The 132,048-nt window shown below is 40.0% G+C and overlaps 3 protein-coding genes across 7 annotated transcripts; 1 reads left to right on the forward strand and 2 right to left on the reverse strand.

Annotated features, from left to right (window-relative positions):
- Positions 1–2,533: 2,533 nt before the first annotated feature.
- TENT4A (terminal nucleotidyltransferase 4A) lies at positions 2,534–61,447 on the reverse strand. 5 transcript variants are annotated; one of them, XM_038127323.1, is made up of 13 exons: positions 60,298–61,447; positions 46,506–46,629; positions 45,011–45,057; positions 43,981–44,101; positions 42,362–42,469; positions 41,527–41,655; positions 40,245–40,458; positions 33,673–33,799; positions 25,925–26,025; positions 25,499–25,671; positions 14,076–14,234; positions 13,151–13,238; positions 4,597–4,773 (listed from the first exon to the last, which is right to left on the reverse strand). In XM_038127323.1, exons 1-13 carry the CDS (start codon positions 61,113–61,115, stop codon positions 4,736–4,738), a joined length of 2,247 nt encoding a protein of 748 aa, XP_037983251.1. In that variant the 5' UTR covers positions 61,116–61,447; the 3' UTR covers positions 4,597–4,735. The 5 variants fall into 5 exon arrangements, with proteins under 5 accessions (XP_037983249.1, XP_037983250.1, XP_037983254.1 ...); XM_038127321.1 differs by lacking the exon at positions 13,151–13,238 and having other exon boundaries at positions 2,534–4,776; positions 60,298–61,444; XM_038127322.1 differs by lacking the exon at positions 13,151–13,238 and having other exon boundaries at positions 2,534–4,773; positions 60,298–61,443.
- A 17,474-nt stretch (positions 61,448–78,921) lies between these two features.
- SRD5A1 (steroid 5 alpha-reductase 1) lies at positions 78,922–91,817 on the reverse strand. The gene is made up of 5 exons (XM_038129952.1): positions 91,441–91,817; positions 89,235–89,401; positions 85,239–85,340; positions 82,921–83,071; positions 78,922–80,757 (listed from the first exon to the last, which is right to left on the reverse strand). Exons 1-5 carry the CDS (start codon positions 91,764–91,766, stop codon positions 80,691–80,693), a joined length of 813 nt encoding a protein of 270 aa, XP_037985880.1. The 5' UTR covers positions 91,767–91,817; the 3' UTR covers positions 78,922–80,690.
- Positions 91,818–91,904: 87 nt separating this feature from the next.
- On the forward strand, positions 91,905–111,959 carry NSUN2 (NOP2/Sun RNA methyltransferase 2). Its single transcript, XM_038129210.1, has 19 exons — positions 91,905–92,114; positions 92,199–92,356; positions 92,533–92,637; positions 92,747–92,852; positions 93,464–93,535; positions 96,077–96,161; positions 96,956–97,148; positions 97,542–97,616; positions 98,677–98,807; positions 101,838–101,911; positions 104,908–105,038; positions 105,614–105,710; positions 106,838–107,013; positions 107,448–107,540; positions 107,925–108,060; positions 109,295–109,375; positions 109,596–109,734; positions 110,697–110,736; positions 111,395–111,959. Exons 1-19 carry the CDS (start codon positions 92,025–92,027, stop codon positions 111,798–111,800), a joined length of 2,388 nt encoding a protein of 795 aa, XP_037985138.1. The 5' UTR covers positions 91,905–92,024; the 3' UTR covers positions 111,801–111,959.
- Positions 111,960–132,048: the final 20,089 nt, after the last annotated feature.

Genomic DNA, 132,048 nt, shown 5'->3' on the forward strand with positions numbered 1-132,048 from the left:
CAAGTGACTTATACAACCTGGACATGCAAACCTTAACAAGGGTGAGATTGTATCTACTCATGTTGGCTCCTGAAATTAGCCAGATGTGTCCAATGGCAATCCTGAAGGAGTGGATGTAGCCCATCCAAAGATTTGGCTTTTCTTTTTTTGGACAGGAGAAGCATGAAGCAAAGAATTTTCTTACAAAGATTTTCTCAACAGAACAACCATCGAGGATCAGTGCCTAAGTTTTCACACGTAAAAAGTGGTAACTCTAGCACAGAAGTTAGGGACTTCCAGTTTAAATATCACTTTCATTCTGTCACACACAAAATCCTGTAATAGGAGCTCCTAAATCGTGTTTGGTTTAGGTCTGAATATGAGTGAGTGAAGCATTTATTTGGAAGCCATGTTTTAGTAAATCCATAAATCTACCTACTGTTCAGCTCTCCTAAATTACTGAAGCAGGAAGCGGCTTGTTGCTTGCTGAGAATTCACATCAGAAGAACATGTCACATTTTGGTGGATAAGGGTAAAAATAGCTGGTGTTGGATGAGATGCCCTTTGTCTTTCCTGACCTCACACACAGGCATGAATATCATGAGTATGTGCTGCACACGGGCCATGCATAATTTCTTTTTATACTCAGGCAACAATCTGTCAATAGAAAAGTATTACGAAAAAAGCAAATATTTTTTTGAGAATCCTTAATTGATTTGAAACCAAAAGGCTACTGTGCCATAGGCAGCTCTAAGCCAAAACTTTTGCAGAAGCACAACACTGGGAACTGTGAGCAGAGCTTTACATAGGCACTATCAGTTAAGGTTCTGAGGCATCCTCTGGTATTTTTCTTCACACATTTTCCTGTTATCCAAGATACTTCTTTTCAGGCTTCTATGGCTACTTCCAAAATCCTCCTTTTTTTGGCACATCTGCTTTCCACAACACTTCAAGCCCCAAATAAAACAGTGTAAGTGCACAAGAGCAGCCACCTAATCGATAGCTCTGACATGTCTTTCAGTTGAAGAATACAGGTCATAACTTTGGTTTAGTTCAGGTACTACTAAATTTATAACCAGACTATACTGGCAGCTGTCAGCAAGTAGGCAGCTTCCTGTCTTTGAGAGCACAGAAGCCGACAGATTTACTTCCCCACACGTATACACCAAGTGATCAGTTGCCTGTTAGCTCACAATTTAGGCTTTTCATTTTACCCACAAATGAGAAAGAGCTCACATTGCTTGAAGGCGTGCTGTTTTCCAATGCTACTCTGAGTATTGCTATGCCCATTCTCAAGAGGCTGTTCCCATGGAAAGAAACAGTGCTGAACCAGGAGCACGGTACCAGCTGTCACATTTCTGTCTTCTTACCCTGCCTCAGTGCACAGGGATGGAGTTACAGGGAAAGTCCAATGCAACACCAGCATTGACACCTCTTGTAAACAGGAACAGATCACAACTGAGCTCTTTCTATGATGGACTCTCTGGGTCCCATCCCTCTACTCCATTTCCAGCCTCTTCCTTCCACTTTTCAAGTCCATGACTAGTTTTGCCTATGAAGAGTGTACAACACAGTCAAAAGGGTTGAGATCAAGGGGATTTCTCATTTTTTTATCAGAGAACAGGGGTTCCAGGGGGCACTCCAATGCATTAAATGCAGGATAGACAGTTGAGCAGAATCTGTAGGAGGAATAAAGCAAAATCTTCATCTGGGACAGAAGGAGGAAAAAGGTGGAGTGTAGGAAGTTACAAAACTAATGCTGCTGCACTCAATCTTTGTGTCTGCAGAGATTACATATCCCTCTGTCAGCCATATCCCACTGGCTAACTGACTGACAGAAAAAATAATGGTTATTATCCAAGCTACTACTGAGCAGTTATTGTTTTCCCTTCCCTCTACTCCTCTGCTTTTCTCCAGCAGATACTCATTAAGATAGACCAAGTATCCTCCCTGATTGCCAACCCCTAGCCCCGCATTGCTGTCTATTAAAACCCCTTCAGTTCCCTTTCTCAGCATTCACAGATTATATATACACATAATAGTTCCTTCCAAAGACTCATTTTTAAAAATTTTTAATTAGAGTCAGCTGCTGACACTTTAGAGTCTTTTCAGAGGGTAAACAGAACTCAACAACAACAACAAAAAAAAATACATCCAATCTCTGAGGAGGCTGAAACCTAGAATAAGATTTTGAAAGGAACTTAAAAACTAGAGGGAGGGACTAGGAAAAAAAAAGTTCATTAAAAGTTACGGCATCTCAAGGAATTAGTCAGTTGATCTCCTCTTGAGAATACTGTGGGCACTGCCTCCAGCTCCTCTGCATTCTCATTATCGAAGGATCAAACACACAAATACAAAAGAAACATCCATGCTCATTACTCTCAGAAAAACATCACCATCTTTGGAGGGCACCCATCCACCTTCCAAGCTCATTCTGAAGGTGCTCAGCATGAACAATTTAAAGCAGATGTTCAAAGTGTACATCAAAGAATGGGACAAGGTCGAGTGTCACTTCATCCATTAAGTATCCCATAAAAAAAGTACAGAAGAGTGACTGGTCTCCAAAGTTTATTAAAAATCAAAGAATAGAAAACTTTACATAAAAATATGTCAATTTTAGCTTCCACATAGTTGTCCACACAAAAAATTTAAACATTTTTTTAAACCTGTAGCACATAACCACAGTGATAGCCAGGCCAATTCATTTGGTTCACCATGACTGAAGTGTTACATGATACCACTTTTCAAATGAGTTTTGCTTTAAAATGGACACTAGTATAAGACACCAATTAAAGCCTCTGAAGGCTCTTTAATGTAGTTATGCTCAATATTGCTAGAGTGTGAAGACTAAGCAGTACAGGCTCATGTAACAGCCCTTAGATATTATTTATGAATCAGCTCACAATTTTTAAAACTTTGTTATTGTGATGAGTCTGGAGCATTAAGACAAACTTTCTGCAAACAGATATGCACTACTCTAGTTTGGAATGTTGCCCTCTCTCCCCTCAAGGACCTGTTTGTGTTTGACAGATTCAGTAATAACATGAACTACTTCTGCTTCAAAGGCATACAGCATATTAAAAAGCTTCATGCTTGACACCTCATTTCAATATTCAGATACCAGTTTTAAAACCTTCTATATCTGTACACAGTATAGATGTCCTGTTAACAGGATTCTTCAGCTTTCTCTGCTAGTGGACTTACATAACTCACCTGTAGTTTTCTGTATAGCTTAAGAACTCTCACTTAAAAAAAGGGAAGTCAGAGGGCATGAGATGTGACCTACTCCCAGGACAACTGTGGTGCTTTAAAAACTCAGGGTTAGGCAGGATGTACATTTTTCAAAAAGTTAAAGACAGTGTTTGTCATGGCAATACACACTTGCATAGTATACCTGTATGCATCTGTAAATTAAGTGCCAGCCACTCATACTGTGTACAACACTGGGCTGTGCTCTCCTGCAACACGTTAAAAGATACTTCTTGTAATGCTTAGAGCAGCTGAAGTACTTTTTATATATTTGCTCTTAACAGAACTAATGCATACTACTATACAGATTCCTTAATGGAATCAACATATTTCCTTTCTCCACATTCCTTAAGCCGGGTACCTCTGTTTAATAGTGTTCTTTCAACCCAAACATTAACAGGTTACATTACTAAAATGCATCAAAGCACGTAGTTCACAGCTTTTTAATTTCATATCAGGACTTGAACCAACCTTTTTCCCATTCTTCTCAAAAGTTTTACTTCTGGTACTACAAATGTTCGATTTGTTGTCTAGTTAAAGAAAATTAAAACTCATTGGTCAGAGCAAGACGATTGATAGAGGCCAGACAATGAGCTAAAAAACACAGGGTCAAAATGCTTTGGAGCTTAGTAAATTCTTAAAACTGTAAGCCAAATCGCACTTTCATTGTGAATCGAGAAGCCTCAAATATTACCAGATGTCATGTTTATAACACTGCTCAGACAACCTGCCAAAACTATGACCCCAACTTAGATAATGCAACCTGGGAAAGGATCTGTAAATTAAAAAACCTCTTCCCCTTAAATATAACTTATGTGATAATATGAAATTAAATTAAAAATTCCAAGTTATTGCACAAATCATACTTCCAATATTTACAGAGGAAAAAATTGAGCTTTGAAAAAAAAAAAAAAACAACACCAAAAACAAACCAGGAGAGCAGCAAATTCACTTTTATGATTTCCCAACTTGATTTGCTGCAAAGAATAAAAAAAAAAAATAATTCCAAGGGGCTGAAGTTTCCTTCACTTCTAAAATAAAAGAAAAGGAACAGATACAGCCACAGCAAAAAAGCTACAGCATTTGTAAATGTCCCTGCAGTTCTATTGTCAGAGCTGCTTCGGCACTGAATGAACCATTGTGGGAAGGCAGAAAACAAACTTCCACATTTAATAAGGCTTCACAGATAAGCACAACTACTTCTTGAAGATGGACTGAACCACCACACAAAGAAACATGCAAAGAAGTCAGCTGCAGATATTTGGCAACACCAACAAAACGATGTGCTGGACGCTGGTCTCCATCCCTCAAGTGGAGTGGCACTCACTCAGTTTGTCTGAACAGGGAAGGTCATTTTGGCATCTGCCATTATCTGCTCAGACTGATAGGCAAGCTGTCTCTGTGTTTTTTCCTTCTCCATATATTACGATTGTACTGGTGGTGTCCGCGGTTACCAACTGGTTGCCTCATGCCTCCGCTGCTGACAGGGCTGTAGCTGTTGCCTTGGTTATGAGTTCCTTTCATAGAAAACTTCATTCCACTGTGCTGCTAAGAAAAATAAAATAAGATAAGCATTTATTTAGGCATAAAAACAGCAAACAAAACATGTATTACCAGTTGTATTTCCTCAACATACAAGTCATTTCCACAAAACAGTGCTTGAAGCAACTGGTCTTTTCATGCTTGTTTATTTGTAGCTGTGCAAGTCCCAAAGCACTAACAGCTTACTAAGTGTTTTCTGAAGAAAATGTCCTGCAAGTGAAATGGTTTCAATAGATTTCAAAGCATCCTTAACATCCTCACATAACAGTATGAAATATACTCACTGTACAACTCCCTTCTAAAAACCACAAGGGAACTTCCACATTAAATACTAATCGTGACAGATGTGTATATTTTGGAGTATCTCAGCAAGAGCATGACCAGATGAGATACTTCAGTCCTTCGGAAACATTATGGAGAAATTTAAGAGCATGATCACATGAGCTGATGCATGGGAAGTACAAGTCTACTTTCTCCATAATCTCATTCAGTGACAGGCAAACTAAGTATGGCTTGTGAGGAGCTTCTAAATCCTACTGGTCTGATCATCAGCTTACACAGCTCCTAGACTGTACCTCATATGCAGACCCAGGCAAAACAATTAAGTGATCAGAAATATAGCATAACACTCTCTTTGGAGGATATCCAATAACTTGAAACAAAAACTGCCCAGAAGGTTTAGCAGCAGCCTGAGTAAACCTATCCCACCATAAGGTACTACAAGCATCTCTATCACTTAATGGCATACAGTAAGTTGGCTTAATGTCTATGTACTTAAATTAGGTACAACAGTTTCAGAAGATGAAAGACTTCCTAAATACTAGTAACATCAATGCAAGCAACCTTTCCTGATGTCTGACAGCAATAACTCAACAAACAACTGATTGCCTGTAACAAGGGCTAATTCTAACCTTAAGGGGTTGCACAGGAACACAGAGCTAGCATTTGGGACAATTGCTTAGAACACTGAAGTATTTGCAGGTATTTCATAGTCTGTATTTCCAAACGAGTGTGAAGTAGAAAGAAACGAGAACACCAAGCCACAATTATGTGCACAAAACAAAAAGAGTTACTGAAAGCAATATTTTACAGTCAAACTGTTTCTAGAAGAGACACTGAGAATCCAGAAAGATAAACTGGTGAAGACCAGTGTTGAAGAACAACCACAGTTCACTACAGGGTGGCAAAAAATTCATAAAATTATTTTTGATTTATACAGTGTCCTACAGCAACCTAATCAACCTTCAACATGCAACTTCTAAACACCAAGTGTTGTTTGCAGACTACCAGTGGCAAAATAATTCAAGGACAAACAAAAAGGAAACGCCGAGAATTTTTCTACTTCTTCTATTTTCTACACTACTTTGCAAACATAATTTATTGATACGCGTTTCATAAATAGCTTCCAGTAGATATTTTAGCAAGTGAACAACATGCAACCAAAAAAAAAATTAGAGTGTTTTCTATTTTTGGTAAGTGGTCCTTCAAGCAAACACACCATGTCACATCCTTGTGCAAAGTTTTCTAGTTCAGTAAGTATATCTCTGAGTCAATTATATACAAACATTTACTTGAAATGACATAAAATACTGAAAATTACCCTATAATAGTAAAACACTAAAAGTAGCCAGTCATCACAGTGACCCTCAACTATGTGCTGAAGAAAGACAGAGGAAAACTTTAGGATTGCTACTGAACAACCAGAACAAAACTGATCAAGGAACATCCAAACTTCCAGGAAGTCCATCCATCCACTTCAGCTGAAAATGTGAAAAATCTGGGAATTTCTTCCTCAATGAGGATTCACCAAAGAAAACTTAGTGGAAGCAGGATGGCAGGTGACCCCCAGATCAGCCACACAGCACAGCAAGCATGACAAGTGCATCTACCTGTATCCTAAAAGATGTCATACCCTTTGTTTGCTCAAAAGGTAAGCAAACCTTCAAACACTGATTAATAACCTAGCCAGAACGTGAATGCAAGCTTGTGATGAAGCACTCTGCATTGTTTTTAGGCCATCAAGATAAACACTGTCAATCTATTGGAGCAGGATCTGAATCCACCAGTCTTATGACTCATCAGCTGAGAGAGGTGCTTAAGGAAGTTGATTCAGGGACCACTTCAGTCAGAGATTATACCTTTATATTTACCAGTTCTCAACTACATTTTGTTCACTAGTTCATTTTTTGAAACCATCAGCTTGTAGCATCCTGCATCCTGTGCTATGGCATTTCACAGCTTAAATGAGCAGCACATTTAATTTGAGCCTATTACAGGCTGATCTACCAGTTCTTGGAGTAAATAATTTCTTGTCATTCTTTCTCTAACTTTCTGATATACTGCTGATGACCACACAGACCTAGATCATATACCTCATCTTGTTGAGGTTAAATAATCATTCTTTCTTCACACAGAAGCAATTCCATGTGTTTGATCATTATTAACATCTTTTCCTATTCTGCTTCCATTTGTGTTTTGACTTTCCTCTGATGAGAAAAGAAATGGCAAAATTATACTCACTGGTGTGGTGTTCTGCAAAATGTCATCTTCACAAGAAACTGTCTGCTCAGGGCCTACCACTCTCTACAAAGTTTAAATTATTTCTCTCCCTCCTGGTGCATCACCTTGAAAGGTCCTTCTGCATCCTTTCTCAAATAGCCCTTAAGGTGCTTCACACCACCAGCAAACTTCACCAGGCTTCATCCACTGCCTTTCAGATATTAGGCAGCACAAACTCCTGCAAGGTTTTCCTGGTGAACCCCATCTTTTGCAAAAACTGAATTTTTTGTTCCTCATTTTCCAATTAGTTAATTGTTTAAAACGGGACACATCATTCACTTAGCTTCCTTCAGGACCTTCGATAAAAAAAATTTACTTCATGTTTTTGGAAATCTCAAGAGGCTGTATTTAACATCTTTCTCCTGTGCACAAACTTCTGGACGTTCCCATGCTCAGGACTCACACAATCACTGAGAGAGGACATCTGTAGCAGATGATGTCTAGAGAGATCAGATAATCCAAAAAGAAAACCCTTCCTCTGTGATATGACAGAAATCTTTGATTTACAAGTTTCAACTTCTTTGGATCTATTTCTCTGGATAAAACAATCTCTCCCATCTTAAGGCTATTGATTCAAAAAATAGAACAGATAGAACTGGTTTGACTTTTAGCTGCATTGAATAATCTGCTACATCTGGAGGGTAAACTAAAGAATTCACATTTAAGACAAGGCTGGGAGTGGGGGCAAGGTTAAGTTCTTCATCATATACCAGGTTAAAAAAGCTTCCAGGAAGAATAAAACCAACATAAAATAGAAAAACAAACAAACAAAACCCCCAGAACCTAAAAAAAAAACCCACCAAAAAAAAAAAAAAAGCCGCAGAAAAAAAACTCAAGAAAACAAATCTGATTGCAATAGAAATTCCAAGTAATTAACTGCTAAGGAAACCAAATTTCTATTCTTAAATACTGGCAAATTTACTGTACAAAACTGCTGACATTTAAAGACTGCCATTATTCAAAAAGAAAATTTATAGCCAAAAATCAATCCCCTACAATTTGAAATAACACAAGTAACATAACAGAGCTAAAGTCTAAACATAAACAGGCTTCTGAATTGTTTTGGTCTTTTGTTAGGTTTCTTTTTTTTTTTTTGCCTGATTGAATTTCTAAAGTAAGGAAAAAAGAAAGGCAGAAAAATGTTGGCAATAAAGTATCTGTGCTCAACTTAAAAACAGATTATTCATACAGTGCTCCAAAATGATTGTTAAGTATTTACAGAGGTAAAGGAAAAGCTTAGAAAAGGCATAAGACAGTTATGACAGAAAGATCACATATTTACTATTTTGTTGTAAAGAGGATTAAATACCACGACTGAATCTAGTCTGCAGATGATCAGACTTGTAATCAAACTCACACACCTCAAAACCATTTCATGTGAAATACCACAGTAGCATTCAGTGCTACCTTAATGAACCATTACCATTTTAAGTATCCCTTAAATAACATATCATGCATTCTCAAAATATTTCACAAAGTTTGCAATATTTCCAAATTCTCTATTTTAGGCTTGTAGCACTCACTTACTGACTTTCTGATCATAACATCTATAAATACACTAAAAATTTAACTTCTTCTTCTTTATGAAATAGATTCATTGCTTTGCAGAGAAATAATGGACAATGACCTAACCAACATTTTAGTCACAACTACATAAGCAATAAGATAATTATTAGGCAATCTAGCCTCATTACTTTAGATTAGTTAACAGGATTCTGCAAAATGTTTGCACGTGCTACCTGGGTGTACTCTTAACCTGGTAAGATTTCTGTGCGGTTTAGAATTCTAAGCTGAAGTAGAAACAAACCAAAATAAGTTATTTCAAAAGTTGTTCAGTGTTGACAATCTAGGGAAATAAGGCTCAAAGCACAGCAAACAAAGACACTTCTCTTTTTGGGACCAACAGGTCACTTTCAGCTACAACTGATAAAATCTTAAGTCCTGAATAGATTTTATAAAATGAACCCAAGCTCTTCTCTCCTGTTACAAAAGGGGAAATTTATGGAGCCAACTGTAAGAACAGCAAAGAAAAGGAAAATGAACATGGGGGCTAAAAAGAGCTTAAAAGCAAGAAATATTTTAGTGTTTCTTACCTTCTAGCACAAGAGAACTAGGAAAAATAAAAGCTTCAAGGGAGCAGATTATTTCAATATTTCATATCTTATTCACTTCATTACAGATTACTGACAGAGCTACCACACAAAGGTCAATGTTCTTTTCACCTTTCACAACAGGTTAAGCAATATTAGTATGAGCAGATAAATTAGTATTTGAGAGAGCAGAGACTCTAGTCCCTATAATGAGGGACTGACAGCAGACTGTACCGTCAGCATCGCAGCAAATACTGAACTATGTTATGGTAAAGAAAGTAGAACGACACACTAAATAAATACCTATTTTGATCTTGTCAGTACTCAAGTTTCAAAACTGAGGGGCAAGAGTCAAAACAATGCTACTAGAAGACAGAACTCATACTGCAACTTTGCTGCTGTTGTGACATGGGCCATGAAGTGTATCTGCATACTTGTCACTACAGAGAACAAGAGATAATAGCTTTTTTAGCACAAAGCTGACAGATTCAGACCTTAAAGAGAAATCTTACCTCACTGAGAATTCTCACTTTTGATTTGGAACAGAAAAACTATTACTACAGTAGGAAAAACCCTTTCCAAGTGATGAGGTGATACCAATACATGTGAAAAAGTCTGCAGAGGAAATACATATGTGATTATTCAAGTGAATCTCAGTTTGTGGCAAAAAGCTGATTACAATGACGCTGGAAGATAAAGGAGTACTATGTTAACAAAAGGAAGGTATGACTTCTGCATTTCTGTAAGTCTTTTATTTATGGTGGGTTTTTTTTATGTTTCTAAGAAACCATTATTGAGACTCTGCCTTTCCTGCAACTCAGAAAGCAACACAGGAAGCAACTGCCAATGTGGCCAGAGGAGAAAAATCCTTTAAACATCTAGAGTGGATGTTTATATGGAGACCTCTGGAGACCACTTAATCCAACATTCTGTTGTAAGCAGTCAGATTAGGTTATCCAGGGTTTGGTCAGGCTAAGTCAGTTTCTGTACATGGAAGGATAACACCACATAAAGATTGTCTGTATAAGTACAGGGCAACCTAGATGAAAAATCTCCAGTACTGTTTTCAGCTGAACAACCTCTGCAACTCAGACTCAGTTTTTCCTCCTCCTCTTTCCTTAGAAAAGAAAATAAAACATCATCTTCCCCTAAGTTTTGCATGTGTTAAAAACCAAACAATGTTCTGTCACACACAGAAGAGGGAAGTCTGACATTTAGAATCAAAACTGTTTCCAAAGTAGACAACCACAGCCTGCTTCCTATGAAAACACATGGACACTGAAAAATTATTCTGCCCTAAATGAGAGCATTCTTAATTAAGATAAAAAAAACCAAAAATGTCATTTGGTTGAATGAAGAAGCCTTCAGTACCTAAACAGTTCAAAAATGCCATTGAACAAATCAGGTAATTTCTAAGTTGAAGCTGACATACTGAAAATACTCAAGTATCTCAATATACAAAAGGAATTCAGCATACTTCTGCATTGACACAAATTAAAATGTGTCTTTACAAACTCACCCTTCATCCAACTTGAGCTACACTTTACTGTTTGCACTCATCTAAAAGAAATTTTGACTCAAGTCCTGGACCAATTTTGTTTGCAACACTGCTAACCTTCCAGCAATCAGCTCAGAGATACAAGCAGTATCAGCAGTACTAGTGAGACAAAGCAACACCATTAACAATTGCTCTGGATAAAAGCAAATGCTGAAAAAAAGTATGCTAGCCACAGAAGTGCCTATAATGCAATATAAAAAACCAGTTTGCAAGTTTAAATGTTCTGCCTTATCTGGCCAAACTCAAAAGAATCTGAAAAAAAAGAGAATCTACTCCTGTGAGTCCCTTTACAGGTTTTGACTGTGGTATTTCAGCACTGACATTAAGGTTTCACTTCCTAGTTGTCTCCATAGCAACAAACATATTCCCAATCAGACACCACTCATCTTTACTGGGGACTTCCTCAGACACTCTAGAAGCCAGCCAGTGCAGCAGAGGGATTGGTACTTGCTGGCTTTAGATACTTTGGAATCACAACATAACCCTTTGGGGGAAAAAAGAAAGCATCTTAAAAGTTAAATGAAAGAGTTCTTCTGACCTAAGAAAAAGGAAATTTCTCTGTCTTCATTTTGGTAACCTAGTGAACAGCAATCCAGCATGAATTAAACTTATCTCAAAGTAGCAACAGGGAATGTAGTCCCCTCCTCTCCTTGGGAAGTTACCAAGCAATTTCTGCCCACTCTACTCATCTGGACAAGTGTCTCAACATCTGTTTTTCTGCTCATTTCTAACGGGCAGCACTGCTTCATAAACTTCAAGTAAAATTTCAAACAGCTGTCAGCAGAGTATAAGAATGACTACCTTGGAAAAATGATGGATGATAATGATCCTGAAAAGCACACAGACCTGTGCCAGGAGCTTAATCAGTCCCTGAACTATCTGGAAATTCTCTGATTAATTATGCAGTACATAAATAGAATTGGCAATCACACCAAACATGTTTCACAAATGGAAATACCAGGAAGCTTTAACAGCAGCAAACTTGCCTAGAAGGCAGTAATTTGTTCAAAATACAGTTAAATGGTCTTGGCACCTCCTGCTTTTGAGAGTTGTATTCGACACCTAGGTACAGCTTTCCAAGCTGAACAGAGGTGGAAAAAGTTGCCAGGGAGAAAGCTGAAGATACCATGCAGACAAATTAGTCCTTTTCAAATTTTTTTTAACATTAAAGAAGACTTGTTTTTAAGAAAGCCTAACATATATGCAAATCTATCAGGGTAGGAGTCCTCTAAGATGGTAGAGTGCACCTATTAAGAGTTATAAGCTAGCTGAGTCTCATCAACTCAAAATACAAGCCACCAGCCTAATCTAGCACAGCCATGCTCCAGAAAGTTGGAAGTGGAAAGGAGATATTTACAGTATTCTGGGTAAAATTATTTCATTGCCCAGTTTTGATTCAATCTCAAACTTTATCAAAAAAACCCACTTCTACTTCACAAAATATAAACTTCTGGTAAATTCAATGCAAATAGCCTATTATCCCATTTCTAAACTACAGGTAGCAAGAAATCCTTCTGATTTATGTGATTCTCAAAGGCACATCTTTGTTAAGCAGAGCCACAAAAAAATTTCTGCTTTTAAACATTTAAGTACTATAAAACTACTAACAGAACAGTTAACAATCACTTGAAAGGACAGCCAAGGAACAGAAAGCCAGAAAAAGTGCTACAAAGCAGTTGTTTTCCAAGACTCAAAATTCTAGCAGACATGCCAAATTCACACAACACATTGTCTCTTCACAACTGTGGGAAATACTCTGAATGCCAACTTGTTTTTTACCAACAACTGTATGCCTCCTAACTAGCTCCAGGGTACTTCAGAAAAGCAGAGCTGTTAAGGAAAGAATAATCTACACTAAGTTTGCATTTTAGATGAAGTTTAACTTAAAATAACTCTCCAGTTTTATTCTAAAAAAACTTCTGAAGTTTCAGACTGGACTGTATTCACTAGCCAGTGAATATTCAATTGCAGACATTATAAGAGAAATATATTGTTCTATTAACTTCTCACTAATACATTTGCTGTGCAGGTAAGCAGGTATTGCCTAGGTGGGACTAAGCAGTAGGGAAAGAAAGTAGAGGAAGAATCTGTGTAATCAGTTAGAAGCTTAAAACCAAAGGCATGTCAAGGGAAGTGATGATTTCCCCTCTACTCAGCATAGGTGAGGTCACACATGAAGTGCTGGGTCCAGGTCTGAGCTCCCCAGGAACAGAGATATGGACAAATAGAAGAGTGTCCAGTGAAGATCCATGAAGTAAGAGCTGAATCAAATAAAAAAAAGCAGCAAGTTGAAAATCTCCTGGCCCTTGATTCCCAAGAACTCTGATAGACAGACCTGGAGAAGTAGGAAGAGAACCTGACCAAAATTAATTTTCAGAGAAACCAGCTCACTGTTTTGTTACCACAGGCAACTTACAACCCACAATTTGCATTAAGCCTCATGTGGGGCATGTTTGACTAACAGCTTTAATTATCAAGACTGAGGGAGTGTTTTCCTGGAGAAAGATGCATTGAGGTTGTATCAGAATAGATACATTAGACAAAATACATTCAGGTCCCAGCACAATTATGCTTACATTTAATTTTTTGGTAAAAAATCTTGTGCACATGTCCATAATTAATCTTCTGTTCTCTACCTTTAAAATGTACTACAGAATATTACAAGTGTAACCAAATCTAATAGTCCAAAATCAAGAAAAAAAAAAAAGCCTAGAAAGGTCAGTACTATTCCTTAAAATTCAAAAACTATCTTACAGCTCCACCACCTATATGGTGGTGGAAATTAAAGAGCCTAAAGATCTACAAATATCCCACCAGTTGGGCATCAGGATTCTCAAATACAACTTAAGGAGTCAGACACCTGACACTCCTTCTTTAACTTACTCCTAGGTGTCTGCATTGTGGAGGGGCTCTTCTACTCCAAACCCTTTCCCACCCTTTGTTCTCCCCACACCTCTGACACAGCAGCTCAGTACTTTTATGACAACATGAAGCCCAGCACATGCTCTATGAAGGCTATCCTGAGACTGACAGCACAGAGCACATGACCTGCAGCTGCGGTGTGATTGCTCACTCGTGACAGAGTTGCTGGCTCATACCTGATTACTGGCGGCCATTATCAGGGCTCCCGGAGGCGCAGATTGGGGTTTACCACTTGGCAGGGGCAATGCGGGTGCTAAACTGGCCATAAGCTGAGTCGGTGCTTGAAGACTGAACTGGTAAACATTAGGAGCTGGGCAAGGTGGTGTATCTGATTCCTTTTGGCAGAGAAAAAGGGGAAAAGAAAAGCAACTTTACAGAAAGTACAGTATATACAGACTAGGCACGTGAAAATGCACCCAAATATCAACTCAAGTGAATATTGTAAAACATAACGATTTTTGTTCAGTAGTAAAAAAAAAAATAAAATAAAAGCCAGCACTATGTTTATTTTACACATCTAGCAAAAGTTTAACTGAACGTCCATTAAGAAGACAATGTCAACAGGTTTATGGCAATCACAGGTCAGTTCCAGTTAGCACGCATCTAAAGCCAAAGTTATGTCTCTAGCAAATTCAAACTAGAAGATAAGAACTAAAGCTGGGAAAAAAACAGAACAAGAACAGCAACACTCTAGGTAATAGAAGGGCAAGAATTTTAGTTGTCATGACAGATTCGGTCCTCAGAACAGTGTTCTGGAGGGTACTGAATTATATGGCAAAGTTACTCACTCTAATTGTTCCAATCTTCTCCCACTCCACCCAGCAACACCAAAGTTAGGGCTCCACCTCCCAAGAAACAAGATGATGCTCTGCCAGTCAGGACCAGTACACACACACCAGTCACACACACCACTGCTCTCGGGGAGTTCTGCTCCCCTCACTTTCCATCTGAAATCTGAGGGATAGCTCTTCAGGGAAAGCGAGATGGATGCAGGATAACAGAAAAGACACAGCAACGGAACTGATATCACTGATTACTATTCTTCCTCCTTCCAGCCTGATCACCTCCAATCTCAGATGCGTCCTAAGCAAACATATTGGTGATGCTGAAGTACTGTGTGTCTGGAGCTGACAGCAAGGAGGCAAGCAGAGATCCAGCGGTTTACAAGAATTGCTGACGTCTGAAAATACCCAACTACCCGAGTTCCTAAATGATCAATTATTTTCTAAGTTGAGAAAGATGGAAGACAAGCTACAGCCTTCTAAAACACTTTCAACACAAAAACTCTTGTAAAACTTTTTTTTCATCCATAACATAATGGCAGAAGTAGCTTCCCCTAGGTTTCACTGCTGTTTTTTACCACATTCTTAACTCCAAAGCATTCTGAACTTAAAAACAAAGGAAAGACCTATTCTTTATCCCAAACCACTAGCGTTTTTTCCACTGCCAGATGTTAGGTTGAAAATATAGCAAGAGATGGGGGTTGGCCAATTAGTAGTTTAGAAGTTACCACATTAAAAGGCATTATTGGCTCAGGTCATCGTGGATCTTTGCTGTTGAAGTAATTACTGAAGTATTCTATTGCTCTGTCACTAAAGATTAATCGCCTGGAAGCAAAGACTCTTCACTTAAATCACATAAACTTTAAATAGATCTCCAGCACTACTACTTGCCCTCAAATGGCCTTGTTTTCTAAATTAGATTCTTCAGTTAGAGAATAGGCTGCTCAAGAGCAGAAACAAGAGAATGTTTAAAAGCTTTTCTTGGGGAAGAAGATTATATAAGTGAGACTGACAACTGTGAATACTGAGCAGCCTAAGCAATGAGCTACTACAAAGCAAAACTTGTGTCCCAGCTGAATTGAATACTCACGGTAGAAAGAGTCCCCAATAAAACCAGTTTGTTAGAACAACCAGTCTTTTACTGGTCTGTATAAGATTTGATTACTAAAATATAAGATCTAGAAAGAAAGGAGCTGCTCTCCTATTAGTTCAACTAGTAATAAAAGTTACAGTATGCCTCTGTGAAGCAGATAACTGCATCATGAATTCACTACAGACACATCATACTTGTAAAAAGAATCTGTGCAGAAAGTTTCTTATTGTGAGATCAGATAATTATTGTTTAATCAATATGTTCATCATAGAGGGAAACTACATGCTGCAGCACATACCAAAAATTAAAGCTTAGTTGATGCCTGGATTAGATGGCATTTTTCTCCTTTGCCCAATCCTACAGCATCAACACTGTGGGAACAGGCTAAGGTGTCCACAAAGATGAGTTTCCTTGGACGCTTTTGGTCATGGAATTATTAAAAAGCTAATAAGAAGAGGGGGAAACAGACAAGTTCTAAGCATGCTCACAAGTACCCATGAGCAAGCAGATGGGATAGAAAAAGAGATCGTATTGTCTAGCCAAACCAATGGGCAAATCTACTGCAATGCAGCCTTCACAAACCTGACCAAAGAACAATTTCAGTGTCTACATTCAATGGATCTCCCTTTTCTCTTCTGCTTATATCCCTGAACGTTCATATACCTAACTCAGACGGGACAATTCTCATTAATGACATTTCTAGGGGGCTTTAGAGCAACAAAAAGTTGCTCAAAAGAAAGAGTAGCAGATGGAAGAGAAAAGAGTATCACAACATTTAATTGAGATTGGAATTCACCACAAACTAAGCTTGTGTTGCTTTATTTTAATTTTTTAAAAGGTATCTTTTTCTGCCTCAAGTGTTACTGAAACACATCTCATACAGGCAGATTGTATCTTTTTTCTAAGGCAATCCTGGATTGTCAGTAGCATTACTGTATGGAGTTGATATTGCCTGACTTATATTACTGATATTTTGATGCTCTTGACTTTTTAAGAGCATCAAAACACTTCCATAAAGAACAGTATTACCCTTCTTAAACTAAAAGATTTAACTGGGATCAGAAAATTGAGCCCAATGTGAACAAACCTGATTTTCCATAAGCACAGTCTACACTGAAGTATTTAATATTTCTTGGCCTTCTGGACCAGATTCTTAAGTGTAACATGCAAACTCAAAACACTACAGAAGTTCAGATGATCTACAAGTAAATACGCGAAGGTAACACTTTTGACACATTAGGTACACATCTGGAAGACAAAAGCTTCAACCACTACTAGGGTGAAGGCTACAGAGGTCACACTAAAAAAAGATAAATGTTCATTAAAGGGGTATGATCCTTCAATTTATTTTAGCAGATAATGTAGGGATAAAGCTGCAAGACTGCACCTCATAGCAGTACCTCATCCTGCAAGGAAAATATCTTCTAAAGACATCCTTTTAGAAATCAAGAAAGACTAACAGATGCAGGTTTATCCTTATGGGGTGTTTCCATTTAAAAACATGCTCTTTAACCAGTTTCAACTTCCTGATTAAGAACTTTGTATGCAGAAGGAAGATTCCTACTACTCATAGCCCTGATTACTGTGGACTCTAGTTTACTTTAATGCTGGAGAAAGAATGGAAGATACCTAGAAACTCAAGTGTTACTGATGAACTTCTGCCTAAACAGAAACAGTGAAACACTGCAGTCATATGAAAGATGAAGAACTTAAATCCAGACTTCACTTCTTGACAGAGGATGAAAACAAAGTAAAATAATTTACTTTTCTGCAAAATGCATCTCCCATTATAAGAAGACTAAGGACCCCATCACCAAGAGAATATTTACTTGCGAAAACCTCATTACTGACTTGGTGTGGCCATAAGAGTTTATTTCAATTCCATTAGTAACTCAAGGCTTAAGATACCTGGTAACTTCTCAGTTAACAACAGCTACCATTCCAGAGCTTTCCATTTTCAAGACAGTATGCTTTCCTAAGAGCTGAAGTTGCCTAAGATTAATTCACAACCCCAGTGTGTTTAAGCTTGGCTCAATGCTAAAGGAGTCTAACTATCCTAAAGTCAGTACTCAGAAATAAAAACTTAAAACAATAGAATGCAAGTTTCTTGATAGTGTGATGAGTTTGGGTTTTCACTCCCATCTCTAAGAATGAACTACAAAAGTCTTGGCAAAAAGAACCTTATTGTTTCCACCCTCAAAATTTCTTCCACTAATTAAACAATTTTTTTTTCTCTTTCCCACAACATTCAGGAGCTGGAAACTGTAAGAGAACAATGACCATTTCAGCAAAACCTCTGTTCCATCTTTCAAAGCAAAGAACTGAAAATTGTTGTTTATAGTTAACACTTTATACTGCACATTTTCAAGTGTTCCTCTCCTTACTTACAATTACAGTGATTTAACAGATGACTGCTGCCAGTCTTACTCCTTCTGCCTCTTTTCCCATTCCAGCCTTCTCCATTACACCTGTCTTAGCATCTGACATTACTATGTGCTAATTCACAAAGGTGAACCACAGAAACAGGAATCACCTTCTTACTAGTTTTACTTTCTGAATCAGCTCACCACAAGATTAGGTGAACACCAGTGCAGAAAAGCAGGAGCAGCAGCTAATGAAAGGAAATTCGGCTAGCAAATACATCCTATTACTGAACTGGCTTAGTAACAATATGCAAAACCACATTCCTTTGAACATAAAGCAACACCAGAGGACTTGAGACATTTCCTAGTTTGTAGCCATGCACAGGACAAGAACTTCAATGCATGCTCTCAATTGAATGGCTTTAGCCCCAGCCTACTTAACTGTGCTTGATAAACTACCATGCTTCCAAAGGTGAATGATCACCCCCTGCCCTCGTCCCATTTCTTCCACATTGCGTGCCATTTCCTTTCTTGGTAGGTGGAGCCATAACTTCAACTATGGTGTAAATAAAGTAGAATGGAGATGAACAAAATTTCTACTTCTATGGAAGGTCACAATATAATTTGCATCAATATGGTTGCTCCACTTCCACTGGCCAGCCTATAAAAAATGTAAGTCTTGAGTAAAGGTGAAACTGGTAGATTTTTCTGCCCTTCATTGCAAAAACAAAATATCTTGGTCATTGTGATTACAGAAGGGGAGAAATGAAAGAATAAAAGACACACAAGTAAACTGAAAAATATGCATCCTCCAAAAGCATTAGTGTTTGTTTTACAGAAAGACAGCTGAAAACATTATCTAATTAGCATGTACCAGATTAAATACAAGACCAGTACCCCTTCAACCACACCTCATTATATCCTGAGAGGCCTGGCTGCCAGCTTATTCCATGTTTTATCAATACTCACTGTATTTCAGATAAGCCATCTTAAATAAAAAAAAGGTCCCCAAAGTGCGTAATTTAAAACTTCCTTTGTTGCCCCAATACTTTTACTTCACAGGCTTTCAACTGGTCTGTATTGCTAACAATATAAATATTTCCATTTTGATTTTCAAGTTGTGCACTGAATTACAGGACTCCTTATGAAAGCTGAACATGCACCATACTAGACTATAAATACTGAATTTAGGTTTTCTTCCATCCTAAAATGGCTTAAGTACCTCTGTGCGTTTTGGGTTTTTTTTTTATTTTTTTATTTCATGGGAGGTAATGTTTAGATATGCAAGATTACAGCTTAGACTTTGGCATCAGAAACTAGTCTGAAGTCGACTCTTAAAAAATTATGGGCTCCTCTCCTTACTTCACTGACCTCACAGCAGTAAAATCCCACTTTACATGCTGAATTACAGATTCCCTCTGCATCCTCTGCTGCTTAGAATAACTTATTAAATAGTTACATTAGAATTTTGTATTCAAAATTGTGCCTCCTGCAGCTTTGCAGAAATTTACTCTTACTTCAAGTGGATATGGAGAAGAGACTGCCCAAGGAACTGATACAGAATAACTGAAGAAAAGCATGAGACAGTATAAAACTCCACACTGTCAGAAATACAGGTTAAAAACTTCAAAAACAAACATGGGGCCATACAGTGAAAGAGGAAAATAGGAAAAAGCAACACTGAAAAAAAATCTGTTCCCCTCTAATCCACAGGAAGTGTTCATCATCTGCATAGCAAGAATAAGAAAAAATAATGGTGCTTCTAAGGATTTGGAAGCTTAAAGTCTTAAATGCCCCAAATCAAATGCCAGTTAAATGCTTTCCCCCAGTTAACACCAGGTTGCCTGTGTCTCTGCACTCAGTGTTGCCCACTGGTTATTTGAAGACAAGCTGTCTGCAAGTCAGCACTTACACCTCTCTGAAAGCTAAACACATTAAGAGAGAGAACTTGCCTCTATTTGCTCAGGAAGGGGAGCAGCTTAAGACAAAACCTGCATTGTTCCACACAAAGATGATCAACTATTCATACATATTTGAACAGTTACTTTGGTTAGGACACAAGAATATACAGGCATGTAAAAAGATGAGAGAAAAATTTGTGTAGCTCCTGCTCTCAAGGCTGAGAATTTTATTAGGCAACCTCCTTTTGCCCCTACTCCTTATACACACAATTTTAACTGCAACTCTATCAATTATCTGTCATTACAATGGATTTAACAAGACTTCAAGAAGAGCTGTTACATATTCTGAAGTGTCTGTCCCTCTATTGAAGATAAGCATGCCTCATGCCTGCAAATTTAATCACTTTTTAAAAGCACAACATTTATCCAGACAAGATATGTCATATACTCTATCACCTCTCTGTGAATATGGAAGCATAATAGCTCCTGCTAATAAGCTGAAATTTCGTCTGGCTAATAGGAAGGAAGGTGAGATGGCTGATAACTTCATTAGGCATGTTGAGTTCAAGTACTGAACCACCATTACGGTAAAACAACCTCTTGTATGCATTCAGCAGAACTGAAATAACAATGAGTCTTGTTCTTATCAGTCATATTTATATATTAGTCTCAGAATGTAAGCATCCAGTCAAGATACTGAACACAAAATACTTCAATACATTGAAAAGACAGATTCACAGAACACTGAAGGTTCTGCTCAGCAGAATATTCTCTAGCTGATGGGGCTGAATCATGGGCAGATCAAGCACTGACATTCTGATGAAAGGGTTACAGTTAATTTCAAGAACCGTCTGAAAGAAGCTATTGTAAATGTTAAAAAAGTTTAAAAGAGGCAAGGATTGTGCCATCTCCAAAGCTAGACTACATCCTGTTCACTAAAACTTTGACTACATTGGCATGACTGCAGAACTCAAAGGTCTTCACAAAATTCTCATCACAGAAGCCCACACAACATTATCACCAGAAACACACTAAGAGGTGTATGAAATTTGGTAGAAACAAACTTCTGAAACAGCCTGGAGTTTCTGTAATGGACTGGATATGACATTATATATCCATAAGGTAACAGAAAAGGGCTTTAAGAATTTCCTATGAGCCATTTTATCTGCTACTGATATGCAGACATCATTGTCACATAAAATCTTAAACTTTATTTGGCATAATGTTATCAGAACTGCAGAACATACTTAGCACCAGAAATCAAACCAGGCCAAAATAAGACTGCAAAAACATACCTAGGATTATTTCTTGGCAGAGACTGTTGATCAGGCAATAGATATTCTCTAGCACTACTCTAGGACTTCCTGAGCTAATGAAAAGCATTTTTCCACAATGCTTAAGCAACAAGAAATCCTGGTCACCAGTTACAGAGTGCAGGTCCAGAATGAAAAAAAATGCACCCAGAAAAAAAAACAAAAAACCCAACCAACATAGAATTTTCAAGAGGAATTTGGTCACTACTTGATTGTGAGACTGACATTTGTAACTATCCAAAACAAGCAGACAGCTGGGGGTGAACATAGCTCATTTAATCTGGGTTCAGATTCTCATAGCAATCATTTAACTCAGCACCACGGTGATATTTTTTTAATGCCAGAGGCTTGTTTTCTCTTGTTAAACAGTTTGACTCTGGCTTCCATAAAGTAAAATAAGGACGCTTTGCATTGTCCTTGGTGGCAAAGACATTTATAAAACATCTTCCATTATTCACTTCAACATTTGTTGGATCATGTAGGAATGCATCATATTGTACAACTTACCTGTTTGCAGGAGTGAGGAATATACCTTTTTTTTTCAGGGCAGCATAGGGCATTTGAAATCAGCAGAAAGCTTCATTGAAAGAAGACTTACTACATAGATCAGTTTGATAATTAACATAATTGAAAAAATATATGAATGGTCTGATATCTGATAACCAGATTCCTTGTATCCATAAGGTTTTTTAATATGTGTTCCTTAATTTGCTCCTGATCACTAATATTTACATTCTTCACAGAACCAAGGTAACATGGCAGGGATTTTAGTGCTCAGTATTTTGCACAGAACTATATTAGAAGTACTGCTGAGTGAGTCAGAGCTCTGTATTGACACGTACAGTAGGAAAATCCCATAAACTGAACAGCTTTCCCATTAATAGTTACAGTGAAACCCAAAAACAGGCTTCTGTTCCACAATATCTTTGATCCAAAATTTACTGGCCCTTTGAAAAGCTGTCCTTTGTGATGAAGATTGTACAGTTGGCTAGAACACCTACTAAAGGCAGCATGGGTAGGAGAATTTCATTGGCCAGAGTGCTAGACTAAAGCATTTTGAAAAAAGCTTTGCTACTTTGGGAAATTCATAAAAGGATACCTTTTGTTCAAATTATGATCTGGTCTCATTAAATTCAGCTCTTAAGTTTGGCCTGTGTAGACACACAGTGGCCCAGAAGGAGGTTCTCCTGCAAGTTACTCCTAGATGTGCAAAGATGAAAGTAAATATCCTCCTGAGTTTCAGATGGTATGCTGAGAAAAAGCAAATTAATCTAAAAGAGAAGACTGTCCTTTAAGAAGACAGTTCTCTTGTTCCTCTCTTAAGCTGTCCTCTTCAAAAGGTTGCCACCAGCATGGAGAACTCAGGGTAGTAACTGTAAGCTCTTATTTTCTTCCATTTTTCTTCACATATACAGACATGGAGAGGGTGGCTTCTAAATGTTAGCTCTGGTTTATGACAATCCAGTCTTGAGAAAAACATGCTCCTTGTTATTGTTCTGTTTTCCTGCTGCCAGAATAAATCTATAACCATTGCTTTAGCTGACAGACCCATAACTCCAAGACACTAGAACAATTATCCATCCATTCAGCTTCTGAGTCATATCTATAGACTATTAATACAAAACCTGTAATGCTCTCAAACTCCAAGGAAGCAAATCTTTAAAAACCATACAGCACGCTGCATTGCAACCAACTATTAAACTATAGGGTGTAATAAAAATTCTAGGATCCCTGTGAGCAATACTGCACTGCTCTGATAATGCCTGCACACTCAATATATACTGCCAGTATTGTTTCCAGGACATGTTGACAAATACATGCAAGGCCTCCAGACTTATCACCAGCGAACAGTGATGTGATGACTTCAAAATACAACTACTTCAGTGGATGGCTGGAGAGAGGCAATGTGAGAAAGTAATGTCACAAGTTTTCAAGCCTATTTTCTCTTCCTCAACACAAGTAAGCTGACTTCTATTATACTGGTGGGTAGAAATCAGAAAGGACCACTTGATCACTATTATCAGTGAAACTTTAGCAGTAAATAGAAAAGCAAACACACTATCTAGTGTCTACGATTTAACAGATAGGATCCTGCATCTCATAAACAGCAAAAATATTCTGCAGTCATGAAAAACACACCTCCTGAAACAGTGTCTTATTGTAGAGTTTGTGCTTAAGGTTAATAGTGACACAGGGAATATCATCTTGCTATTAAAATAAAACCTTAATTATTGGGAAGAGGTCAGCAAGCTGTATATCTAGGGTCTCCTGCATTTTCTTTACAATCTGTACCTAGCTTTCAGTCTTCCAGTACCGGAAAATTTCAGATGATTCAACTTTAAATAAATACAGAATCTTTCCTGAGGAACAATCCTTCCACAAGATCAGAGGTAACACTGCATGTAACTCTAAAGTGATGAGATGCACCATATTCATAATTACCTTCTTCTGAAGCTGACAAAAAAGCTCATCACATCATGCCTATTAATAATGCACCAGAAGTTCTGGCACAAATACCAAGTTGTCACACATGCCAGATGTTCCTCTGCTGCAACCTGGGCACAGCACTATGCCAGAGCATGGCACGGATCACCTGAGTATGGCAGATTAGGCTTCCCTTCCTGAATCAGGTGCAGCTCAGGGCTCTCAGCCAGAACTTTCTCCTCCTCACACACCCAAGTATGAGTAGGATGAACTCAGTAGTCATTTTTTAGAAACCTGCCATTCCATTCCAAATTAAGTTAACATGCTATCAGTCTGCTAAGGACATAATGCCAGTATATGACCTGACCTTTCTCATAAGGACATGGACATGTGTTTTTTTTTTATTTTCTTAGAAAACGTAGCATTTCCTTTTACTTCGTGAATGCCCAAGTTGATTTCAGTTCTATCTTGTTGAGAGCTTCCTTTCCACTTTTCATGAATTTCTCTGGCACCAGGCAATGAAGTTTCACCTTCAACATCAGGCAAAACAGGACTAAGGGGAGTTCATAACAACTCACCACCCAATACTGTGCACTCCTAATGTAATAAGCAAATACTTGCATTTTTCATAAAATTTATTACAGCAAAATCTTTCTCACTGATATACTTAAACCAGGAGCATAGCTAATAGTATCACTGGCAAGTATCATGCTGTTCTTTGCTCATTAGCCAGATGGTACAACTAAAACATTTGTCCTGTTTACTGAAGGTGTCATAAAAAGGCAATTCAACACCAAAAGAACAGTAGCATAAAGTAATTACAGAAAGTAACCGGAACATATATAGGCAGTGCTTGTCCCTTAAAAGTTACTAAATTTTTATTGAATACAATTCCCAATTTTTAATTCCATATTTGATTAGTTATTGAAAGCAGTCAAGAAACAAGTATTTGGACCTCTCTTGGCATCATCCAGTTATTCACTGTCATAGCTGACCACATATTACATTTCATTCCATCTAGGCCTTTACCTAAGACAAAATGCTTCAGAGGATTCACAATGAGCCACTCATGCCTTGCAGTGCTGTGCTCTGTAATCTGCACTGCCCAATTCTGCACTGATTTAACTTTATACCAAAACAAAACCACCTGGCACAACCTTAAAGAGTCTGGGAACATCAAGAGACTGCAGCCTCCTCTTCCAGGAAGTTATAATAAAGCCCAGCAACTACTTTAAAATAAGGAAGCTGACAAAAGTTTGTGCAAGTGCCCTGTTACCATTAAAACATGAACTGACTGCTTGGCTGAAAATAATGAGTATTATTCACCTTCACAGCACAATATAATGTTCATGTTCAATTTCAGGCATGGGGAACAAGGATTAGAATTTGACAATGGAAGATTTTGCTTAATGGAAGGATATATGAAGACATTTCTCCTCCTCTACTTAATTAGCTACTGTTAAATTGGGTTGTTGTATTTCATTACACCTAACTACAGCACAAAGGGTACCAAAGATTTAGGATGGAAATAAGACCCATTTAATTAATAAAAAAAAATTATTTCAGTAATTTTTCTGAGCAGAGGACATTACTGATTTGCTGTAGCAGTTTGGGATAGTATCACATTACTGCTAAATATACTGCTGTTATCAACTGAGGCTTTGAAGATAACCTCTGCTACTTACTAGTTTAACCCATTAAACTAGTTAAAGAAAAAGCTTACAATGTCACTGCTGGAGAGCGATGACACAGAAGAGGCAGATGAACCAGAGGATAACTGTTGTGTGCTGGCCAATGACAATGCCAAGTGCTGATTGTAAGATGGTTCAGAGTCTCTGTTCTGCTGCTGTTCTCCATTGCAGAGAGCTACCGGGTCTCTTATTTTCAACCTATTATCTGTTAACAGAAAACATAAGTATCATTTAAGAGCACAGATTACAAAGACATGGGCCTTGAAGTCTAAGATGAGCTGCAGTTTAACAAGCTAATTGAAAAAACAGTCTCAGAAAAAACTAATCTTGGGTTAGAAAGTTACAGGTTTCTTTTATTTTTTTCCTGTATGTCTGAATGATTAATTTCAAGGCATGAGTATTTTGAGTTACATTAAAAGTCAAGAAAAAAAATTAAGTTGGTTTCCTGCTATACCTACCAAGTTCAGGTGATAAATTAATTTTGCTCCCCCACTTCTTTTTAATCCAGGCCCTGTAGTCAATCACTTCTTGGGTCACTTTGATGATTCTACCTAATGTGCTAAAAAAATTTTTCAATTAAGTATTAAACCAAGACTGTTTGTTACATATTTGCAAGCATTTTAACAAGCTACCAAATTACACCAAAAGTCAGTTTAAGATATCCCTAACCAAAGAATCTTTTTGAACCTTTTTTTTTTTAGCACACCATTTAATCCACTGAAGCACCGCTTATATTCATATTATTTTTCTTTTACCATACTAACATGCAAGCAGTGACACACAGGTAAGATTTTTACTCTGTATTTCTAAATGGAATGCATATTAACTATAAAGAATGCACATGCTGATAACAGTTTATTTGATAAACGCAATTTATGGTTCTTGCATTTCTCCATACAGAAGTTTTTCACAGAATCTGGATTATAAACAGATATGGGATGTACGCAAGACAAAAAACATCCCAGAACCACAACTGGCTGTGTGGAGACAGAGACCTTCACTAATCCTTGCTTCTGGATTTACAAAACAACTTATAAGGAGTTAAGGCCCCCACAATTATAAAGGAAGTACCATGGATTGTGAGGTAGTGGAACAAGAAACAGACTGGCTCCAAAACAAGGTAGAATTTCAATAAACTCATTACAGTAAGAGGCTCAGAGAAAAAGCTTACCTGGTCCTGCTGAACAGTGACCAGTTATCAACAAAGTAGTGTTTTTCCAACACACTTTCCCAACATTCAGCTATTTGAATCGTACTTCTTGAGTCTTCTTGTTTGAGGGATAAATTTTCAAGCTTTCTTTTCATCAAAGACTAGTCACTGAAACACTGACTCCATACTCAAGACACATGAAGAAATTACTACTGTACAAGAATGGGCTGTGCAAAGTTACCACTGTGGAGCAGATAATGTTATTTCTTTAAATCTTGAATTATTACATTAAAGTTTATTTTGTACTTCACATCATAAAAGATACCTTGTACTGGTACTGGAATTTTGTTTTGGTTTAGGTGTACAATGGGAAGGCAGGACATACAAAACCCTAATATATTTAGACTACCTTTACTAGGTTTCATAGTAACACTTTAGGTAGTAATCGCTAGGATAGTAGGAGAATTATTGCTATCTCATGCAAGACCAAATATCACATGTTCCATGTTAGTCTTCCAACTTTAAAGACATGTTCCTGTTGGTAGTGATAAAGTCAGTCCAGCAAACATTGAAGAAAATAATGTCATCTAAATTACAAGTTCAAGTGCAGGCTGTAGATGGGCCACCAGGACAGAATGCATGTCATCCACCATTCTATTTACATACTGTGGATAAAATGATATATGCTGGAAAATAAAATCTTGAATTTCACACGTAGAATTAAAGGTGTGCTTGTCACCACTCAGAAATTAAAGATCTGCTTTATAATAGATCACACTTTGGGGAACCACAGTTCAATAGCTAAGCAGAGCACACTAAGAAAAGAATCAATAAATCAGAGGATCACATTTTGTTAACGTATACTCCCATGACATAATAGCATTTGAAATAGTCAATGAAGTTCTGGTTTCTCAGTCTCAAAGAGTAAGTTTAGCAAGAGGAGACGGAATGAAGACAGGGATGACTAAAACTGCAGAGATTCAGCTGTGGCCCTAAAGCCGCAGCTCCCAAGAGAGCAACACCAGTATAGGACTCAAACATGCACCAGCAGGGTCTCATCAGCACCAGGACAGGGAAGGAAATCTTGCAGTTAAAAACTTTCATTTGAGAAGGCCTTCAGAAAGAGCTGAGCTTCTACTCTACAATTACACATAAATTTCACAATTAAACTACCACCAGCAGTGGTCTTACAACCAGAAAGTAAACACGGGCTGAGTAACAAGCTTATTACATATAAGGACTTTGTCAAACCTGGTGCTTCTTGCAGTACTGTCCTGGAAGTGAAGCAAGAGTCACAATTTCACACAGCAGAAGCAAAATGAACAATAGAGGTTGGTATTTTTATCAGACTGGGTGACTGATATACTGAAGAACAGGCAAAATGGGTGAAGTGACTGCTACATCAACAATCATGGCAGATTTGCATGCACAGAATGGGGGAATATGTTCTCTCAACCAGTTTCTTTCAAAGAGCACAGAGATCAAAGCTCTAAACTCTCTTTTTTGGTATAAAGGTAGAAAAAAGGAAATTCACTAAGTTATAAGGTCAGGAGTCCAAAGGCAGATCCATGCTACATTGCTTGTGAAGCAAAATTAAAGACGTTCATTATGAGACATCAGAAGCTGAAAGGTGATTAAGGTTATACTGACATATACTTCATGAAGTAGCAAAGAAAGAGGAAGCAAGTGTGATCAAACCAGGTATTGATCTCAAAAGAACACCATTTCCTATGTATGGGTCTCAAGCACATCCATGGGTTCAATGAACAATTTTTTAAAATAAGCATTTGAAAATTATGACTAAATTTATTTTCAACACTGAAAATGCTCAGGAACAACAAAAAAAAAAAAACCCTATTAATCTACCCTGCCTTTATTGTGAAAAATGTCAAGCTTTTAGGGCTTTTATTTTGACCGAGGCCAGAATTTCTACAGATGTCTGAGACAAACAGTTATTCAAATATGCTTGTTTGGAAAACATGAAAAAATACTGTTAACTGGTTAGTAAAATCAGACAGATCTCCTGAGAAAGATGCCCCTTTAGGTTTTTTCCCTTAATATTATCATACAGTAAGACCAGGAATAAGCTATTTACCAAGCTAGTTTATTTTATATATATATTTATAGATATGTATTTATATATAATATCTTATATATTTATAGTATATTTCATATAAGGAATAGACCCAACAACTTTCCAAGCACAGAGATGGAAAGATCACTTTCTACCTGGCTATAGTTGTTTCGAAGACTATCACCTGTAAATGACAACTCCAGACATGCAATAGGGAACTGCCTAGGCTTTCTCAAACTCTGACCTGTTGGCATGACAGGTCTTTACCTTATCCAGCTGCACCACATGTAGCACAATACAGAAGAAGGGCATGAGACAGCAAAAACAAGTCTTCCATTCCACCTTACATATAACTTCCTCAGCTTCCCAAATGTGGCTACAGAGCTGTTTAAAGATGCAGTCTGAGCACACATTCCTAGCCAAATTCTGTAAGATACCAGCGTGTGAACCAACATCCCAATCTTCAAAACAAATATTAACCTAAGGATGGATTTTTGTCACATCCTGAGCAGCACAACTTGGGGCTGTGAGAGGGTACAATACTACTCTCTCTCTCGTCCCAAATGTGAACTCCTGCTGCTTCTGATTTACCCGTCATCAGCCACAAGCTGGAACAACTTCTTGACATGACAGAAGCATTGAGATACCTGTTTTCAGTCAGACCAAAAAGTCCATCTGACTCGCCTTCTGACTGCAGGACTGCTAGATCTCATGCAAGGCAAGATTCAGACTGAGAAAGAAGGAACAGCACAGCTGACAGAAGACAGTACACAGGTACTTGGCCTGGGCAAGGCATAATATGAAATTACACCTTAATATAAAGGGCATGGACAGGGTGGTACCAGATAATCCACTATCTAAATAAACACATATCAATAAACAGAACTTATTGAGAGCTTGCTGTCAAATATCTGCTAAGGTTTCCTGTGTTTCATCAAGAAACAGAACTGGAAAAATGGTCTCAAAACCAAGTCCAAAGAAGGGCAATGAAGCTGGTGAAGGGTCTGGAGCACGAGTCCTGAGAAGACCTGGGTTGTTTAGCCTGGGAAAAAAAGAAGCTCAAGGTGGACCTTATCATTCTCTACAACTACCTGAAAGGAGGTTGTACCAAGTGGACATTGGTCTCTTTTCACATGTAAGTGAAAACATAAGAGGCAATGACCTCAGGCTGCATCACAGAAGGTTCAGTTTAGATATTAGAAAGAATTTCAACAAACAGATTATCAAGCACTGGAACAGGGTGTCCAGGGAAGCAATGAAGTTACTGTCCTGGGTGTACTTAAAAGCCATGCAACTGTGGCACTGAGGGACATGGTTTAGTGGTGAACACATAGTGGCTAGGTTAACAGCTGAACCCAGTGATCTTAGCGGTCTTTTCCAACCTAAAAGAGTCTACAAAAAAAATCATTCCTTACAGACTAAAGAAGTGAGCTCACTCGAGATGGCACACTCTTTCTCAGAGACAGGCTAGGGGCAAAGATCATATGAAAGCTGTTCAAAGCATATACTGACACCAATCCTTAAGCAGGAGATATCCTGCCCATAACTGTATTTCACAGCTAGACTCATGTCTCTGTGGCCCTAAATATTAAGAAATCAATCACAATTTTCAGTTGGCTGAAGACAACACCAAACTTTACCTTGCATACAAGCTGTACAAGTTGAAAATGGATCAGTCTCTCATTTTCCTAAGAGGAAACTCCTTTTTCCAAGATGACAGGAAGCTGTTTGCTCTAATAAAATCAACCAAACTGTCAATCAAGCTCTCCTAAGCCATTCTCCGAAGGGAATAAGTAAGATTGACTGAGGACAAAATAGTGTTAAGGTAATTTCTATAGCTAAGAAAAAAGCTTTTCCACAAGAGGAGATAGAACATCTGTGGTGTAGTGGGAATTAAAAGCTATTTGGAAGCCTGAATAACAGTGGTAAGAGTGATGTGAATCTATCCCTTATTATTCTGTGGGACTTGCTACCACAGACCATGATGAAGAAAAAGGCCTATGCTGCTGAAGGACTACTATCTGACTTTTTTTTTTTCCCCATTGGGACTATCAGAAGCAGCAACTCTTTAGAAGGCCTTAGATTAATGCAGACATATTTTTGTGTTGGATTGACCCTGAAAAAGAACTACAACAATCACCAAGAAAGATGTGAAATCTATTGAGTGTCCTCTACAAAATAGAACTCTGTACACAGAAGCCTTCCCTGGGAAGAGGAAATATGAATTCAAACCCATCAGACAATTCAAGAACCATCCCACTTAGGAAAAAGCTAGCCCCAATTAGGACAAAACTGAATAAACTCAGCCTGGGGAGTTCAGCCTCCTACAAATTCCTATCCTTTTAAGTAATCTTCATTTAGTCTTGCTCCCTCTAGTACAACATCATGTTCTACTAGCAGTCAGTCCCTGGTCTTAAATGGAGCCCATTGTTTATAGTTACAGTTATGCTATAGTTTAACCCACCTACTAACAAGTTTAGAAAAGGGGAAAAATGGATCAGGACAAAGGACTCCCAGATGGCCAGGCTTTAGGTCAGGCCACCAGAAAGGTCTTCATACAGAGCATGGACCACTCTGCCTTACAGCAGGAAGAGGGATCCACAAACATACCTGGATTACCCAAGCACATCAGGTTTAACTGAGACCAAACATGGACTGTTGACTTCTGCAACAAACTTGTTACCAAACAGCTCCTCATCCACTTACAAGTCCTTTGGCACTGACAAGACGGGTGCTAGGGGGACTATTTGTATACAGAACTTTGTTGAATGCTGTTCCCCTTGCAAGCCAGTGGCATGATGGGTTCTGAGATTCAGATGTCACTGGCACAGACAGCCCAGAACTCACAGACAGGTCAGACATGACACCTGAACACTGCTGCTGGGACTGCTCCACAGGTTTGTAGTTGTGAACAAAATTCAAACATTTCCCAGATACAGTAACAAGTGCAAGTCCATGTAAAGTGCACATACTGATGACACCTGAGGCTCCCATTAGATACTACACAAATATACTTTTTGATGCCTGTAGTAAATACAGACACCTCAAAGGTGAATGACTATATCCTTTGGAGAAGAACAGAGAAGTTAATGGAGGGAGGCCAGGACCCAAGACAAGCAAAACTTCAGGAATCCCTAGGTTACTCTACCTGTACTTAGGTAAGAACAAAGTTTCATTCAGTACCAAGAACTGTCAGCCAATACACATTTAACAGTACCCTTAATATCTTAAGACAGCAGTCTCAAAAGTCGGTGCGCAACACTCCATACCCCCTCTTCTGTACCTACATCACAGTGCAGTCTCAACCTTTGTGAATTTAATACCGCTGAAAACCTAAAGGATTTACAGGCACTCCTAAAGTACTGTAAGTTTTAAACTCACAAGTGATAGACTGTGTCCAATTTGATGTAAACTTACTAGAGGGAACTATTTCACCTTCCAACGACATTAATGCTGAAAGTTTACATCATGAGTTGAGTTTGCAGTTGTACTGAGATGGTTTATGTGACATCTTACAGCCATCCTTCCCTGTGATTAGCTAGGGAGCTCAAAGCCATTGGGATTTTAGGGAAGTCTCGGGGAAGAGATATCCTGTGATCTAGTCCAAAGTCACCCTAAGGGTTAGAACAAAAGGTGCTAGAGCAGTTACATGAATGGGAATACCACATGGCTGCCATGCCTTCATTATCTTTCTCCTCTCTCTTTCAAAAAACAGAAATTGCAAAGGTGAGAGCTCGAAGCACTGGTTGTGTTTCTAGGAAAGACACTAAGAACCGCATTAAAAATGGCATGTCTAGAAGTATGCTACTTTTAATGGCAGTTCTGGCAATATGATCAAACAGGACTTGTCGGAACTCAGAATGTCCCACAGACATTCTCGGACGTTCCAGACCCAGGTCAAAAGCATCTGAGACCCTGGCATGCAGCCAGAGACCCCTGTGGTTTTGAATCTGACCCATGGAACAGTTTACCAACTTTGCAGGAAGAACAAGAAGTCACAAAAGTTTAGATATTGTAGTAGAAGTAGTCACGAAGTAAAGGGTAGGATTTCTGAGTGCTGTACAGGGGGGTTTTAAGCCTTGTACGCAGGGGTCCAAGTTTTGTACATGGGGGTCAGGAGTTCTAAGATGGAGGGACTTGGGTGTGCCCTGTCCTCTTTCTTTCTCCTTCCTAGCCTCCATGTCTTTGGTGATGTTGGCACTTACAGATTGGTTTAGAGTAGAAAGTCACCATTCAATATAGATAGTAGGTATTGGAGAAAAAGCATAAACATGTAGTACGTAATATATGATATAAAAGATAGCACCAGCCCCCTGGGAGGGCAGTGTGCCTTTGTCTGAGCTGCTGAACGGGCCACAGCAGTTCAGGGAGAAGAATCTTGTAGATAACCAACAATAAACAACCTTGAGAACAGACAACAGAAGACTACTGAGTCTTTCTTCGAAGGCACGGGTTGGAGGAGGGACTTTTCCATCTTTCGGGGTCATCCCAATCCGGGGGTGAAACCCCACAAGGACTGATTCTATTAGGTTTTATAATTTAGTATTTTAAGCCTTTTTTAATTCTTAAATACATATCAAATCTTTTAAAACAGCTTGTGGGGGCATTTATTGAAGAACCAGAAAAATTCTTAGCCTTTTTGTCAAGTTTTCTTATTGTCTAAACAAGTAATTTGATCACACACATTTCTTTCTGCCACAATACAGACATACATCATACTAAACATTAAACCAGCAAACCCTCCTTTGAAATACTTCAAGCAAAATGTTGGACTCATCATGGGTTTTATCATACTCTCTTCATTTTAGTGCTGCTCATTGAAGCATTGCACTCTCATATCCCTGGGCAGGTAAAATTTCTGTGCAGATTTCAATACAACCACAGTTAAACAATAAATAACAACATTCCTTGTATGAATCTAGAACCAAACATTCCTAGCTGATTACACAGACAAATGGATATTGAAAAAGTGAACTAATTACCTCTCAGAATCTCTATTTGGATATGATCTTGCAAGTGGTGATACTGCATGGCTAAGAACAATGTAGGCATAATCAAAAACTTGTTTCACTTGCATGGCACCGTAAGAACTTCTGCCAACGTCGTTTCCTGAAATAATGTGACAGTCATCAGATCATCTTTTTTTAATATCAGTTACCAAAACATTACTCATACTTAAAGCTCAGAAGCCTCAACAACACAGCTTAATTCTGTTTAAACCAGTTATCCCATCCTAGCCACATCAGGAACACCTAAGTGTGCCTATTTCAACAAAAGAAGTTGACCTTAGGAATGACACTTAACATTATGCACTCAATTTATCACTTCTAAAATACTCATATATAGTGCTTGAAAGAAACAGAGCATAGAGATCAGCTTAAAGCTCTTAGAGCTGTCTTCCAGAGGGAATCCACCAAGCTCAAGGCACCATGTCTCACTTACCAGTAGAGTTCCTGCAGGCCAAATTCAGTTGAAAATTTCATTTGTGTAACCTTCATTATGTCAGACAGACTCACATAAAACCCTATTTAACCTTATCAAAACTACAGATTAATAAACCAGCACATGAAGATATTTATCTCCACAGGATAAGCCAGTTTTTCAGAAATCTATCATAGAGGATTCCAGAAGATTTTATAGTACTGTTTTTTTATCAAGTCTGTAGCACTCTCAACTGCCCTACTTTAGGAATGAGTGACATTTTAACTGGAACTCTTTCCAAACCTACTGCAATGTGAAGAACTGCAGAAGTTAAGAACATTGTCACTGATACAGAAGGTGTACAATGTACAAGAACAGATCACCCATCTGATACCTAGAACAATCTTGCTGTTACTAGCAGAAGGCATTTGGGAGCTTCATGTAGATGTATTTGGCATCAGACATCAAAATTCACTGTCAGCATTCAATTTAAGAAACATAAATAAAACTGCTCTCAAATTGCATAAAATATGGACTAGGTCTTGAGTGGGTAGAAAACTGCTTACAGTGCAAGGTTCCCTCCTTCAGAATGATGTGTGAAATGATGTGAGAACTCTAGAAAAGGATGAACCACCAGACATGAAAATCAGATCAGAGCCCATGAGTGGAAGAAATCAATGAAAAACCTGCTTTGAAAAATTGATGGGTAAATGACAGAATCCATCCTTTGGAGGACAGAATCCAACAAGGCTGAGTTTGACTTTAGAGGAACGCTTCACTTCCCTGAGTGTTTTGTCCAGCAAGCCACTATAGACAAACCTGCTGGGATTTGTCATCCAGGGGAAGAAAACAGATTTCTTTCAAAATTCTCCAACTATAATGCCACTCTAACAGCATAATCAATGAAAACTAACTGAAAACATAAAAGCATTTTGGGAAAACAGAATTTTTCTAGTAATTCACATGATCAAATAATAAAACGATCAAGAAATACTCCTGCTTACTGACATAAGTGAGTATCTTGCTCTGAATGCACCAATGTGGTATACAGCAGCCACTAGGCTCAAGGTTACAGAAGCCTCTCCAAATGGTTTATTTGCTATTGGACTCTATTCTGAAGTAAAAGCAGAGATCAATGTGGGCCTAGGACAGTGAATCTAGGAGGAAACACATGGTAATGTTCTTCACAGAGGACTTCACAAAGGACTTAGTCCAAAGGTGGCTGAGAAGTGACCAAAATATTTTAGTGGTCATGAAATCAGAACACAATGTTAATTATACTAAAAAAGTAATGATTAATTCAGTAAGGGCTTTTCAGAGGTAGAACACTTGTGTCCAGCCACATAATGATATTCTAAACCTAGATATGTAAGAGAATTAAATTGAGAAGCAATACAGAAATGGAATACATACAAGGGGCTAAAAACACATAACTGCAACTACCACTAAATTAAAGTCCCCCTATGGTTGGACTTGATGTTAGGGCTCTTTTCCAACCTAAACGATTCTATAAACTCACATAACACTAATTAAGAATACACACTCAACGTGCACTCAAAGAATCTTTGTTAGTTTAGTCTAACCCAATGCTAGGCAGGTACATTTGGCATGTATCCTGCATAAAGTTATACCAAAATGAAGACAGGGCTGCCACAAAATATTGGCTATTCCTTTTATCAGTTGTCACTACCTCGTCTGTTGTGCCAGCAAAAGAAATCAAAAGCCTTCCCTAAACCAATTACAACAAACTCGGGCAGTTTAGTTTAAATCAATGAAGTTGTGCTTGAGTCGTGATTGAAGCAGATTTGAGAAGAGAGGCAGAATAGCTCATGCCATACCATGCTTGGGTTCCTGGATTGCCTCATTCTGCACCGGTAACTCATTCATAAATATGTCTGAATTAACAGGTCTTAATCAATTATACAGTCTGCAGAGCTTTTTACTTGGGCTGCAGCTGGAGCTACTGTGAACTGCACCTGTCAGGTCTGTATAAAGATGACCCTAGCCAATCCAAAAAACAACATATTCAAGAAGCCAGAAGATCACACATTTGCATTTGCTGCCCTGAATAGATTATCTTCTGAGAGATCACTCTCATTAGAGAGCCGTGTCTCACATAACTGAGCATCCTTCTTTGGTCACAATCTAGACTGATCAGTTAAAGCACGCAACCCAAATGCTGTCACTCTTTAAAAAAATCATACATACTTCAATCCTCAGATGTACATTAGCAGATAACAATGGTGTGTGATTTCATGTATAATTCAATCCTTATTCTTTCTTACAAAGCCTTCATCCCTAAAGGAGCATGTCCAAAATTTCCATCACTTGCTATCAGTATTACCACTCCATCAGGTAGCCTTCCTTTACCTGAAGCGGTTTTAAGAACACGGCCTGAAAAGGTAAAGGTAAGACCATGAGCTAGAACTGAAGCAGACCCATTTATGTTAAGCTATTAGCTAGTAAACAGCTTTTTGCAACATTCAGCATTAAAGAGGTTCTTTCAAATCCTAACTTCAATGAACCTGTGTATTTTTATAAACACTTATGTTTTATACACACATACAAACATATATATTTGCAGGTTCTAATGACAAATAGCTGATACTGAAAAGCTGCAATGAATCATTCTGGGCAGCCATTAGGCTAGAAGAGATAATCTCATAGATGTTGCCAATCTCAAATCTATTTACTTCCCATACTTGTGAGCTATCAAGATGCAGAAGCAAGCAACATGAAGCATAATAAACCCTGCAAGTTGAAGATTCTCTTTTCCAAGGAAACACATTTAAGGTTTAGAACTTTCTTTACTGACCGCAGCAATTCAGAATGAAGAACAAACTTCCTCATGAATGGAGCTGCACAGGTGGAACTCCAAGTTTTAAACTTGGTGTTAAAGAATAGCAATTTAGCTGCTCTAGCTACTGCCAGTCTGAAACTAGACCAAAAATTATTCCTGTTCCGAGCATCAGAAATGACTGAAGGACCTTGATAATCACCTGATTCACAAAGGTATAAAATAACAAGCTCCCTAACAGTCTGCCGGGTAAGTGCCAAGCTTGTTTTACAACCACAGATTAAAAGATTTGTCAACTGCAAACAGTTATGTCTTTCAAAACAGGATACTGATAGATCAACTCCAGACAAACCTTTTCCAAGATGACATTATCTACGCTGCTCCAACATATTCCTGTGAACAAACTTCTGAGTGCCTGGCTTTGCAGCTCTCCTTAATAAATGCTTTTGCTTTTTATATATTTTACAAAAAAGGACAAGTGCTTTGAGAAACTGAAAGGGTGCAGTTACAAGAGGTTTATGGAAACTCCCTCCTTTAGACAATGCTAAGGGAATGATTTTCATTTCATTACCCTGTCCTAGGACATTAACTCAAGATGAAAGAGCTAAGACTATGTACAAAGACCAAGTATAAATGATGACTTCAAAATGCATCATTGCTATATTAGTCTGATAACTCAAATCTGGACCTCAACAAGCTTCCCACTTGAAGTGTCAACTTCCGACATTTTTGTTGGAATCCTCTTCTTAAATCACACAAATTATCATCTTCTGACACACAATGATCAGTCTCTGAAAATCTCTAAGGAAACCCTGCACTACCTAACAGAATCTAAGAAAACCCACTACAACCAAAACAACACTGGAATATGGAACCTGGATACCTGTTCCTCCCAAACCCAGAAACTAACAGAAGGTAATGAGCATGTAGAATGAGAATGATCTATCACATCCTTCTGATGACACCTTTTGTCTCTTAGCCAGACATCACCCACCATTTCACACTGAATAAAAACCAGTTCCTCTGACTTAAAGAAACTAATCCCACTAAACACATTCCTGTTCCCTACAAGACCGCTTTACAGTTATTCTTTTGAGTTATATCCTTCAGTATCCCATCGCTGAACTACTGCATACACTCACAGGAGCTACTTTTACACTACTTTGATAATCTTTTGAGAAATTGAAAGGGAGAGGTTTTTTTATCCCTGTACTTTCTGTCTCATTTTGGGATTAAGAAGCCATCTTTTCAAGTATTCTTCCAAGGCTTAACAGGAACCCTACAGACAGCTGTGATCAGGCTAAAAAAAAAAAAACCAAAAAAGGATTGAAAAACGAAGTTAAAAACCTCTGCAAACACAGGTTTGCAGGGGTAAAACTCACCAGTAGCTTATGCTAATTTGAGACATCTGTGTACACTCTTTACGAAAATAACTTATTCCCATCTCCTTCACAGTACTGCCACCAACCCTCAGAGTCAGACATGGAGTGGATCTGAACACAAACTCATCAGAGATGACTTGTAAACTGGGCAAGGACCTGAACCCTTGGGAAAGATTTTTGTACTGGGACAGAAGGAATAACAGAACAAAACTAATTAACAGAATTCTAGATGTTACCAACATACACTTGACAGGCAATTTTAGATACTGCAGGAATATGTGATTAAGTCTGAATCTGAGGAGGCTGTACTCATCAGATCTGATTCAAAGAGCCATCCTATACGTGCTACGTAATTCTCCTCCTAGCTTCATCTGGCAAGTTCTGAAGGTCTGTGGTAGCTGCTAAAAAATAACCTTATGAGACATAGTGGTCAGATAACTTCAAAATATTGTCAGTTTTCACTTCCATTGCCAAAACACTATCCCCTGTAAGAATTATATTATCTCACACCATACAATCTCTTAATTTAATTTAATTCTTATCAACTCTTTGACAGCATACAGCTATTCTTTCTTCTAAAGGACAATTCTTCGTTTCTGCAAGATTAATGCTAGGAGGAACAGTTCAGAGCCCTTATTAGACTTCTTTTTACTTCTTCAGAGTACTATTAGCAGTGATTAAAACATTGTGTAGCACACACAATTTGTTCTCCTTCAGTCCCCAGCAGGTAGAAAGGAACAGAACTGGAGGGCAGTAAGGATTTTTGACTCTAAACAATTGTGGCTCATGCTGTTATTCAAATGGGTCTTCAGGCAAGTAAGTACACAGCTCCTAAAAGAAATCTCAATGACAACAACAGCTCTGCACAATCACACCCTAACCTATGCCTGGCCAAGTACAAGAGTCATGATGGACACAGTTACAAACATATCAGAGACAAGGTTAGACAAATGAGTATCACAGCCTGAAGCCTGTTCTAGGGAACTATGAACATTTAGCATATTGAGTATTTAGAAAGGTGCCAGACTTCAGCTCCTGATCCATGGTATTTGCTTAAAAGTGCTGTGAATAAGTAGTCTACACACAAAATGTGACAGTATGGACTTTGACTGCCAATTACATTCTAGAAATACTTGTGCTGAAGTCCAAATTAACTGAAAATTGACTTTATTAAAAAGCTGGTTTGGAATTTCAGCTACTTGTGATGGTCTAAATAGAATACAAACTGAGTACTATAAAGCTGGAAATTTTCCTGAGGCACTTAGCCAAAATGAAGCTCAATTATTTTGAGGGTTACTGAATTAAAACCAAAGCTAAAAAAATAAAATAATTTTATGTTAAGTACTACAAAAGAACATCCAACCCTAAAACTGTAACTGTCATTCCCTAAAGATCCTTGTGCAGCACAGAAGCCAGCTATGCAAAGTGCTCTCCACACCACCACCACTGCAGCTGCTTTTTACAGATATCCACCCCTGTTCCTGCACAGTCCCTGTGGTAGGTTCTGCACCTGGGGCATTTCTTTCCCGTATGGTGTGACTTATGTGAAGTATGGCACCACAGACTGTGGCAGTAAAAGCTACACCTTCCAATCTCAATCTCATAGCAAATGATGGAGACTGTTCTGTTAACAGCACGCCTTCCAGGATTTCCTGGAATTCTTTCTTTCACTAGCAGTCACTGCTGTCAGAGAATCTCATTGTGTCCTCAACACACTTCTGGATCTCCAAAGCATTATGCAACTGCACTGTTTGCATGTAATGCAATTTACTCAGGCTGAGAATCTTGTGAGATCTCAGGTCCATATCCCTCAGCCCTCCTACATGACTGTACCTCTACAGCAGCAACAGCCTCTTCCCAGTGCAGCTTCTTAACTCATCTGACGGACTAACGCAAGCTGAGAGCACAAGCTGAGCCAGAGCTCTGGAATATTGCAGGAAGTGTACAGTCTTACCGGGCAGAAGAGGATCTTCAATACATAGCATGGATGGTCTGTATCCATTAGTCATGACTTTCATGATTTCTTCTTTGGCAATATAGGCACCTCCATTTTTTATTCTAATACCAGTTTTCAAGTAGTTAAAATTCCTTCCATAGAGTTCAAAAAATTCTATTAGAAGCATTCCAAGGTTTTCATCAGCTCTTCTGGCATCAATTCTTGGATGTAGCTGTTAACACAAATCCATTTTTATATATAAAAATTAGTAGTTTTCAGACCATAACACAGGGCAACAAAAAGGTCTCATTTAAACAGCTGAATGTTTCTTCACATAAGTCTCAACTGAATAATTCACTCTGCATGTACTTAAACCCCTCTTACACAACCTAGAGAGGGCAGCACTTGGGCAGTATCTGAAAGCCAAAGAATTCTTTCATCTTTCTTCATGTAGCTTTTTGAGGACGAGGGAATTCTTTTCCTTACGTCAAAAACAAGAAATAAGTACTGCCTACTAAATTACAGCCTAGTTAGTAAAAAAGTAGTACCTGATTTTCCACAGCAAGTCCATCCCTCAATGCCCTCAAAGTGGGGGGGCAATCTACTTGTCCCAACTGAAATACAGTTTGTGCCTCTATCTCTACTTATTGTATTTGGTACAGAAAATCTGTAGCAATATTTCAGTCAACACCACCAGCAGCAGAATATGGAAGTTTTCCATTACCACAGCTGCTGAGAGATGCTAACCCCATACCTCATCATACCTGTAGGAGGCTCACTGTCACAAAAATGTTTAAGAGAAGTTGTAACTTGTTTCTAACATTGTAACTTGTGACTATTTCATCAGTCAAGTACAGCATCTGCCAGTCTTAAGCATGTTAAAACCTAACCAACATAAAAGAAAAAAAATAACTTGACTATTGGATTCTATCATTTTAATAAACACTGAAATCAACTACTCTGCACATTCAGTATCAGTAGTCTGGGAAGCAAAAGACAAAATGCATCCTGCAGATTTATGAAGCACTACTAAGATGATTCAGGTACAGGCCCTGGTGTAGAGTGCAATGCACAGCCTCTATGCCTTTCACAAGGCTCCTGCTGCTGTTCCAGTCCACACAGGACAGATCCTGGATATTTGAGAGGCAGTCCACAGGATCTTTCGAGTGTCAAACTCTGAGACATAACAGTAATGCTGTGCTTTGCAAAGGGCATCTGAATAAACAGTACAATAAAAGGGCACAGGTACAGAACCCAAAATATTTTGAAGAACATGGAAACAAATAAGGAACAGACTTACCTGCAAGAAACTAATTGCCATTAAAATTAGGCTGTAAGAGCTAATTCCACCAGTAAAAACTTCATTCAAATCCCTCTGAAGGAGGAACTGTTTTAATACTAAAATCAAGTAAGGTAGCAAAGAATATTTCTGCAAAGCAAAACAAGTTTTATCAATGACAATGTCAACATTCCAAAACAAATAAAGAAGTACGCAATCTCAGCAGACAAAGATTCATCTAATACAAAAATATTTCCAGTGGTGTGCTATACAGTGTTTCCACAGGAAGAACTGAAACTTGCCTTTTTTTATTCTAGAAACAGATGAATTTTGATCAAAGATCTTATGTATCAAATTTATTTCCCACCTAAACAGTAAGACTTTCATATCCTTCTCTGAATGCCAATATCACTTACTATAGTCAAAGCTTTCAGTCTAAATAGTACTTTTACTACAGAGCATAAAAGGAAACTTTTAAGTGCGTAGCTACACAAGAATTGTTTTTTGACAGTTTAGCAGGACGGTATTCACAATGCAGCAGCACTTAAATTCAAGGTAAGCAAAACTTGAAAAGAGACTTGCTTCAGAAGCAAAGTTTAGTGCCTATCTGTACATCTAGACATGAGCATAGAAGTTCTTTCCCAGTGTACAGGTTAATTCACTCAAACACCTAGCACTCAAAGTGAACACTGAATGGACACCAATTGATAATAAATTAAAATACCTGTGTTTAATTAGTAATTTAATTAATGAAAATAGTCTTCAGCAATAAATTGTCAAGCCATACCAAAAAAGGTTAGCTAAGCATCTAGCACATCCTTGGTAAGTAGCATAACATTCAATACATGGCTGATACCTTCATGTATTCCTTGATAAATCGAGCTGCCTTCACACCAGTTTCTACATTAAAACTGATGTCAACTTTCACTTCTGTCTCCTGGTCAGTGAGTTTTATTATTGGTACCTGAAAAGATTACAACAAGAATGTGAACCCCCAGGAATACAACACTAGCTTACTCAAGACACATGGATACAAGCAGCCAAAATGATTGCAACTATCAAGTCTGTCTGAGAGGAGGGTAACAATCCTAACCTGACTGACCACTGAATGCTTTCTAGGAAGGTGATTAATGTACAACCACATTAACTTACCATCACTCTGGTACTCTACCACAGCTATTAGCTATCTGCATTCATCATAGCTGCAATAGTAGTGTTTCATATGACAATTTACTAAATTTAATGACTCATTCCAATTAATAGGAGATCTTGTAATCTCATACCCTGGGGGAACTGCATTCCTCTGACCCAGTACTGCACCATTCACTTACTGAACTGACAGGAAACCAGCCTAGCACAAAGTAATGCCTGCTGGTTTATCAAGATGAACTGGTTCAATGCAGAGTCAAATGAAAGCCAGAAGACATAAAGCAAAGCTGCTGTAGTAATATGGCAGGAATAAATTAATATAAAATGACTGAATATGTAGTTTAGCTTCACACTACCATCTGCAAGGCATGGCCCGACAAAATCATTTTACAATTATAACTTAAACTTCAGCTGATAACATTTATTTTAAATTGAACTCCTCATACTTTAAATCTGAAGTGGCAAACAAAAAAGAGCAAAAGTATAGCATTTATACCAACATCAGAAGAAAAAAATAGTAAGAAGGAATAGTAGAATTGTAAAGCCCAGCCTAGTGCTGTTTTCCATCATTAACTGGTAATACGGATTCTGAAAATCCCATTAGTTCTCAGGCAAACCAAAGACTACCAAAGCTAGTGTTATGTACTGCTACTCTAATGAAAGCCACAGGAATATTATCAACCTAAAAGAGGAAGACTGCTTTAGAGACCACAAAACAGAAGCTTGCTAGTTTGGAATACTCACCTTAGTCCCCTCAAGAAAACATAACTTGCTCAGTAACATAAAATTCTCATGCATTAAGTTTTTAACATATTCAACATGACTCAGGCTTACAAGAAAGATGCAAGAGATAACATACATCAGTCTCACAAGTGACATAAAGCTCTCAAATAGTATATTTTGGACAGGAAAACTCAATGTCAGGTTTGGAACACTTCACTATGCCATCAAACAAGACAAACTAAAAACCGTGTTGAAAACTAGACAGCTCTAGTTACTGGCTTAAAAAATTCCCCTCAAAGGTCTGTGGAAAAACATTATGCAAATAGTTAACTTATTTTACTGGATATTTTGCAAATACTAACTTTCAGATCTTTATTGACAACATAAATATAAAGTATGGCCTTCAGCAAACACAATACACAGAATTACCGATGTCCATGTAAAAGACTCCATGCTATTGCTAAGCACATACAGATTCCACTGAAATCTTGCAGAGAGTTTAAGACAATATAATTTGCTTCAGGAATTAAGAATATTATTTATCACCAATATCTGAAGGGGCCTGAAAGTTTTTCAGTTCAGTATTTCAAAGCTATTACTTACCGTAGCTTTGTCAAGTACTTTAATGGAATATGGCTCAGCCACATTGTGTTTTCTCAGTGCTTGCTCCAACAGCTGTAAAGGGGGTCGTTCCCATTTCCCAAAAACAACTAGATCAATATCACTAGACAAAAAGAACACAGCATGAAATCCAGTCAATCTAAAGCACAATACACTACAAAAAAATATGGTAAGATTGGCATTCTACGTATTACAGTCATACATGGCAATCATTTTGCAATTTGCAGTGTAGGTTCCCAATAAGCTTCTTCCAGGAGCATTAAAGCAAGAGAGTCCACAGTGTTTTAGGACCCAAAGCAGTATTCTAGTTTCTTGCTTCCATTAATCTGATGAGTTTTTCTCTGAGTTCCTTTACCTTTCATGCTCCCTCCCCTCTGACTTAAACAGTCCCATTCCATCCATTATCTATGTACGCATGTTGACAGGCATTTTAATAATCCAATGAATTTTATCAGTGATTGGTATTCACAGAAACAAAATTTCCAGTGCTTTCCTTCTGAAAATTTAATTTCTATAAAGACAACTTCATCTTCAAGGCAGAGCTACACAGGTCTCCACATCCAATTGAACCATTAAGTGATACAAAATACCAAATTAAGTAAGACATTTTGCTCTCCAAAAAGATGGGAATACAGCACTGTGATGGTTCTTTTGACTTTACACAGGAACTCTGTGATAAGTGACACATTCTTAGTAAGTTATCTTATTTAGCAATACAATGTTTACAAGGGAAATGTCAAACATTGTTTCACTTGTCTGTTTAAAAAAAAAAGCCAAAGACTAACCCCAGACACAAGGAAAAGGTAATTCACCAAAGGGCCAACAAGCAGAGCACTAGTAAGATAATATATCAAATACTTATCACAAATCTTGAAGTTCAGAAGCTCTTCCCTTTGTCACATGAAATACAAAAGTTTTACTGAAAGTTTGACACATTTGCACATTCCATTCTAAATTCCTCTTTGAAATCTACCGTTTCTCTAAAAGAAGACAAGAGTAAACTATTACTTACCTAGTTGGAAGATAAAGCCCTGTACTAAAGCTGCCAAATATCTGGACCTGAAAAGAACACAGCAGGAAAACATCTTGCAATTATGAATGCTCACTTCCTTTTACTTTCACAAAACTTCATATTCTTCTCCGGTTGTTAAGGATATAGCCAGTAAAAAACTACTTTACCATATACTCTCTGTACAAGCACACTTTTTCTTAGAGATGCAACTTTAGAGAAAATTTGGCTTCTTTACCATGAAATAACTACCAATCCAGCTTGCAGGGAGTAAATTTAAGCAAGTTCTTTGCATTATTTATTTCCAGTTTGACAGACATACAAGCTTTTATCAATTTCCTTCCCTCCTGATCCTTCCTTTCCTTACAGGACAGCTTTACTGAAAGAGTTTAAGGGAAATTTTTTCCAAATTTTTATGTTTAAAAACCAGCAAGTACATCTAAACACATCATTCAGATAAATATGAATACTACAGATTTTACTGTCAAGAACAACTATGAAGTAGCAGCAGGTGTTTGTGTGTGCAAAAGCAGGCACAATGAATATACATCCACAGACCACATCAAATACTTTCAGTGAGCTTCCCATCTAAAGAATTGAGATGTTCTTCCCTCTCTGATACAGCAGAGCCCAACTCACAAGCTCACTTAATTTTTTGCCAGGCAACACAGGCCCTTTTCAGTGTTTATATCAATTTCCACAAGGTACAAAAATCTCATTATGAAGGAAAAACAGGGGTGAGGATGAAGCAGAAAAGTTTTACAGTTATTTTTAGCTCAGTGCTGTAGCCTGAGCCCTCAATGTCTGCCATGAAAGACTATGAAATCACCATGGTCTGAAACATGTTTCTGGTAGTTAATGACAATGCTACAATCTGGCAATCACAAAGGTGAAGCTAGAAATACAATTTAGAACACATTCTTTTTGAATAAGCAGAGTTATTCATTGGGTAACAAAGTGTTTGAAATTATTCCAGCTTAGATTGCAACATCTCTCAGGGAGTTAAATTTTCCCACTACAGTGGGGCTAAAGCAATTCCTTGAATGTCAAATTCATGAAGAGTACAGAAAAAATCTGCATTTAATTGCTCTTTCATAAAATATTTTGATTTTAAAATATCCACACATTCAGGACTCCTTGCAGAAATGGATACACAGGTAGTCAGTCTCAATTTATTATTCAAAATTAAATTATACAGAGACTCAATCAATTTAATAAGCTTTTACTTTAAGGAAGGCACTACTAAAAGCTTCACATACCCAGCTCTCAAAATGAAAAAACATTCAGTAAACTCATTAACCCAAAATCTAGGTTTGAAATTTCCCCACTTTTTAAAATAAATTTCCAAACACTGCAAGAACTGTGAGAGTAAGTCAATTGCCTTAAACTTGAAGAGTTACCTGTTCATTCCTAAAAGAAAGAAAGATAATAGCAAGGTTAAGTGACCCAAGCTCTACAATTTACTAGAGAAGCAAATCACAGCTGAAGTTACACTCACATCAGCGGTAGGCCAAAGATCTTTGATGACTGTTTCTATCCTTTTTACCACTTCTCTTCTCATAGCTGCTTCTTCAGGACGAGGGGACATGAAGTCATAGAAGTCAATGATTTCTTCATGTAGTCTAATGGAGAAAGTAGGATCAGTTAAAGTGGCAATTGAACTATTACCATAAATTTTACAAGAAACAGGCCATAGGCTTTATTTAATATCATCCTTAAACCAAAGAGCTCTGAACACTAACTCTAGTAGACATTTACCAAATTTCTTACTGGCTCAGCTGTGAAGGCCAAATTCAATTCCTGATTCTCAATGATTCTTTTCTTTAAAAAACAAAGCTGAGTCTTAAAAACTACATAATGATGCAAATGCGAAGCAGCACAAGATCAACCAAAGACTTGAAGCAGGTTTATTCTTCCAGCAGTTCTTACTTCTGTGTGTGTAGCAGTTTACACAGACTGCAAACAGGCCACTGGCATTAGTGAGATTTTGCAGAGGACAATAAAAAGGACATTTGAGTATTTCTTGATGTAAAAACATACAGATTGACACTCAGGCCCTTCATTAGCCATTCATTCACACAGAAAGCAACCTTCCAACTGAACTCAAAGTGAGAAATGTTAAATATATTCTCAAGTGTAAAGTACTTTTATACCAATGTTACATAAGGAGTCCTGACACTGGAACCTTATACAGCTATTAAGCCCTTTTGTTTCACATCTACCAGTACTATAGAACTCTTGCTGCCAAATTGGAGTATTCAGGTGAATGTCATGTTTGCCTTCAATGGAAAAGCATCAAGCCATGCCAAACAAAAATGCAAATAACTACCGCTGTGACATTTTCCCAAAACATATTTTTGATGTTGACGTATTTCTAAGATTTCTCTCTAACTCATGAAATGTATCTAGTTAACATCGTAGTGAAATCAAAATGCTGTCCTAAACCCAAAAATCAATCTATGGTTTATATACTTAGCCTTCCAAAAGGAAAATTTAATACCTCTCTAGTAGAACTCAACTCTTCAGCTGAGACTTTTGCAATTCATTTTACTCAGTAACTCCCCTGCTAGCAGGTAACTTCCAAGAGACCACATGCCTAATTTTTAACTGTCAGTATTCCTTCCCATACACAAAGGGATTTTCACAGCAAAGCTCAACGATACTTCCAAAAAGCATAAAAATTTTGAATTACTGTTTGCCCTTTCTCTTTTCTTAAACTGAGCCTGGACCTACAACTGAACATTTAACTATGCAGCAGATTTAACTAACATTTCAATTTGCTGATGATTTGCACTTGATTTCAACATTTTAGAGCAAGACAGAAAACACAAACTCGCATGCTCTTATTTTGTTTTGTTTATAGAAAGCATGTTTTTTTCCTACCTTTCCAAGACAAAAAGACCAATGAATAAAATACTTGAACACACCTAACAGCAATGGGGACAGCCTAAAGACTTCCTGTTCTTCTCCCTACAATAATTTGCAGTAGGCAGATACAGGGTGAAAGCAAGAAAAAGCAAGAAAAGCAAAGGGGCAGCCATCCTTCCAAGCCTCCAGTAATTTCATTTGGCATACGTTCAGGGTGAATCCCAACCTTATACCTATTAGCTCAAATAACTTAATTCCATAGATTTTTCCAGGTATTTTAGTCCATTTCTGCTTTGTTATTTGTGGCATTCAGTAAGAATTTAAGTATGCATCAGAATAAAGAGTGCTTTATTTTAAACTGCTGCCTGGCAATGATTTTATCTGATGTTTTTTCCTGGGGCAAAAAAAAAGTTGTTACTGGCAGTTCATCTCAAAACACAAGACTTCTCAGGCTCTCAATCCATTTATTTCTATCCACCAGTAGTTTTCCAAGCTACTAATCCTCATAGATTTTTGTCTCCTTTGACAAGAGGAAGTCCGAAGTTTGATCACTGCCAACCCTTTTTTGCTTGTTTTCAATTTGCACCACGTTTTCTGACAGGTGGGCAGAAACACACAGAGTCAACACGTAATTCTGCCATTCAGTCCAGGACACACACCTGTTTTCATTTTATTGTCCCTATACTTGGGAATATTACTGCTTGAGGGTACCTGAGCACATAGCTGCTCTTTAAAAGAAACCATAATGAAGGAGCTTCAAGTTGTTTTCTGAACAAAACTATCAACATAGAGCCCACTCACTGTGTGCATTCAGCCTGAATTATTTTTCTTCAGTCATGATTCTATATTTACTATTTAATTGTACCAGTAATTTTATAATCTAATGAACAATGAACTCCCACTGTGTCTGTCTGCAGTCAGCTCCAGCTTTCTATTATCCTTTCTATCCTTTTCTCACTCATTTCTTCCCTCCAGGTATTTATGAACATATCGAGCAACAGTCTTGAGTACTTCTATTTGTAACTTTTCGTTATTATAAAGTAAATAACTTATTCTTTCCTTTGGTTATTTCTAAGCACATTTCTAATCCAGCAAACCTGTAAATGTTTGGTTTTTACAAAGACTTCAAAAAGAATCTCAAACATTCTTCTGAAAAAAAAATCCAGAAGTTGTGTTATCAAACTGAACACAGGAGTATGGATTAACAATGAATCCTTCAAGAAAATGAGACCTGTGAGACACAACTAATTTAATCAAAATGTGTACTAGACCCTTTCTTTATGTTTGGTCATGCAAGAAGTTCTGGGGTTTTATGGTATCAGCCCCATCCAACCACTCCAGGAGATCTAGACATTTCTGAGGAAAAATGCATTTACAGTAGCCATCCTGCATTAAAGAAAAGAATAAAAGGGGAATTGTCTCCATCACAATCTCTACCACACACAGCACAGCCTTTCAAAAGCAGCCCCAGTGCATGAGTGAGCTCAGGAAAATAGCCAACACACAAGTACTCTCACCTTGATGCCCCACTGAGCCTCTCTTCCAATGATTAACACAATCACAATTGTTAACCACATTATGAAAGACTCAAAAGAGTGTCACTCATCACTAGTCTACATGTCCTTCCCTCATCTGCTCTTTAATATGAAGTCATATTTTCTACTTCACACTGGCAAGGCAGTACTTGGTTTAATGCTTCAATCTGCACAGGACAACAGCAGAGGTCTAGATATCAAAGCTCATTTAGAGTTCAAGCCATACTCATGGCTAATTCCCCTGAAATTCCTTAGCATATACCACAAGTCATGGGTGTATAACCAGTATTATTCTGCTGACTGGATTCAAACTCTTACTGAAATTTAAAATTGCAGTTGCCTGGAGTCAAAGCTTTCTTAAATCTCTGAAGTCCTCCTCTGACAGAAAGCAATTAGTTCACTTAGCTCTTACTACATGGTCTGTGTTCCGCCTGGTGCCCTTTCACGTCTCTCTCTGAGCCCTACTGACTCTGACAAGTTTCTTGCTTCTGATGTGCAAGACTTTCAGGTCTTAATGCATTTGCCAAAACAGTTCTCAACCCTCTGTCTTAAAAGACTTATATTTTGCTTGCTCTTCCCAGTTTTCCTTAATTCAACAGTTTCTGCTTCTTAGAGATCATCTTCTTGGTCTCAGTCCTTCTGGATAAGAATCAATGCTATACTCACACTCATCATACAGCAGTACAACCACTGTAGCATTTGACTTTCTGGTTTACACCTGAAGAAGCTTCTCAAAGCACAGATGCTTTTTTTTTAATTTAATGTTACAGTAGTTTGCATTTTTGTAAACACCTTAGCTCAGATAAAGTTATTGGAACACTGTCACAAAAAATCCCCAACTCTCATTTATATAAAACAAGATCCTGTATGCTGCTCAGGACTAATCCCAGTATAACTCCTTACTAGCTGAAAGAATAATGCAGAGTCTGAAAAAAACAGATAACCATGGAACAGTCAGCCAGCCAATGCAGGAATAGTTTTTACTTAAGTATTTTGTCCATGTACCCTCTATGATTTTCATAAGCACTTTTTAAGTCAGGACTGTGACATTATTTTAACCATTAGGAACACAATTTCCATCTGCAGCACATGATGTACATGCAGATACAAGTGACATCCTAACTCCTCTTTTTTTTATAGAGCTTCCCTCAACATATAGACAAGTCAGTCTTCTCAATTTCCTTCAGGCTTCTTAAAGAATTTGGATTCCCAACAGCATCACAGCACCTAGCAATCTCCTGTAGCATTTTAAGATGCCTATTGTATTACTTCACTAGCAAATGTAGGCCTTCTAATCAACTTTTTCACAAGACAGCTCTACTGTATTTATGGAAATACTGGGAAAGAAACTTGTTGGTAAGCTATAACTGTACTCTTACCTAATATAAGATGGCAAAGATTAAAACACAGGAATGAAGAAGAGAGGCTACTTGTACTTGCTAGATTATTCAGGTTGCTAATTTTAACAGCCTGGAGGAACCTACCATTTACTGATGTTATTACTGCTAAGCACAACGAGCATCTGCTGCTTACAGGCTGAACTACTGCAACAAAATTAACATCTTCTGTTTATCAAAAAATTATCCCCTCTACTGTTCAAGGAAATGCAGGCACTCTTCTAGCCTCTAGGTTAAAATAACACTCAGGTGACATTCTCAGACTTTTGCAATGTTTTTCTTCAAAGGCAGGTTTCTAAGAAAGGAGATCATTCATTTTACTCATTTACTGCAAATATTATTATACATAAGATTGACTTATTACTTCAAGGGCTAACTTCAATGCAGTAAAATGAATTTCTCAAACATCATCAACAAACTAGAAGATAAATTAAAACCTACAGTGACTTTGTTCCCTCAAGTAAGCATCTGGTTCCTTTTCAACATGATTACACTACTAAGCACATTAATTTATTCTAAAGGAACAGTACAAACATGATTGCATCTTTTATGTGGAACAACTAACACTTTTTAAAAATATATTCTTTACTGAGTATTTTTCTAGCTGAAGGCTAATATATCATCCATGTATCCTTATAAAAGGAAAGAATAGATGCCACAGTTAAAGCATGGGGGTCTAATACTAGGGATGTGTAGAAAATGGGGATGTATACACAGCATCTCAAAAGAATCTCTGTTGAAATAAAGGTTGAAATAAAATCATAGAATACATTCCCTCAATGAAGCAGGAATTCCAAAACATGTGCGACTTCACTGTCTCAAGACTAAATGATGAAATGCATGTCAGTCACTGCATATATTTTAGAAAACTGTTGAACTGTACCTTCCTTCACCTATGACTAGGGCAAAGCCCAATTGCATTATCATGGAAACGCAGGTGAAATCTCACACTACAACAATCAAATGCATTCAATGGTTGAAATCACTCAATCAGTCTTACAGTCTAAAACTAAAGAATACCCTTCAGCAAAATAAAGGAGGAGATATATAGATATATATACATATCTATATATAGACACACAGAGACAGAGCGTGTGAAAGCAAGGATGCATTCTGAGACAGACTTCTCCCAGTATGATCTAAGATTAAGACATCTGCAAAAGGGGCTAAAATACAGCTATGACCAAGAAGAGATGAACTACAGTTCTTCACATTCCCACTCACAACACCCATCAGATGCCTTTACCTGTGTATACTAGTCCTCCTCAACAGCAGTAAGGCTCAGGCAGCACTACTACTACTCTATGCCCTATGCAATGTTCTAAGCTTACAGATGAGAAAAAACTATGAAAACACAGTGATACATTCACAGACCATACTGCTGCAACAAATTAGTCTCATACTACTACATTACTCAGACAGCAATTAACTTTGTCACTGTAATTGTATGGAAGGCAGCAAACATACAGTGACTGCCAGAATAAAAAAAAAAAAAAAATCCCAACTATACTTATGAATCTGAGCTCTGAAATATTTTACAGACAGGTACCCTAAACACCAAACTCAAATAAGAATTGAGCTTACTTTGCAAGTTAGCTACAAAGGAGAGATAGGAAGAAAAAAGTAACCACAGAACAAATATACTGTACATTTTCCACAAGAGATCATATTGTTCTTATTGCCTCTCTAAGCTTTCTCTTTGGCCCAGAGTCATGCAAGTCAGAGCCTATCCTAACTTCAGACCAAGTTTCTTGCCAATTTGATTTTACCTCTTAAGAACACCTTGACAGTTGATGCATTCAAGAAACTAAGTTTGTTGGATTGATTTACACAGCAAATTTCCAGACCTAAGTAACAATTTGTCTGCATTTTGAAGAAAATCAGAAACTAAAATATTTTTGCAAACTACATCAATCCAATAAAACTCAACCAATTACCTTATTAATGGCTGGATGGGCTCTGAAAAAGCTGCATGATAAAAAAATTAAAAATAAGCAGATGTACATCTCCAATTCAATATATGGCAATGTAGATCTGCTACATAAGCTTCTGAAGTGCATTACTCCTCACCTGGACTGATGGACCTCCCTACACCACCAAGAAAACATCACAATCATTTTGTTGCACCAGCGAAGGAGAATGCCATATATTAAACCTTGGGACTGAATCAGCAAGCTTGCTATGCCAATAAATAGAACCACTAAACCCTGAAATTCCTGTCTTAATACCATTCTTTTCCAAATGCTCAAAGATAGCAAGTGATTAACATCCCAGACAAGTCAGACTGCAACAGCAGAAACATTTTAGTGATGAGAGACTAATTTAGCCCATGTAGATCAGGTATTCATTACATCAGGTTAGCCACTGAAACATTAAAGAGAAGCAACTCTTGACATAATTCTCAGCAGCAGACTCTAACTCAAAATGCGCCCATCAAAGCACTACTGGCAACAAACCCTTCACATTTAAAGTCAGCATCTCTGCAAGGCAAAAAAAGGCTAGAAAAGTCTTTCCTGGATTTAAGTACTGCTGTAGTTTGCCATATAACAGAGGAAGCTCCTTCAAAATCATAACCAAAAGAACAATGTGTTTCAGTGTTCTAAAGATATCACACTGGTTGTTTAGTGTGCATCACTAATCAGGTTTTAGGGGGAATAAGAGCTTTTACTACTTTGCAATAGGATTCCATCAGAAGATGTCTTCAGGAATCCTGAAGTCATGTACAAAGCAGGAAAAGAGGATTGGAAGATTAAGGATATCCAAAACGATTTTGAGGAACAACTTAACAAGATGCAAAGCGATGACTGAGAAAGACCAAACTAGTTCAGGAGCCCAAAAACCTGCTTCTGTTAAGTGAATTAAGTTATCAGTACAGAGAAAGTTAAGTGATCCAAATGCATGATATGTGAAGAAGTTAGCATTTAATTTTTTTTTTAATTCCTCAGGGACTTCCCTGATCCACAACTATGAAAGAAGAACTTGTCCCAAACTTTTAAAGAGAAAATACTTCACAGCAAAACCTATTCCTGGTAATTCAGTATTCACCAAAAGTCATACTGACTCGATACTGCATTTGTACCAGAACAATAAGTAGTTATCTTTCTGTTTTTAATTTAAAAGGATTAGCTTTGACATTCAAAATAGTCAAAGTAAAATAGTCAAAGTATCCTAAAGCAGAACCAAGGCAATAAATGAACAGCTATGACTATATCAAGATGCTAATATAACTATCATGAATGGAAGTAGTGTCTTAAAAAAAAAAAAAACAAAAAAAAAAAAAAAACCAACATTCAGAGCTACTTGGAAGAATCAGAGAACCACACAGAAAAATCTATCATTTTCTTGGATTTCCAATTTCCAAATGGTATTTAACAATGGCCCCATACACCCTTATGCAGGCTTATGAAGAAATTAAGCTGACATGGGATGAGGGAAAAGACCCTTCATATAGATAAAGAAATGTTTTAACCAGGAAACAAGCAGCTGGAACTCTTAGCTTCCATATTAAAGGAAGATCACAAGTGAAGCCTCCAAGCACAAAAACATCAGACAAGTCCCATGCTAGTAATAAGGAGACAGAGTACAAGATAGAACAAGATAGCCCAAGATGCAGGAATACTGTGACACTATCACTCACAGGTATGGTTCATATGAGTCCCAAAGATAAAGCAGGGACTCCAAAGCATACAGGAGATAAACATCTAGAGGCAGGAAACAGTTTCAATACAAGAAATTATTTAACAGACTAGAAAACAAACAACTGTCAGGTGATTCAACTTCCCCCCTCCTCCTTTTTCAAGTCCCCTGCAAAAAGCACTCAAGGTTTGCCTCTGTAATGCACAGACCTGCAACTGGCAGCCACTATAACCCCAGTGACAGCCTCAGGAAAAAAAAAGAAACAACAAAAAAACCCCATCATTACATAATGCATAGCTTTACTGAGAAACATCTTCCCACAGGTCATTGCTAATCCCAAATCATAAAAGATCAAGGCAAGACACATTCATACACAAAATCTACAATCAGCATAACAATGCACTGCCTATAACTCAGGTAGTCCAAGAACCACTAATAATTTAAAGCTGGGAAATACTTCCAGAAAATATCACCACAAGCTCATGTTGATATATTCTTTTCCCAATATTTGGCACTGGCCTCTAAGGGTCTCACCCAGTACAGCTGTTGATGTTCTTAGTGCCAGCTGTCACTACTGCCAAAGCCTAACAACTGGCAAAAACACCATGAAGCTGATGCCAGGATTAAACTGTTCCAAACATGTCCCATTCTCCTTTACACACAGATGTGAGCACCTGTCATGCAAGGCCTTCTCATGTTTTACTACTGTAGCTCAGCTTTTCTGACCTCTAGTACCTCTGGTGACTCTGGAGCCTACTGCTGCCAAAACATTCCTTTCATTCCACTCCCCACAGCATCAGTCTCTAACTCTTCAAAAGGTACCCACTGTGCATGGAAATTTTGTGCTTTACCAAGGCAACTTACTTGACCACAGAAAAAGAGATGTTCTGTTCCTCTGGACAATTCATCCAGCAGGTACCCTGGAACTTCCCTTCATACCAAGCTTCAGGCATGAAAACAGTCCATTTAACTACATCCTGATGCTCTCTCCAGAAATTTACTATGACTAACAGGCAACTACTTCCACACTTCTCCTTGCATATGCTCCAGCATATACTGCCTACTTCTACCCTGACGCTATAGTCAAGCAAAACAAGAATTGAGTGTAACATGCCAACATGACCTGCCTCCTACATCAACACTTCCACTACAGGTGTTCACCTAGCACCACAGACAGCAGACACCAAGGACTGGACAGCAGTGTGGTCGAAGCAGAGTCCACTGTGTTGATTCTTTACTAGAAGGTGCTGGAGCAAGACAGCACTGTTAAGTGCAGGGAGAAGTTGAGAATAACCACCCTAGGGAGACCCCTTAAGCCCTAACAAGTGCTGGACATCTCACTGCAGACAGTAAAGGCTTCACAGCATTTCCAAAGTCTACATTCTTTCAGCTCAAAGTACAAGAAAACAAAATTTGCAGAAGGGGCTGACAATGTGGCATGCCCACACATTAATTTGTATCTGACAGCTCTGACAGCAGGGTAATAAGAAGAAAGGGTTGACAAACATGCAACTGCAGCTATGCACAGCTCTGCATGCAAGGGATTTTTAATAGCGCACTGCACTAAACTGTAATTAAATTTATCTGAGTTAAAGTTCTGAAATATATCAAAAAATGCAAAAAAACCCTGTAAGACTGGAATTACAAACACTGCTTACAGGTGAAGAAATAAAGACAATCTAATATAAGCTTAGCATAGAGGCGCACCACCGTATCTCTAGACATCACTTTTTGTGCACAGTATCATTCAGCTGCAAACTGGTGAACACTGATCAAGTCTACTGTAGAAGCACTGCCATAAGCTTACCTTGCTTAGGAGAACTCTCCCCAAGTACCTGCTGTAGTCATTAGGGAATGCTGCCCTGAATCTTCCTTCAGCATAAGGAAATGTGGAGGTCTTGGTGCTCTTGTACTCTACAGCAGAACTTGTCATTATCAAGAGAGAGTTAAAGGCAACAGCTATATAGGGGGGAAAATGAATGTAGGAAGTCATCAGACACTGTGCAACACTAATTAGCCCAGGCAGAGCACCATTCCAACGTATCATAACAGTTCTGGTCCCAAACTAATCCTCAACAAGCCACTTTTGCTGTTTCTGCACAGCACTGTAATGTGCCAAGCAGATATGCCAGGTATTTCAGTACTAATCTCATTCAACATCTGCAATTACACTGAATACTTAGTTGAAAGTATTAAGCAGTACAGACTCATACTGTTAAAAATGCTTTAATTTTTTTAACTTACTTTGTAAAATTCATATTAAGAAATAAAATAATTAAATCTGATGTAATTTTATACTATTCACAAGCTATTAGCTGCATCTTCAGAGAAAGCACTCCATTAGCTGTGCTTCCAAACAAAAGCAGTAAAGCCTTAGCAAAAAGTTTAGAATAGCTTGACGCCATCTTTTGAAGTAATATTCAAGCCCTTCTAAACTCTCTGGATACTTAAATTACTCAGATATATTTAAGATACTGACTTTACAGAAATAGAAGGTATTTGCTGAGCAAAGAATGCACACCCTAAGAGGCTAGATGTAGATTTTACATACAAGAGGATACTTTACAGTACCAAGAAATAACATGCACTTCTGAACATCAGTCACAACAGCTTGAATTAACCTCATAATATTAAAGGCTACTTCTCTGTAAGAAAAGTATCTTGCATCTGAAACCAATCATTTTGTCATATGTAGTCCTAAACTAAACCCAGGCACATAGGAATTTACACTGTTGCTATATTAATCACACTGTTGAAGCACTGGAATAAATATGGCTTCAATCTCCTCACTCCTTACCTTCCAAAATTCTGTTAAAAGCATGACATGGGACAATCTAGGGCATCCGAAAGAACAGCTATAGGATGAAATCTAATCAAACATAGCTTTTCACACTTGTGTTTTATGGGAAAAATTTCCTTTACAAAGACTGTCATGCTGCTTTCAAAGTGGTGAAAGCATGAGGCCAAGGGAAAAAATGAATTATGTACATAAAACAGAGGAAAACACAGCACTTACACAGTATTCCTAAACATCACCACACCTACCATCACAAAGCCACTGACTACGAGCAGTGTGAATAAAGCAATGACTTGCAGTGCTACAGACCATCCTCAGCTCTGAATGAGAAAGCAGGAGAGCACAGTACTGCTTCAAAGCAGGCAATTCATCAGAAGCAGGACTGCAGCCTGGGAGAGGGCTAACAGAGATTACCCTGCTTACTCTGTTACCAGAAGACAATACAGTAACACTCTGAGCCACTGCGTATCACTTGGAAATTTCATCATGTTGTAGAAAAGCATTCTTTTACAAGCAATATTCACAGCAGAGTAAGCTCCACCATTCATGTACAGGGTAAGCATAAGAGCACCTATGATCAAGTCCTTCCTCCTCTAATCAATGCCCAAACCAGACTGCAGCTGAAGATTTTCAGGACCACATTTTTCAACAGTTGCATATACTAGGATGGCAACACTGAAGATGCTCTGTCAACAGATGATGAGTTATCAAAGAGATACTTCAGGACCCCGGTGACAGTTCCAGGGAACAGCAGGCAACTAAAGGAACATAAGGGATCCACAAGAAACTCCTGTAGGGATCTGTCCCCATCCCAGCCTTTTCAGTGCATTTTCATTTGAATTGCCAAACAATACACAAGCCAGGCTTCAGGAGAAAGTTAAGCTCACCACTAAACAGGAATTACTGCAGAAAATAGATACCTAAATCCATTAGAGAAAATATTCTTATTTCAATCATGCAAGCACTTAGTAAAAAATTACTAACACTAAAGAGGAAATTGTTTAAGAATATACACTTGTTCAAGGTTCTACTACCTTAGGTAGCAGAACTCAAACTTTAAGGCAGAAACTGCTTGCCATATTCAGGCCTATGGTTTCAAGATTCATGCTCTCCTTCAGCACTAGTTAGTTCCCTACTACTTTCAGGAATGCTCTGGAACTACAGGATCACACATGCTGCAGTTACTGGTATCCCACTGCCAGAATCAGGTCCCACTTTTGTAACAGAGATCCTTGACAGAAGATCAGGAAACACAGCTTCCACTTTCAAAGATATTTAGCAAAAACTTGTCATTAACACATCAGCAAAAGAACTACCTACATTACAGAACTGAATAGTGCACCTGAATCTCAACTAAACAATTTTGTTGTGTATGGATTCTCTAGAAACTCATACTTGAAGAGTGGCATGGCCACTATTACATGAAAGCTGAAAGAAAACAAAGACAGAAGATGAAAAACAAAGTTATGTGAATGGCACAGGTGGTGCTGCCTAACAGCTACAGGACAGGACTTGCAACGTTTGGATTTGATTCACAGGTTTGCCTTTTGCCATAGAACAGGTGGATGAACTCAGGCTGCTCCTTCCTCCACCTGCCTGGAGATCTGCCTCACTTACACTGATATAACTTAAATTAAAAAGTTAACTCAGTGCTCTACCACATCTCTACGAAAACAAAAAAATACAGCTTCACACTATTTTAAAGATACTACTGGAACTTGAGACACATAAACTTCTTAGTATAGGACTCAAAGCTCCTAGTGCAAGATACCTCTTGAAGAATTCAAGCTTCCTGTAAGAAATTTGAATTTTTAGTGTCAGTCTGGAATTAAAAAGCAGTAGTCACAAGTCTTGTCCTCCCCCTCTTGAGATTATGGTTTGCAAAAACATAACTTTAGAAATGTATTTTAATACTTCTTCGTAACTTTTCACATACTCAACACCTGACAGTACTATATGAGAAGTACTACAAAGAGAAAAGGAAAACACGGTCCTTAAGTTAAATCTCTCACTTAAAAATCCCCAGCTCATACCCTGTTATCTTTAGCTATTTCCCCTCTACAAATATGCAATGGCTTTAGTCCACAGGCATCCAAGGGTCTTGATGTTATGATGTTCCAAGAAACTATTTTTGAAGTGACATCAGAAATCTGCTACAGTCAGTCAATGCAGCTATCACTTTTTCCAAGAATAAAATAACCTTAACTTTAGAAAGTAACATTTCCCCTTGACTGAATGAAATTTGACAGGTGAAATACAGCAATCTCACAGAGCATCCCAGACACGCTTTGTTTAATTTTAGTCCCTTCTCCATGCTGATCAGATCAAATTGAATACTCGGCCTTACTAACTACCCATTTATATGAGAAAGGCATGGCTTACAAGAGAGGGTAAGCTTCATAAAAACGTTCTCTCCAAAAAGACTGGATTTCTGTACAGGTATTGGCTGGCTCAATTTATCCTAGAGCTAAAACACACTTGAGAGAAATGTTCTAAGACTACACTGACTTTCATGTCTATCTCAGACAGAACTCGGCACCTCCCTTTCAAGTGATGATGCTAACACTCCCCAAGCTTGCTGTAGCCTAAGCAGAGGCATTTAAAAATTAACACAAAGGTTTTGAGTTCCTCTGAACGGAAGCCTTCCACTTCCCCCTTACAATCTAAACTGAGACCTAGTAGCTCTGACAAGCATCCTGCACACATCCTTGCTTTAATTATTGTAGGTGACCTCTGATAATGGCCTGACAACTTCACCTCTCAACCTATTACAAAGTAAGGCCTAACTCCTTGCATATACGGGTTCCCTCGCACTGCGTGAATCGCTGCTTCGGCCAAGAGCCACCCAGCCGGCACAGACCAAGGTGATTTACAAAAGGGCACGGGTTTGTGCCCCGCCGTCCCCTGCCATCGGCCTCCCTGCCACGGCCGGCTCCAGAAGAGCTCGTGTGATCCCAACCCACCGCCCCCCTTTCCCGGAGGGGCCGCAGGAAGGAGGCGGCCGAGGCCCCCCTTCCCTGTGGGGCTGCAGCAGCCCCCGGGGCCCCGGCTGCTCACCCCTGCACGCCCGGGCTGTATTTCCTGGTCTTCCAGGGGGTGCCGGGGCTCTGCAGCGCTGGCTGAGGCGACTGCCGCTGCTGGTGGGGGGAGTTGTTGACGGCGACGCCGCGGCTGCCGGAGAGCAGGTAATTCATCCCATAGGTGCTGGCTTTATTCTCCCGTTTCCTGCGGCCCGGGTGGTACTGGTGCTGCTGGGGAGACGCCGGAGGCGGGTGCGGGCTGCGCGCCGGGTGCGGCGGCTGGTGGTGCCCATTCACAGCGTTCACTTTGTTCTCGTGGAAGTTAAAAAACTCCCCGGGTCCAGCCCCGCTGCCCAGCAGCCCGGGAGGAGCCACCGCCACCGCCCGGGGGCCGCCGGAGGAAGAGGAGGAGCCGCCGCCTCCGCCACCGCTGCACGATCCCGAGGAGGAGAAGCCGGGGCTCTCGGTGCCGGACTCCACCGACGAGCAGGAGGACGAGGAAGACACTGAAGGCGACTTCTGCAGCCGCCGCCCTCCCTCGCCGCCGCCGTTCACCGCCGCGGGGCCGCCGGCGACAGCGGGCACCAGTCCGGTCAGCAGGGCCGGCGGGGAAGGCGAAGGCGACGGCGGCGAGGAAGAGGAGCAGCAGGCGCCGGGCGCCCCGAGCCGCACGCAGCCGTGCCCGCGGGGCGGAGAGGCGGCAGAGTCCAGCGCCGGGGAGTTGAGGCAGAGGTAGTGCGGGAAGCTGGCGCCGCCCCGGCCCCCCACGCCCTGCGAGGTCTCCCAGATCTGCATCCACAGCGCATTCGCGGGTCCTTTCTGCTCGGGCTGGATCCAGGCCACGCGGGGATCCATCCACGCCCGCCCGCCGCCGCCGCCGCCGTCCCTCACTACCCGGCCAGAGCTCCGCGCCGCCGCCCGCTCACCGCCCGCTCCCTCGCTCGCTCGGCCCGGCAGCGGCGCTAGGAGCGGCCCGGCAGCAGCGGCATGTGTCGCGGGGAGGAGGGAGCGAGCGAGGGCGGCAGGGCGGCCGGAGGCAGAGCCGGGCGAGGCGAGCGCGGCTCGGGAGGAAGCGAAGGCGGCGCAAACTGTACCCGGCGCTGCCCGGAGCGCTCCGCTCGCCGTTCCAATGTGGCGTGTCCCCCTCGCCAGGGCCAGAAGCGGCACTGCGCATGTCCCGCAGATTTTAAACCTTCACCGGAGACGGCCCGCCCTGGCAACCGCACATGCGCGGGAAGCGGGAGGGAGACGGGAGCTGGGAATGCTCCCCCGCCCGCGCCGGCGCGGAGCGCGGAGGCCGTGCCTCAGCCCCGGCGGCGGGCGGGGGCAGCCGCGGCGCCGTGCGGTGCTGGCAGCTCCGTAACTCCCAGAGTCACGGAATGGGTCCGGCTGGAAGGGAGCACAGTGGTCCAGCCTCCCTGCTCAAGCAGACGCGTCCCAGAGCACGCGGTACGCGGTTGCGCCCTCACAGTTCTTGAAAATCTCCAGTGAGGGAGATCTCCAGTGAGGTTGCCCCTCTCTCGGCAACCTGTTCCAGTGTGTAGTCACTCACACAGGAAAGAGGTTCTTCCTCATGTTTAGGTAGAACTTTTGCATCAGTTGTTGCCCTTTGCTTCTTGTCCTCTTGCTTGGCACGGCCAAGAAGAGCCTGGCTCCATCCCCTCGACAACTTTCCTTCAGATACTTAGGGACATTCATGAGGTTCCCTCTCACTTGTCTTCCCTTCATCTCCGTGAGCAGCTGGCGCAGCTGCAGCCCTGCCTCTGTGTTGGTTTCTCACAAATACTGCATTGTCTGACCCCTCCATGACACAGCTCATCCCTTTGGAGAAGTGTAGCCCAGTTCCCACAAAAATAAAAGGGTGGATTTTGAGGACTAATTCAGGGGAGAAGCAAGTACAGGCAGACCTCCCTTGGGGAGGCTGAGCAGTGGAGACTGTGAGACTTAGCAGGGCCACTCTGCTCCCTGAGGGAAAGGGGAGGCCTGGGTGATGTGTCCAGGCAGTGCCATGCAGTTCATAACCAAGGGAAGGCTTTCCTTGGATTGGTAGCACCGAGACAGTGCTGCAAAGCACCACTTTTCTACTGTGTACTTCAGTTCTTATTAGGCTTGAGTCCAGGACTGTGGAAGGACAGGGAGACCGTGCCTCTTCCAAGGGGTGTCTCTAAGGGATGGGTTTCACATGCAGTGATCACTAAGTAAAATTGACACTGCTATTGGAATGGGATCAGACACAGACGTGCTGTGATCTGAAGATGGGCTTTAACACCAGCATCCCAGAATTATGTCCGTAATGGTTCTCTTTCTAATCCAGTGAATTGCCTATTTCCTTGAGCAGCTTCAGTGTGCCTATGGATAGAGTGTCCTCTCCTGAGGTAGCCCCAGAAACTCCAGCAGTCTAGGACTCCCCAAACTGTTCAACAGAGCCCTTAATGTGGCTGCAGAACAGCACGGAGAAGAGTTGTCCCTGCATACAGCCAAATACTATCAGGGGATCGTAGCTAGAACAGCCCTCCAATGCAGTTGCACAGTACTTCTTGAATGAACTAGCTGCTGCAGAAGGTGAGAAAAGGAGAGGTCCTGCTCTCCATAATCCTGCTAATTCCTTTCCCTGCTGCCTTGCACAATCCCTGATATTGATCAGTGAGCCAATTTAACTTTTTAATTCAGAGAAGACCACTCTTGGAAGAAAAGTAATGGTTTTCAGCAGTTCATTTTGAATTAGCTTACTCTGTGATCAGAGGTGGCACTAAGGAGGGGGTGGAGAGAGGATGAGAGAACAAGACTGTAATTTGTTAGCAAACTATAACAGTGCTTGATGCAGTTGTATTCTCAACTGCAAACTTAGACTTCAGAGCAAGGGAAACTGATATGAGGGGGACAGCCTAATATTTATTACCGGAAGTCATTCAGAAAAAGCAGGTCATTAATTTATTTTTGTTAAGGAATAGGACTGTTTTCAGGACTAACAGCCAAAGTACACATAAAAGTACAAAATAAACTAATCAAACCCAAAGCACATGAAAGAGCTATTAATTATTTCTCATGTAGAAGTATGTTCACCACAATTTCTTGCATGGTCAATGAAGTGTTCAGATCTTCAGCAGAGATTTCAACTTGAGTTACTGATAGCAGTCCCTTGCTTTATGGTTCATCTTCCAAAGGATTTTGGTTTGGTTTTGGTTTGGTTTTAATTGAACTTGAAACAAGACAAATAAACAGGCACCTTGGCTGTTCTTTTTATATAGATGCTGTAAGAAATAAACCAGAGAATTACACTGTCTCTTCTTTCAGCCCTGAATACTTTGCATTCTTGCCTCTGTGATGGCCTGGGTACAGCAAGGAGAGGTGAGGATGGACAGTATTTCTGCAAGCATAGCTGCTGTGGTCTGCTAATGGTTGGAAGAGTTACTTTGTAGATCAGCTGTGAAATATTGAGAAGGCTGAGGCACCTACAGAGCCAACATCTCAGTCTTTTTATTTCTGTGTTTTGACTTTTCATACATCCAGTAAAGGTCACATCTTCAACCTGCTGAGTTAAAACTCTTAAAATAAAGGAATACTGATCAGTGTTTTCATAGAATCATGGAATCACAGAGTGGTTTGCATTGGAAGGAACCTTAAAGATCACCTAATTCCAGCCCTCCTGCCATAGGCAGGGATGCCTTCCACTAGACCAGGTTGCTGAAAGAGGTGGAGGGGGAAACCAAACAGACACAATGGCCAATCTTATGAAGACCTTTCCAAGCTCAACAGTTTCATGACCTGTTTTCTTTGTTTGCTTCCCTGCCCTGCTGCCTTCTTTTAAAAGTTGGCTCTATCAAGAGGGCCTGATTTGCTAAAATTATCTTCAACTTCATTTTCAGGTCTAAATGGTAAAGACCACTGCCTTGTAAGAGGCAGCAACTCTGAAACAGGTTTTGAATGAGGAGAGACTTTCACCAATCCCAACACTGTATTGGAAGACGCTAGGCTGTTTCCTGCAGTAAACACAAAGAGAGTTGTCTCTCACTGGCTTAAGCTGTGTTAGACAGAATTTCTGAAGCTGCAATAATTGTATGGGTTCAAGGCAGCAGATACTATGTAAGTGTAATAGAGAACATGGGATGGATGGATGGATGGATGGATGGATGGATGGATGGATGGATGGATGGATGGATGGGTGGATGGGCACAATGTGTTTGAAGGTCCACATTTTAAGTACTTGGAGAAGAAGGAAATCTCTGAGAAATCTATAAGCGATAATTTGATAATACACCAATTCCTTTATCTCATGATGATTTGTCAAAGCTTGTAGCACATCACTGAAATATGTCTGCAAAAAAGGAGGTATTACATGTTTCCTACATAAATGTGTACAATATGGAGAAATAATACCCAGTGGTCTGTTGTGGCACAATGACAAGAAAGATTATCATCTTCTAACATCAGCTTTTTTGCTCCTCTTTTTCTAGCCTCTCCAGTGAGAAATCTAAATAAAGCATGTTCTAATCTTGTCTCCTTAAGTGAGAATTTCCTTCTAAAAGTAGAAAGTGAGGACTTCCTTTGCAAGGATTACATTTTTTTTAAGTCTTGTTGATTTTAATTCAGCTGTTCTTTACTGAGTGAAACTCCACACTGAAGATTAAATTCTCAGAATGTTTGGAAGTACAGTTTGGATCAAAAATATCCTTTCTTTTCAATAAAGCTTTGTTCCCACTGTTGAATTTGTGAGAATGCAGGTAATTAAAAGTCTCCCCCTATACTTGGCACTGGTGAGGCTGCACCTTGAATCCTGTGACCCCTCAAAGTTCTGAGCCCCTCACATCAGGAAGGATGTTGAGGTGCTGGAGCAAGTCCAGAAGAGGGCATCAAAACTGATGAAGGGTCTGGAGCATGAATTCCATAAGGAATGACTGAGGGGGCTCAGGTTTTTCAGCCTGCAGAAAAGGAGGCTCAGAGGTGATCTTATAACTCTCTTCAACTGCCTGAAAGGAGCGTGTAGGCAGGTGGGGGTTGATCTCTTCACTGGCAGCACGAGAGGATACAGCATCAAGCTGTGCCAGGGGAGGTTTAGGTTGGACATTAGGAGTAATCGCTTCACAGAAGGGGTGATTAGGCATTGGAATGGGCTGCCCAGGGAGGTAGTGGAGTCACCATCCCTAGAGGTGACTCTTTTGCAGCATTTGTAGCCCATAGCCATTCACTCAAGACTCAATGATCCTTGAGGGTCCCTTCCAACTCAGAATATTCTGTGGTTCTCTGGTGGGATGGATAGAGAAGGCACAGAGACTAGGCCTCAGCAGTATATCTGACCACCATACTCATTCCTGATGAACGTAAAAAGAGGAAAGAAATTAACAAATCAAGGTCTCAAGCTAGATAGGGGTGTGAGAGAAAGTCTGTCTTGCTGAAGGAGGTGCATCTCTAACAAGTGACCTTCAGAGTGTGCTAGTCACCAGGAGATAATGTTGGGGAGGAGGTAACAAGGAGACAGTTTCCTTAGCTGCACTATCATCACTTTTTCTTTTCTTTTCTTTTTTATTTTCTCAGTAAATACATTCCTGAATGGGAGAGTGGAGATACAACTTCCATGTCTCAAATGTAAATGATCACAACAGGGAGACAAGTAGAAATCCAAAACATCACTTTCTGGTTCTAACAAGGTATGATTTGGGGCATTCTTTTAATCTGTTGTCTGGAAATGCAGGCTTTTACCTTCTTCAAAATGGCTTGTGTCTCCCATTACAGAAGGCCAGGCATGAGTAACCCTGAACAGGCTTAAACTATGTTATATTTTGTCCCTTAAACCTTCTACTTGGCTGAGTCCTTCCTCTCTTCAAGGCTCTAAGTCCTCTTCTGATGAACCATAAGCATCAGCCAAATTTAAGTTGTTGAGGTATATTCTGAGCCAATTAAAGTACAGAGCCTGAAACAGCTGTCAACCACCAGCCATCTCCTCTTTCCACCCTGTCTTCCTTGCTCTTACAAGGGCTGCCAGCCCTGTGTCAGAGAAGCTGAGCACATGATAAATCAGCAGCTGAACAGCTGCAGCTTCCAGCCAGGCATGTCCATGCACATGAAAATCCTTCTCTAGCTGCCTACATGGAATAGCTGTGTGGTAAATGGAGAAAGCGTGGGAGGAGGTTCACAAGCCATTCCGTTCCCTTTGCATGCAGGGTGGGATCAGAGTGGGAGAGGGTGTACGGACAGCCGGGTGTGATTCTTGCCTCACACTGCTGGATGTGTGTCAACGCTTCTGGCGGGAACTCTGCCTCGGAGACCTTTCATCACTCTGTGCACGGTATGGATGTGCAATACTACAACAGGAGCAAGGTAAAGGTGCCGCCTTGACATTCCCACAGTCTATTTCCCTTGCTATATTTGGGACTCTGATAGAGATTACTTTCAAGAGTCTGCTTTATTATGAATGTCTATCTTGGCTTGTTACACAGTACTTAAATACTTAACACAGCATATTTTTACAGTATTCGGTGACACATTAAATTCCTCTGTATCAAGGATGTTCTATAAAAGTTTTGAAGTTGTTCTTGTGTTCTGTTTTGTTTCTTTTAGTCATTCAGAGAAGGTTTGGGAGCATACAGGTTTTGGAAGGTTTGTTTTTTAACTCAGGGATTGGGAATTCTGCCTTTGAGACGTCATTTTTCATAAGAGAGGATGTTCTGCCAGCAGTAACACTTAATCGAAGATAAATCTCACAGACTTTTTTTCTTCAAAGCTTTATATAGATATGAAATTAAATTGTGATAACAAGCACAAAGAGGGTTTTAAGAATAATTTTAGCTGTAGAAAATACTCTACGAGAGAGATCATAAACAAATTAAGTTTATGCTAAATATCTATAAAGCTTTTGAAAGTACTTTTCTAAGTGGGATCCGTGGAGTTGTATGAAATCAGATGCTCTGTCTTTCTGTCCTGGTTAACACAGAGCCCTGCAAAGAGTTGCTTTTGTCAGAAGGGATGCTTGCCTTTGAATGACAGGTTGAGAGAACATATTAAGGCCACTCTCATGGAAGTTCATAGTAATAAACTGGTTAGAATTCCTCCCTTACTTGTGTTTCCAATCTAGGTGGTCCCAGGGTCATCTTTATGTTGTCACTCTCCAGGCTGCTGTGGAGGACAGCTGAGGGCATGCAGAACATGTTGTGTGAATCCTGGCAGAGGGGAGTGATGCCAACTCACAGTGTGGTTGCATGTGCACTAGTATGGAAGGAAAGAGGAGATCTGGCTAGACTGTCTTCTAGGAGAAGAATCTATAAGTAATGCATTGTTCTCCTAGGAACGATATTAGAATAAAAAACTCTTTCATCATATCTGCTGGGTGTAAGCTTTCTGCTGGGGAGAAGACAAGGGGACAAGCTGTGAGAAAGCAGATGTAAAAGTCACTTAGTGAGGATGTCCCCTGGAACCCTGATCTGCCATGTTAGCATGGCAATCAGACAGGGCACCAGCTGCTTCTGTACTAAACCTGGAAGGATCATTTATGCATAGCAGAACGACCGTGGTTAGAATTAAGGTTACATCAGGTGTCAGCAAAAACTATCATTGTGAAAAATGTAGCCCACTTTTATTAGATTCCATGCCAGATCAAAGCCGTATTTGATCTTGTACAGATTTTGAGAAGATAATTTATCTCGCATGATCAGCTGGCTAAGTATTTATTATTGGTTCATCCTGCCCACTGGTCCTCAGCTATAGGCAGCACAGGCACATACCTACACGAATTCACTCTTTAAATAGAAACTGCTCTATTTCAATGCACCTCCCTCTCCTTAAGTATATCTATGTCCTGCATCTCCACCTTCAAAGCTATTATTTTTAACTGTTCTTGGGCCACAATTAAATCACTTGGACGTCTCAGGAAGGAGATTTCCATAAGAGAAACAGCTTTTTGCCAATATAAAACTGCTGACCTGAACTGTATTTTGCATTGGACCGTGGATAAGTTAGCAGAGAAGTACAGAAGATCAAAGGAGAGCAAGATTTTTTGGCAGGGTTTTTAACTAAAACTGATGTGCAGCAGCTGTAGTATAGATTAGATAGGGACTGATAAGAAAGAATAATATGGTTTAGTTGGTCCTTTAGGATGAGGGTAGGAACAAAGACAGTAAAAGCATGCATCTGTAAGAGAACATGACTGGCAATTTTATTTGATGTAGAGAAATATCTGGACTAGGAATAAGAGGAGCAAAAGAGTTGGAGTGGTCAGATGCAGGTGTTGGCCAGGGGGCTCGGAAAACTGTCAGAGTGAAGGCTCATCAGGCAGCACACACATGTCCTTTTGCTCTTTGAGGGACCTAAAATCAAGGCCAGGAACCAGAAGAGTATTCAGGCATCTCTCCCTTAGACTTCCTACAAGCACTCCAAATTTCTTGCACCAAATCCTCCTATGGGTCCTATCCTGTGGTACAATACTGGAATCGTATAGCACTCTACAACTTTCTCTGCCTTCCTTGAGTAATAAAAACCAGCCTCACCATCAGTTCTTTCCAGTGCATGGACAGACTGTGGACAGACATCAGCTGGGACTTCTCCAGGACTTCTTTAGCTTGTCAGTACCATTTCACCTTGGGACCTTACACACATGCAGTCCAACAGACATGCCTTTGGGATCCTGGAGGCTGTAGATGAACAGAACATGCCTGGGCATTCCAAACCCCCCTTGTGATGGCAGTGCCAGTATCTCCTGTCTGTGGGTATCAGCAGTGGCTCACACAGAATTGTTTAGATTGGAAAAGACCTGGTCCGACCAGGTCCGATCGAGTCCGACCTTTAACCCAGCACTGCCAGGTCCACTACTAAACTGTGCCACATCTACACATCTTTGAAATACTTCCAGGATCCCTTCAGGGAGTCAACCCTTGGTGACTCCACCAGTTCCCCAGGCAGTCTGTGCCAATGCTTGACAACCCCTTCAGTGAAGAATTTTTTCCTAATAGCCAATCTAAAACTCCCCTGGTGCAGATCGAGGCCTCAACATCCTGTAACTTATTACCTGGGAGGAGACACCAACTCCCAGCTGGCTACACCCTCCTTTCAGGCAGTTCTAGAGAGTGATATTGTCATCCCTGAGCCTCCTTTTCTCCAGGCTAAATAATTCCAGCTCCCTCAGATGCTCCTCATATTGTGCTCCAGACCCCCAGACCCTTCCCCACTCCATTGTCCTTGCTCCAGCACCTCAATGTCCTTGTTGTAGTGAGGGCTCCAGAACTGAGCACAGGATTTGAGTACTCACCAGTGCCAAGCAGAGGGGGAGGATCACTGCCCTAATGCTGCTGGCCACGCTATTGCTGATACAGGCCAGGATGCCATTGGCTTTCTTGGCCACCTGGGCACACTTTGGCTCATGATCAGCTGACTGTTGACCAGCACCCCCAGGGCCTTTTCCGATGCTCAGCTTTCCAGCCACTCTTCCCCCAACTTCTGGTGTTGCAGGGGGTTGTTGTGATCCAAGGGCAGAACCCATCATAGTGAACATGATAATTACCTGCAATAGCAGATTCCATTCCACAACCATGCAAACTGGGTTAAGGAATCTGTTCATAATATTAGTCTCTAATCTCAGCAAACATGGGCTTCATGGTAAGTCTATGCCTCTGAGCTCCTGGGCTCATAAGCTCTATGGACACGCAGGTAACATTGAAGAAACAACATTCATTTGTTGTGGTGAGAGCAGAAAAGGCATGAGGAAGGGTGAAAGGCCAGCATTTCAGCAGATTAGGATTTTTGATAGCCTGAGGTTACTGTGCTTAGTTTAAGATAGCAATATATCTGTTGCTCCCTCCAGGCAGGTCATGGGCCAGAGCAAGGAGAAGCTGCCATTCCTGCTGCCATGTGCCAAGCTGAAGCTCCTATGTAGCTTTGTGATGGGGCAGCTTTGTTTTTACCCACGCCTCAGATTCACCACTGGCTCAAAGCATCCAGAAGCCTAGAAACAGTTCCAGGTTCCTGCAGTGAGGCTTCACAGGCTGGTGATCCTCTCCACTGAGTCCAGGCAGTTCATTGATGATTCTAGTGCTTCTTGGCTGACTGAGAGGTCTGACAGCCCTGCAGCCAGGAGCCTGCCTTGGAGTAGTCTGACCTCTACAGCTCCAATTGAAGATCTCTGCCATCGTTGCTGACAGGTGACACTTGCAATGGGATAGGCTTTACTTGCAGAGTCTCCTGCAGAACTCATGGTGGTGTATGGACTGATGCTGGCAAGCAGATAGGTATTCATTCTGTGCACAGAAACATAAAAGTTAGAGCTTTTTCCTTCAATATGGTAGCGAGGATGCATGGACCTCCTTCTCCTGGGAAACAAGTTAATTTGACACAAGACAGATGTGGCTCCACGCCTGCCTGGTGGGACATGGAAGAGCTCTTTTCATCCGCAGGCTGTAGCTGTTTTCTCATTCAGGGTTGCCTGGTGATAGCTATGAAGTTTATCCCAGCTGGTTCCTCATGAGGTGGTGACAGACATGGTCCATGAGACTTATTTTTGTTGGATGAAAATAATCAGTGTAGACGAATCAGTCCCGCTGCCCTCTAGTGGGGACCCTCTCTTGATCCTTCTCTTCCATAACTTTGAGAACTGTACACAGTATCAGTCTGTACCCACACTACCCTGTGAGATGCTTCAGGAGTTCCATCACATAAATCTATGGCTGACTCTTGGCTGTGAAGTGCAGACCCCTTCAGAGTCTTCCCTTGAACTGGATCTGTTACGGGTAGACAGGGGAACATACAAGGATCTGTCCTGAAGATGTGGAAGCTGCCTTTTTCACCTTTTGCCCTGTATTTCTTCCTGCTGTTTTCTGCTTTCAGTATCCTTGTGACAAGTGAAATCCTTTCCCTGCCCTGAGTGTGGTATGTTTCTTGTTGAGGACATGTTACGGTTAACCACACACTACTTGGCTTTGCAATATGACTCTGTTGCCTGGTGCTGGCCTGGAAACCATCTGTTACTACTAGCAATGGCTCTGGCATAGGGCTAGGAGACAGGGTGGAAGTGGTTTGACCTTGATTATACCATATAGGATAGACAGCTCTGCCTCAGCTTTCTACGCAGCTACAAAGAACAATTTCTTGACATTTTTACTGCATGGCATAATTCTTAGCTGGGCCTGATTCAAACTCTCTCATTCAGTTTGAACTCTCTCATTTGGGCCACATGGAAACCAGCAAGAATTACTGACAAAATGTTTTGATCTCACAGGAATTATATCTCCAGTTACCCACATGGAAGAAAAAATTGTCTGTGATGTCTCGGGGCAGATCTCATCTATCATCCTGGAAAGTTTCAAATTGGATCTGCTAGAACAAAATATTTACAGTATACATTAGGAAAGATAAAACCTTTTCTAGATCAAGTAGAGCTCTGGCTGAATGCCCAGCCTTGCTGCCAAACAGCTGGCCTTGCTGTTGGACAGAGTAGGAAGAGGCAGTATGTTTCTCTGGAAAAATCTGTACAGAGGCTAACAAAGATAAGGAGCCTTGTCCCTGAAAATGAAAATTACCTGTAGTCTTCATGACTATCCATTCCAAATCCTTACTGGAGAGCCTTTCAGAAAACTGATTTACTTAAATTGAAAGCCCATTCATAGGCTGTTGTTTAAAATGCCTTTGGAGATGTGTGTTCCTAGGCTAAAATATTTGGTGTTATGGAAAGCAATCTCTAGAAACAATAGAGCTGTGTTATGTATTTTGTATTTTCACCTACATCTTATGCTACAGTCATCTACTTTAAAACATATTTAAGTTGAAAATACCTAATAAATGCAGAACCCAACTTTTCTGGTCAGTATCAGCACTTGCCTTTTAGCTCCTCCTGTAAACAGTGCTTTGCAAAAATTCACCATCACAAACACAAACAATTCTATGATAAAGAGTTTCAATATTATTAAAAGAAAAAGCAAAAAACCCAGACCAAAAGCCAACCAACCAAAAAAAAAACAACAACAACAACAAAAAAAAAACCCCACCCAAACAAATAAACACAAAACATAAAAAAACCACCCCAAAATAAAACTTTGCTCTGGGTAAGCAATCTTTTCTCCACAGGAAACTCTCTAGGAACCCCTCTTATTATCAGTTCATGAGAAAGTCCATAAATTCAATGTGTGTAAAACAATGTTACATTAATAAATCATTGAATGGAATTTTTCCCCTGGTGTTGTTTATTGTTTTTTTTGTTTTAACTGAAGGTGTTGAGTGAAAATCTGAGGCAAGAACATACTAAATATACCAGTAGCCAGGATAGAGCTGCAGGCCTCTCAGAATTTTGCATTTCCAAGTGCTGTCAGCTGTGGAGGTCGAGGACCCAGGGCCACTAGCTGGATGACCTCCATGTCTGAGCACAGTTAGGGTGGATTCAAACTGTGTCTCCATGCACACGTGGGCTGGTGCCTCCAAGTGCAGTGACTGAGGAGACTGAGATCCAGGGACAGCTACTGGGCAGACTGGGTGCCTGAGCCCAGCTGCTGGAGGCATCCACTTTGTACATTTGTATTGACATATTTCCCAGAAACGGACAAAAAGTTTCCAAGCCCAAACAAAAAGTTGTAAGCCCCTGAAAGGCTGAATTAAAAAATGCTCTGGATGGGTTTCCATCTTTCCTGGCCTCTTTGGCTGAGTGCTGTGACACCAAAGGAGGGTCTATGCACTAAGTGCTGGCAAGGTCTAGCTATCAGTAACTTTGTAGAGGATGGTGTCTCTTACTGAGGGCTGCCATGATGGGGGCCGGAGGGAAAAGAGGATGATGAGCAGGAAGGTTAGCACTCCTTGTTGTTCTACATGTTGTGCAACACAGACACAGATGGCTGGTGCAGACCTTTGCTGGTAATTTATTCATGCTTGTTTGGGAGTGCATTCTTGTCTGCTTCCAGGGTCCCTGAGCTGGAGGAGAGGACTTTCTTTGAACTTGCTGCTGTGAGTAACAATTTCTGCTCTAGGCAGTGCTTAGAGGGGACTGGAAACTATGATGCAATAGGTACCCAGTAAGCCCACATCTGTGCAATGCCACAATAAGACAATTGAGAGCACTGTTAGACTAGATTTTATATGTTAGAAAATGTTAGATAATAATTTCATGTTTCTAATTAGCCGAGTGTTAATGAAGACACAAAGTGGCAGAAGATGACAGTATAACTTGATGAAAAATAAGGCAGTTTGTCATCTGCAGTGCTACTAGCAATTTATCTTTTTTTGATCTGATGCAGAAACAAGAACATTCAAGAAGATCTCTGAGGTTTAGCCACAGTAGCAGATGGGGTTGCATCTGCAAAGGAGATTGTTTTGTCTGCTTTGAATTGAAATTAAAAGCTGTTGCAATGACAATTCATCTAGTATGAAGAATTAGGAAACAAAGTACAATTACTTTGGGGTTTTTTACTTTTAATAGTAACCATTTAAAGAGTAGTAATTATAGCATATTAAGCATTGAAGTCTGGAATGTCTACATTGCATGGCAATTTCAGTTTAGGAAAATCACTTAAAGCTATTAACAAAAGACTTTTCCTACAAGTGCCATGTTAGTGTTTTATTTTGAACTTTAAAAAATACAAACATTTTATCGGGCTTGCACAGCAAGATTTTGGTAATAGGGGGGCTACAGGGGTGGCTTTTGTGAGAAGCTGCCAGAAGCATCTGCCATGTCCAGCAGAACCAATGCCAGCCAGCTCTAATACAGACCTATCAACGGCCAAGGCTGAACTCAGCAGTGATGGTGGTGGCATTGCTGGGATAACAGTTAAAAAGCAGCAAAAAAACCTGCAAGTGGAGGGAGGAGTGAGAATATGTGAAAGGAGCAGCTATGCAGACACCAAGGTGCTCAAGGAAGGAGGGGTGAGGAGGTGCTCCAGGTGCCAGAGCTGAGATTCCCTTGCAGGCATGGTGAGGCAGCTGCGCCCCTGCAGCCCACAGAAGTCCATAATGGAGCAGAGATCCACCTGCAGCCCGAGGAGGACTCCACACTAGAGTAGTGTTCTCTTTTTGCTTATGAAAATAACACATTTTTCCTTGGTCATTTAGTTTTCCATTCATAACATTATACTGCTGTATGCTCCCTACATATTTCCTGAACTACTCTTCCTAGTATTACTTTCTTCCGTCAGTAATTATCATATACTGCACTGTTTCAGAATAAGTATTTTGTTTAATCTAATACTCTTTATTTCTGAGGCCTAGTAAAATCTGCAAGGATTATTTGAAGTGTTAAAAGGACTATTTTCCTCTCTGTTACTGATTTTAGTGTATCCTGATGACTGTCCTTTGACACTTGAGCACTTTCACAGTATTATTTGGGATTTCCAATACAGTTCTCCTGTTCCATCCTGATGGTGATACCATCACCATTTTTGAAAGAGATGGGCAAAGAATGAAAGAGGAAACATACTTGCCCTTGAAAAAAATTAAAATCCTACAAATCTACACTATTGCACTGGGCTGCTTTGTCACAGAGCTTCCTTGCACATTAGCAGGACCCTGGCTCTGCACAGCATGTGTCTCTTGGTCCTCTGCAGCAAAACAACATCTAAGTGGAAGCCTCTTGGACTGTTCACCAACACACTGATATGGATTAAAAAGGTTAGATTCCAACCCCATGAAGCAGCCAGCAGGACTCAATTATAGCAGGTACCTGAAGTAGGTTTTTCGTGCTTACATTGGACTGCTCTTTAGTCTGGACAGTGCAGCTCAATGTCTGAGCCCCCATTCCCAGATCACACAGCTGTTTCTTTTCTGGCAGAAGTTTATAACTAAATTTGCAGTGCTTTTCCCTTTCAATAGCCCAAGAGAAATGGAGTGCTCCCTCCCAGAGCAGCTGGAACATATGGCTTTCCTAGTCCTATCTCTTTGGATCGAGCCACCCATGTCCTCTCAGAAACTGGACAGATATTTCCAAAACAAGAGGGAGCAGGGACAAACAACACCACTGAGACACTCCTAGCACATTGGTAAGGCATCATCTCCAGGGAGGCATTGCACCAAAGGATACCAATTGTTAGGTTTTCTTTCATCTCTGCGAGCAAATAACCTATTGCTTCCACTACCCACTTGTACACAACAATGCATCATGTATTAGCTTTGATTTTTAAGCAGACATGGTAAATCAAGCAAGAGATGTAAAAAAATGTATTGTTTTAAGAAGTTCAAGAGCAAGCTTCAGTTGTGTAATTCTTTCAGATGCAAACCTTGGTTAAGGCTTTGCCCTTCAGTTGTCCTGCAACAGAAATTTAATTGCTTGCTTACACATATTTTTGTGTGGGCACATGAGCACATAGATGGTGATAGATATGTTGCATCACTGCAAAAAGTGGTGCAATTTTAACTTGAGATCGCCTTCCTCACGAAATGGATGTGTGTATGAAAGGCTGCCCTGACAACTGCAACTGTATCTGGTAAAACTGAGGAGAATAGAACAGACTGGGACAGTCTCATACAAAAGTTATTAATGTATTTCAATCACAAACAGGATATAAAAACTGTGTCAGGCACTCTGGATTTCCTGTCTGCTCGAAGAATTCAAGTTTATACAAGTAATTTGTATACTATCTTCAGCCCCCCAAAAGATAACATCATGCTGAAATCAATTAAAATAGTTGAAACAGCAGGTGCTACAATTTTTTCAAGTGAAAAGTGACCTTGCAGCAGGAGAGGAACCCAAGTGAGCAGCCTCTGCTTCTGTTTATCTTTGCTCTAACTGCAAGTGTAGAACATCTCAGCTACATACTTTGTTTTACGTAACTAAGAATGTATCATAGACAAATTTACCTTGTGACTTTTAATAACTGCTTTGAGTGCATCTCATCGAGTTCACACATGCATCTAGGTCATTCTAATCCAATCTTGTTTTTACACTCCCCAAGATCTCAGCTGGGATAATGAAATTGTTGGTACAAAAGCCTTGGTCAATCTCACAAGTCAGAGAGGGGATTACTAACAGAAAAAAAAAAAAAGTATTCAAGCAAGACACCACAAATCATGTTTTATTGGTAAGGGATCTGGGGGAAAGATGTATCAATCTGACTAGAAGCATCTCTATTAAAAATAACTACAAATATACCCAATAGCAAGTATGCATGTTTTCTCCCTCTGGAATGCACAGAACAGAGTTCATTTTCCCATTATTTATTCTTGAGAAAAATGCTTCAGTATTAGATATTTTCCAACAGAAAAATCTATCAGAGCTGCTGAAAAGGAAAGGGATCACAAGTGATGACAAATAAGTGGGATATAGTTTAAACAAAAGACAGTTCAAGCATTTGACCAAGTTGATTATATGCTTTCACCAATGAACCTGGGTCTTGAAATGTGGTAGTCATAGAGTTGTTTAGGTTGGAAAAGACCTCAGAGTTAATTGAGTTCAACCTTTAACCCAGCACTTCCAAGTCCACCACTTAACCATCTCCCTCAGTGCCACAACTACATGCATTCCTCCAAGAATTGTGACTCCACCACTTCCCCAGGCAGTTTGTTCCAGGGCTTGACAACCCTTTGAGTGAAGAAATTTTTCATAATAGCCAATCTGAATCTCTCCTGGCACAACATAAGGCCATTTCCTCTCACTCTATTACTGGTTACCTGGGAGAAGAGATGAACTCCCACCTGGCTACAACCTCCTTTCAGGCAGCTGTAGATGGTAGTAAGATTCCCCCTGGGCCCCCTTTTTGTCCAAGCTAAATAGTCCTAGCTCTTTCAGCTGCTCCTCATAAAACCTGCACTCTAAGAACTGCCTCAAATAAAATCTGTACTTTACTTACAGAAGGCTTTAGAAGTATAATGAGAATATAAAATATAATCACACAAAGAACAAAACCGTGTGGCTTGGGTTTGGGATTTTTCTTATTGATCCAATTAAGTAACATTTCTAAACATGCTGACATTCACAGCCCACAGACCTTAGCTTTTCCTTTTCTGTAACCAGAGAGAGAACAGGGATAAGCTGTCAGACTATCACACTTCAGATCCTATCCCACTGTAGGCAAACCATAAATTAACATTATGTGGGCAAACCATCTGAACTTTTAGGCATGATAAATATTTATTAGCATAGTAGCAGAGCAAAAACAAGACATCTGTTCAAATTTCTAGAAACTATGATAGAAGTCTACTGACTAGAGAGCTACAGCTCTTGAATATAGAGATGTAATAAACGCTGACCTTTCTTTCACTGCTTAGTATTAAAAAAAAATTTGCCTTTAAAAAAAAGGCAAAAAAATAGAAGTGTTAGATTAGAGTCTAAAGTGCTGCAGAAAGGTGATTTTTTTACTGGTAGGTTGTCCCATTAGTGCTTTTTAAACAAATATCCCTGAAGATATAAGATATTTTGGTGCGTTGACCCTGACTAAATGCCACATGTCCACCAAAGCCACTCTGTCACTCCTCTCCACAAATGGACAGGGAGAAGAAACCAAAGCCTAAGCTTCATGGGTTGAGATAATGACCACAAGAGATCACTCATCAAATATTGCCACAGACAAAAGAGACTCAAGTTGGGGATATTAACTAAATTTATTGCTAACAAAAAAAGAGCAGGATAATGAAAAGTAAAATACATCTTAAAAACACCTTCCCTCCACCTTTCTCTTCTTCCCAAGCACTACCTCCTCCCCCAGGGAGGCTCAGAGAGACAGGGAATGGGGTTACGATCAGTTCATAGCCTGTGGTTTCTGTGGTTTCTCCTGCTCTTCAAGGAGAGGAGCCTTCCCCTGCTGCAACATGAAGTCCCTCCCATGGGAGACAGCTCTTCATGAACTTCTCCAATCTGAGTCCATCCTGTGGGCAACAGCTCTCCATTAACTGCTCCAATGTGGATTGTTCTTCCACAGGTGCAGCGGTTCAGGCACAGCCTGCTCCAGTATGGGTCCCCCACAGGGTCACAAGTGCCACCATGAAACCTGCCCTGCATGGGCTCCTCTCTCCAAACAGCCCTGTCACAACCCTGCTCCAGCACAGGCTTCCCATGGGTTCACAGCCTCGTCTCAGGCAGCCACCTGCCCTGGCATGAGGATCCTCCACAGGCTGCAAGTGGATCTCTGCAATCTCATGGTCCTCCACGGGCTGCAGGGGCACAGCTCCAGCAGGGGAATCTTAGCTCCAGCACCTGAAGTGCCTCCTCCCACTCCTCCACTTGGTGTCTGCACAGATGTTGCTCTGCCCAAGAACATCTTTTTTTTCTTTCTTAAATCTGTTATTACAAAGACATTACTGTCCTTCACGATGGGCTCAGCCTTGGTCAGGAACAGGTCGGCCCTGGGACAAGCTGGCATTGGCTCTGCCAGACCTGAGGGAAGCTTCTAGCAGCTTTTTACAGAAGTCACCCCTGTAGCCCCCATCACCAAAACCTGGCCACACAAACCCAATAAAGATATTAATTCATCCATGTCACCACGACATTTTTATGAAAATCCTTTTGTCAGGATTTTCTTCTCCTGAGAAGCTGAGGGGCCTCAGAAACAAATGCAAACAATTGACTGTCTGCTACTGTGGAATGCAACAGGTGCTTCCTTGATTGGTCCTTGTTGTATGTTTCTACTTAATAACCAATCAAGGATGCAGCTGGCTCAGACTCTCTGGTCAGTCACGAGACTTTGTTATTCATTCCATTCTATTCCTGTCTCTCCTCCTGATCCATCTTTCTCTCTGTTCTTTTAGTATAGTTTTAGTGTGGCATTTTTAATATAATATATATCATAATATAATAAACCAGCCTTCTGAAACATGGAGTCAAGATTTCACATCTCTCACCCTTGTCCTGGCTGCCCTGAAGACCACACACCATAAACTATGCAAGTGTTTAAACATCTTGGGTAGATAGTGTTTTTTGAATCCTATCTTTTTTTCCACTGAAAGAGATTTTGATAGGTGGATGATTTAGACAAGATTATTTTAAAAAATGCTGCAGAGGTGACAGGATTTAGAAGTATCCTGATATGTAAGACTAAGATTCTAAAATTGTCTTCAGAATATGCTTTAAGTGAACTATTGAACTTCCATTGTCAAATAACTCCATTTTAGCATTGAGGAGTAAATCAAACTCTTCACCATCCTCCCTCTCCAGCAAGCATCATGACTGCCCATCAAAACAAATCTTACAGCAACACCCTACTGGAAAACTTAGCATCGGGCAAAATTCTGTTACTAATTTGTTTTGAAGAACATAACCCAACATAAAAGTCCAAACAGAGCAGATGACACTTGGCAAAAGTTTGAATTCCATTTATTTTCAAGTTTCATTAGCAGCAGAGTTTTGGGGTTTTGTGGAAAGGATTTTTAGTTAGTGTTCATTTGTATGTTTTGTAAATTTTTTTAATTATTAGAATTTGGTTGTTCACTTGGGGGCTTTGTTGGATTGTTGGGTTTTTTTAGTTTTTTCTTTAGTTGTTTTGTTTTTGTTTTTTTTTTGTGTCAGCAATTCTAAAAGATTCTTTATTATTACAGTCATGCAAAAGACACAGATAACTTGAAAATCTGTATGCTTGGGATCCCATCATGTTCTTGAAACCATTCTGGAGTCCTTCATGAGCAAAAGGTTGGGGTATGAGAATGGGCACAAGGCTCCAGAATTTTAGAATATAAAATAATCTAGAATGTTAGCAACAGAAGCAGGAAGACACGTGATTTTTTTAAATAAGCATAGTAAGAAAAATTTTTTAAATCTCAAGGTTTTTTTTATAAATTAAGTTAGAAAACATTACACAATTGTTAACAAGGCTAGATTGGCCTAAGTATCCTAAGTAGACTTCCAAAACCAGTTTAGAGTGAGAAGACATATATTGCATATTGAGATAGCTATCAATTTTAAGAGGTAGATGACAATATTAACCTATTAGCAGTACAACTTTTATGTAAATACCATTAGATATTGTCTGTGCAGTATCCCTATATTTGTAAGGATGCAAAGAGAAGGAAAAACACTGCCTCTCATCTAAAAGCAACTGTATTCATCTAATTCCTTGGTCTACATCACCAGCTCTTCTGGAAATGCAGGTGGGGGGAATTTAAAGGATTAGTAAAGCAAGGGAAAAAAATAAAATCAACCCTATTTGTGTATGTAGGCAGAACACACCATCCAGACTGCAGTGAGGGTGGCTGAGCTCACAGCACAATCCTCAGGAAAGCTTGACTACATTGAGTGGCAACAGCAGAAGCCCCCACAGGCAGAAAAAGAAGCATCAGAAGTCGTGCACAGTACTTCCCACTATGCCAATTCAGACTCATTGCCTAATGTATTTATGAAGGTGCTTCACTGCTGGAAAAGCATTTCTGTTCCTATTCACCCTGTCCATCAGATTTCTGGGTTACCATTAAGAGGAAAAAGCAGTAAGTAATAGCAGCACTGATGGAGAGGCTTTGTCACAGTGATGATCCGAGTGTGTTGCTAACCTGCCAGCATCTGTAAAATGTTGGCTGTTACTAAAAGCATCCATCTCAAAGTGTTAAAAGCACAACTCAGTACAAAAATGGGATGACAATTTTTCTGTCCTTTGGATAGTCTTCAAATTTCTCAAGGTACCATCTGAAAAACAAAGAAAAATCTGATGAGTATTGAGTCTTCAAAACACTGCTGAGGAAATGAAACAATTGTACAATGTGTTTAATTTAATCCATACATGTTTTTTGTCTAATTAAAAAAAACAACAAACCTTTATAACCTACTCTGGATAGAAAAATGGCATTTACTGCACTTATCCTAATGACATCTAATCACCAAATATAACAAAATTAAGTTACAGCTGCCAGCAATGGGAAATCAAACCAACAGATTGGTGAGATATGTCAAGGAAGGAATAACCCATTCTTTCAAAACACATGGTGTTACACATACTGAGTATTTACCCACTTTATAATTAGAGGGAGAAAAAATAAAATCAAAAACATGTCATTGCATAATGACTTCACATAGAAGCAAGGGATATTTCACACATCGGCATGAGAGTCCCATTCTGCACAGAAGTGTCTTTGGCTGCAGTTAGAATTTGGGTAATCAAACTGAACATGATGAACATAGCACTTGCCTTATTGCTAACACCCCTCAAAGACCATCACTATTTTCAAATCCAGACAATTAAAAAATGCAGAGCACTATCAGATATTATTTGTGTTTTCACCTTTCATAACAAGCATGTTTACTCCCATTTTTGAATATTTATTCTGCTTCTCTGAAATAAAAGAACTAAGTTCACCTGGACTCCTCAAAAGTGCAGATATTCATAATATCAGTAGCTAACTGCAAGATTAAAGCTGGAATAAACAGAACAAAACATGCAATGCATGATAACCTGAATCTAGGGAATACAATTATTACACTATTTATCCATTTCAGTCAGTTATTCTAAGTTCTTTAAATAAACAAACGACACTAACATGTTTCTTCACTTACATGGATTTGCTATTTTTAGTTGCTTGGGGATTTTTTCCTGTACCCCTATTCCATTTTCATGCATTTTTCCTTTAGTGTAAACAACCTCCTTTAACAACATTTAGCTTTTCTTGATGTTCTGAAAGAGTGCCATCAAGGCTTAAGATTGATGGAAATCAACCATGGAATTTGAGCTTGAAGAAGGTAGTATACAAGGAGAGGCAGGAGAACCTGGCCTTGCTTCATCTGGCAAGGAGGAGACACTCAGAACTCAATTGGATGAGCTCTGGGCAACCTTGTGGTTTGCCACACACCAGTTGACTGGACAACCTTCAAATGCTCCTCCCAACTCAAGACACTCTGCAACTATGGTCACTAATAGCAGGTGATAAAACAGGAAGAGACAGTCAAAGGCAACAGGTTTGGAAGGCTCAGGTTGGATAGCAGAAGAAACTTGTTCACTGGGAGGGTATTACAGACCAGGAACATCCTACAAACAAGGGACAGGAAAATCTCTTCCTGGAGATTTTTAGGACTCTAGACATGGCTGCCCATGGTCTTTGTCTGTATTGGTCAGTATTTTTTTTTCAACCTGTTTCCTCCTTAAATTCATATTTATTTCCTCTTATGCCACAACATGAGTTTCATAACATAAGTTTCAACATGAGAACCAAAGCAGGAATCTGAAAATAACCAAAATAAAATTAACATGTTAAAATTCTTTTAAGCATGCTATTCCTTAATAAGAATCCTTTCAGGAAACAAGTCTCCCCAAACTATGGTCCTTCTTGTTAGCAGGAAAGCCACACTACAAATGTAGTACATGAACAGTCAGAACGTTTAGAGCAGAGACTTCATTAAAAATCATCTATCAGAACTGTTTCCATAACATCCATACAATTGATTATAGACAATATGATACAGACATGACTATAAAGTGTGCCTGTTAAAGACAGCTTGGGTGATTTTCAAAAATTTATGTATTAGAGAAACAAGTTTGAGAAGACAAAGTATAGTATTTGATTAATTAAGACAATATTGCTAAACTTGTCTATAGTCTTTAGAAATCCAGGATGAACTATCTTCATTTAAACGTTATTTTGACCACCTTGTTGTACTGTGTTTATGCTCTGCACTGCTCTGCTGAAATTCTGCAGTACTTAACCTTCTCAGACTATTCTTTATCATATTCTGCCCTACAGCAGCAGTGTCTTTCACAAGACTTGCTCTGCAACATCCCTGTAGGATGAGGCATAATTTGTGAAATGGAAATGCAGTGTGGCATAGAGACAGCAGAACTGACAAGGCAGGAACACTTACTTGTGATGTTGTCTTGCCCTTGAGCCCAGGATGAAGAGAGTACACAATGCAAATGCAAGGCTTTCAATGGTGCAGCAGGCAAGGGCAAACCCAAACCATTCCAGGATCTCTCCAAAAAAGTTGGCTCCACTGACATACTCAAACATTCCTCCTGAAAGCAGGACAGAGTTAGTTTAAAATACCTTAGTAAAGACATTCCATGTTATCTTTTCTGTACACCAAGTAGGAGCTATATCACACATGTCTCTATTTAATCTTTAAAGGCAGTGGAGATAGCATTTTGCAGTTCAAGCTGTACTATGAAGGAACACTTCAGACCTCATTCTAAAATAGACCTTTTGTAGCTCCACTTTTCCTCTTTAAATAAAGAAAGAAAAGCAGATTTACTAGCATCAGAAGCAAGTACATGCCTTTGTGAATAATTTCTCAATGACATGTTCTTTGATCATACACTAAAACTTTTTAAAAATATGTAGAAATAGAAGACATACTCCCTTTGAATCCCACAAAATACTCATAGGGTTAGTTAGTCTACAATTTCATTTCTTATTTTCTTCACAAGAAAATAAGTTAATTATGAACAACACTATTTTTATGAAGTAAAGTTCCAAATTTATCCTTTAGCTTACTGAGTTATTGCACTTTTGTTCCCATTCCTCATCAGATCTGCTGTTTCAACCTCTACACTCAGTGAAAATTTGGCAGTCTGTGTTAAATTGATTGCATAGACAATTGTGCATAAACAATTGGTACTCCGCTGCTGGGAATTTTATAAATTAAGAATTTCACCCTAATTCCAAAGCCAGTGTACAAATGGATAACATCTCAGTATGTGCTTTACCAGTGGGACTAAACAAACAAGTATTTGGCAAATTTAATAAAGGATATGTTTTGGCCTTGCTCTAATTACACTACTTTTGTGGCAAAAGAAAAGTTAAATTCTAGCACTTAAACTGAATAAGCAACATCAAAAACACCAGCTACTCCTGATCTTAGAGCAAATAACATATTTCCTTCAGAACCTTTTTAACACTGAACACAGTACAGTACATTCATATTCATTTTTTACATGAGCACTTCAATTTACATCTATTAAAATTATAATTATTTTCACCTTCTTGGTGAAAAATAACAGTCTACCTTATATATCTTAGTTCTTACAGTTTTATTTAAAAAAAAATTAACAACCAAGAAAAAGCAACAACTAAGAAAAAAAATGTAGTGAGATAACAGAATTCAGAGGTAGTATTATCTTTCTGCTATCAGTGAGTGTAATGTACCCAGAAGAGTGCCTGTTTCCAAAAGTGATAATAAACCTTAACACTTTAATATAGGCTCCATAAGAAAACCTTTCATATTCTCCATTTTCCCATGAAGGCCAGAATTTACAATGCCAAATTCATTTGGATTTCTGTCCTCTTTTCCCTGTGTCCCCCTTTTCAAAATTGTTGCTGTTCTCCAGTTGCTTCAGGTACCTCCCTCTTATATCAGACATGAGATGGGTCACATGCTGAGTACTTTCTTCATTCCCCTGCTGCCCCCACACTGAGTGAATAATTTAGGTCTTTCTTCTCCACCCACGTGCTGATTCTCTGAAAAGTTGGGCAATGCTGTTACATTTTTACCCCTTTTTAAAAATACAGCCAAATGTTGGTCAAGAAACCCAAAGATTTGCACAAGCCAAATGATATAATGAAACAGATTCCTTACAATACTTAGCTTAAGAGGAAAAAATGTTTCCCAAGTATAAAATCACTTCCTGTGGTAGAAAACAAAATGCTATTTCCAGTTCCTTCTTATATCATAAATTACTATCTTGTCTAAAATACACCAAGCTTTAGAAGGCCATTTTCACACAGAATAATTTTAGATTGGAAAGGATGTCTTGAGATTATCTTGTTCAACCACCACTGTTGAAGCAAGATTAGCCAGAACAGGTTGTCCAGGACTATGCTTAGCCTGGTTTTGAGTCTCCCTCCAATCTCTCTGAGCAACCTGCTCCACACCTGTGTGTATGACCATCCTCCCAGGCAAAAAAAAAAAAAAAAAAAAAAAAAAAAAAAAAAAAAAAAAAAAAAAAAAAAAAAAAAAAAAAAAATTCAGATAGAATTTTGTGTGCTTGAATTTTGTGTCCGCTGCCTCTGGTCCTGTTACCAGGCACCACTAAGGAGAGCCTGGTTATCTCTTCTTAATATATAAACTTCGGTAAGATCTCCCTGAGCCTTCTCTTCTCCAGTCTGAAGATTCCCAGCTCTCTCCACTTCTTATATGAGAGATACCTCTTTTTGTTGTATTAATTTCCATACCATTTTACTTACCTCTTGGTATCTTGTAACCAGTTTCCCCTGGTTTCCTCAGATTTCTGAGAATATGATCAGAATGAATATTGATGGCCATGCCAATCAACCATCCTAAAAAACCTGAAAAGAAATATTGAAAATACTATATTTAGTGTGCTGTGTTTGTTCAGAAAACAAACTACAATCTGATATCACATTAGGCATATTGTCTCAAAGCAGTAGTAATAAACAGATAAACAGCAGTAGTAATAAACAGATAAACAGCTCTGGTGACATCCTGCACAGTCCCAGTCCCACACTGTGCTCTTCAATCAGCAGAACTAACAGTATCAACAGCTCCCTAGGTGGGAAATAGCACTTGAAAAATGAAGTTTATTCTTATGTTGCAAGACTTATATAAATGTATGTACATGCATATATGCAGATGTAACGTGTATGTTTCCCTAACTTCAACACAGAAAAACAAATACGCTAAAATTTTACACACTGAAAGAAACAGCTGTTTTTAACCTTCCCAGAGGGACACACCTTAGCCCCACTCTCCTTTGACTATTTTACTGATAGCATATCAGAATTTCCCCAACAGATTTCTGTGCAATAAGAGGAATACAACTGTGAAGGAATTAACGTACCATTTACTTGTGCCATTCAGCAAAATGGTTTAGCCATTTATTACAGCCTTTCACAGAAACTGAGATTGTTGTCACATTCTGCATCCTTATGTTGCCATGAGGGTGGGATAAATCAAGAGGAATTTAGGATTGAAATTCATTATTTTTATCCCTTGGCAACATGTTACCTATGTTATCTTCTCTTGAAGGCAGCATTACCTGCTGATAAGGAACAGATAAGGTCTGTGTTTTGTGGTTAGCCACTGCCTCATCTCAGATTCTGTGATTAGTTTTCCCAACAAGACACAATCATCTGGAGCATCCAGATACCTATCAATATTAGGAGAGACACTGGTAACCCACATCCCTTGCCTACAAGATTATACCCAGATTTGGACAATGCATACACGCTCTTCAGGTTTGATGTGCGAAGAGAGCACGTGTGCTTAATTGCCAGGCTGCCAGATAAAAACCTTCATGCAGCAGTTGAGGTGGTGATTTTCTATAACCTGCACCTTGTGAGTTACAGGTGCTGTTTGCTTTGCAGAGCTGCTACTAAAAAAGTGCTTTGATGCACAAAAGAGTTAGCCATCAACATTCGAAGGAAGTACTTGAATAGGGACTTAAAGGAGTAAGAAAAGACATGGCATACTGCAAAGGGTTTGAAGACGCTAAAGCAAGCAAAGGAATAAAGGAGTTTCCAACTAGAAGTGCAGACAGATTAGGAAAGGACACAAGAGCGAGGCACAGAGGTGTTGGTGTCCTGTTTGTAGCAGCTACCGCTTCAGGCTATCACCAGCTCTCTTGGTAAATTCACAAGCTCTTTACTGGCATTCAGGTGTAAGGTTCATGCTGAAAGATTAAGATGTCGATCTTAGTTTGCGAGCTCACGGTTCTGCATTTGAAGTAGAACATTCCTGTTTCCTCTGAAAACACACATGTTCACTACTCTGAACTAAACCAACACAAAGTCCAGAGAAACCATGAGGAAATCACATCAAAACCATATTCCTGCTCCAAATCAAATGATGCTGTAGATATAAGTTATTGTGCTCTCCAAAACAGACAAACCATATAATAGGTTCCACAGTCAGAGAATACATCACTTGTCTGAAACTTCTCATCATGATAGTTAATCAGCCTGACTTGCCCAAATTTCTGTCTTCACTGGAAATTTAAGTCATTTCAGCTTCCAGATATTTAGTCTTGGTTGGCTGCTATTTGTAGACACTCTCTCATTTAGCTTCCACATATAACTTCATACAGCTTAAGAAATATCACATTAACTACCAGGAAATATGCTTTCTTGCTATCATTATTTTCTAATATTCTAGTAGTATTTTTTTAGTAATTTTAAACAGAAGCTTAAAGACACTGTCAGATATTTTTGAAGTACTAGAACATAATAGTCCAGTTGTTCAGGGAGTACCCAGGGTACAATCCTTCACTTTGGCATTTGCTTTGACCAAAGCCATAAGCATATACTGCAGGTATTTGAAGGTTCCCAGCTGGGATGAATACCAGACAGCAAGCATAAATTGCTAAGATCCAATTATGTTGGTATGAACTACAAAACAAAAATATTCCAAAAGATATTCTAATTACAGGAATAAGAAGAAAAATAAAGTCTTCAGTTTAGCTGTTTAACAGGCATGCCAAATTTTATCTCAAGATTTGTTGGAATTACAATCTCAAAAAATCAGCAGTGGTCACACTATTAAAGTGGTTGATATGTATACCAGTAATCTTCACTTCCTGAGTTTTCAGGATAACTTTTTAAAGCACTATATTGACTAACAATAGTCACCAGAGGAGCATGTCACTTCTAGTACCACTTAGTGGTACTAGAAATATATATAAGCATATATTTCAAACTGGTATTGTTTTTAAAAAAAAAAAGCAAACAAACAAAATCACAAATACAAACCAAACTAATTCATGCACAGAAGTATTCATAACTGAAGGCAGATGAATTGTCATTCATACATTTGCATCTTTCAGAAATCCTTGAAGCTTAAAAAAAAAACCAACAAAACAAAACCACCCAAAAGAACCCAAGGAAACTTGAGCAACAAATCTTATTGACTTGATTTTTTAAAAAGATACTGAGTAAGGAGGAATGGATTAATGGCTCCTTAATCATGCTTCATTCACAGCACTGTACTGAGATGTCTTTCGACTAAGGTACTGAAAACAAAGCCTGCCTGGCTTCAGTCTTCAACAGTTTTGACCAACAATCTTTTAATCTTTTTTTTTTTTTTTTTTTTGGCTGGATTCTGATTTAAGTAAAGTGGAAATTTTAAATGACCAAGAAAATTTCAAATATATTCTTGTGCCCTCTGAAGTCATTCCCTTGTACCTCAGTTTCTCTATTTTTAGCACACAAACAGAACTGCCTCCTAATCTTGGCAAGAGAATCTACTTATATTGAAATTTCTTCAACCTTATATTCATGACAGCATTCAGCACAGTTGTCCTCTATTGTCATCCAAAATAACACTGGAATAAATACAAAAAAAAAAAACAACCTTTTTTTTTTGGTTGTAAAAAGCTTGAGAAATAAATGAGAAACACTAACTTGCTCTGGCTACAGAATAACAAAAAGAAGGGTACTGACTCAGATCAAGGATCTACTCTGCCTTTGACTGATGAGGCAGAACATTCTGCTTTATCTTCAGACAAAAATGATCATTCTGTAAGGATTTCATTAGGAAATGATATTATCATTTTGACAGTAGGCAAAAGTAGATGTCTAGGAAACAAAAAAAAATTGAGTAAATAAAATACTTGGTCACTAAATACCTTAGTCTTTTAATCATATCCCTGGCTTCAAGTATAAATGTAACCTCACTTCCCAATTGGGAGCAAATGATCAGCCCCTCCACCCCTTCCTTGTGTGGCCAGTTTTGTCATCTGACAAAGCCACCCCCCAATTACAAGGGCAGCTGGATTGGTGCCTGTGTGTGTATCCAGTGTAGATACCAAGGACTAGTAGCATTTGCCATGGCATATCGGTAGTTAGCATCTATCCTTGCTAGATTTTTTACTCCATGAATTTGTTACTTTAGTTTAATCTACGTGTTAGGCAGAAAAGCTTTGCTTCTTCTAAACCTGCATGCTACTGGTTACAGGCTTCAAGCTTCTATGAGAAAAAAAAAAAGTGACCTGGATTTACTTGGCTGTTAGAGAGTAAAGACAACAATCAGATCATCCAGCACTGCAGAAAGAAATGTCAGTTCACAGGTTAAAGAAGGTTAAAAGGCCTCCAGCTACACCAATGAGAAAATTATCAGAAGACTTATAAAATGGCATTGAACATGCTATAAAATCACAATAAAAAATTAAGAGCTATGAAGACAGAGGAAAATTACACCTGATGTTCTCATAACATGATTTCACTCACCTGTAATGAAGCACAAGTCACCCAGCCAGCCTGGAGGGTAAGTTGCGTAGGTGGTTAAGCTTCGGCCCTGCAAGTACCCATTGAAAACACAGAACAGAAGCGCTAACACAAAAGTTAAAAACGGTGTTGGTTTTCCTTCACGGATCAGAAGGGGAAAGATGAGTGCCCTATAGTGAACAAAGTAAAGAAAACTTATTGTATTAACAAAAAAAAAAGATAGTTTTGAAGTCCAAACACTGTCAGCACTACCTTACTTTACAAATTCTCAGCACCAGCCCTTGGTGTCTGTTTGAAAGGATAGCTGTGCTTGCTTTAACATCTAAAACATTCTTCTTTTTTTGCCTAGTTGGAATTACAAGACCAGTCCTCTCTACTGTATGGCAGAAATTTTGAACTTTGCATCCAAAGCAATTACTTTGGTGAGAGGAATAAAGACAACTGATATTAAGCACAGTCCATTCTTGTTCCTAAACCCTCAGTTGTATCATCAAGCTTTCCAAGATGAGCTAGGAAACAAGACCCCTCCACTAAATTCCCCCAGCATTTCCAGGGGGAAAGTCAATCCCCTTTAACTTAATTCACCTCAGTTTCCTCCCTACCCTGTAAGCCAAAACATTAATTGCTTCACCTTGACAGTTTTGGTCGACTCTATGACACTTCTAAAGAGGTGACAAACCCACAATTGCCATCCCATTTGGGAAAGGAATCTTGATTGCTTTTCCTGGGGATTATGCAAGTAAACAAACTAGCTCCAAACAAGAAGAGCAGGTGAATACTCTTGTGCTCTTTCTTGTGGAACTAGCCAACTCCCAATTGTCTATTGATTTAATTATGATCTATAATGATACAGAAGTAGGATCACTGAAGCCTGAGCATTCTTCATGTGTTTTCCACCTACCCAAGGACAACTGCTTCAAAATAACTTTTCCAAAGGAAGTCCAACCCTAACAGCTTTCCAGAAAGAGTAATAAATTCATTACAGGATTATTTAAAGCCTGCAACGCTACAAGAAACAGAACTAGATAACAGAGGTCTCTTCCAGTCTACATTTACCTTCAGAAGAGTCCCTCAGGTTTAGCAATAGCAACAAGCAACTGGAAAAAAATAAACTGCAGCATAACTCACCTTTTTGTACAAATCATTGCCTCACATTCCTAGTTATTCCCAGACATCAAGGATGAGTTAATCCCATATGAAAACGAATGTCTTTATGCTTAAGAATAGAAAAAGGGGCAGCAAAGACACAACTGCAGGTTTTCAAAGGCAGCCTCCAGGCCAACCATATGTCGTATACCTCCCCACTACAAGGCTGTGGAATACACTTGGTCAAACGTAAGAGCTTTTCTCAATAAGTTAAAAAAAAACCAAAAACATATCAGCCACACGAGTGGCTTAAAATAAACCTGACAAATCTAACCCTCCTGTCTTGGTGGCAAATTTACTTGTGGAGTGTGACAAGTAGCTACCGTCCATAACTTGAAGGGAACAGCAAGATCACACCTGGGCTCCAACTAAGCTGACTTCTCTAAGTATTTTTACAAGATGCCTGAACACTGTTGGCTACCTGGCAACATAGGGCACTCAGCTTCAGCTTTGCCAGTATTTTAATGAATCATTGAATATACTGAGCTGGAGGAAACACACAAAGTTCATCCAGTCCAACTCCTGCAACGAACGCTATGTTAAAAGACAACGTTGAACAATATAATTAGAAAATAGCTATTGTTTAGCAACATCAAGATTATATCAGTACACGGTGCTGAACTTTCCTTGTTGTAACACAATGACCTTAAGACAGCCTGGTCAATGCACTGCTGAAGCGGGAGTCCCCACGAGGCACAGCAGCAGCAGCACAGGGATGGAGCGGCACGCTGCGGGAGCGCCAAGCGCTCCGTTTGCTCGCCGGAGCATCGCAGCGCACGGCGCGCACAAGGCAGCCGGCACCGCACCGCCACGGCCATTCACCGGCTACCGTAACAACACAGGGCATATCTTAGCGCAGCGAGGCAGAAGAGACGTCAGCGACTATTATACCAAGTAACAAACGCTAATTAACAGACCCTCAACCCCGTCGGTCGGGAAGCGACAACCAGGTGTCTCTATGAAGACCTATCCCTTTTCCTGCCCCCAGCACGGCAGGGAGCCCCCACCCTCCGCCCCAGCCCCGCCGGTGCCCGCGGGCAGCGCCGCCCGCCCGAGCCCGCACCTGTGCGCGTAGTGCAGGAGGAAGCAGCCCAGCAGGACACGGTTGGGCCGGGCGGCCGCGACCGCCCCGCCACAGGCGGCGAGCCCGAGCGGGACGAGGAGGGAGGGCAGCTCCTGCAGCGCCCAGGCGGGGCGGGCGGGCAGCAGCCAGCCGAAGCGCCGCGAGGAGTACCGGCCGTAGGGCATGGGGATGAAGCAGAGCAGCAGGGCGGAGACGGCACCCAGCGCCATCAGCCCGTAGGAGAAGAGCTCCAGCAGCCGCCGCTCCTCGGGGCCCTCGGCCCGGCGCCACAGCGCGCACACACCGCCATCGCCGGCGAACCCCATCGCGCTCCGCCGCCTCGGTTCATCTGGCACCGCCAGTGGCCGCCGGGGGCGTGCCCGCCGCCGCCCCGCCCGTTGTGGGTGGAGCCGGGCCGGGCCGGGCGCTCGGGAAGTTCCGCCGGGAAGCAGCGCCGGGAGAAGGCGGGTCCGCGCCTGCGCGCCGGGAGCACGCGGCAGCCGCGCGGTCGCGGAGCGAAGCGGGAGCGGCCGCTCTTCCTCACGGCGGGGTCGGTGGTGCGGCTCGGCCGCCGCCTGGCTGCCATGGGCCGCAGGGCGCGGGACCGCCGGCGGCAGCAGCAGCAGCAGCGGCAGGAGCGGGGCAGCGGCGGCGGCGGCGGCGGGGACCAGGCGGTGAGAGCTGGGCCGGGGGAGGTGAAGCGGGGCGGGGAGCGCCGGGGCCGCCGGGCTGACGGCGGCGGCGCTGCTTTCCTTCAGGGCTGGGCCGGCGGCTACCCCGAGATCGTGAAGGAGAACGAGCTGTTCGAGCGGTACTACCGGGAGCTGGGCATCGTGCCCGCCGGAGAGTGGGACGCGTTCATGGCGGCGCTGCGGGAACCGCTGCCCGCCACGCTGCGCATCACCGGCTACCGCAGGTACGGGCCGGGGGCTCCCGGACAGCGGCTGCCAGAGCCGCCTGGCACTGGGGGAGGTGTCCCAGCCACGGCAGGGGGGTGGAACTACGCCGTCCTTAAGGCTCCTTCCACCCCGAACCATCCTCTGATTCTGTGATTCTCCATCCGGTGTCCCTCCGGGTGTCTCTCGCATGCAGCCACGCCAGAGAGATTCTCCACTGCTTGAAGGAAAAGTACTTCCGAGAGCTGCAGGACCTGGAGGTGGATGGCCAAAAAGTCGAGATGCCGCAGTCGCTGAGCTGGTGAGTGGTCTAGAGGGGAGATTAGGCGTTCTGCATGTTCCCGGTAACCAGCCTGGCTCATCGGTCTCTTTTTTCTGCCTCTGTACTTTTCTCTTCTCTTTCCCACCAGGTATCCTGAAGAGTTAGCCTGGCACACTAACTTGAGTAGAAAAATCTTACGCAAGTCCCCACAACTGGAAAAGTTTCACCAGTTTCTGGTTAGCGAGACAGAATGTGTAAGTTTTGGATAGATCTTGACTTCTTTCTGGCATATCCTGAGCAATGCTTCACTGAAATACATTACGGAAGATGGAGACTCTATCTTTTCTCTCAGAAGTTGAATAGCTCAGAAGAATCTGGATTTTGTGGTGCAGTTGGCAGTGATGCATCCAATGATTGTGATGCATAACTGCAGCCACAAATATTTGCCTAAACTAATTGCATTTTTTTTGTTGTTGTTGGGGATGTTAAAATGAGTCCCTGTAAAATAATCAGTTGCTGTTAGAAACCAAATGTTTAAATCTGGTAAAAAGTGCATGCATGGGCAGGACAACACTTAAGTGATGAATGTCTGTTACTCTGCTGGAGCCAGTTTTTCCTCTCTTTTGAGTGGAAACCCGCAATATTAATACAATTGGAGTAAATACGCAATTATTAGAAATTACAGTTGGGTGAAATGCTGTGATTTTTTTTTGTCAAATTCCAACAGAATTTAATCCTAAGTTTATAGTAATGTGTTTCTGACTGCTTTCTTATTTTGTTACATAGCAATTTAAAACTTTTATTGCAAAAGAAATGCATTCTTTCATGGAATAAAAACAAATTTAATTTCTTTTTTCCTTTCAAGGGAAACATCAGTCGCCAGGAGGCTGTTAGTATGATCCCACCTCTGCTGCTTAATGTTAGCCCTCATCATAAGGCAAGTCTAAATATAATTTGTGCTGAAGTTTGTTCCCTGAAATTAGCTTAATTGAGCTACAAATCACAGGAGCAGTATCAGGGCTCATACTCGGCTGTGTTTTGGTTGGTACATTTTACATTTTATGCTTTCTGCAATCAACAGCAACACTCAACTAATGTTCAGATCACAAAAACACTATCAGAGGAACATCTCCTTTTTCTGCCGTGTGTAATACCCTGCAAAAAACACTTGGATTTTAGGCAGTTGCATAGTCTTATTTCAAAGTGTAAATGTGTTTAGCTGCATCTGAGTTATGTATTCTTGTTACAACCTGCTTTTAAAGTAAGGTACCTGTTTTTAACTCCCTCTCTCCATCACACTGTGAACAGATGTAGTTTTCAAGATGCAAGTGATAAAATTCCCTACGTCGTAGATTTCACTCCTCTATGCCTTTTGAAGGAGCTGAAAAATTCTACTCTATAAATAATCTGTTAGATGAAATATTTTGGGTGAGCTGAAACATGCTGTTGGTGGTGGCTATAAACACTATAGGATGCTAACTTTAACTGAAGTGTGTAAGGAATGCCCATGGTATTTTCTTAGGGCATGCCATAGGAATGAGGGTATCTGGTAGCAAACTTTCTGTTCTAACTTTGATGTTTTCATACTCTGTGCTTGTTTGCAGACTGAATCTGTCAGGTGGCCTTACTCAATCTGTTAAATTAATGAGCTAGTTGCCTTGCTATCTCAAGTAGCCACGGTGTGTTCTTCTTTCTTGATTTTTCATGCTGTATCTTAAAATTTTATGTTTATCAAACTTCTAACATGTGTTTTAAAGACTAGTTTGTACACAGTTGTTTTTATATTAACATTACTTAGTATATGTAACTTTTCATCTGCTCATACTTTAACCCCAACCCAGTGTATGACAGCTATGGTTGTTTCATGTGACGCAAGGTCTTCTCATCTCTTTTAAGTGAATAGGAAATAGAAGGTCTCAGTCCTGATGTGTCACAGGTGTATTTTGGTTTTTGTCTGGAATTGAACAGGTGGTGAACACATTCATCTTAAGGCAAAACAGAAATTGTGGAGTTTTTTTTGCACACACCTTACATTGTATTTGGTGAGCTAGCAGTATATAGGCTTTACATCGAATGTTTCATTTAGGTAAGTATTGCAGCATTTTCCAGAAACGCATGAAAGATTCATAAATCACACTAAGAATAGATTCTTTATCCTCTCTTGTGCCAAAACAGCAAATGTTTAATGATGTAATCATGCCCTGACTTTCATGGGCCTTAGTGCCTTAGTTTAGGAGCTGCTTGTTAGGACTAGAATTGCAGGTTACTTTTGCTTAACCAGCATGTTCTGTATGTCACGTCTAAAATGCTGATTCCATCTTCTGCAAGGGTAAAATTAATGATTGTCAAACATTCTCACCGCTGTGTTCATTTTTAATCTGTTTTTCCCATTTAGTTTTCCTCCACCATCAGTTAGCTGGACAGTTTTAGAGTGTGTTTAGCCTTTTATAGTCTTCATCATCTTTTGCATTATCTGCACAAGGAGAAAACAGTAGCATCACATCTCTTAATTTAAAAAGCAGATCTGATACTGTCTTGCAGGGTGTATTCCATGATGCTGCTGCATGGCAGCACTTATCACTCATTCCCTGGAGCTCTCTTTGTTTTTCTCTGGGGGCTGTCTCCTGGTTTAGTCTTGTTCGTGCCAGGGGCTCGCATGAGGATCTGAGCAGATCGTTCCCATCCTTTATCCTGTTGCATGAACTCAGCTGATTTTTACTGGAGCCAAAGGGCCAGGAGATAGGCATGTGTTTCTGAAAATCTGTAACTAGGCAAGAGGAAAGACTCTAAAGTTCCTTGCTTAAGAGAACTTAAGTTGTGTGAGATGTCAGTTGTTTTGCTGTGAAAGTGACTCCATCACAAGCCGAGTTAGTGATTAATTCAGAGGGAGAAGTACACTAGAATTTAGATGTTGGTGTCTCTGCTGTTATGTTCAGCTGCCTCAGGGCAGTTCAAACACTTCTTAAGTGCTTCTTCCAAGATAAAGAAGCAGGAGAACATTGAAATGTAAATGTGTGAGGAGGGACAACAATTGATTTTTATAAAATCTGTATATACTGCTGTCTCTGATTAATTTATTAATAGTTTGAAGAAAAGTACTATTTGCTCTCGAATGTAACTTTGTCTTCAGTTTATGTGTATATATGTAAAGTTGTAGATAACTTCAGTTGGAATTGTTTGTGAACTGATAAAAGAATCATATCTCCAAATCTGTATTTGGGTATTTGGGTTCCTGTTTCAAATCTTATTTCAGCTGATGTTTTTGTTCCCTACAAACTAAAGTCCTTTTCACATTTTCAACCTTTAAAGGTAAAACATACAAAGAACAGCATTGTATTTTGTTTTTTTCAAATTGATATTCAGAACAATAATAATTCTACATATTTAAAAATACCTAATTTAAACAAGAACATAGTAAATTTCTCAGGTACTGAAAAAGTGCAAGGCAGGAATTTTTAAAATTTTCTTATATTTGTAGATTCTAGATATGTGTGCTGCTCCTGGATCTAAGACTGCACAGCTCATTGAAATGTTGCATGCAGACATGAATGTTCCTTTTCCCAGTAAGTCTGGAAAACTAAAAACTTGGGACTTGGAATTTCTGCTTTTTCTTGTAGTAGATTGTTTTTAATGTCACAGATGAGTAACTGCATTTGACTACATACTGAATTCCCCAAGGGGCTGTTACAAGATTAAAGATACCTGTTTGAAACTTCATGGGCTTCCTTTGCTTGAAAAACAGACATGAATTATATGTATCTCTTCAGTTCAGATTACAGTACATGTGATCAGATCTTAATTTCTGTATATAAATCAGATTTACTTAGTAGATGGCAGCCCATGAGCCTCTGTGCTTTCATGGTATCCTGCAAACACTGGATTAAAGCTGGATTAGACTTGAAGAAATTGTGATATTTATTGTTTTTGTAAGCTTCAAAATCTTAATTTTTGGTTAGATGCTCACAGCAAATACTGCCCCTTGACACTGCAAAGTTGTAGAGAAAGTGTGGATTCTTTCTGCATTGTACTGAAAATTTGCTGATGTAGAGATTGTCTTTTGTGACAGTGAGGTTTTTTTTCTGTTTTAGAGGTTTTCCTTTGAAAAGTTGAAGGGCCCTTGGCTGTGTCTTACTGCCACAGGATGGGAGCTAAAACTCTTGAGACTAGCACATAAGTTAACCTGCCATATGCTTTAAGTTATTTTATGCTCAGTAAGGGCTCCCTGATTCATGAGCAGTCTTTTAAGTAAAAATCTCTAGTGGAAGGTTTACAGAACTTTCAGAGATAGGTAATAAGCTATGTAAAATTATTTATCTGTTGAATAGCAAAGCATTTTCCCACTATTTTATGTTCCCAGGTGGTTTTGTAATTGCCAATGATGTTGACAACAAGCGCTGCTATTTGCTGGTTCATCAGGCTAAGAGATTAAACAGTCCATGCATCATGGTGGTAAATCATGATGCCTCCAGCATTCCTAACCTTCAAATAGATGTTGATGGAAGAAAAGAGATCCTCTTCTATGACAGGATTTTATGTGATGTCCCCTGCAGGTACCTTGCATGTAAACTTGAATACATGGATTTTACTGCTTTAAGTTCAGTGCTGAATTTTTTATGTTACTGAATTGTGCCTTTTGAGTAGGTTAGTGAGTTAGCATTTATAGTTCAGAATGCCTTTAAAGTGTGGGGATACAGAATCGAGGTGAATTTTTTCATTCCAAGTAGTCCTTAAATTTGATCAGTTGAAGTGCTTCAAATTTTCACCTTATGTTCAGGACACTGAAATACAAAGGCAGTGAGGAAACAAAACAGAAGAAAACAGAACAGTGTAGGAGAACTACTTACAAGGAAGAGGGACTGCTATTATTGTGCTGCTGTATATGACTTTGATATGAAAAGAGTCTTACACACAAATAATACAAATCTGTTTGACCTCTGTTGCAGCGGAGATGGAACCATGAGGAAGAACATTGATGTGTGGAAGAAGTGGACAACACAAAACAGTTTGCAGCTCCATGGGTAAAAATGCTTATTGCACATCTGCATTTCTTTCATTTTTCTCTCCTTTTACTATATCTTTAACATCTGCATGCATTCACATGTTAATATATGACAAAGCAGAGACTAAAAAGAGTCATTTTCCTCTCACATCAAGAGTTGAGTGCTATTGAGAGGAAGTGTAGGGTTTCAGATGTGAGGAGGGAAGCATGTGAATCTAAATTGCTTGTATTTTTATAAATATCTGTCACAGAATTATTTATTGGATTAATTTAGACAGGATGGCTAATAAAATGGAACAAATCACTTGGTTGGGATTCTTAGCATTTAGGCAGGTAAAATACTGCTGGAAAATACAGTAAGTTGTAAAACTTATTAGTGATATTTTAAAGCCTTTAGGATTCTAGAGATCATATACAAATGGTTTCAGTACCTGAGATGGATATATGTAAACTGATGGCGAATAAGTACTTGGCCTAGTGCAGGCACATGGTAAAGTATAGTAATTGAAAAGATAAGAAACTCAGAACATTTCACTGTGTATTTTTAACAAGCTGGGGATGCCATTGGTTACTTCTTGGCAAGTCATTCAATATTGCAGGTCTCATTTTAGTTGGAAGTATGCAGGTAGGGTCTAAATTCATGGTCCAGCTCAGTGATACCTTTCTCAGAAGGCCACTGCTAGTTAAGCTATGTTGTACATAATATTTGTAATAGTCAGATGACTCCTCATTTTAACTGGATTTCTGAGAAGAGTCATATTTTTGGGCATTATTTTTCTGGAGTACTTCATTATAAAACTGATTGGGTTCTAGAAAGAACAAAATAGAGAGTGTCATGTTCAAAGTTACGCTGCGTTAGTGTTAATGTTTGACCTAATTGTTGCTTTAATGTAATAGGTGTCACTGAGAGTGTGTCTGCACTAAGCTGACTTATTTCAACACTGACTATAATTTGTGTACTGCTGACAGCTGTAGAACTCCCCAGTGCTGGCTTAGTCCATGGAGAGTTGTGTGTCTGCAGTAAAGCTTTTTGTGGGTTCCTGAATGATAGCTGGCTAGACTAAGAGTGTTCTGTTAAGATTGCAGTTGAGAATTGCAACCCGTGGTGTTGAACAGCTGGCAGAAGGCGGGAGAATGGTGTATTCCACGTGTTCCTTGAATCCCATCGAAAATGAAGCTGTGATCGCATCTCTGCTGGAAAAGAGTCAAGGTGAGAGTGGAAGCTTGAACAGAGCGGGGAACTCTCTCTTTTATTTTTTTTTCCCTCAACCCAAAAAAGGCTGTGTCTATGATGGTACTCATGATAATCTTAGTGTGGGTAATGTGCTGCTAGTTTGCACAACTATGGAAATCTTTTTTACCAATACCAATAGGATTTCATTAATGTTGCTGTGAGCAGTCTTCTTAAATGGGAGTGAATCAGCTGCAAATATAAAACCCGAAGAGTTGTGTTAATGATACAGAAGACACTTTTACAGATCAGTGCCATTCAGTCTCTGTTATCTGGCTCCCGCTAACTGCTTTCACTGGTTGGAATCCATGTCTGACATCTTTAATTCCTTTGGAAAACTCAGTGTGGAACATTGCTGCTGTGCACTATAGGAGTAAAAAGCCTGGGGAGTAGTTAAGCAGTTAGAGTGAAGTAATTTTACACCAGTAGGTGGGAGTCACTGAAACCTTTAGCATCCTTTGCCCCACATTTTGACATACTTGGATTTTTAATGTGTTTACACCCACAGGGTTTTTTTGCATTTTTGGCTTGAATGTGAAGGCTGAGGTTACAAGAGGTGGAAAAACTGAAATGAGCTGGGAAGCTGTACTGCATCACTTTGTGATAGTAGGGCTCAGTAGCCCATTTAGTAGCTGGTGTATACTGTTTTTTTCTGAATCAATAACCTGAAATTTGGAAACATCTAATTGGATTTGGCATGAAAAGTTCCACAGACTTTTTGAAGTTGAGCCTTTTACAGAGCAGAAGCAGCTCTATTGCTCCTGGAGCTGCACTTACTCTGGAAGTTGGTAGCTTGTTTTGTGTAATGTTTGCTTTGTGCCAGTAGCTATTCTGACTCCAAATTATGCATAAAATTTCATTGTCTTAGAAACAGCACTGTAGCTAAAGTGCTTGCAGGTTAATTAGGAATTGTCTACTCCCACTCTTCTGTGCACCGGAGCAGCTTCGTCTTATGTCCTGTGTGCAGCTTTGATCACTTCAATATAAGAAAGTTATTAAACTATTAGAGAGTATGCAAAGGAGGGCAACAAAGATGATAAAGGGTCTACAGGAAAGGCCTGATGATGAGTGGCTGAGGTAACTTATTCTGTTGAGCCTGGAGGAGACGGAGGGGAGACCTCATTGCAGTCTGAAACTTCCTCGTGAAGGGAAGAGGAAGGGCAGGTGACCAGTGTCAGGACCAATGGGAATGGCCTGAAGTTGTGTCAGGGGAGGTTTACATTAGATATCAGGCAAAGGTTTTTCACCCAGAGGGTGGCTGGGCACTGAAAGAGGCTCCCCAGAGGAGCTGTCACAGCACCAGTCTGACAGACTTCAAAAAGCATTTGGGCAATGTTCTCAGACACGGGGTGTCCTGCAGGTTTCTTGGGGTGTCCTGCACTGGGACAGAGTTGGACCTGATGATCTTGGTGGGTCCCTTCCCTTATTCTGTGAAAGGACATTTGTATTTAGAAGTAGTTTTTTTGGTAATTATTGACATGTTTCCAGTAAATTACAGTATGCTTGGCTTATTGAAGGCCATGGTAAGCCATCATTGATTTTAACAGTGACAGGATTGGAAAGCATTAAGATCTAGTTGGGATAGGAACACAAAAGCAGTAGGATGTGGAGGCCAGCAATTGCAGCACCTGGGGGAAATTCAGTACTTTGAAGGAAGGACTGGCTATGATGTTCAGATCTAGTCTCTGCCCAGTGGAGGTATTTTGAGGCATACTTGGAGACTGTGATGTGTGTCCCAGCAAGTGAATGTTTCCCTTGGAACTTGAACACAGGTATAGCTTAAGAAGGTAGTAGTAAAGAGGCAGTGCAGTGGTCTACAGGGGGCATTGTACCTCAAGAATTAGTTCAGCTCAGTCCAGAAGGTTTGTTGGTAGTTCTAGCAGTGCTACCTCTCTGAAGCAAACAAGTGAAGGAGCTGAGATTGCTTTCCCCTTAGGCATGAGGGAGTAGGGAGAAGGCCTTTTTGTACCATGCAGCAACTATTGGAAACTAGCACTTCTAACAGACTCTTCAGTGCCTGATAAGTCTGATGTAGTCTTGAGACATCAACTGAAGTCGTGCTGTAGGGAGGCAGGAGTATTCAAAGGATGGATGCAAAGCATCAAGTGTAATCACATTTGAGATGTCATTTTTGATTTTTTTCTATGAATTCATGTATCTCCTTTTCATTTATTTAAAAGACTTGAGTAAGCTGTCACTGTAAGAGTAAAGGGTTGTAGTCATGTAGAACAGGTTGATAAATTGTGTACAACATGAGGAAAAACCTACCTGACTGTTAAATAACTTAAGTATTTAGAGTCACAGAAAAGCAGTGTTAAAAGTTATTATTTTCTAGTGAGATCACCTATTTAAGCAGTACATTTTTTATAATTCCTTCTGGACTTTGGGCAGCTTGAAGATTTTGTTCAGTAAATTAAGCTATACCCTGTTGATGTTTCTTGTAGTAATTTGACATATTTTAGTCACACAGTCTTTTGTCATGTTAGTGTTAAACAGTTTGGAATTTTCCTTTCCATTTTAAAAATAACAAATTCTCTTTCCTCTCTCACTGGAATATATTGAGATTGTAAGTCCTTGAAGTTAGAATATTGTAGGCATTTCAGAAGGCTTAGTTATACCAAAAGTTATTCCCTGAAAAATACTTAATCAGTTAGTAAATCCAAATACTGAGTAAATGAGAATAAGAACTTCAGTGATTCCATTGCTTGGAACACTGAGGTTTAATGATACAGGCTGTAGAGTATTTCTCTGCAGCTGCTACAAAAATATCTAACGATTATATTTTGGGTAATTTATGGTTGTATCTTATGTAGTTATTATTAACAGTTCTTCTCACCTTCTTTGTTAATGTAAGTGGTAGAAGTTGTATAGTATTTTATTTCTTGAAAGTTTTAAAAAGTACTATTCGTAAAACGGCTTAAAACTTTAAGGAAAACTATTTTTATAAAAGTCAATTGGCAACATAACTCTTAAATTCTGTTTTCAAAACATTTGTTCTTGGGATTTCAGGTGCCTTAGAACTTGCTGATGTCTCTTCTGAGTTACCAGGTTTGAAGAGGATGCCAGGAATTACCAAATGGAAGGTACTTAACCTGATACTTTTGTGAAGTTCTTAGTCTGTGGTAGAGTGTTAAATTAGGGAAATTCTGAAGTGTAACATTTCACAAAATTAAGTTGAGCTGCATTAATGGCAGTGATTTGATGTTTAGGGGGGAGAGGTAATCTGAAAGTCTTTGCGAGAGTAGGTTCTTTTCTCCTCATCTGCTCTCCCCTTACCTCTAGGTTTCTTTCCTCTGTCTCCTATACTTTCTTGATACAATTCCCTATTCTGTTGTGTGTATCTGGCCTGTAGATGGCAACATAAGTTCAGCCACTTTTAATGTTAGCCATCCATCTCTGTCTTCAGGGTCTGTGAATGTTAGATTCTGCAGTGCTTCAGCTGGTCCATTTTATTTCATTTGGAAGTAAAAGCTGTGAAACTGTTTCTGCAAATAAGCTGTAAAGCCTGCAGTGATGGGACTAATCCTAGAATACTAATAGCATCCTGTATTTTGTTCCAGGCCTTAAATGATTTCAGTTCTGGAAACAAACTAATAGGGAGGGGCAGAAAACCCAAAGCTGCTTCAGCTTCCTGCCAAGAGTATAGTCAAGAAAAGTAAAAGGCCATCCTGGTAGTGGGGAAAGATACTGATTAAATTTTAGTTATGACTGTGTGCCTTTGCAATGCCATGGGGTCTTCTGTCTTACCATCTCACTAGTCTATTGCAATGCCAGGTAGGTTTATGCCTGTGTACAGGCTAATGAACAAGATGCAGGGAATAAAGATTTATATATGTTCTGCCACTGGAAATGCAGCTTAGAAACTAATTGATTTCTTTCTTCTTACAGTTCCTAAAGTTTACACTGTATATTTGTACTTGAAGAATATATGTAATGCATAACTGTGGCTCTGTGATCTTAATTTTACCTTTTTTTGGTACCCCATAAAGGCACTACATATATATATTTATATAACGATCACTAAGGGTGTATTCTATTCCCTGTAGCATCTATTTCTCTATTTGCAGTTGAGATATAAATCTCCCTAACAGATTTCAAAAACTAGTCTGATAAAATGTGTTGAAAGTTTGCCAGACTTTCTTCAAACCTGATTTGCTGCTACTGTATATTTTCATGCCTCACTGGCTGGCATGTCACTATGGATGTATTTACTTATTTCAGTGCCGTTTTTAATTGGTGTAGTCTTTTGTTCCCTGGTGCAGCATTTGTTTTTTAGGAGCTCTGTGACTGATTGCATTGAATATTCCTGAACATCAGTTGACTGTAGATCTCTGGAAACAGCAAAATCAGAAATAAGGTTTTGTTCAAGGGACGCTTGCGTGCTTGGAAATAGCATTCAGTACTCCCTCCTTAAGCCAGATGATGAGTGAACTCCAGTGAATTATTTTGGGCTTGAAGGAAGACATCTTTTTAACTCCAGATTTGGTCATCTGTTCCTGCAACACTTTTACTCTTCCTTCTGCTCTAACAGGTGGTCAGTAAAATGTGCAATAGAGAAGAGTTCAGAGTGTTCTTTGGTGCTTTGTCATTCTACCAGACACACCAACTTACCAGTTACGCTGGTAACCCAAAACTGAACAGCACAGAACTGATAGGCAGTTTTTCTGGTAAAACCAAAATAGTTTTTGTTAGGCTTCGGTTATTTATCAGTCCTCTTGTTGGTTTTTCTTATGCTTGAGTCGTGACTTCCAAAGAAGAGTGGTTCAGAAGTACAGTCTGTCTTGTCTCCATCTAGCGCTATGAAATGTAGCATATTTTGACTTGAAATACCAATTCTGAAAGTACAGTAATTTCTATTTCAGGAAACGTAGAAAGGCACAAGGTGCAGTCTGATCAGTGTCTGAGAAGTGCCAGACATCATGATGCTGAAATCTGCATTCCAAAGTTCTCGGTGAAATTGTAGTCTAGATAAATGTTACATTTCAGTTTCCACTAGAGCAGTTGATTAAACTTTCAAGACAATCACAGTGAGATGCATGAAACTGCTTCACCATATTTGCCAGTCCTGAAGTTGCCATCACTGCAACTGCTTTACTTTGTCTCCTTAACAACAAAAATGGGCCTTCATTTCAGTGATTAATTTTATGCATTGTATTAATTTTATGCATGTACCCTGTACATCCCCATTTGGGACCCTTCTTAGAGCTTTAGCATCCAGTACAAAACCAGACATCTAGAGCTCTGAAGTCAAATTTTCCCTGGCTTAGTTTTTCACTGTAACATCCTTGCTTGAAGAGCATTCAGAATGCCTTGCTGTAAGAGCTGTTGCTCTAACTTTCTGCTTATATCTTAAGAGTCCATCAAAATCTTTGACCCTTAGCCGGACTGAGGTGATATTATGTCTACACAGTGTCTTAGAGCGGATCTGTAGATAAGTTTTGAGTTCTAAGTAGAGGTACAGGTGCTAGAAAATTCATGGCGACATGTTTCCTCAGCAACTCTCCACAAATGCATCTGTGTCAGTGACTTGTATATGCCCGTGTCATGCAGCTTTCTGCCAACTGAGCTGTTGTGTGGCACTCTTGCATATTTCTTACGTAATGAAATTGGGATTCTTCACTTCTGATCTTTACTAGACTGCAGTAGCTCTTTTCCCTTGTATACTGCTTGGAAGCTGCCTATAACAAAATGTTTCACAGCCAGTCTCATGGGCAAAAGGAGGAGTGTATGTTAAATCTGATTGCTCATTGTCCTTCCACTGGATTTGTTTCACATGTTTTAGCAGGTTAACAGAGATCTTTATAGTTGATTCAGAACCAATCTGCAGTTTGTATGCTTTTTTTTTTTTTTTTTGATGCATATGAAGTGGAGCAAAGAGCTGCAGCTGGCAAGAATCTCCTACTCTGAAGCACACACATACAATGCACAAAGAAACAATACACTTTAAAGGACTTAATTTTCTATACCAGAAAATAACTTCTTTATTTGGTGTCTGAACCTTGGTTTGCAAGTATTTTAATTAAAACTTGTAAAATGATGACCTATATTCTTCACTGAATTTATATTTACCCCTTTGAAGGTGATGCTGAAAGATGGACAGTGGTTTGAAGAGTGGAAAGATGTGCCTTCAAATAGACAAACACAAATACGTCCTACTATGTTTCCAGTGAAAGATGAAGAGAAGCTAAAGGCAATGAATCTGGAGCGCTGGTAAGTTTTCCCAGAGTAAATCTTAGGAGGATTTGATGTAACATGTATGGTTGTGGGTAAATTATAATTAGGTCAGATTAGGAATGCATAGGTTTCAGTATATTTTGATTGCTTCATATGTAATGGCAGTGCACAATATTTTAACTCCAGTGGATCAGGAGAAATTACTGCAAGTTGCATAAGAGGAATAAGTGCTCACATGAAAACGTCAAATTCTTTGCATCCAATAGAGATAAACAGTCAAAATTACTGGAAAAGTATGTAAAACTAACATATTGACTGTGTGACTTACTTGCCTTTAAAGGCTTTCCACAGCTATTCTAAAAATATTGTTTAGAAATGAGTCATTAAAGCTTAAGTGTGAACAGTGAGTGAATGTGTTGCATTGATGCAAGTAATTTTGCCAGAATGCTCTATTTAGATTCTGTTTCTAGTTTGATAAATTAAATCTGCACAATCCTACTAGGAATACTTACCTTATTCTGAAAGTAAGTATGAATGTGGGCCTTCTAGTGTTTTGTGATTAGGAATTCAGCTATGAATGTGCTGCAACATTTTTTTTCTTTTCTTTCTAGTCTTAGGATATTGCCACATCACCAGAACACAGGTGGCTTCTTTGTGGCTGTCTTAATAAAAAAGTCCCCAATGCCATGGAATAAACGTCAGCCTAAGGTAACTTCCTTTAAATTATCTAAAATGTAAATTACTAATAATGTTTCAGGATTTTTTTTTGAGTTTGCACATAACAGAAGACATACTGTAACTGTTCTGTATCTGCTCTTCAGTTATAGTTCAGTGTATCAACTAAAAATGAATTCCTAAATCCATGAAGTACTGAAGAAGTACTTAAGAAAAAACCATGAAAACTTCTAAAATAGAAAAAAAAAAATGAAAAGAAAGGGGATTTTGAAATGGTAGTAAAATAACAAGCTAAATCTTGACCCTAAAATTAAGGCTTTGAAAGAATTACAGAAGCAGATTATATCGGATAGCTAAAGCTGTCACTTCCTTCAGCTGTGTGTGGTCCCCTGCTAAAAGGCTTTTTTTCTGCTGTGTTGTAAGCTAATTCTGCTGTCAGTTTATCTCACTCTGTGGCTGGTTGCTCAGGAGTGATTCACTAGCAGATTAGCAGATCAGCAGCACAGGGAGTGGATGTAAAACTGTTTGGAGCAGCAGCTTCAGCCATCTGACTTTAATCCATTTGTTGTCAATTGTCTTTAAAATCCTGTCAACAAGGTTTTAAGTTGATGTGATTTATTTGATCTCTTAGATTGTCATGTCTGTGAGAACTTCTTTTGTGAATCCCTTTTAGGTGTTTATTTGATTTGCTTCATTAGATCCAGTTATGGGTGAAGTGTATGTGGCAATAGGGAAGCAGCATTTATTCAGAAGTAAGCACCCTCCAAAGGGTTTATGATGTTCTAAATTAAAACATCATAGCACTCTTACAGAAGGTGTGCAGCAGCAGGATGCATATGTCACTTTGAGTGTTGGGAGGGAAACAGCAGATCCTGTTTTAAAATAATATTCTCAGAGGGCTTGAACATGATTTTGTAGATGGTACAAAAATAGCTTCTTGGACAGTTGGTATGAAACTATCCAGATCAGTACTGGAGGTAAATGCAATTTATAGTGGTATCTTGATCTAGTAATCAGATTAACTCCCTGAATGGATCTGTTTAAACACTTGCATACAAATTGACAGGAATTAAGCACATACGAAGAGAGAACGTAGGTGCCTTCTGTTACAAGTTGGATACTACTTTTGCTTTTTTTGAAAATACTGTAATTTGAAATAGGTTCATCAGAAATTACCACAAAGAACAGGAGATACTGAAGTGACAGCAGCTAATTCAGGTAATGGTTCTGACTGTATTATTGAAGAATCAACACTTGCTGAAAATGAAGAGTCTAAGAAAATGCAAGAATTGCAGAATTTGGACACTGAGCAGAGTAAAAAGGAAGGAGTATGCGGGTAAGGACCACGTCTAAGTGTTTGTCCTGTGACAGTTCCACAATTGCTGAGTATTCTGAAGTTCTTTTGTATTTAGAAGTCAAACAAAAAATTCATTCATTCATTCATTTGTCTTGCATGTCCATGTTTTCTGTCTTGTCTGTTTCATTCAGCAAGTTTGGAAAATAACCTGTATTGCCTTCACAATCATTCCATCAGAAATCTCTCTGTTTACTTGTTTTTGTGAACTCTGTTTCCAAGCACTGCTTCACTTCTTTATTTTAACAAGTTAAATTGTGTGTAGTGTTAGTGAAGCACAAGAAAATGCTGATATTCTCTTTGGCATACTGTGTTACAATAAGCCAAGTGTTGACTAAATGAACTGATGAATATACTGATTTTAAAGCAAGTGAAATTTTAGTGAAATTGACAATGCAATGTTATTTCCTTTTTAGACCACCACCATCTAAAAAAATGAAGTTGTTTGGTTTTAAAGAAGACCCCTTTGTGTTTCTCCCTGAAGATGATCCATTGTTCCTTCCTATCCAGTAAGAAAAAAGATGTGTCTGTTTTGGCAGTAAGATTCCTATTAGTTCAGGGATGTTAGTAGTTCAAGTTTGGTTCATTACAAAGGATGGGTCTCATTGGTCTTGCGTAACAGCTTTTGCCTGACTTTGCACCAGGGCCCCCTCTCCTCAACACTTAAATGAAAATAGCCAACTAGAGTTTGCACTGGAAATTTTCCAGTGTGTCTCAGTGTCTATAACAGCTTGTCTTTTCTGATGTCATGCAGCTTAGAAAGTCTAATCTTTGTGTTCTGAAGCCAAAGTGCTAAGTGTTTGCAGAGATAGCTGGAGGAAATGGGCTAAACCGTGCATTTTGAGTATGTGATTTTATTGCTCAGTTAATCAAAACAAGTATTATGGCCACAGGAAGTTTTATGCATTGGACTCATCATTTCCCAAGATGAATTTACTGACTCGAACTCAAGAAGGAAAAAAGAGGCAGCTGTACATGGTTTCTAAGGAGCTAAGGAATGTGCTTCTGAACAACAGTGAGAAGATGAAGGTATGGTTCATAAGCATCAGTGTATATCTCCTTGAACTTGCCAAGTGTACTGTTTACATAGAGGATTAGCCCTCTGACAGGCTGTATTTTTTTTAAGACTAGATTAATGTTTTCCTCTCTGTCCCTCCTGTGTTAGAGATGAAAAGTTGACTCTGAGAGGTAAATAACAGTCTCTGAGGTGTAAATCAGTACTTTTTTGGTGGATGAAAGAGAACTTAAAAGTAGAGACAGGGAATATATAACTGTTGTGTCTGTGCCAGCATTTTTATGTAGTCTTCAGGTAACTTTACAAGTTTACATTGACAATATTGTATTTATCACCCCCTTAATTATAAAAGTATTAAGAGCTTTGAAAGCTAACCAAAACAATAAGTTCAGCTGAATTATTGCTGGCTGTGTTACAGAGGGACATTGTTTCAAAGTAATTTTAACAATTAAACATTTTGAAAGTTCATTAAGCTGAGTGATAGTGGTGAGTTTTTTGTGAATTAGAGGGATTTTTTTTTATTATTATTCCTGTGGGAAATGTGTTGCAAATGCTAAAGATTTGTCTCAAAAGTCATTGTGTAATTTAGGTTGGAATGAGATTATGTAGTCCAGCTTCCTTCCTACATCAAACAGAGCTCACTTCAAAGCTAGATCAGATACATTCTGGGGCCTTGTCCAGTCAAATCTTGAAAATTTTTGAGGATATTCAGTACATCTTTGCAACAGATCTCTGAGATGGACAATTATTCTTTTATCCCCTATGGAGGAAATGGCTACATAATTGACAAAATTTTAAGAAACTGGTGCATTATATTAGGTGGTGAGGCTTTGAGTACCACAAAGGATAGATAGTGTCCAAATTGTAATCACTTGTTCATTTTTGAAATCCTGTCCTTGATTGACTTTCCCAGAATCACACAGAAAATTCTTACTCAAACTAAAATTAAAATTAGATATTAGTAGTTTCTTGCCCGCTTTTTAAAACTGCCACTTCCTCAAACTCTTCAGTTTTCAATGTGGAAAAGATTAAAAGGCATTTTATGTTGAGGGAGCACCACATTTTTATAGCAGGAGTTCCTTTTTCCCTTGAATGAAGATTTTTTTCCCCTTGAAGTGGAATTTTCACATTAATTCAGTATTCAGTGCAAATAAACTTCTAGTTGAAGAGTTGAGGAAAAAACAAGTTCAGAGTGGTAATTTAGAATTTATGCTCCCTACTGATGTTTACTGGCTTTGCTGTTTGCAGGTTATCAACACAGGGATAAAAGTCTGGTCTCGCAACAGTGATGGTGAACAGTTTGGATGTGCATTCAGATTAGCACAAGAGGTAATCACATTGCACTGTGTTCTCAAAGAGATACTTTGGTTTCCTCAAGAGCCTATAAGACATCTGGCATTAACTTTGTCAGATGAATGGTAATTTACATTTTCAGTATGGTTTAATTTTTTTTTTCTGGTATTAGGTAAAGCACATACTGGTTTTAACATTTTTCCTTCAGAAATCAATGGTTAAATTTTGAAATAATTGTCTTTATCTATTAAAACAGGGCATTTATACTCTGTACCCATTCATTCATGCAAGGATTATAAATGTCTGCATAGAAGATGTCAAAATTCTGCTAACCCAGGAAAATCCATTCTTAAGTAAATTTAGCAGTGAAACACAGAAGAAAGTCAAAGATATGGGTAAGCCTGCTAATTTTGCTGTCACAAAATTATTTTTCTTCTTTGCACAGAAGAAAATCTGAAAATCTGAAAAAATAAAATCCTGTAGCATAAACTGTGTTTGCTAAAAATTTGGACTAAAATTATCTTAAATATACTTGTTAGGTAAGCAAACATTACTGAAAGCCAGTGTGCTGCTAGAAACTGTAGTCCTTTCTGATTGCAGCCTCTAAGGTTTTTGAGCTCTAATTTAGAGAACAGCAGAGTCACCAAACTTATGACTTCTGCAAAGTAGTGCTGTGAGGCAGCATTTAAAATATCTGATGAACAAAGATTTTATATGCACTTCTGGTTTTTCTGCTTGTTAATGCTCCAGTTCAAACTGTTTGTCATCTGCAATTGCTTGTCATGACCTTATGTATCAAATAGAGTTACTCAGATTTCATTTTCTTAAACATGGGGAGTGATGTCTACTCATATTAAGCTTTTAATTTCCTCTACGCTGGATGCTTAAAGATATGAAAACTGGTTTTCAGCCTTTTGTTATTGTTTTATTTCCAGTTCATTGCTGATCCTTGTACTTCTGTATTTGATGGGACAAAATGGGGATAAAAATGTTCTGAAGTTTGGTCTAGCATACTCTTACATTCATTTTAGTTAATTAAAAGTTTCTTAAAAGCTAGATTCACTGAGTGAGTTAATCCACTGTGTGGATTTTGTATTTTAATTTGTTTGTTTGGGATTCTGGAGGAGCCAATGTTGGCAATCATGTCTGTGACTATGCAAATACTTTGGTTTGGAAAAAAAAAGGGAATAAAATCTGGTATTGTCTACAGTTCAGTGTACTGATGTGGATAACTGCTAACCATGTCATGCTCTCTGTTTGTCTAACAACCTGTTTTCTTGAATATTTTCAGATTGCACTCATTGTATCATTGTACGAAGTAACACATCTCTTTTGTTTTTGTTCCCCCTTCCTGTAGCAATGGGAAGTATAGTTCTGAAGTATGACCCAGACCCTGAGTAAGTAGATGTGTTGCTTTCCATTTATGCACTTCTAAGACGTGGACAAGAATTTGTTTTCACTCAGCAAAAACAGAAGTAGAAGCATACAGATGCAGTGAGGGAAACTGTAAAGCCATATAGGATACAGAGAATAAGACAGGAAAAGAAGCTGTCTTGTCTGTGAATTCTTAAAACAAGCATACAATTTAGCTTCATAAAGAAGAGCTGGTAGTTGTGCCAGAGATCAACAGATCACTGCATGTGATTTATTTGTTTGTTTCCTTGCAAAGTCCAGCATTTGGAATGGAAAAAGTTACTTTTTATTGTTCCTTTTTGTGGACAAAGTAACTTTTGTGGACAAAACTCTTGAGAATTTTCTAAATGTAAACTTTCATTTTGCTGTTCCTTGTATTAGTTTTCAACCCAGAACCAGAAAATTATTTTGCTTGTTGCAAAAACTTGATAGCATTGAGTTTCTGGGTTTTTGGCTTGCTTGCTTGCTTGTAGACAAGCAGGTGTCTGTGTAGGTGTTGAAGTTAAGAACAATGCAGTTTCATCTTCTGTGAATAGTTACAAAATGCATTCAGTGTTAGAACTGAATTGGTGTATGGCTATGAAATGAAGTTTTGAAAATAAACTTTCTCATAATTGACTGAACTTAACTGCTTGTTTGTAGAAAACCTCATGATCTTCAGTGTCCAATAGTGCTGTGTGGTTGGCAAGGGAAGACATCACTGCGTGCCTTTGTGCCCAAGAATGAGAGACTTCATTACCTGAGGATGATGGGAGTTGAAGTGTTTAAAGCAAAGAGGAAAGAGGAGGAACTGGAAGACAAAACTGAGGAAGAAGCTCAACACAGACTGGTGCAAACAGAGGAAAGAATGGATGTGGAAGATAAAGAGCATGATTTAGTCACAAAAATGGAAGCAGAAATAGGTGAAGAGTCTTCCCAGAGTCCTGTCAAAAGCAGTGCTATGGAAATAGAAAATAAAATTGAGGATTTAGATCAATCTAGTAAAAATTCCAACACTCATGTAAGCCAGGAAGGCAAAGGCACGGATGCGAGTAATGTGAAAGATTAGGTTTCTTCTGTATTGCTTGGCAGCTTCCATGAGGCTCACATCCAGACTTTTGCTTTTAGCATGAAACTGTATTTTAAAATTTGGTCAGAATGGAATGTTCTTCTTTTAAAGTTTCACCTATTTTATATTTTAAATGAAAGCTATAAAGAGATTTCTCTTCAAGTGTGTCTTCTTTTCACAGTTTTAAATTCCTTTTTATTGGTGGCTTTGTGTGTCTGTTGCTGGCAACAGACCAGGCACCAGCAAAATCTCAAGTCTGTATTTTTAATGGAACAGTGGTATGCACAAATGCACTGCATGTGTGTAACTGGTCAAAAATTCCTTCAGAAGAAAAACCTGGGGTTCCATTCAAAGCACATAGATTCCAAAAACGTTTTTTCTCCTATGATTGCTTACCCCACCTACCACCCGATCTGGTATTTGTGTATCCATACAAGGGCACATACAGGATATCTGACTGCTAACCTGGAGCATGGTTATTCAGAAGAAAACCATGTCCAGCATCCTGGGGGAAAAACAGAATGCACTTTATCAGAGACTGATGTCTGAGGTTCTTCAGAGTGATTAATTGCTTGACAGACCCAGCTAGTAAATATTGTTAGCTAGATCTTCAGGTGTGCTGAGTGTGCCTCAGACTCCTGTCTTGAAATGTGCCTGGGAAGAGTCTGTGACCATCACTCAAATCTGCTGTGGTCCTCTGTTCCTCTGTCAGTTCTAGTGGGAGTCATCTCTAATCTTTGTAAGATAACTTGTTTATAGCTGAAATAATAGTTTAAAAGAAAAAGCATGGTGGTATATATGTTGTTGTATAGTAGATGTTTAAAAGGGTTTTTAGGTCTAGAAGGGTAATTTATTTAATCTGACTTTTAAAAAAGTTGGCTACCTCAGAGATTTGGAATATAAATTCTGTCCTTTGTGGCTTAGTTTCAGCAGTACTCTGTACTTCTGTTAAGTTGATCTGAAAGGAAAGTGACCAGCAGTACAAGGTACTGTCCTCCTCTAGGACCACAGTGATGCAAATATTTGTTATGCTTGTCAAGCGGAATTTTACCATGTGTATTTTTATTGATGAAGTCTTATGTGGCTTGGATCCATTTGCTGTTCCTTGCTACAACAGACTTTTTGATGTCTGCCCTTGAACTACTTCATCAAAGGGAGAATTCTTGAGGGACTGACATAAAAGTGAAATAATGCCATGTCCTCTGATGAGATATTAGTTTCTTGCAGTGAGGAACCATTGACAGGACTCATTTTCCTCTTGAGAGTCCATAAAATAGGTTAATAAAAAATCAGTTCTTGCCCTTGTATTTTGCTAAGGTTTGAGTTTGTTCTTTGAGTAGAGAGCTGTGATGGGACAGCTTCTGTTCTGGCAGCTCCTTAGGTGAAGAACAGCATAAGAAAAAGAACAGTCTCCATTCTTTTGAACAGAGATGTGTGCAAACTATATTTTTTAATTCTTAAAGTATATGAGGAAAAAGATTTTGCTACTTGAAACTTCTTGTCTTCATATCTTTGCATTTATTCTGGCGTATTGGGCATTTGAAATGGAAGAAGGGTGGACAGACCAGTGTCACTTACAAGTTGTCATTGTAGTCTGCAGTACTCAGCCCTGAGGATGATTTGAATCCATCTAATCTTTATGTTTTGATGATCTCCATAAATTATAAAAATGTCAAATGTTAAAACCTATGTGAATAACTGAAAATTTGTTTTGAATTATGTCTGCTGTTACAGTATCTACTGATATTCTTGAGCAGCAGCTTCAGCTTCTTTTCAGTCAGTGGCTCTGCTAAGCATACAAGTTTGACAGGTTAAGCTGAGAAGAATACTTGTTGATATAGACAATCCAGCAGAAAGCAAACTATAGAAAATGAACTGTCCTGGTTAGGTTTTTTTGAATGAGCTTATGACTGGCAGACTAAAATGAGAGTAGGAAGCTTTTATCTGGGAGCTAAAGAAAAGTAGGTTCTTGTATCATAAACTGACTGAAATTGGGTATAACTTAGATTTGTAATGGAGTGAGAGCCCATAATTTTAAATGGTCTCTGTAGTCCCATTTTCCTGTGTTATCTATGATTTTTTTTTTTTTTTTTTGCTTTGCCCTTCGCTTTTTGGAGATGTATTTTTTTGCTGTCAAGTGCAAGTGGGAGAAAGCTAAGAAATTAGGGGTCTTACTTTCTTATGCTGTTCAGCAGTTTCTGTATCTCCATGCAAATCCAGAGACTGCAGATTTATTGTATTTTTTTTATACTGCGCTTTTCCTTACACCAATTGCTCTGTCCAATTTGATCTTGCCTTGATAGCCAGAAAGGAAGATGCACAAAATTGTGTAGGTAGTGGCTGAAAGCACTGTCCCAGTTTCCCAGGCTGGGAGCCCGATGAAATGGGTGTGTTCTGTTTGCCCGGATGGTTGCTGCAAATAATTTGAAAGGAAGACAAAAGAGAAGTGATAAGCAATCACATTAAACACATTAAACTTGAACACAAATTATGAAGTCTGTGCTCGTAAGTAGTCCCTATTAAATTTTGTGAAATTTCTCTAGTTAGCATTGCTGGTTTTTAGAAACACAGGACTGTAGATGCATGCACTGATGGCAGGGGGTTTTATATGTGATAGAGGGGAAAACAGAAAAAATACCATCCATCTAAATGAATAGTCTGCTGTGCTGCTCAGAAAAGTCCTCAGTTATAACTGCTGGATCCTTAATAAAATCTGCTGACTGAAAAGCCTAGAAAGCTAAGGAGAGAACAAAGGGAACTCACCATATGAGATGCTTTTCTTCAACATTTACCTGGTGTTAGTAATTTGTTACTTTCGGACATTTTTCAGAATTTTCTTCTTTTAGTTTGTCGAAAATTTAATACACCATGGCCCAGTGCAACTGAAGTGATTTATTCCTTTTCCTTAAAGGTCTGAATCCTATCAAAAGTCAAAGTATACAGACCCCTTCAAAAAATCCTTCCCATGAATTTCGAATTTAGATAAAACAGTAAAAGAAAGCTATTTAACTCGCGTAACGACAACCCTTTTTTGAAGCTACGGCGAAGGAAAACCAGCGCATTTCTTTCTTCCAGTGGGAAAACTCCATCCCGGAAAACAATCGGTGGCGCGCTCACGCTGCACCGCTGCCGGCGCTGAACTCGGCACGCTGGCCGTGCCCAGGACAAGCCTTGTAAACAACCCCCAGCAGAGCGAGGCGGGCACAACAGCCGCTCTGTTATTCCCAGCGCATGTCCCGACGCCTTTGCTGCGCTCTGCAGCTGGGGCGCGGCGCGGCCGCTCCGCACGTGCGGTCCCGCGGGCAGCCCGGGCCGCGCCAGGGCACCGCAGCGCCCGCAGCATCCACCGCGCCCGCAGCATCCACCGCGCCCGCCGCACGCAGCCTGCCCGCAGCTGCCTCCCTCCAGGGGGATCTGCCGCACCTGTGACTCATCCTTGTACCGCGTACACGGTTGCGTTTAATTGTCATTTCATTCGTTGCTCTGCGTTTCTTAAACGCACCCGAGCGGTGGTGTTTTTTGACTGAAACCTGGTTTTCTCTAGGGTGGGGCTGCTTGTGTGAAGTCCTTCGGCACGCAGTATTTCTATTCAACATTTAAGCGAGCTGTTGGATACACAGGTGCTTGCCCAGGTAGCCAAATGTTTTCTTTAAATGATTTATCCATGCGTGGCTTTGGCAGGTTGGGTAACTGCAAACTATCACTCGAGAACATGCCTGTACACTCCTGCCTCGCCTGAATACCTCCTTGTATTTCTGATGCTTTGCCTCTCCCCATTTTCTTCTTGTAATCCCTTAAAATTACAGACTTCTCCCTTGTTTTTCTTTCATGTTGTTCAAATGCTTTCAGGTGTGTTATTAACAGACTTTTGCCTGTTCTCAAAGGGAAAACCAATATGACTGGTGGCCAAAACAATTCTTACAGTTTATGTAAGAATGGGGTAAATATACAATGATCCTTGCCCAGAATATTCTTCCAGCCTCTAAGAATTTCTTGAACCAGAGATTATGTCTGTAATGGTCCTTTATGAATTTCTCCTCCATAAATTTGCTCCCTGAGACTGTGTGGACTTTTAGCTCTCATGATATCCTGTAGCAGGGAGCCCCAAAATCCTACCTCCTGTTGTGTGAAGAATTATTTTAGCATCTAATAATTTTGTTCAACGATCCCCACTTTTTGCATTGCAAGCCACAACAAGGAACTGATTGCTGAGTAGTTTTTTCAGGACACTTGTGATTTTATTGTCTTCTGTCATATCTCTTATCAGTCATCTTTTTTTTCCAAGCTGAAGGGTCCTAGCTAACTTGTTTATTCCCTCTATGGAGACTATTCCAGATCTTTTGTCATCTTTATCAAATGTTTCTGAACTTCTCTCAATTTTTATGTCTTTTTTCAAGGGGAATAACTGCACATGGTGCTTAGGATGTGGTGTTTGCAGAAGCATGTGCTCACTCTTCTGTCCTCCAGTACACTGTTTGGTGATTCTTCATGCTACTAAATGTCAAGCTGAGTTTTCACTGGAATTGCTTGTCATAGCCTCATTATTATGTTCTGAGTGATAACCTGGGGTTTTTTACATGTGCTGATAGCATTATTTTTCCCTACATAAATCCCTTTTGTCTGCATTGAGATTTTTTTGCTGTTTTGTCGCTCAGTTGCCTTGGTCTTGTAAGGTCCTTCTGCATTTCTTTGAAGCTGGAGCTAAACCAGTAGCTGCTGACTGAATTGTATCCCACTCAGAATAGTTTTTTGGGAGTCTGCAGGTCCTTAGTCGCTCTGAAGGATCCTAAGCTGGTTGTTTCATTATGGCTAGGTCACAGGAAAGGAATTTTTCAAAATGCTGATGAGAAGGATGGACAAGCCCAAAGACACTATAGTATTTTCTTTCCAATATTTGAGTAATTAAATATGCATCCACAAAATACTCTCATAGAATGTCTGTTGTCTGGAAATTTACTGGAGGGAAAAAAGGGTCCTTAGGAGCACAACAAAACTTTTGACAGTTTCCCCCCAGATCTTTTCCAGGGCTCATCAACCTACCGAAGAGGGTCTTGAGAACCAGCCCTTAAACTCCTCTATGGCTTCTCAGGCTTCAAATTCACCAACTAACTTGTTATGTAGCAAGGTGCTATCCTGTACATTGTGTTACCAGGATTTCTTGCCGTTGTAGGTCTGGATGTCTCCCTGGCCAGCTGTTAGTCCGGTACACTGTCCAACTGTGTGTCCATATTTTCAGCTGATAATTCAGGGCAGTGAAGAAGGAGTTTGAAACAACCTGAAATATTAAAATTGTCTGTGTCATTTGTAAAAAATTACTTTTAAAGCCATTTTACCCTGTAGAAAACTGCATTTCCCTCTAACTTAAAATCTCCTAACTTTGAATCTGAATATAGAGAGACAAGTGCACTTAGCTGATCCGAAATGATCTTCCTTTAGAACTATTTTTCTTTTACACCTTTGTAATATATTTTATGGTGGTGCTTAAATTCATTGCTGCAAAATCAGCTTAGGTTATCTGGGTTTATATTTTTTATTGGTGAAAATACTGTAGAGCTTGTGGAAGGTGGCAGATTGACAGCCTTGAAGTTAAGCTGATTGTTCCATTACTTCCCAGCCTCTCTCAGCCTTTTAAAGACATCTACTCTTTTCTAATCTCCCATACTCAGTTTTTCAGATGACTGCTAAGTCTTCTGAGTCAGTGAAAGCTACTTCTCTAGGTATTCTTTGATGATGTTTATCAGGCTTGTCTAATTTGTGAAGCTGTCTAATTTGGTTTTGTGTTACTTATTTCATTACTCTTTATCTTGTCCTTCCTCTGGTCCCTAAAAGGAAGAACGTTCATTGATACTATGTGCATGAACAGCCTCCTATTGTTAAAGGGCTAGGTCATCATTTTAGATGCATTAATTACTATATAGAGAATGCAGGTTCAAAAGAGATAATAGGTAACTCAGTTTGAAATCATCTGCTGATCCTTTTTTCTTGAATATATTTATCAGCATTTTGTTTGGGCCATTCATCAAGGTAAGAACAAACTGCAGAGAATGGTATCTTGTTGTCCTGAAATTCTCTTGCTAAGTGGAATCTCATTTTGCAAAGGCACTTCTCAGGGCAAAGTGATGTGACTTGCAGCAAAGGATACCAAGATACAAGCAAGGGAGGCTTCAGTGGGACATGAGATAAAAATGATTCTCCAGAAAAGGAACAGAGCACTGAAGCAAGTGGCCCAGAGAGATATGGATCTCCATCCCTGGAGATCTTCAAAACTTGTCTGAGTGAGGGCCTGAACAAGCTGACCTAGCCAGGCAGCCAGCTCTGCTTTGAGAAGGGGGTTGGAGCAGCTCTCCTCCAGAGCTGATTCAAACCTTAGTCTTTTTCTGATTCTAGGATCACTTCCCAGGTGAATGCCTTCAGTCAAGCACAGGCAGCCACAACCCCTTGAGACTTTTTGCTGAGTACACCTTCACCCACCCTCTGGCTCTTCAGATGTGGAAATGTTGCATTTAGTGACTGCGGAAGCACCTGCACCTCTCTAACTTGAGTTAAACCAGCCTGCAAGGGTCTAATAATGCATTTTCTGGATCCCCTACTGACTACCTACAGTAGGTTGGTATAGCCAGTGCTTTTTGTTTTCTGTAATTCAAGCTGATTCAGTGAAATCTATCAAAATGCAGGTGGAATAACTTCATGGTTCTTTCAACTATATCATGAATCAGAGGATAAAAGAGTTGAAACTACTGATGAAATTGTTAATGTTAGATTGCTGTGGTAGAAATGAATCTCCAGGGTGGCATTTTGTACCACTACCACTATTTTGTTACTTCAGGAACGCTGCAGAAGCACGAGGCTGGGGAATTGTGTCCTGTGTTCCAAAATGCTGCATTGCTGGCTGAGGGGAGCTGCAGCAGATGAATAATGCGAGGCATCTACAGATCTGAATTGTTCCTATTTTCATTAAGTCGTATATTCAGCTGTAAACATTATGTTGTCTCTAGAGGCAGAGGATGAGTTGTACATAATGACTGTGAATTTCAGATAGAAAGGGCAGATCTGAGCAGTTTTAGAACTATTTTATTCCCTCAAAAAAACCCCCCAAAAACCAAAAAAAACCAAAAAAAAAAAAAACCAAATGGGCATGGTTATTTGGTTACTAAACAGCACAGAAAAACCCATGCCCCCTTCAATTTTGGTCAAGAGATGGCTACCCACCCCAGCAAGCACTAGCCCAGGCCTGAGCTTTGACCAGGGGGGATGTACACACTGCTCAGTGGTGCGTGGTAAAATCAGATGGTGCAGGAAATTCACTTTGTTCATCATCACAAAAAGGAAGTGATGGTACAGACAGAACGGCAGCTGTGAGGCACTTGTCCTGGTGGGACTACAGGATCACAGAATCATAGAAAAATGAGGTTGGAAGGGACCACTAAGATCATCAAGTCCAACCTATGCCCCAACACCTCAACTAGACTATAGCACCAAGTGCCATGGCCAGTCTTTTTTTAAACGCATCCAGAGATAGTGATTCCACCACCTCCCTGGGAATACAATTCCAGTATTTTATTATTCTTTTGGTGAAAAATTTTTTCCTAATATCTAATCTGTACCTTCCCTGAAGTAGTTGAGACTGTGTCCTCGTTCTCTGTCACTTGCTGCCCGGTGGAAGAGACCGATCCCCACCGGTCTACAACCTCCCTTCAGGAAGCTGTAGAGAGCAATAAGGTTACCTCTAAGCCTCCTCTTCTCCAGGTTAAACAACCCCAGCTCCTTCAAACGTTCCTCATAGGGCTTGTGTTGCAAGCCCAAGCCCTATGAGGATGTTCCAAGGAAGTTGGAAAGTGCCTCTCTAGAGAAGAAATACCAGTGGAAGGTGTTGATAGCAGGCAGGTGGTTTGACTATCTTAAAAAGACATGTTCTGTGGATAGAAGTAACACATGCATGTGCTGATGGTCTCCTGTAGGTCATACAAGATGTCAGCCAGTCCATGGAGATATTTCTGGTGCTCTGGAACATCTTAAAGGCAGTCAGTGACAACATTAAGGCAACTGAGCAACTGATCCTTACTTCCCAGTGGGTGGGACTTCAGGGTTTAACTGAATTGCTTCTGATATTATCCAATCTGGGTTTTCTTTCTCATGAAAAAGTTGTTTCGTGGGGTGGGTTTTGGTTGGTCTTTGGCTTTTTGTTTTGCGTTGTTTTGTTTTCTCATCAAAGCATTCTCAAGCAACAGAGAAACCTAGAAAATGTGTGGCAAATAACAAAAGCGGTCATCGCAACTGATGAACATTTTATTTGATTCCTATGGAGAATCCAGTTATTCTGCTTTTCACATCCAAACAGGATTTGAGTTTACATCCAATGTTTGGAAAACTCCCATAATGCCTTACTCAAAAGCCTCAAAAAAGAGCTAATTCTTTAATGTGTTCCTTCCTGTGACAAGTTGCAACAGGTCATGGATGTGACACACTTTGTTAAGGACTGATGTCATACAAGAGGGTTTACAGGGTTAAAATAATATGAAATTGCTGATCATGCTATTACAGGGACTGTGCTGTTTCCTTGGAGAAGAAATAGGAGGGATAATGTAATACAAATGGTGTGTCTGAACAGAGAGAATAACATTAACATTTTGTACTCCAGGCTGCCTTGGTACAGGGCTGTGATAACAGGGTGATGCTGTTGACCTCCATGAACTACATTGAAAGGAAAGTCGAACTCAGCCTGATTCTTTCCTGAAGTTTATAGAAAACTACATTAAATCAGATTTAATCTGAAAAAGTAAACATCATGGAACAGAGTATTTCCCTGCTATATTCTTTGTAGCACGCCAGCCATCTACAAGAAACTGATGTCATTTTCCGTCTCTCTAGATTAATTTCCGGGCTCTGTTCTTGAAGTGAACGAGGCTGTGTTTCAAATCAACTCTGTCCCCTAAACTGAGCATGTACGACTGTGCAAACAGTAGAACAGGCTGGGCTAGAAGGGACTTGGGGAGGTGGTGCACTTGAGCCTCCTGCACCACTAAGGACCAACTTCCCTGGTTGTTCAGAGTCTAGGTGAGTCTTGGATATGTCCCAGGGTGGACTGCCTTGCTGGACAGCTGCTTCAGTGCTTACCTGCTCTTGTATGGAGGCCATTCAGCAAAATATGGCCAAAAAAAAAAACCCCAGGCACTTGACCCTGTCATAGAAGCATGGAATAATTCAGGTTGGAAAAGACCTTTATGATCATGAGTCCAACTGTCAACCCAGCACCACCATGTTCACCACTAAACCATGTCCCCATGTGCCACATCCACGTACCTTTTCAACACTTCTAAGGACACCCTACCACTGCTTCTCTGGGCAGTCCATTCCAATGCTTGGCAACTCCTTCAAGGAAGACATTTTTTCTAATATCCAATCTAGACCTTCCCTTGTACAACTTAAGGCCATTTCTTCTTGTCCTATCACTTGCTACCTTGGGGGAAGGGCCTGACCCTCACCTCACTACAACCTCCTTTCAGGCAGTTGTGGAGAGTGATTATGTGTCCTCAAGCCTCCTTTTCTCCAGGCTAAACACCCCCAGTTCTCTCAGCTACTCCTCATGGGACTTCCGCTCCAGACCCTTCACCAGCTTCCTTGCCAATGTCTGGACATGCTCCAGCACCTTGTTGTGGTGAGAGCCTGGATTCAGCACTTGAGGTGTGGCCTCACCAGCACTGAACACAGGGTGACAGTCACTGCCCTGGTCCTGCTGGCCACAGTGTTTCTGATGCAAGCCACCTGGGCACCTGCTGGTTCATGTTCAGCTGGCTGTGAACCAGCACCCCCAGGTTCTTTTCCAATGGGCAGCTTTTCAGACACTCTGCCCCAGTCCTAGAGAGCTCTGTGAAATAATATTTCATGCAGCTGTACTGAAATACTGTGTTTTCCTGAAATACTGTAGATGTGTTTTAACACACACACAAAAAAGCACAGTACATAGGATGACAGAGAGGTCTCAGTGGGAGATGACTGATTACCAACAAATTACCATCGATTTAGAGAGGAATATACAGATGATAACTTTTGTCAGGTTCACTGCTGAAACTGCCAATAGAGGAACCCTACTGTGAAAGAATGAACAGTAGATGCTAGTCATAAGATAAATAAAAAAAGTCTGAAACAGCTGGTAAGGACAACACTTGTGTTTATGGCTGGCTGCACCAAGCACAGGTGCCAACTACTGTTTCTGAGCAAGAACAAGAATCTGGCAAATGCACTGTGATTACTGGAAATCACCGTGTTTGCCTCCAGACCCCTGACTGGGATTGAAGGTCTCTGACAGAAAGACTGGCTTTGGTTCTAGAGCTGCTCACCCCCTTCTGCCTGGAAGATGAGTGCTACCAGCACCAAGCTGCTCTCATCTACGGCACAGGTCAGGGATGCCCAGAAACAGCCTCCCAAAAGAAGCCAAAGCGAAGGCAGCCTCTGAGAGCAGCTTCACGAGCTCTCGTTGTGTCAGTGTTCTTCAGAGGGGCATGAACTTGTTCAAGAAACTGCTCAAAACCTCTGCCTTCCTGCACCCCTGGAGGATGTAGGATGTGTCTGGAGGAGCCCAGGGTGCTGAAGAAGCCCTGAGTACAGCAGTGTGCCTGAGCAATGCTTCCTCAGAGGTAGGCGAGCGGAACCATTGCAAATGCCAAGTTAAAGCTTCTCGTCTCCGTAAGCGCTGCGCCCCCATGGTGCTTTCCTGGCACAGGGGAAAAGCTTGTGTGGCCTGGCTGTGGATATGCTCTTAAATGCTGTGTGTGTGCTTCTTCCCGGAAGGATGCATCCATTCACAAAGGGCTTCCTAGCAGGCAGGTGACATAGGCAGCCAGCCCCCAGGGAGGCTGTGAGGCAAGGGAAGCTTCAGGGAGAAGGGATGAACAGGAAGGGAAATGGGAGGGCAGAGGATAAGCACTAGGATAGACTTGGGAAGCTGGGAAAGATTGCTGGGAGCCAGAGGAATCCTGCAGCATTAGGAATAACAAGCATTTTTAAGTACTGCAGCTGGCTGTGGGTGAGAGGAATGTGGAAGGATTTTGAAGGTCAAACATCTGATGTTAAAAGGAAAAGATGCCTCTGGGGAATTGTGTGTCTGCACAGCACTGGAACTGCTGCTTTCCAGGACTGAGCAACGTGATGAACCACTGATGCACTTACTGGCTCCAGCTCCTGAGGGAAATGTGTCCAGGCAAGAGCCGCTCTCTCTGATGCTTGAAGGGAGCAATTGAGGCCATTGCGAGGCAAGCAACGCGACTTCCTAACAGCAACCGCCTCTGCAGACAGTATTGAAGAGGTGCCAGTTCTGGGCTCAGGAATGATGGCAAAGTCTTCTAAGGACAGGAAGTACCAGAACAAACTGGTAAAAAACATAGGAGGCACCAGTCCAGTATGGTACATAAAAGAGTATCCTATTCCAATAGGCTCAGTTGGCTTGCACTCAAGAGTTCAGAAGGGGCATAAACTGGACACTGAAGGGGTGCACATGAAATTATGTCACAGTATGTAACACATGGTAAACCTCAATGCATACCCTATATTCAATGTTTATTAAATGTTATTTAAGGTGTATATACTCAGATTACCTTAATTTATTTATTTTGTGTTAAATGTTTATATTTATTTATACTTTATTATTTTAAAATTTTACTGACTACTGATAAACTATATGTATATTATAAACTATATTACATACACTGTATAGTCCATATGTATGTTGTTATGGGTTTATTTAACAGTATACATATGTTAGTATATATACTAACATACACACGTTAGTATAATTATATAATACACTGTGTACTATCAGATTACTCAATAACATGCCATTTATTATTGCACAGAATTATGGAATGGCCTGGGTTGGAAGGGACCCCAAAGACCATCCTTCCAAACCCCCTGCTATGTGCTGGGACACCTTTCAGTAGACCAGATTCCTCAGAGCTCCATCCAACCCTAACTTTGAACACTTCCAGGGATGGGACATCCACACTTCTCCAGGCAATCTGTTCCAGTGCCTCATCACCCTCACAGTAAAGAGTTTCTTCCTAATAGCCAATCTAAACCTACTCTTTTTCAGTCTGAAGTCATGTTGCCCTGTCCTGCTCTTGTAAATAATTCCTCTCCATCTTCCTTCTTCAGGTACTAGAAGCCTGCAATTAGGCCATCCTGAAGCCTTTTTGATTTATTATGATTTATTATATAACACAATGTAAGCAGTTCTATTTACATTATAGAGTGCACAAAATATATGTATAGTGTTGCATTATATAGTCCATTATATAAATAATATTGCATAATATATAAAATAGTATCTATTACATATTAGACATTACTTTCACACTGAATCCTTATTTTATGCTAGAAGGTTAAGGAGACACAAAATGCTGAGTGTCTATCTTGTTCTGCTGGGTTTTTTTTTATTTTCCAGATAAAAACCAAGATTTCTGGGTGATCCTCAGAATCAAGAGCCAGTGAAACTTATACCTGCAGCTGGCAAATAAGTTTAACTGATCATTTGAAACAAAAAAACAAACAAAACAAAACAAAAAAAACCACAAAAACCAAAAAAACCCAAACCACCACTAACCAACCAACCAACCAAAAAAACCCAAAAAACAAAAAAAACACCAACCAACCAAAATAATAGTGAAAACATATATGAAGGACAACATACTGCAATCAATCATTCAAAAACCTGTCAGGAAGTCCTTCGTCAGCAGCTATAAAAATGCAGAATTTTCTTAAGGCTACAAATCAGGCCATGATACAACAAGCAGAGTAGAACAGACAAATCAATTTTCAGGGTGGCAAAAGATTAGAAATGTCAAAACATTTAAAAACATTAAGCTTCAACAGGTGATCTACATAACATTAAATACATGGACATTTGGAAAGGGGATGTGAACAGTGAGTCAGAAAAATTTGTGGAGACTTCAAGGCTATTTGTTTTGGTTAAAGCCTGAGACTATTACAAGGCAAGTTGAATGAAGAAGAGCCTAATGAGAGACAAGTTCCATGACAAATGGCCCTCCATAGTCAACATAAAGGAAAGAGAAGTGGAAGGAGAAGATAAACCTCTTCAAACACCTGAATTTTAGAGGGATAATGCCAACAGGGAGGTGATACTTGGACACTGTGGTAGGCAGCTCATGGAGACCTCTGCTTGGTGGGAGATTCCATGAGGACAAAACACTGAAATGTCACCTTGAGACACAAACTGGGAAAATGGAGCCATTTTTCTCTTTCTTTTTGAACTGGTTTTATTCACTTCTCAGTAATGCAGGCCTCTCTCAGAGGTTGCAGTAAGAAGACAAGAGCCAGCAGCCGTGCTACTGGACATAAGGAAAAAGGGAAACTCCCAGAGGGTAACTAAGCACTGGAACTAGCTGCCCAGAGGGGTGAGGAAGTGTCTACCTTTTGAGATATTTGGAATTCAGGAGGACAATGCCCTGAGGAATCTGATCTAATGTCCCAGATGAGCTTTTTTGTAGCAAAGGGTTGAATGAGATCATCTTCATTCCAACCTGAATCATTCTGATCCCCAGGACAAGATTCTGACTCTCCCCTCTGAGCCATCAGGACACAGAATTAGATGACTTTCTCATCGAGCTGGACAATTAATTTGTACCAATCTCAACATTTCTACATTACACCAAAAATGCAAACCAGATGCCTTTTTTAAATCTTGCCTAGCACAACATAAAGCAGTTGTTTTTATTGTGCATCAGGCATACAGGCTCAAATTTGCAAGTAATATTGAAAGATTTTAAGATACAATATATAAATATCATTAGGCACTCTTTAGAAAAAGCCTGTATGTTTGTAGAACATGTTCTGAGCCTTCAAATATCCTGACAATTAAGTTACCAAATAGCCAAAGCTGCCCTGCATGTAACCACGTGAAAACGAAGATTCCTTTTTGATCAGCTTTGAGCAGAGGGATCAGGTACAATAATAGACAAAATCAAAGCTCTAACTGCAAACTGAGAAGCTTTGATGAATGTAAAGATGAACATGACCCAGCAATGTGCACTCACAGCCCAGAAAGCCAAACTGCATCCAAAGCGTGTCCCGGGCTGCATCCAAAGCAGTGTGGTCAGCCGGAAGAGGGAGGGGATTCTGCCCCTCTGCTCTGCTCTGCTCTGCTCTGCTCTGGTGAGATCCCACCTGCAGTGCTGCATCCCGCTCTGGGGTCCCCAGCACAGGAAGGACATGGACCTGTTGGAGTGAGTCCAGAGGAGGGACACAAAGATGATCAAAAGAATGAAGAACCTTTCCTGTGAGAAGAGGCTGAGAGGTTTGTGGATCAGCCTGGAGAAGAGAAGACTCCAGGGAGACCTTATAGAAACCTTCCAGTACCTGAAGTGGGCCAACAAGAAAGCAGGAGAGGGATTTTTCACAAGAGCATGAAGTGATAAGACAAGGGGGAATGCCTTCCAACGGAGATTCAATTCAGACAGAAGGAAGACATTTTTTACGATGAGGATAGTGAAACACTGGCACAGGTTGCCCAGAGAAAACACTGGCACAGGTTGCCTGTGGATGCCTCATCTCTGGAAAAGCTCAAGGTCAGGCTGGACTTTGACCAACCTGATCAAGTTGAAGTCGACCCTGATCATTGCCAGGGGCTTGGACCAACTGACCTTTAAAGGTCCCTTCCAAAGCACCCCATTCTGTGATTCTGTGATTCTCATCCTTTTCAGTTGCTCCTGGAGGGCATGCACAGCTCTGAGGCAATGCTGTGCCTTCTGGCATCCTTCAGTGCCATACCCAGTGCTGAGTCATTTGGAGCAATCTGGAGAAGCCATCTTGTCTTCAGAATGGCACATGGATCACGCTGAAGTTGACACCAACTCTTACCAATTTCCATAAGGTCACTTTCCACTTTCTGAAATAGTTGGGTCCCTTTACACTAAGTTAGAAGTTATTTTTATTTGAGTAAAAAACATGCTTGTTACTGATAAAATCTATAGGATTTTGTTGTCTTCTTTGGGAGTGGGGATGTTAACTATATTTGTCTCTGAAAAGGTGAAGCTTCCTTTTAAGTGATTTAAAGTGGTTTGTTGCTCAGGAAGGAAGGAATGGATGCATGAAGGGAGGGCAAGGTATTTCCTGGCAACTGAGATTTAATTGTGTGAGCCCCTTTTATGGATGTTTGCCTTTCTGATAGAGAGTGACAAAAAGAGAGAGTGCAGAAGGAGTGACATGAGGGTGGTTGTCTCAGCTCAATTCATTTTCTTGTAGGTGATTCTCTGAATTTGCTCCCTTTAGCAGGATTAGTAACATCTTTGCAGGTTGGTCTGTGTTTGCTTTGCTTTCCTTTCTTCTCCCTTACGCTGCCCTACTCTTCTCCCTCCATTTCTACCCCAGCACAAGGAATCTGATAGATTTATCCTTAGGCACCAGCAGGTGATTAATTTAGAGAAGTAAAAAAAGAGGAAGGGAAAAAATGCATCTTTTCCATAGGTAGCCTGTAGACAAAGAGATGCCTCTGGTCAAGGAGCTGTAAAATAAGAGCCGTCTCCTATTACATCTTTCCTTAGATGGAGAAGTTAAGACTTCACATTTTCTTACAAGAGGGTGGATTCCATCAAAGATACCTAAATGCTTCTCTTCCAGAGTAAAAAATTTAATCTTGTTGAAATAATTTAAAGTATTACATTTTGAGCAGTTGCTTGAGTCACAGAGGATAATCTCTTTGCATTACAGATGTTGACCAAACTTTGCCAGTGATGTCATCTACTGAGCAATGGTATTCCTGGTTTGGCAGGCAATGAGGGAACCAGGAGCAGGACGCGCTTGTGGAGCTGGAAGCAATGCACAGTGGCAGGGGGTTCTGCTCAAAAGAGATTTTTTTTGTCCTTAGTGTAAAACTAGCCTCTGTAAAAAGTTAAGGACATTCCTAAGGATCCTTTGAAGACATTTTTTATTGGAAACAGGGAGGTCCTATCCTTTTGGTAGTTTCTGCTTATGTAGACAAAAATCTGGCTAAATGCTTAAAAAACCTTCTGTGCTTTGCTCACGTCAGTTTAAGCTGGATATGCCAGCTGTTTATGTTCATGAGTTAACGAGCATTCTTAAGCTTTCCTCATTTGTTTAAGAGCATCAGCATTAGAGGACAAAGGGATGTCGGTACTGGGAAATCAAAATGCTGCTTCAATTTCTCCATTACATTAAAGCTCTTGTTACACATCATGTGGCAAAATCTCAGATCACTTGACAAAATGTCCTGAAGAGAGAATCTATTTCTTGAAATTAATTTCAGTGACAGAGATGAGATGACCTTGCTATAAACCAGGACTCTCTACTCTCAGATTCATACATCTAGCTCTAAGAGGAGATGGCTGCCAGAATTGCTTTGATCCAGCAAATCATAACTTGAAGCCACACAAAGGCTGCAGCATGTTTCTTTGTGGTCATTAAGCTAAACACTCACTTCAATTTACTTTTTAGGACAACTTTCCTCTCTCATTCCAGCTGGTACATTGCACAAAACTCCCCAAAGAACATATCAAATTAAGTATAGCTCTGCAGTTACAACCTCTGCTTGCTAGCTGAGGATGCAGGGAATACACTAACATTTCTGAGTGCTCTCCCTCCTACCAGCAATTTTACATTTAAAGGGAGTCTGGCCTTTGATGGTGTCACTGACAGGACGCCTTGTGTACAATCCATATGTATTTTAAATCACTTGGGAAAACACTGGAAAGGTGAAAAAGCGTATTTAACAGAATAGCTGCTCAGGGCATGTGAAGTAATGTAGGACAAAGAGCTATAAAGAAAAATCTTCTGGTCGTCTTTCAAATATCTAGGCAACATCTGACTTCTCATCCATCCCTCTTTGGCTTTGTTTACTGGAAGGAATGAATGTTCTTCTCTGTTAAAAGAAGATTTCACGAGAAGCCAACAGCATAAACTGAAGCTTCTCCCTCAGGAGGCTGCAATAACTTCTGGTTCTTTTCCTTCCAAAGAACCTATAAGCTCTTCCAGGAACACAGTCAGTAAGTGTACTGGTGAAGGGTGTTTCTGCCTCCTCCTTTGCGTCCTTCACCATGGTGGATCCTCACCACTGGATCCTCACAAACCCTGGTTTGTCTAGTTACATTTATGCTTCTTCCATAAAGAATTTACCATGGGTATTATGGGCAGCATCCAGCTGTGACTTTTTGAGGGCTGGTGCATGAATTGTAAATAGCTCCAGAGAGCAATGGATGGATCATATCATCTGTCCATGAAATTCATGTCACAAAATACTTGGACCCTTCAGGTCACTTCCAGTGGGCAGGAACCTTTAAATGTATTACTGCCAGTACAGAAAAGAAGAGCAGAAATGGCCCTAGATAAAGTTGTTATTTCTATCCCAAGACCTGCAGAAGATATCTGTGTAGTTATGTTCCAGGTGTGAAAACCTCAAGGGTATTATGGTAAAAAAAATACCAGAAGAGAGTCTGTTTCATCTTTGGTCTTGATTTGGGTCCAGGGTTCACCTGCATATATGTGTGTGTATGTATGTATGTATGTATGTATGTGTATATATATATATATAAGTAAATACCAAATAAAAATACATATAAAAATTAAAAGTATACCAGGAATAACTGACTGCCCATAGAGTGACTATTCAGAAGGTCAGGATGAGAGTCAGATTTTTTTCTGCTTGGTGATGGAGGACAGGGGAGAAGCAACTCAGCACAGGTGTACCTTGTTTGCAAGAGCCCTGTAAAGGCTGGGCACCACTTGTGCTTGCTGAGAGCAGCAAAACTGCTCTTGCAGTGCCTAACATTCAGACCGACAGCACTTCCAGTGTGACTCCATTTTGTGGGATGCAGAGGATAAGGGAGCTGAATCACAGCACTATTCACTGTGGCAATGTTACCAGCTGTGCTCTAGGGCGACTCACTTGGAATACATGAGCCCTTTGTTCCATCCCTTTGTTTTTCCAAGTGCTCTGACTGTCCTTGTGAGGGAGGGGTACTTGACAACACAACTTTATCTCAGAAATGGGGTCAAAATAAGTGAAATCAGAGAAGTTTTTGTATTCAGGTGCAGTGATGTAAAGCATACAAGGGAGCGAGAAGGAAAGATAAATCCAGGTCCTCGTATTGCCTGTAGAGCCTTTGACCCTATGAGCTGGACAGGGGAAGTGCATGTATTGACCCAACTGGAATCTGTTGTGCAGCAGAATGTGGACATCACATGCAAAGCAGAAGAACTGTACTGTGACATGACCTGGATGTAGGAGGTGAAGAAATACTAAGAAAGTTTGCAATGACACTAAATTGGGAGGAACTCCCTCAAGGGCAGAGAGGCTCTACAGAGAGATCTTGAAAATTAGAGAGATGGGCAATCTCTCTAAGATTGTATGAATTTTACCAACTGTATGAATTTTAACAAGGTCAAGTGCTGGATTCTGCACGTGGGATGGAACAATCCTGCATAGGTGCACAGACTGGGGAATGAGATGTTGGAAAGGTGTGCTACAGAAAGGTGCCTGGGGGTCCTGGTGGATGTCAAGTTGAACAGGGGTCAGCAGTGTCCTGGCAGCCAGGAGGGCCAACCCTGTCCTGGGGAGCATCAGGCGCAGCATCACCAGCCAGGCAAGGGAGGAGGTTGTTCTGCTTTACTCTGCACTGGGGCGGCCTCTCTTTGAGTGCTGGGGGCAGTTCTGGCTGCCACAATGTAAGAAAGACATTAAACTATTAGGAGTGTCCAAAGGATGGCAACAAAAATGGTGAAGGCCTCGAGGAGAAGCTGTGTGAGGAGCAGCTCAGGGCACTTGGTCTGTTCAGCCTGGAGGAGACTGAGGGGAGACCTCATTGCAGTCACAACTTCCTATGAGGGAAAGAGGAGGGGTAGACATTGATCTCTTCTCTGTGGTGACCAGTGACAGGATTGGAGGCAATGGCCCAAAGTTGTGTCAGGGGAGGTTTAGGCTGGATGTTAGAAAAATGTTCTTTACCAAGAGGGCCCCAGATCCCAAGGAAAGGGATCCCAAGGCTCCCAAGGGAAGTGGTCACAGCATCAGCCTGACAGAGTTCAAAGCAGTCTTTGGACAATACTCTCAGACACATGGTGTCCTGTGCAGGGCCAAAAGTTGGACTTGATGATCCTGGTGGGTCCACTCCAACTCAGTACATTCTATGATATGACATACTGCAGGAGAAAGTCCCTGTCAGAAATGTTACCAAAATTCTTTTATCCTCAAATGTTAATTTGCAGAATGTTTAGAAGAGATAAAACAAGAGCAATATTGAGAACAGAGGCTTTAGCCCTAAGAACTCAAGGATAGCTCACCTTAGCAAGCAATCATGAAAGACTTGCACTGTGACACAAATTCAATTGGAGTAGCTTGCTTTCTGTAATTTAAATATCTTTCTTGCAGAAGATCCCCTCTGTAAGCTCCAGGCTTGTTTTCCACAACTTCTACTGAGGGAAGTATTTTTCAATCTTGCATTGCAGGAAAACATCATGACAAACCTGTTAGCTTAAAGTTTTTCAGGGAAAGCAGAATTGAAAGTTGTCTCAAAACACCCATTTACATGGAAAATATTTGTAACAGTGGAGTCGTAGCCGGTGTAGGTATGCAAGAGTTTTGGTGTGAATTAGTGATACCTTCAGCAGGTATTTGTACAACTTCATACTCCAACATCCATGCAGTGAAGTTAGAGCACAGGGCGCTTGGAAAGGGATACCTTATACTTTCTGGTGGTTAGCAGCTTTATGAATCAGGCATCTTGTTTTCCCAATAACTCTGAAGAGCAGAATTTTATAATACATATAATATAACAGAATCATGGAAACGTTTAGTTTGGAAAAGACCTATGGAGACCTCTAGTCAAAATGTCTGCTTCAAGCATGGATCAGGTTACTCAGCGCATTATGCAGCTGAGTGCCAAAAATTTACCACAGTGGAGATTCCATTATTGCTGGGCAACCTACTCTAGTGCTTGCCTGCTTGCAGGGTTGGAAAATGTTCTTCCCTTCATCCAGGACCTTGCTTCCTGCAATTTGCATCTACTGTCTCTTACTCTTTGTTCAGAGAAGTGGCTTCTTGCATCTTCTCTGTAATCCTTTTCTAGGTAGTGGAAGACTGCTGTCAGCCCCCTCTCTGCCTTCTCTTCCCAGTCTAAGCAGAAGCTGCTCTCTCAGCCTCTTCCTGCACATCACAGGCTCCAGACCCTGAATCCTCTTGGTGCCCCTTCAATTTGTCAAAATGTGCCATATTCTGGGGGGATAAAAC

This window comes from Motacilla alba, chromosome 2, assembly GCF_015832195.1.
Source record: "Motacilla alba alba isolate MOTALB_02 chromosome 2, Motacilla_alba_V1.0_pri, whole genome shotgun sequence".
NCBI classification, from domain to species: Eukaryota; Metazoa; Chordata; class Aves; order Passeriformes; family Motacillidae; genus Motacilla; species Motacilla alba.

What these genes read in the sequence shown, in the direction of transcription:
- TENT4A (XM_038127321.1), bottom strand. Translation starts at nt 61,115, where the DNA reads ATGGATCCCCGCGTGGCCTGGATCCAGCCCGAGCAGAAAGGACCCGCG. An exon ending in TACAGCCCGGGCGTGCAGGG is followed by an intron (nt 46,630 to 60,297) that starts GTGAGCAGCCGG and finishes TTTCTCCATTAG; the next exon opens with ACTACATGAAGAAATCATTG. An exon ending in TAATGGCCGCCAGTAATCAG is followed by an intron (nt 4,777 to 14,075) that starts GTATGAGCCAGC and finishes TATTTTTCTTAG; the next exon opens with CAGCACAGTGGAATGAAGTT.
- SRD5A1 (XM_038129952.1), bottom strand. Translation starts at nt 91,766, where the DNA reads ATGGGGTTCGCCGGCGATGGCGGTGTGTGCGCGCTGTGGCGCCGGGCC. An exon ending in TGACTTGTGCTTCATTACAG is followed by an intron (nt 85,341 to 89,234) that starts GTGAGTGAAATC and finishes ATTTCTTTTCAG; the next exon opens with GTTTTTTAGGATGGTTGATT. An exon ending in TGGTTACAAGATACCAAGAG is followed by an intron (nt 83,072 to 85,238) that starts GTAAGTAAAATG and finishes TCCTGCTTTCAG; the next exon opens with GAGGAATGTTTGAGTATGTC.
- NSUN2 (XM_038129210.1), top strand. Translation starts at nt 92,025, where the DNA reads ATGGGCCGCAGGGCGCGGGACCGCCGGCGGCAGCAGCAGCAGCAGCGG. An exon ending in TTATGTGATGTCCCCTGCAG is followed by an intron (nt 97,149 to 97,541) that starts GTACCTTGCATG and finishes CCTCTGTTGCAG; the next exon opens with CGGAGATGGAACCATGAGGA. An exon ending in CATTCAGATTAGCACAAGAG is followed by an intron (nt 109,376 to 109,595) that starts GTAATCACATTG and finishes CTATTAAAACAG; the next exon opens with GGCATTTATACTCTGTACCC.